The sequence below is a fragment of the Rhinolophus sinicus genome, chromosome 4, assembly GCF_057876585.1.
Source record: "Rhinolophus sinicus isolate RSI-liver-muscle chromosome 4, RSI-T2T, whole genome shotgun sequence".
Lineage (NCBI taxonomy): Eukaryota > Metazoa > Chordata > Mammalia > Chiroptera > Rhinolophidae > Rhinolophus > Rhinolophus sinicus.
In genome coordinates, this window is record NC_142504.1 from 16065208 (window position 1) to 16187103 (window position 121896).

At 41.1% G+C, this 121896-nt stretch overlaps 3 protein-coding genes and 1 long non-coding RNA gene across 7 annotated transcripts; 3 read left to right on the top strand and 1 right to left on the bottom strand.

Moving 5' to 3' along the window:
* Window positions 1–42966: 42966 nt before the first annotated feature.
* NPVF (neuropeptide VF precursor) lies at window positions 42967–49434 on the top strand. The gene is made up of 3 exons (XM_019726230.3): window positions 42967–43832; window positions 45106–45512; window positions 46874–49434. The coding sequence occupies exons 1-3, from the start codon at window positions 43695–43697 to the stop codon at window positions 46923–46925; spliced, it is 597 nt and encodes a 198-aa protein (XP_019581789.2). The 5' UTR covers window positions 42967–43694; the 3' UTR covers window positions 46926–49434.
* Window positions 49435–60987: 11553 nt separating this feature from the next.
* On the top strand, window positions 60988–98804 carry SPMIP4 (sperm microtubule inner protein 4). The gene is made up of 10 exons (XM_019726125.3): window positions 60988–61126; window positions 61790–61949; window positions 68881–69057; window positions 76083–76154; window positions 78202–78231; window positions 81713–81894; window positions 84917–85005; window positions 91813–91987; window positions 92269–92360; window positions 94989–98804. The coding sequence occupies exons 2-10, from the start codon at window positions 61816–61818 to the stop codon at window positions 95808–95810; spliced, it is 1773 nt and encodes a 590-aa protein (XP_019581684.3). The 5' UTR covers window positions 60988–61126; window positions 61790–61815; the 3' UTR covers window positions 95811–98804.
* On the bottom strand, window positions 61985–100706 carry LOC109444616 (uncharacterized). 3 transcript variants are annotated; one of them, XR_016021048.1, is made up of 5 exons: window positions 100497–100706; window positions 78921–79062; window positions 72997–73144; window positions 68490–68663; window positions 66664–67140 (listed from the first exon to the last, which is right to left on the bottom strand). It is a non-coding gene; the product is annotated as an uncharacterized LOC109444616 (long non-coding RNA). The 3 variants fall into 3 exon arrangements; XR_016021049.1 differs by having other exon boundaries at window positions 78851–79062; XR_002136901.3 differs by lacking the exon at window positions 78921–79062 and having other exon boundaries at window positions 61985–67140; window positions 100497–100704.
* A 166-nt stretch (window positions 100707–100872) lies between these two features.
* Window positions 100873–103211, top strand: CYCS (cytochrome c, somatic). Of its 2 annotated transcripts, none has more exons than XM_019726126.3 (3): window positions 100873–101093; window positions 101888–102064; window positions 102176–103211. In XM_019726126.3, exons 2-3 carry the CDS (start codon window positions 101896–101898, stop codon window positions 102322–102324), a joined length of 318 nt encoding a protein of 105 aa, XP_019581685.1. In that variant the 5' UTR covers window positions 100873–101093; window positions 101888–101895; the 3' UTR covers window positions 102325–103211. The 2 variants fall into 2 exon arrangements, with proteins under 2 accessions (XP_019581685.1, XP_074196987.1); XM_074340886.2 differs by having other exon boundaries at window positions 100873–100932.
* Window positions 103212–121896: the final 18685 nt, after the last annotated feature.

The window sequence follows — 121896 nt, forward strand, 5'->3', positions numbered from 1 at the left end:
TGCCCCAGAATCCACACCTCTCAGTTGCATGTACTGACGTGCAGATCAGTGGACACACACTGATATACACCCTCAATTTTGGAAACTTCATCTAGAAATTTTGCCCTTTTTTCTCTAAATAAATTCACACGGAGAAAGAGAAAAGCAGCCCCTGATATCCAGGGAGCTGAACAAGTACTACTAGCAGGGCCTTGACATTCTCCTGTGGAACATAAACAATTTCAGTGAAACATCAACACGAGACAAGGCCACTCTGTGACCATGATGGGACAAGACTAAAACACGGCCACTCAGTTATCATAGCTACAGACGGACAAAGCATGAACATGGCCCAAGTCACAAAACACCCAAAGGCCCAGCTTCTTTCCCAATTACAGCTTTCGCTTTGCCATCCTCCCTTTAGGGAAGTTTCACTGAAACAGCCGATCATAGAATTGTCCTTGATTTCAGGTAGCACCCAATACAGAATAAGCCCCTGCTTCCTGGGACCCTCCCCAAACTCAAGTCCGATAATAAGTCCTTTCTAATACCCTCTTACAGAGACATGCCATGGTTCCCCATGGTGTGTATTCTCCATGACTGATAAACATAGTTTTTCAAACACAGGTGTGTCGTGAGGGTCTTTGACTAGAAGGCATTGACAGGAAGTATAGATCGATTTGGAGTGAAAGTTCAAAAAGTAGGACCATCGATGTCTTGTCTTTGGCAGAATGGGGCACAAATAGTGGTGTGGCACAGCTGGAAAAGTGGTCATGTAACCATACTCTTCCAGGCCGCCATTTTGTGATCGCATGAAAATTTGCCTACAACCACGCATACAATCTATATGAGTCTATACAAATAGCAGCTATGCAGCTGGAATCTGCCTCCACTCCTTACAAAGCTGATGCTCTCTCCAGTCAAAACTGGATTTCTTCATATAATCTCCACACCCTGCATGCTACGGTATCTCTTTACACTCAAAGACTTCTGCATTTTTCATGTTGCATACCAAATGACATCTAGACTCGCATTTGAAGATTCCAGGCAGACTAGAGCACCACCTGTTTTTGATTTTTTTTTCCCCAGCCAATTAAGCATTTAAATTGTTTCTCATCTAAATTAAATTTGCTTTTTTATTATTTTTGTCTTACCCTTTTTCTTTCCCACGACTATCAACCATATCTAGTAAACAACCGTTTCATGTGCTAAGGAAACAAAAGTGTGATTGTAAGAAAATGGAAATGAGAGAGACTAGGATGGAGTGGTGAGAAGGAGAACTGTAGCCAGGTACTTACCTTGTGCAAGGTGCTCTCAGACATGTCACTTCACCTCTCTGTATTTCAGTTTCCTCCTGCACAAAATAAGGTTAAGATGAGATCTCTAAACTTTTCCAAGGCAGAACTGTCACCATCCCCTCCTTCCCACCTTCACTTCCTCCTGACTCAGAAGAAATCGAGGCTCTTCTTCATTCTAAGACTCTCCCTTCCATTTCCGACCCGAGTTCACCCTTCCTGGCTTTCATCAAGATGCTGTTTTCTCTCTCCAATCTTTCATTTCTTTTTTCTCCCGTTAACTTCTCCTTTTCTACCAAAGGCCCTATCCCCAACTCACTCTCAAGATTCACTACCATTGGCGTCTCTGGCTTCTTTCTCCACAGTTCAATTAGCAGACTGCCCACTGATGCCACACGCCTTCCTTTATAGCTATCCAATTTCAACCACCCCGATTTTCAACTGACATGGAAAATAGGTATGAGAGATCTGATGGCTGAATACAGACTCAAGGAAACATTGTGTTTCTAAAGGGGCATGTGTAGAAAATGAATTCTTAACACAATGGCATTACAAGTCCCAGGACTCAATAGATAGCTATATTTAATAACTTGTTTGAAACAGACCATATTTCTATTTTTCAATGAAATTAGTCAGAAGCTTTTATGGAAACTTGTATGTAACACATGATTGCATAAATATAATTTTTTCATATAACTGGCATTTAAGCAACTGCATTCAACCAAGTACCATTTTATTTTCCTTAGCTTATGCTTTTATTAATTTATGGTTGATTTTGTTTGAAAAATATACGAGAAGTTGGTTCTTTTCTTTAAAAGGCTAGACTGAATTTGAAGGCCTGTGCCAGTGAAAGATGAGAGAAAACCAGCATTTGCAGCTCTCTTTGAGATAGGAGGTGCAGAGTTTTGACTATCTTTGCCCCAAAATAGCAGGCAGGGAAACTCTAGGTTTATCTCTTCGGCTCTCACACAAACCAAGCCCTGAACCTGCTCTCCTGACAAGTCTCAGGACAAAAGAGTAGGTATTGATAGGACTGGTTAAAGGTATAGCAGCTTGCAAAGTGCTGTTAGTAAATGATCTGATTTTATCCTCACCACCCTGGGAAATCAGAAGGGGCAGATAAGCAATCCCCTTTTTCCTCTCCACAGTCTCCTCGTATCATCTAAAAGATAAATTTCTCACCTTCATTCATGCATTCCACAAACATTTATTGTATACTGCAATGCCAGCCAAAAAAAAAAAAAAAAAAAAAAGTTGAATTAAGGGGCTGTTGTGGTTCATTTACTTTGGGGAAAGGTAGAAAGCAGTTCTCTGAGCGGAAGTGAGATGAGTGCTGGGAGTGTCTCTTACTTTATTCAATACCAGCTCCAGCGGCAGCAACAACTTCCTATAGGCAAAAATGGAACAACAATCCCCACTTTCTAACTATGACTAGAGGAAAAGGGGCTTGAAATTTTCTTTAGTGTTCTCCATGCAGACTGCTTGATGGGACCCTCCATGTAAACATGAAAGCGGCGTTCCTTAATAACAGGTACCATCTGCATTGTGCTTTTCTATGTACAAAGTGATTCATTGGTGTTGGCCTATTTATCCCCCTTTGGTCACAATCCCGTAACCAAAGTGCCTCTTCCGATTTTTAGTAACAGAAAACTCAAAAAACCCTGATGGAGCAGTGTTATGTGTTGAATTGTGTCTGCCTAAAATTCATATGTTCAAGTCCTAACCGCCAGTGTCTCAGAACACGATCTTATTTGGAAATAAGGTCATTGCAGATATAATTAGTTAAGATGAGGTCATACTGGAATAGAATGGGCCCTCATCCAAGATGACAGGTGTTCTTATGAAAATGGGAAATTTGGACACAGACACACACGGGGAGAACACTCTGTGAACATGAAGGCAGGGGTCAGGGTGACGCTTCTATAAGCCAAGGAACACCAAAGATTACCAGCAAATGACTAGAAAATCGGAGAGAGGCAAGAACAGACTCTCCCTCACAGCCCTCAGAACAAACCAATCCTGCCAACACCTCGACTTCAGATTTCTAGCCCCCAGAACTGTAAGACAGTAAGTTTCCATTTAATCCTCCCAGTTGTGGTACTTGTTACATCAGCCCTAGCAAACTAATGCACATGGCTTCATCAAAATCTCCGAGGGGCTTTGGGCACGAGTGGCTTTGGTGCCACTCCAGCAGAGAGGACACAAAGAAGAGTGTCCCCTCACATGTGCCACAAATCATATGAAGCTGTGGCATCTCACTGCCTTCCTTTCATCAGTGGTGGTGCTCGGGGTTGTAACCAAAGGAAACCGCAGAACCGGCTGGTATAAAGGGATGTGGGGGGACCCAGCACAACCCTAGAAGGGGGACATCAGAGTAAAAAGACAGTGGGAAAGCTGAGCCTGCCTCTTATCTGGGAAGGCATGTGAGAACCCCTTACCTCATGGGACTCCCATGAACACATTATGGGCTATTACATAGCAGGAGGCACAATTCCCCCATTAGCAAGAAGAACAAAAGTCACCAAAACAACCAATTTAATCTGATCAACATTTGCATTAAGAAAATGGCCCATAACTTGGAGCTCTCTACTGGGATTGCTCTGTTCATCTTGGGAAAAGCAGCAAACTCCCACTTCCCGTATCACCGAGGTAGAGTTGTTAAGCAGAATCATTTTGTGTCTGGAGAACACAGCAGTTTGGCAGGATTGCAGTGAGGATGGAAGGAAACAGGTTCAGAAAACATTAGCAACTTCAGTCAGCTACTATGACCACCAGTCAAGTACAGCAGATGCAACTATTTCAAGATGAAACATGGGAAGGAAAATAAGGAAAGGAAGACAGAAAAACGTAAAACAAAATTATGATGCAAAAAGTTAAATCAGTCATTTCCAATGTTCTGTGCACCCTAAATAAAATGTGTGTTTAATTACAAGATAGGACCTTGTTTAAGCAAGATCTTGTTCTTTTTACTGAGTTTATTAGAGCAAGGCTATGCAAAGTGGTACCAGGAATGTGCAAAGGGAAGCAATGGGTTGGATAATTAACTTGTCAATGGAAACAAACAATAAGTAGATAATTTAGGCCCCCCCAAAAAGAGTTTGTGATCAGAGAGTCTCACGGAAAACCAAAGAATAGTTGCTACAAATAGCACAAGGAGAATGGAGATCTTTGTGGTTTAAAAGAAGATAGTCTCTACAAATATTATTAAAAAGGTAACATTTCAGGGTATCTATTAATTATATTGTTTTTAAATGATATTAAAATATATAATTAATAATTAACATAACTTAGAAATAAGTTTCGTAGATGTTTTCACAACCCAGAATTGACAACTGTTAATAATTATAAATTCTAAGTGGTAGAAATATCCATGTGAATTATGTTATTCTTTGCTCTTCTCTGTTTTTCAAAATATCTCAAAAGACTTTTTTAAAAAAAGAACTCTTATCCAACAACCCATCTGACTATAGATTGGATATTTACTAGCATTGTGAGTTTAGGCAAACATTTCACTCTCTCTGGATTGTTTCCTCACCCACAAAGTGAGGTTCATAGTAACACGAGGTTATTTACGAGGATTAGATGCGTAGAAAGAGGTGATGGTAGGCATCCCCAAAATGGTGCCTATTCTTATTCCCGAAGCTGCTCTCTCACGGCCCTGATGTACAGTCATCCAGTCCAGCGATGAGCACTTTGAGCTGACAGGAAAGAGTGAGTGTCCCCTCAACTGTGCCACAAACACCTCCCAGGCCAGTCTGTTATGTTTTTGAATTCCTCATTGTTAGAAAGTCCACTAAATGGTCTCCCTGTAACTGTCATCCATGGTCCAAGTTGGGGCTACAAAGTCCTTCCATTCAGCTTTCTTTCAGCATTTTAATTCAGCTAAGTAAGAATCTTCCACTCCCCTACACCTCCCCTGCCATCTTCAAAGCTTCTCTTTCCCAACTTAAATATCTCAATCTCTCCATCATCCCAGATGGGACTTAATTTTGAGTTCTTGAACATGGTGGCAAGTTTTCTTCTGAGAATGTTTCTATTGACCTTTATCTCTTTTTAAATTGCATGGGCTGGAGTTGAGATTGTAACTGGACTCTTCTCCCTATCCCATATCCTTGTTGGAGATTATGGATGAGCAAACATTTTTCTGGAAAGGGCCAGACAGCAAATACGAGCTTTATCAGCCATACAGTCTCTGTGCAATTCTTCAACTCTGCCATTGTAGCAAAAAGGCAGCTATAGACAGTACATCCAAGAATGGGCATGGCTATGTGCCAATAAAATATATTTTTACAAAATAGAGAGCAGGCCATACTTGACCAACAGTTCATGATTTGCTGACCTCGGTTTTTCATGATATTCTAAGCCTTTTTCAATGGCTTCACCACACTATTGTGTCTTTTGTCATACTTGCCATTCAGCTATGTCTTTAAAAATCTGGCATTAATTTGAGTGTCTTCCTGGGCGCAAAGAAGGATGTAGATGCAAGAACAGAGTTTACCCAACCCCCCTCATGGTACATGCAGCAGACAGGAGTATGTTGGAACACTGCAGAATGAATCCTTATTTCTAGTTCCTCCACAGATATAATAGCTACCAGCCTACCACACATCCATCCAGGCACCGCCATAACTGAGCTTAGCACAGAGAGAAGCTGATGTCCCTCGTTTGTTTTCTACACATATGCAGCAGATTTGGAGATCCCAAGTGGAGAACTGTGCCTTCATCTAATGTTACACATCATATAGATAGAGCCAGCTCACCTCTCCAACTGGTTGAGTACTTTTTGGATAATCATTTTATTTTCAAATGTGTAGAGTCACATCTGTTCTTTTCTTCGTTTATAAATTATTTTCTCTTTTATTCATAAGATGTTTGCATAATTAAGGTATTTACATGGTAGCAATTAATTAACTGTTAATGAGGCACAAGAAGCCATGCAATTCCTTTCAACAGTAGTTCATAATTCAATCCATTTTTTTTGTTGTTTACCCAGACTGAGGAATGCCCTTAATTAAGATTTGCTATAATTTCCTGCTTTCATGATTCAGTGTCTATAGTGTCACCAGCCTATTAGCAACATAACCGTGAAAAGAACCCTGGATATTGAGTCAAAATGCAAATATTAGTCCCATCTCTGTTACTTTTTAGTGTGAGCACTTAAACAAGTTCATTAAGTTCTCTTTGCCCCATCTCCACATGCATAAAAAGAGAGAAAATATAGTCACTTTCCTGGACTACTTCACAAGGTTAATTTAATTGTCAAATGTGGACATGGATTTGAAGGTTATTTTTCTATATATATGTAATGTGTTTATTATATAGAAACACATTATACTGTTCACAATATACTGTTAGCAGAAAAAGTAGATAACAGACAAGTATTAACTTACTATCTTCATTCTTCTGGAAGGAACCACACCAAAATGTTAACAGTGGTCATATTTGCATGGTAGAATTATGAGTGATACTTCTTTTTTTTCTTATATGCAGCTTCTATGTTTTCTATAATAAGAAAGTACTACCTGTATAATAATAAAAGGTCTTAGCCACTCTTCCTCAAAGAAGTCGCTAATCCTGGGAAACAAACAGTGGGTTGGCCTGGAGCCCAAGGAACACCCTTTGCCCATAATCTAGTAAGCCTCACACTAAAGCAGTGTTTGAGGCCCAAACCTTCATCTTGAATAAAAACACAAGGTATTTTTATTCAAGATGAGTCCATGGTGCTTATCTCTTTAAGCTGCATAGACAAGGAAGAAATAGGAAGAAAACATGGGCAGCAGTCCTCAGAATAAACCCTGGTCAGCTCACCACTTTAGCCACTTGGGTGAGAAAGAAAGAAGAGAGCAAGTCACATCCATGAACTGACATCTTTTCTCACCTTGACTTCACCGTGAGTAAATGTGGCCTAATCAGTATCCTGGAATCTGACCAAAGAGGGTAATATGTCTTCTACTTTGGGGGGAGGGGGGAAGTAGGGCATACTCCCCTCTCCTACAGGTCCAAGCCTTGGAATACTCAACTTGTGAAATCCTAAAATCCAATAAATCACCAAGCTCCTTTGACCTCTCCATTTTCACTTCAACCATTCTTTGCCAGCACTCTTGCCCCTTTGTCTCTCCATCTGATCTCCTCTGGAACCCCCAACATTTGTCTTCCTTACTCCCCAAACAGGCCGCTGAGCCATGCTGTAGGAGCCCATACTGTACAGACTGGCAACTCGGAGACACTCTGTACCCAATTATTTTACATGCTGTTCTTCCAGATCACACTCTCTTCCATTCCACACACGTTTCCCCAAATCTCCAGGACTCTTCTGATGCTTCTTCCTTCCTTTCCAGCATACCCCCTTCCTCCCTAACGATGTGCTTGACTCCCTCTATACATAGAAAACATGTTGTAAAAGGAGGACTTAATGAAGTTCTTGTATCTGAACCAATCCTATTTCCTTCCTTTCAGTCTCATAGTAAAAGATGTTCCTTCTTAAACCATTAAGCAATGTTGTCCCTGAGTAGGATCTACTCATATCTTAGTGACACTGCTAGAAATAAAGTCCTTATCTCAGTGTATATTTGGTTTGTATTTCTCTTCCTACGACAGAGGTTGAGCATGTCTTAAATATTTTTGTGTATGTTGGATCTTCTTTACCTGTTTCTTCCATCTTTCATTTTCTCTCATTTTCTTAAACATTTTCTTTATTTCTTTTTATCTTTCTTCTTTCCTTAGTTGAACTTCTATGTCCTTTACTATATTTAGCAATACCTACCGTGTTTCCCCGAAAATAAGACCTAGCCAGACCATCACTGCTAATGTGCCTTTTGGAGCAAAAATTAATAAAAGACCCGGTCTTATTTTACTATAATATAAGACCAGGACTTATATTAATTTTTGCTCCAAAAGACGCATTACAGCTGATGGTCCGGCTAGATTTTATTTTTGGGAAAACACGGTAGCTAGCCTCACTATTTTCCTTCCAATTTTGCCTTCATTTTTAGGATGATTTTACTTTTTTTTTCTCACATTTCTTTCTTGAGCTCTTCCAGTTTACATTTTATCTTCTGTTACATTTTGCCATGTCTTCCCCAGGCTTTTGCATTTCTGTTTGAAGCTCTTGTTGCCTAAAAGCAATTGTTTCACTGATTATTTTTCATGCAAGCAAGATAGTGGGTGGAATCATCTATTCCAAGGCTACATTTTTCCCATGAGAATTCTTTGTCTAACATTATTTTCCTATTTATTTTTCTTTTCCCCTATGGTCCATATATATATGGCATCTCACTTTTTTATTCCTCATTATTAAAAGAGATGAGGTTTTTCTGAACCAACTGTTTGCAGATATATGTTGGAAAGGGGCCACTGTCACCTTTCAATGTGGCTGGAATTTTCTCATTACCCAGGGTTTTGTGAGTGGCGGTGACTAGCAGCAGTGGTCCTTCCTCACAATAGCAACTTTCTCTTCTCCTCTGATGCCATGGGGACCGTCCATTTCCTCTCTCCAGTCTTTCTGTATGACTTCTTATTTGGCACTGCTTCCTCTGATTCTTAAAAGTAAATTGAGTCCAGAAGCACCTCTGGCCCCTGCATCCTGTTGTAATGAGGGTTTGGGGTTTTGCACGTTAGGTTGTTCCCACTTTCCCTTTGAGACCTGCATTCTCTACATCCTCTCTCCCCATTCTCATAGATTAATTTTCCTCTTCTTTAGTATCATTGTTTTGGGAATTTCCAGTTCCTTAGTTTCACCAAAACTGCAGTTGTAGAGTTTGTGTCTTTGTTTCTTGTGCTCATTCGTTCTTAGATGATTTCTAGAAAGAGTGAGAGGAAATGCCAGATTTATGTGGTATTATTCACAGGAGAAATCTGTCTCTATCCTTTCTCTGAAACCTTGGTTCATGGATATATTCAAGCTCATCTATTTTTTTCCCCTCAAATTGAGTGGAAGAAAATCAAAAACCTCCCTTGTACTTTATGCCCTTATCTGCCACTGTGTCTCTCTCTATTCATACCAAATATTTATTAAATGTCTACTATAGATGGGACGCTGCACTCAGTACCAGGGTTTTAATGTTGACCGAAATCAGCATTACCCCTGCTTCCTCTGAGCTTACAATCTAGGAGAGAGAACTGGGAATTAATCAGCAATACCAGTACTCTACATTCGATCTGCTTACTTTCCCACCTTGCATTTACTTCTCAGTTCTCGGTAAACAAGCTTCTGCTCCTCAACTCTGCTGATATTTGATTCAGACAAAGTCACCAGAGAACTTTTCATTGATAAATCCAGTGACACTCTAGTAGACTTCATCTCACTTTTCTTCTCCACGGCACAGTATCCCTCCTATTCCGTTCTTATTAAAATGTACTCCGAATTTTTGTGACCTCCCCACTCTCCTCATTTGACCTGGACCTCTCTGTCCAGGGACAGTGCCTCCTGTTTTTCATTCAAAGTTGGTGATCTCCAGGGCTTTTTCCTTGGCCCTCTCTCCCTTTGTCACTCTCTGTTTCCTCGCTAAATGACTTCATGCCTGTACCTCACAATTTAGTCATTGTTTCTATTATAAACAACTCTCAAATCTAAATCTTTAGCCTAGACTTCTCTCTTAAGCTCCCGGTTCATCTATCAGCCCCCTACTGGACATCAGTACCTGGATGTCCCTCGATGAATTCCAACTGGGTAGGTCTACAATTGAATTGGTAGCTTCGTCTGCAAAACTGTTAATAAGTCTATATTCTCCAGACTAGTTTAGTGGCTTTATCATATACGTCACCCAACACTAGAGCCAGACATTTATCCTAAATCTTTGCCAATTTTGATGTCTTTTAATGTATTTTAAATGTGTTCCCTCGCCTCTTAGCCCACCTTTACTACCCTGGTTTAAGCCCTCAAAACCCCAAGCCTGAATTACTGCCACAGCCTCTTAGCTGGTCTTCCAGCATCATTTTCCTGTTCTCTAGTAATGCTTCCTGGGTGATCTTCTGAAACACAAACTGAATCATGAAAGACTCCTACTTGAAACACTTTCATGTGTCCCTCCCCCGCCCCACTACCCATGGATAAATGTAAACAAGATTCAACTCAAGGGCTGCCTCCCCATGAAGCCTTGCCTGCCCACCAGCCCCCACATAATGTTATGTTCTCTGAGCCCGTTTGATGTCCTCTATGCACCTAAAAGCATCTGTCTCATCATATTTGAGTTCTGTGTTTATTCATTGGGACTGTGACGAGGCTGGGAGCAGAGCCCCTTGAAGGCAAGGGCATAATCTTAGTCATTTTTCCGCCCTTAGTGCAACAGCCCTACGTGCAAATGTTTATGAATGAATGAAGGAGGGGTGAATGAATGAAGTGAGGTGGGATCAAAATGTATGGAACAATATACCCTAGTCAGTGGGGAAAGGCATTTTACAGCCATGGTGGTGTTGAAAGATGGGAAATACAGTCCTTCTCCCTGGCTATTAACTGCGTTACATCAGATCCTTTTCTGAAGTGTTAAAAGTTAAATCAATTTCCAGGAAAACATGACTGCCGATGTAAAATATGTCCTGAGGGGAATATTTCCCCTTCTAATACTTTCCATGCACATGAAAGGGGAAAGTGCACCCACCACATATGTTCGATGTTGTCATCTAGGAGCTCAGGCCCTTACATTTCTCCAGGCCCTTGTTTGCAGGCTAGTAAATGAGTACATTGGCCAGGGATCAGTGCATACACATAGTTGGCAGGTTCTTTGCAGTGTAACGAGTCATCTCCTGTCAGTAACTGGTCAGGCCCCACTGTGAGACAGAGCAGGCCAGAAGGGACCAGGAGGGACCAGGCGCATCTGGCCGGACATGCGGAGTGGTGCTCCATCTAAGCAAAGGGTCACCACTGGAGCAAGGACAGAGCACCATGTCCACTCTAGGGGACAGGTATGGGATCCTGGGAGTGCCCATGATGAAGCCAAAGGGAGCGCCAGGCCATCACGTAAGGAATGCACAGTGTTAAGAAATATCGATGAGATGAGCCTCGTGGCCTGTAATGGGAGCCCTGTGTGAGGGCAGAGGCGGAGACCAAAGTCCAGGCCGAGGTCCAGGTACTGATTCACACCAGACCCAAGGGAGCAGACACAGAGAGCAGCATCAGTTTCCTTAAGAGACAAAAACCACACTGTAAGACAATGGCAATATAAAGTTGGTTCTGGAGCAGTGGCAGCCCTGGTGTGTGTAGCTAAGCTCTGTGTACTGGACACGTTTCGGTTTGGGGGCTCAGAATCACTTTCCTGTGTGCTTCTGGGAATAGAACCTGTCTTTCCTATGAACACCCATTCCTTGTGGTTTGAGTGACGCTAACCTCATCTACCCTGGGCTCCGGGATGGGCGCGTGACCCAGCCCTGACTTACGTCCCCTCCCCAGGCTGCTGGGGTCCCTAACGTGGCTGACTGTACGTCTCAGGCCTCTGGCAGCCATGCTGCATACCTGGCTGCAGAAGGGCTAGGAAGAAACAAGAGCAAGTGAGTGATGCAGAGGTCAGAAATTCAGTAACATCATTTAATCCTGGCAGCAAGAGGCACCCCTGGAATCCCTTTTAGGAGAAGTCTAAATCGAGAGTCTTTCACCTGCAGCTGCAGGAGTCCTTTCTCATAGAGGCCAACGTACACAGCTCCCAAGAGCAGGCAGGCCTCGCCGGTGCTTGGCGCTGAGTTTGCAGTGTGATGGGAAGTCTTGAGGAAGTCTCACAATTCTCTGTAACTACCAGATCTTATGTTGAGATTTTTTTTTTTTCCAGAAGAGAAGAGAAGTCTGTATTTTCAGTCACTGCTGTTATATATTTTTTTTACTTATTTTTGTTTCTCATCCTTTTCACACCCACACTCAACTTTCTGGATGAGGAAAGAGGAGGGGTTTATTGTACAACACTAGACCACTTGAAGCCACCTATCCACGAGATGCTAGAATTCAGCTTCTGAATACTCAGAGTTCCACTGTTTAGTGCCACGGAAGGACACCTAGACCCGAATTTCCCGGCATCCGAGGAGTCAGCACAGGCCTGGCTTCCCTTGGGGTACAGTTCCCCCCGCCCGCAGTAAAGCAGAGATGGAGCTCTGCTTTATCCCACTCCCTGTGGGGATCCCATAATAGTCCCGCATAATTAGCCTGAAGGCATTCCCTGCTGTTTGTTTATCAGGAAAACAAGTGAAAAGCTCTAGAAAGAGTAGTTATTTAGAGGTAAATAGCAAGGGAAGGTTGGAAATGTTTGATCTCATATATAGATTTGGCCTTTGTGTCCCCCAAGTAATTACTTCTGGTTTACTTTTTTCTAAAAGTGCATTGAGATTTGAAGGTTAGGAAGAATGAACAATAACATTAGATACTACAAACAAGCGAGGCTCTCAGGGGGTGGAACCAAATAAGAGAAAGCCAAAGTGCTGTTGGTGCTACACTTGTTTGCAAAAAAAAAAAAAAAAGCAGACCTCACTGAGCTTTGTCAGCGTTTCTGTAGCCATCAGACCTTCTCTAGTAAAACCAATTAACCACAAGAGGGAATCTCCAAGTTTGAGTCAAAGCCTTTGATTTTTGGACAAGAGATCACATCAGCTTTCAGAGAAAGTTCCAGATGTCCCTATATTTCTTCATTATAAAACCTCCTTGGCCTGTACTCCAGAAAATTTTGAATCACGTTTCTGCGAAGTACAAATGAATAGCCCTGGCGAAGACTGTCATAGATTTCATTTAAAAACATTATTAAACCAAGAAGGCGAGGGCCAAATTGAAGAGGATGTTTGATCCTCTCCCAATTTTCCACTACTGCAAAGACAGAGACCAATAGTAAATCAGTCTTTATAGTCAGTTCTCCGTTTTTTTAAGAACAAGAAATCGTTTTAGAAGGCATTTCATTCTTTTCTTGCAAGGGCTTTGTAACATAAGCACACAGCTTGCAAAATAGAGGGGAGAGAACGGAATCCACATCCGGAAATAATCATCTCCCAATCACTGCAATGGGTTATAAATGTCACAGGGACCACCGACTAAATGAGGGTGATGGTGTTTCATAAAAAGTTTCGTAAATCTTCAACGGAGATACCGCTCTTCTCATTATATACTTAGGGATATGGAGATGGTGCGAACCAGACCTTGGTACAGAACAGTAGCTTTGCTTCATTCCTTCTTGTGTCACCAAATTTAACAATTTGAATAAAATTGTAGCCTTGTAGCCTCAAATAGTCACATAAACTGAGTTTTATTGCTAATTGGGCACACTGAAAAGCATGAGACTAATGGACCCACCCCCTCCCCCAATTATTTGATCAATTTGCTGTCCCTTTATTTAAAATTTTTTTTAGAAGAGCAAAGTTGCCTTTTCCTCAGCCCTTACTCAACCAGTAGATCGTTCTTTTATTATTCTTTTCTAAGTTTGCAAGTGGGATTCTTTATCGCAGAGACCCAATCACCATTTCAAAGAGAAGATTTTTATTTTTAAGAAATTCTGTTTTTAATTGGCTACTTCAAAAGTCTGTTTTAGAAAATGCAGATACTCGCTGGAGTTAACTTGATCTACATGGCTCAAAAAAGGGCAAACTCTACCAGAAGGAAAACAGCCAGGACACGACTATGCAGTTATCTGGGATAATACTTAATGTAGGGGGGGGGAGGAAGCAGTTCCCCTTTAATAGCTCAGCTCAGACTTCCCTCTGCTATCACTATGCTAGTCACATTAAGTTCGGAAACCATCAAATGCATGCGACGATTGCTTTTTAAGCACCACAGAACTAGCGGTAGTAATTTGGTTTTCAACCATTCTCCAAATAAAAATATTCCTTTAGCATAAAGGTTCAGAGTTTATGAATTTGTTTTGTTTTGGTTTTGGTTTTTGTTTTTTGGGGAAACTGATATACACATTCCCTTGTGCTCTATCACCTTGCATTGATAATCTAACAGAAGCAAAGATTGACAAGGAGCTGGAAGAAATTTAGAGTGCTTTCCAACCTTTTGAAACGCTTAAAACACTAATGCACATATAATGTGTATGCAAGAACCCTACAGTACAGAGAAAGACATACAGGAAAGAGAGTCCTGCATGAAAGCGTGGGTGACTGCACATTTTAAAGAGTAGGGTGAGATGTCAAAGTGCTTTGTTATTTGTAGCATCTGTGTCGTGCGGGGCGTCCGGCGGGGTCTCTGCTCCCGCTCCCCACATAAAAACGCAGGACATGGTGAGGCCAAAAAGGAACACCCACGGAGCCATAGGTAGGGGAGTCATACCACTATATTCTCGCTGGCGGCTGGGTTGGAGAAACAGGAACCAGGAGCCACACTGTTCACAACCCTCACTGCGCCACTTGCAGGCTCAGCCACCATCTTCTTGCTAGCCCCCATTTTCCGCTAGCGTAGCCACGGCAGTTATATTAGTGGCCAGTGGCTCACTGGTTACAGCTGACAGCCAACTAGCCACAGCTGATGGCCATCCAATCACAGTTGATGGTCATTTACTACCTGAGCCAGCAGCTTTCTACGTGAGGCCGAGAGCCTGGAAACTGCTTTCTGGGGCTCTGTCCCCACAATCTGTTTAACTGTAATTCTACATTCCACATTATGTGAAAATCAAAATTTGAGCAGTCGCCTTTTTTTTTTCTTTACTTCCCCCAGGCATTGAGAACAGACAGACATTGGGCTCTAGCTATTGAGGGACCCAAAGGGCCGCAGGGTGTGAATGATTAGGTCAATATTGAGTCCTCTGCTACAGGCTGATAGCTTTCACCCAGTGGCCTTCGCAAGTTGTTGCTCTCTCCTGAGTAAAGTCTGCCCCCACGTGGAGAAAGGCTGCTATTACATCGCAGGATGCCTTCCTCTTGCTTCTAGGTCTGCGGGAAGGCATTTGCAGCAAACAGAGCCCTTTGACCACCATCCTAACTTTGAATTGTTTTTCACTGCTTCTCTCCCCTCTGCCCTCCTCCCCCCTTTCTTCTATTTCTCCTTCCTTTGTCTTCTTTCTTTTTTCTCCCTCCCGCTTGCCTTCCAGAGCCTTTAACAGTAGTCTTTAGCACTAAAATTGATGCAGACCCAGATTCTGATTTAAGGAATTCAGACAACACAATTTCAGTAAGCAGGAAAAGAATGGGCACCTTCAGGGGTAATACCACGACTTCAAGAGAGCCTAGCAGATACTGAACGAGGAATCTGGAGATGTGGCTTTCACTGGCCTTGACCCTGCCGCTGGAATATGACATAAGTGTAACGTGTTTGTATGAAAACCAAGAAAGAAATCTGGACATAAGCACAACGTCCTAGAGAATCAGGAAGCAGGAAGACAACGTGGGTCCCTTTGCCCTCTGCAAAGGGCCTGGTGCCCACCACGTTCACCAGCTCCTCAGCAAGCTGTCCCAAACACACACAATCTAAGTGATTAGAAGCAATGCCCATTATGCAAATGCGGCCTCCAAACAAAACTTATTCTCTTCCTGGCCCTGTTCCCACCAGCCTGCCAACCCTAGTGCCATCCTGAGCCACCAATCCATCCTGGATATAGTTTTCCTACCACATCCCTACACAGAAATCTTCAAAGGTATATTTCTTAAAATATACCTTCAAAGGTGCAAACATTCAAAGGTGTATTGGCTTCAAAGTCTAAATACCTTGTGCATTCAGGACTGATAATCTCTCTCTTCCTCTCTCTCTCTCTTTATCTCTCTCTCTCTCTCTCTCTCTCTCTCTCTCTCTCTCTCTCTCTCCCTCTCCCTCTCGTCTCAACCTACTCAAGTTTTCTACTTTAGCACCCTTTCTCTCCTGGGTGTCCTCCAATGTCTATCTTCTTACCTTCATGCTTTTCATTTGCTGCTTAGCTGCCCATAGCGGTCTGACTCAAGACCCACAACCCTTTGTGGAACTTCCTTCAGGCTGGAAGCCCCTTTTTATTTTGCAAAACTGAAACTGCATTAGTGCACAGGGCAAGTCACCCAGGGAGATACAAGTTGAAGGCACTTTGAAACCCACAGGAAAACCTCACATTGAGATATAATGCATATATTTTAATACAACTGTAATTTATAGAGCTATTAATCTTCCAAGGCAGAAGCGTGCGGGGGGGCGGGGGGGGGTCAAAGTGTTCATAAACCAACCAGGAAGAATTCAAGTGGCTTACGCTACTGTCAGAATCCTGAGATGGAATTATGGCCCCATAACTCAACGTCTGCTGGCTCTTTCGATTCTGTAATGGATGTATTGGAGGCTGGGGTCCTGCTCAATTTCCCTGTTTACTCTCTGGCTACCACTCCCTTCCAGTCTCACCAAGAAGCCCTCTAACTATTTCAAATGATCTGTGTGAGAGGCAACAAGAGTAGCAAGTTATTTGAGCTGTGTCTTTGTTGAGGAAATGCAGAAGGAGGTCCCCATAACTCAATCCAAGGACTCTTCATGGGATTGTGGGGGGAAGACTGCTCTTCCATAGCAGCAGCTATAAGCACCATGAAGCACCTGCCCATTGCCTCCAGTCCTGGCTGGCATTGCTCAGTCCCAGAGACAATAAGACATGATGCACAAAATACCCACAGGTAAGGGAAGACCTAAATACCACTCAAGTATTGTGCCAAATGCCCATTGTTCATCTTTGAGGTGAAAATCTAGAGTCACCTGGCATGATCGTTTGAAAATGCAGGTTCCTAGGCAGTATCCCAGACCTAGACAGTCAGAATTCTGGGGATGGAACCTTGGAATATGGGCAATGGAAGTCTTTCTCATCTGCACTAACATTTGAGAACTTCTCTTCCAAGTATCTACTGTTTTTCTTCACTGTGCTAGCTGTGGTATTCCAGCCAGGGCCTACTTCAGAGCAAAATGGTGCCCATCCTCTTTGTCCTCCTCCATCCTCGCAAAACTCTGGCTTAGACCTGCCACACTACATGCACGTGGCCTATTAAGGATCACAGAGGGAGTCCTACCCCATTTTACAAGAAGGAAATTGTTCCACGGAGGTGATAGGAGGTACTAGCAGAGATGGGACCAGAACCAGGATTTTCTGACTCTCAGCCCAATATGACCCACGGCTTTGAGTCACTGAACCCAAATGCACCCTGAGATGTCTTTGGGACATTTTTATGATCCTTCGGGATGGGCCCACCATGCCTATTCCCATGCCTTGATTTCACCCATTCTCCTTATCTCCCTGCCTATAAGCAAACTGCTCTCTAGATAGCTCTTCAGAAGGCTGTTTTGTTTTATGTTTAAAACATCCTGTAGGAGTGACACAACACATTCAGAGGCTGTGTGAGAAGAACCCACACCCTGTTCTTTGCTGGCCCTGACCCGTGTATATTAGTGCTTTCTTTGGAGTTTGATGCCAGGTTGACATTTGGCTGCCTACGCACAGCCGAAAGTCTTTCACATGGAGAGGCAGGTGTTACAGAGAGGGGACACAGGTGGTTAGACTGTTATATAGACAGCTCCGTACTAAGCCAGGTTCTCACGTGGACTATGGGACGAGATGGGGGAGATCTTAAAAGTCATGACTGACTCTTCCAGATAGATAGACAAGAATCCCAACAGGCATGTTGTGACAGGCTTAAGGAACTTTTCTAAACCTGTATTTCAAAAAAGAGCTCAAGTCTTGCCCTTCAAGCTGCGTTAGAGCACTGCAACGGGCCTCATGGACAGACATTGTGCATAAATTGTTGGCGTACTGATTCTTTTAGCCTCAGAAGTTCCTTGAATTTTTGAGAAGTGCTAATTGAAATACAATGCACATGTTCTTTTGCCTGAGCCAGTGAAGGAAACGTGAGGGCTGGACAATGCTGCCAAGTAAATATGATGCACAGTAACGACAGTGGCCATGGAGAACTAGCCCAGTGAATCTGAAAAACAAATCTGAGAACATTTGGCGGCTTGATTAATTTGCTATGCCTATTTGCCATCTGTTGTTGTCTCCAGGAGCCCAGGATGGGTAGCCTGGCTTGGTTCTGCTGACTTAGGCCAGATGGAAACGCTCCTTTTAATAGGGAGTGGAGAGTGGGGTCTGCAAAAGAACAAAGGTCCTGGGCCCCTGCTCTGATCTACCGTGCGGCTGGGAAATCAGGTTTTCTACAAGCAGTTCCTCCCATATGCTTCAAAACCACTTTTACAACCTCTACCTCTGTTTAAAGGTTGTGCAAACTTACAGGTTCACATGTTTTATATCTACCCATGCTGATGGCTGTGGAGAAAAGTGAGGTCACCTGGTGACAATCAGGCAATTGTTTCTTTTGAGCTAAGCTGTATGTAGAGTGTCACATTTGAATTTTGATTTTTTTTTTAAGCTGAATTAGTTCACAGCATAGCTTTTCATCAGCTGCTTTATACATACTTGGTGTGCAGTGCCCCAGGTAAGCTCAGCTTTACTCTCTGAACTGTGCAAGTATCACTTATTTTGCCCTTGTCCTCATCTCCCAAACCCACACACTTAACTTGCCTCATTCATTCTTCGACAGAAACATGAGTGTTTCATATGTGAGAGGCCAGGAGCTAGAGACGGATTCAAAAGTGAAAGCACAGTCCTTGGTCCTCAAGGAGCTCACAGGCTAGTGGGGGAAGATAAATAAATAAAACTATTACCATATTATGATAGAGATTCACAGAGGGTCCTCGTGACAAAGATTTATAGTTGTCCACCAAGATGGGTTCCACTCTTCTTCCATAGTAATAGAGTTTTAGCCGAGCATAGAGCCAGCTCCCCACCCTTTGAAAACCCCAGGGGAACTAAGCACAGTCATGTGACGAGTTCTCCCCATCAGGAATATGTTGGAAGTGATGTGTGCCACTTCCACACTAGGCCTGAAAACACTGTACACGTGCTCTACGGTGTCCTCATCCTTTCTCGTGAGCAGGGACATGGATGTACCTACACAGTGGCTTCAACCATGTAGAAGAAGACAGTGCCCTGGAGGGTGGAGAGGAACAAGCTGGCAGGAACCCTGGATGACGCACAGAGCAAATGGACCCACCTATCCACACTGGACTGCTTTGGGGATGAGAATCAAGTTCCTTGATCCTTAGACCACGATATTATTGGGCCTGTTTGTTATAGCAGCTTAGCTTTCACTCTAAACAATACAGCCCTGGGCTCTGCACTGTAAGACGGGTGCAGTGTCTGTTGTGGGAGTAAACGGTTCATCTGAGATTACATCACACACTGAGCCAACCCACTTCTCTAACACCTGCCACAGGCTCATATCTGCTGACACAGACTGACTAGGTTAGCACTATCCTGAAAACAGCAGAGATATTGATTGATTAGGGACCAGAACCAGAAGGAACATTTGAGATTACCTAGGAAGCATTGAGCGCTGAAAATGGTGCGTGTGGGTAGTGACATCAGAAAAATCTCACTTTAAATCTTGGATCTGCTTCTCACTACCTCTGAACCTTAGGCAGAAACTTAATGACTTGAATTTGTAAATGTTTCTACATAATAATATGTGTCTTGCAGCATGGTTGAAAGGACTGTAATAGACATAAATGTCAAGCCCAGTGCTGGAACACAGTAGCATTCTACAGGTGATTATTATCAGCATTTTGCAGGCCTGATGAGAAAGGAACAAAATGCTCTCATACTGCAGAGATATTTATTTCCCGCGGGCACCAAATCTCCTATTGGCTCAGCTAAAAAGTTTGCCTGTCTTGAAGAAATGTAAAATTTGATCTCCTTACCTACAGAGGCAGGTAGAAGTACCCTTTGCTTTGAATTCTCCTGTATACAGCTTCAAATTTAGATAATGGACCCAAACTAACTTCCACCAAGAGGACAAATGCATCTGTGAAAAGCGGAGAAGAGAATTGACTCCAGGGTAAGTTTGTTTTATTGCCAAATTTTGCATCACTTTTCCTGTAGGCCTGTTTCACTGGATTATAAACATAGCAAAAGCAGGAACATGCATTTTTCATGCCATCTTCCTCCAACTTAAAACACTGAACACCATGGCAGGCATTCGGTGAACATTCATTAAATATTAAATGAATCATAAAATGTTAGAGCTATAAAGGTCTTCAGAGATAATCCTATCTTGCCCTGTCTTTCAGATTAATTTCTTCACCCACTCATTCAGTCAATACATATTTATCAGGCAATACAATGTGCTGATAGATTGGGCTGCACTAGAGATATGGAAAGCCACATCACAACTGGCAAAACGACTGGCTCAAAGTCGAGCTATCAGAACTAGGAATAGCACACAGGTCTTCCAACCCGGCGGTCTTCCTGCAGAGTCTCGAGCACACCAAGATCTTGCCCCATGGGGCTCTGGGCTCTTTCAGTTCCCCGCCTCCCTCAGGTCTGTGCATCCTTCAGGACTCAGATCAAAGAGGCTTTGTTTGACCATCCCAGTCTCAGCCTCCAACATCCTCCTTCTCCCAGCTGAGGACAAAATTGGCCCCTCCGTAATCAAAATAACACTACATCAAATAGTCTAAAAGTTAAAAACTCAATGAATGTACATATCCTTCATGTTTTATTCCCTCAAAGTCCTACTCCCCTAAAGGAAGACTATGGATACTGTGACCCCCTTTCTTCTTAAATTATGTCTAAATCTTCTTGCAGTGGATATTTTACCTCGTCTATTATGATTCCTCATTTCCTTATCTTTCTTATTTTGGAATAATTCCAAACCTTTAGGAAAGTTTCAATAATAGCACAAATAATCCCCATATACTCCTGACTCTTGATTCAGAGTCACCAAATGTTAACGTTTTAACACATTTATTTATCTTTCTGTGTGTTGCTCATGTGTGTGTTGTGTGTGTGTGTGTGTGTGTGCGCGCGCGCGCATGCTTGTGTCTTCTTCTGAACTGTTTGGGAGAAAGTTACAGACATAAAGACTTGAGTGCATTTCTATCAAAAAACAAGTCCATGCTCTTTACATAACTTCAGTACAATTATTAAAATCTAGAAAAGTAATATTAATACCCAGCTATTACGTAATCTACAGGTCTTATTTAATTTTCACCTAATGGTTTTTATAGCAAAAGAGAAAAAATAATTGTGCTACTGAAGGATCCAGTCCAGGATCACGTGTCTCCTTTCATCTTTAATCTGAAACGATTTCTCAGTACGTCTTTGTCTTTCATGACCTTGACCTTGGCCTAAATACAGGCCAGTTATTTTGTAGTATGTCTGTCCATTTAGGTTTTGTCTCATGTTTCCTCAAGGTTAGATTCATGTTATATATTTTTGACAGGAATCTCACAAATGTTGTGTTTTCCTCATTGCATCTTTTCAGGTAGCACCCAATTTCCACTTATCCAGTTTCTGGTCATGGGTCCATAAGGCTGCACCATTTGGAAGCTCTAGGGGAGAACCTGTTTCCTTGCCTTTAGCAGCGTCAAGAAGCCCCCTACATTCCTGTGACCCCTTCCTCCATTTTCACTAAACCAATATAATGAGCCAGCAGTGTAACGTCTTCTCTCCTCTCTGACCTCTTATTCCATCTGGTTCTCCTGCCTTCTCTTCTTGTCTTTTATGGTTACTTTGGACTCACCCAGCTAATTCAGAATAATCTCCTCATATCCATATCTTTAATTTCCTGACATTTGCAGAGTCCCTTTTACCACGTGAAGTAACATACTCACAGGTTCTGGGGCTTAGGTGTGGACATTTTTAGGTGGCCATTGTCTCTTGTGGCCAGAATATAGTCTAAAACCGGTCTACATCTATCATGACCCACACAAAAGAGGTCAGATTAAATTGCTGCTCTTTGGTGGAATGGGGGGAACAGATGGGTGAAAACATAGCTCCCATCCCCCGTGGTGAGACATTTCATTGCCTGTTCACTTCCACATACAAACATGTAAACGGAAAGCATCCTAGTTACTCCATTATAGGATGTCGTTACACTTGATTTGGAGTGTCATTATATTGGTTTAGTTAATAAACACAGGCAGTGTCACCAAGTAGTTGCAGCCTCAGTTTCCGTACATGGCATAACCCAAGGCTTCTCAGGCAGTAGGAATAAGCATGTGAATTTGTATTCGTGAGATTGAAAGAAAGTTGTGCCTGATTGTGTATTTGTAACTATTGATGGCATCAGACACTGCAGACTAGTTCAAGACCAATCTTGTCCCAGGTCCCCTTTGCCTTAGCTGCCACCTAGAAAATGTTCCAATCAAGTTGACCTGTGTTTGCTGTTAGGGTACAAAAAGATATCTCATGCCCAGAAATGGTCATGGTGGAATCCCAAATTTTCAAAATAGGTCTATGTAATTCTCTATTCCTTTTGTCTTCATCATTAACCGGAAGTGACCAAAAGGAATGAATCCTTCTTGGGACAGCGACATTAAGTAACCAAACTGCCTTACTAAATTATGTGGACCAGGAAAGGGAAAGGGACAAAGAGTCTGAAATCTTTTGGGTCAATTTTTGAGAATGCCAGTCCAGCACTCAACAATACTGCGGATGGTAGAGAACGTGGGATGTCTGTGAAATTCTTTGGCTATTAGCCCATCTTTGCAAATGATCCAGAAAACTGAACACATGAAACAGTTTACTAGTTGTAAGGGCCACAGTGATGTCTCTAGAGTCGGCTGATTGGACTGGAACAGCAACACCCTACTCTGAAAAAATGTCAAAGCAGTGAGGTAACATCAGTGATCCCAAAAAGGGGTCAAATATTCGATGTAGTCAATTTGCCAGGAACAGAGAGAGGTGGTGATGTTCCATTCAATGTGGCTTCCTTCACCACAGAATAAACAAGGTGAATTTTTGCAGGAGTCACAAATCTGGGATACAGTGGAAGCTTCTGCATCCGTCAGAAACACACAGCCCTTTACAAGGTGCCCAGTCTGTGATAATGAATGTGTTGTCGTATCTGATGCGACGATGACACCAGACGACAGTGGTGGCAATCTGGGCGCTGCGGGTTTGATCAACAACAGCCTAATTCTAGTTGATCTGATCAGAGAACAGGCCTTTACCATGAGCTTCTACACGAGTGACCCTGGCTGTCTGATCGGCAGATATACTTTGTTTTCCTGGCTCATGGCCCGCAACAGGGATGTCTTTAATCTGCCAGTTTTAGTCTTTCAAGGGGTAGACCAGCTGGCTAGGCCATTGGTAACTGTCCAAAAGTCAGTGGGAATCCTTGAGAGTATTGTCTAAGGCAAAGGTGATTTTTTAGCCCATCGTCCTGCAGTTGGTCTCCCAGAATTGTCATCAGGGTTGGATGGCTGCTGCCACCCAGTGGACACCATCCACTTTTAATTTAACTGAGTCTAAGTGACCTAGGCCTAAGATAATAGGTGAATCTCTGTGAATCAAGGGCCCCACTGAGCCAGCAGCTTTGCTTCAGGCAGTGGAATGGGGAGATACAGTTTCTCCCAAAGAGATAACTGCCACTTTTTCACGTAAAACTCAGTTTTTCAGGTAAAACTTCCATGAAACTCACTGAGTTTCACATAAAACTCAGATGCCACTAGAGCTGTACTCTTGCCATTGGCAGATACCATTGCCATTTGATAAGACAGATGTATTAGACCCTTCCCACCTTGTTCTGTTGAGTCCATGTTGACCCACCCCAAAATGGGTATATCCAGTCTGAGAGTCATGAGGTTTCCATTGGTAAGACTTTCCGTTTTAACAAGAGCTTAGCTGCAGGTTAATAGCGGCCTTCAGAAAAAAAAGGTGGGGGACAGTATTTGGTGGCCATGTCAGAAAGGTGGTGCTGTTGTACTAAGAAATGGCCTCGCCTACTATTCTAGCAGTTATTACACCCTTAGCTAATGCTGAGATTTCCCTTTTTCCGTCTGCGCTTATGTATTCTTTCTGTTGGACTGGTCAGGAGGGGACGGTACCTTTGGTAGTCCCTGAACAGGAAAATCCCCTGTGACATGAATGGTCATTCACAGGACAAGTATATAAAACATCATGACCAATTATTCAGTCAGCATTAGAAACCACAACCATAGTACATTTAATGGCCCAGAAGCCCCAGGCAGCTTTCCTTCCCCACTTCGAACTGTGTTCAGATCCCATGGGTTGAGCTAAAGCACCAAGGAGTCGAGCCTGAATGTAAGTCAGAGACTCCAGCAAGTCTTCAGATCATGCTATTTCCCAGCTGGGAGAGCAGGAATTAAAGAGCAGCAGGAGAATCAAGGCTATGGTGGGATGACAGACGTGGCAGGAAGGAAATTTTATCATTAGCTCTTTGAGCCCTTTTTCAATCCCTCACCCCAGGGTCAGACCTAAGCATCAGTATGCTACTTCCTCCCTCATCTACTTCCTGGTGTCCAGCACGCACCAGGACCCAGGGACCCTTTTTTTCTGCCCCTGAACACATATCATGACAGTCCCACCTGGCTGTTCTGAGGGCTTTGGTGACTCCCATGAATAGTTCCCCATCTTCCCACCGACCAAGTTGAGCTGTGAAAAGAGCCAGGTAGATACATGCGGTGCCTCTGTGCTATTAGGCAAAGCAGGCATTGGGTCCACTTTTCTTTCTGAGCGGCATTCTGCGTATGGCTTCAGCAATGTTTTCAATTCACATCCCAACCAGTGTTTTTGGTTCACTCAAAGCTCTGTTTCAGTAGCAAGGTCCTCATTGCTGACACTAAGTGTGTGGATTGGGGGACTCCTGGCTCAGTAGCCACAGAACATTGCCTTCCAGCTGGGGCCCTGGAACTTATGTGGCCATTGCCACGATAATATCCCTTCCTCTGCCTGTCAACAAGAAAGAATAAGCAACAACCAAGCCCCATTTGGGTAGTTTGTGTAGTCCCACTTTTGGTAGCTCAGCTTTTAAGCATTAATTCAATTTGTGTTCCTTCACAGATAGGACAGTAGGAAACCCTTCCTTCACCCCCAACTTCCACACACATACCCACCTTCCCCACCACTTGGGCAAGAACATTCACTACCAGAGCCCAGGAATTTTCCTCATCTCTCTGAACCTGGTTCATGGAAACTTTGTCCTTCCTCTTCAAAAACGCCGTGTCTCTGTCAGCATCCCATCCTTATCACTAAAACTATCAAAGCTGCCATTTGATTTTATTTTTATAAGCTACTAAGTTACCCTGTTACTATTTCATGGTGCCTGCAGAAAACACGAGACTCTTGTATCAGAGACCACAGACTGGATCACTCACAGCACAGCAAACATCAAGAGCATCAGTCAGCATGCTTACTTCATCAGCTGAACCCCAAGTCCCACGAGGGCAATTTGGAGGACCAAGATGGATACCTGCCCGTGCAATGGGTTGCATTACAGAAAACAAACACTTACTTTCAAGAATCCACTAATTTTATAGCAAGCAGTAAGCAAGCCTGCTTTTTTGTTCCAAAGAGAGACATTACATGATCCTTCAAAGTTGCTCACTGCAGTTACAACCCAGAGAAACAGCCTTGGTGAAAAGAAAACAAGGCCTTGCATTCTTGGCATACCCAGCAAGACGTTGTAGAAGCATGACAGACCTGCGGAGGAGTTTCAACCAACAACAACCAGCCCTCTGGGAAAAAAGCAATCATGTTAAAAGGTCTGCATTATATCATTTGCCAATGTCCCGGTTGAAACACTCCCCCTGTGGCTGACTTCGAGCTACCACTGTGACATCACGCAAGTCAGAGTTGAGAAAAGATGTGCACACACACCAGCTGGACCATCTATTGATACTTCTTGCTTAAATCATGTATGACTGTGATTGTTGTGCTTGTCTTTGAAATGCAGATCTGAAATTGTTGTTAGATATCCACACGTGATCTCACATACTATTATCTCCGCTGTTTTCAAAATGTATTCCTGCATAACTTTTCAAACGTATGTTATCAGCTTTTTGTAGTTTGTTTACATGTGAATACGAAAGCCTCCTTCCTCTGAGGATCCTAAAATAACTTCTGGAAACGTTTGGAAGGGAAAACTTGGGGTTATACGCGTGGATAAAAGAGAACATTTCATAACACTGAAATGCTGAGAACTGGGGTGTGACAGTCTCACCCTTTGGCTGGTAGTCAAACCTCTGCATTTCTTTCTGCATCTTTACTAAACCATTAAACCCATGTTTATACATTTCTGAGGCTGTGTCATTTTCTCCAACATTATCTGGTTTTAATTTTCTTCTTAGCATTTATTACTCTCTTCAATTTCCTGTTGTTCTTTATTTTTGCTTTTGTTTTTACTTTGTTGATTGTCTTCCTGCCCTTGGAATGCAAAAACAAGAATTTTATCTATGTTGTTTACCACTTCATCCCCAACACTTATAACAGTGACTAATAAGTGAAAGATATTCAATAAATATAGGATAAATAAGTGACTTCTGGTTCCTGTTTTAGTACCTATTCCACCTCATTATGCTGCCTCAGCATTCAGTCCCTTTTTGGATGGTGAGCATGGCAGACAGCAATCAAGATGGCCAACAGAAGCTCCAAATTTTTCCTCTTACTACTAAACATTGACTGGGTTTTAGGACATCTGATATCCATTGCTGCCACTCATATAATATGTAAAATCAAACAAATCATTAAATCTTTCCATGTCTTAGCTTCTCCATCGAAAGGGCTCAAGGATCTCTGAATGGCTTCAGTTTTCATTGTTGTCTCTGAGACCATGCAGTGCTGGATATGTATCCATGGTGGTGTTTGTCTGTTTCTGATGACATCCTGCCTCTGGAGGGTTATGGGAGAATAGAGATGAAGAGCTGTAGTCTTGCTTTTCTGACACCTACTGAAGTGATTCAGAAATTCTGAAGATTCTTTGAAGGCAGTGTCTCAGTTTCTCCTTAACCAGGATTCACACCGTTACTCTGACAAACTCACCACTCCTCTGTTTTCTCATCTATAAAACGGGGTTAATAACACCTACCTCACAGGGTTCTGTTGATAATTAGATAACCAACATCAGTGGTTCTCAAAGTGGGGTCCCTGACCCAGCAGCATGGTGTCACCTGCCAGCTGGTTAGAAATGCACATTCTTGGGGCCCAACCCCAGACCTACTGACGCAGAAAGGGGTTAATCCCCACATCTGTGTTGTAACCAGTCTTCCAGGTGATTCTGATGTAAAGTTTTAGAACCATTGACGGATGAAATCACTTGACACTTGTTTGGCCCTCAAATGTGTCTGCTTTTCACTTGTTCATCCAGATTTATTAGCCACCCAAACCAGTCCCAACTCCAAGCTGCAGAATTATTTATCCTCATCTCACTTGGCAGATGGGAACAAGCGGGGGGGGGGGGGGGGGGGGGGAGAGACTTGGGAGCAGACCCTGCTCTAAAACCCAACTGTAAATGCTTGTTTTGGCTGCAGCTCTTTTCTCCACAACTGTCACAATCTGACCAAATGTTCCCTCCATGTTTACATTTTTCTTTTTCCTACATCTTTTTATTTATCAAGGAGTTGTTTATAGACCATTTTATGCATATGTGAGTAGCTCGGCATTTTACAGTTGATATATATCTAATTTAAAACAAACCCATGAGTTATCTTTTTTCTTTAAACATATTTTATTTAAATACTTCTAACAATAGCATGATTTTGCAACATTCAGGGCCCATCATTTCTTTTCAATGTAATCAAATGATTGTAATGACACTGTGGAAAACAAGAATTAATAACTAGTTTTTTGGCAAACTGTTAGAATGCCTCAATTCCATTAAGTGAGTGATAGTGGAAAAATGAGGCTAATTTTGCTGCGGGTTTAAAGAAAGTGGAAATAACCTGTAAATAGTAGTGTATCTGTGTTTGGCAGTAGAAGGTTCTTAGTTCATACTTAATTGAAAAGGCAAGTCATTGTTGAATTTTGAAAATCCTGGAAGACTCTTTTTTTAAGTAATTTAATGTAGCATTTTATGGTTGCTTTTGTAGTTTAGAATTTGCGATGGATATCAAGGGATGCATATGCTTTCTGATCCCTTAGATTTCATCAGACTTCTCGCTTGCTTGCACAATGGTTTATGGTACCTTTGATGATTTGCAGCCAACCTAGCACTTTTAATAATTTACTGTAAAAGCATTTAATTTTTAATGGACAAGAATGGGTTAGAGGTAACTTTTGCATTGGTAAGTGCTCTCCTGAAGACTGGGGAAAAGGAACAGTATATTTAAATTCCAAACGTTATTGAAAAGCATGCGTCTTTTATTACCAAAATCAAATGCATAATTGAAGAACATACCTAACCCAAAATTATTGCTCGTGCTTTATTTAACCAGAAGATAGCATTGTGCTCACGAGGCTATCATGAGGACACTTTTTTCAAATTCTCATTTTTTTTCCTTATCTTCTATGCTGTTGTCAACATGCTGTCTGACTAGATAAAACATATCTGCCACAGAGTGAGAATATACGTGCTTTTATTACATCTTGCTAATCAAGAAAAGATCAACAGAAGAATGGCTTATAATGTCTGGTACATAAAAGAAAGATCATCTTATATTCATTTTCCTTAAAAGTTTTTCTAAGATCTCTATATAATGTGCATGCCTCAGAACGATTTCACAACTAGTGTTAAAAATATCAGAGTTTCCATGTGGAAAGAAAAATGGGAAGATGCCAGGATAAATATTTTTTAAGACTTGATGGAAGACAAAACATATTTTGCCTTCAGAGGCACATAAAACAAAACACACACAAAAATGTTGCAACTGCCAGATAATCCCTTTTTCAGATACGCCATATGTAAAACTAAGAATGGCTTCACAGGACTGCTTTCTGGGGAATCAACTAAGAGCTTCCAGTCCTGGAAACGTATTCTGCTCTTCTAACATTCCACAGCTGATTGTCCCCAAGCTCACCCTGAAATGGGCTACGGGGAGAACTCTGATGGTCAAGGATCCAAGTCTGAGGACTGTTTCTAAAGCACCTTTGGAATTCAGACATCAGAGCAGTTGCCTAAGAATGTGAAACTCATTCCCTTCATTTTGGCCTTCAAACAGTCTTGAGTCTAAACCCTGCTCCAGACACTGGTTCTCAGGAATCTTTGGTACTTAGCCAAGGAGTTTGTGCCTGTCAGAATAAACCCATCTAAAGATGGAAGTTTGAGGATCTAGTCACCGTTTCTACACTTGGTTTCCTGGGATGTACCTGCAGGTGCACGTCTTGCCTGGTTAACAAAGGCTCCATCTACTGCCCACCATCTTTTGGCTTCCTGGCCGAGGGTATATATAAAACAGACTTCTTTCTCTATCAGCCAGATTCTCATCTTCACTCAAACTAATGAAAAGAAACTTCTACATGTAATCAACTGTCCCCCAGATGTGAGGAAGCAGGACTTGCTCCTGAGCAGACAAATTCAGGGGCCCCTGAGTTGGGTGACTTTTACTAATGATATACACACGTATCTTTCTTTTTCTCCAGCTCGCTCAAATTCTTTATTTCACATCACGACATTGACTTTTAGAATCCTTAGAGATCATCCAGCAATCCACACACTTTTCACATGAAGAAACTATAAGCTAGATGATTGCCCAAGGTTACACAGAAGCTGGAACCTGGAATTTTCTAAATTGAGTTCTTTCTAAATAGAGAACTTTGAGAAATCTGCTTTCTAAAGCTAGTGCTTTTCCCGTTCCACCATATAGTCTCACTCCACTCTCCTCTTTCTCCATCTTTCTTCCTCTCCTTTCTCTCCTCCCCAACCACTCTCATCCCTTTTGCTCTGTTTTAGGCCTTCTCATGGTACCAGGGGTACCCGTGTGTGTCACTTAGCTGCAGTGGTAGCCTTCATTGCTAAAAAAAAAATGAAGGTATGGAGATGAGGAAGGCAGATTACAGATGTTCCTGACCCCGGTCTAACAACCTTTCTGGCTCAATTCCCTTTCTCCTCCTCCTCCTCTTCCAATCAGGTGTGCTGCCTCTTTCTCACATCCCAACAACACCGCAGAATGAGCTGGCTTAACCCTAGCTCCTTTGCCAGCCTAGTCTCTATGACAGAAACATAATTAAGTTCCTTGGGCATATTAATTCCTCTTAATGTCCTTACCAAGTTGGGGCTTTGTGAATCATCTTCAAAAGAGAATAGAAGAAAATGGTCAATATTATTCTAATAACGTCGCATGGTAACAGATAGTTACTAGGCTATTGTGGTGATCACATCATAAGGAATATAAATGTCTAATCACTACGTTGTACACCTGAAACTAATATAGTATCGTAAGTCAACATATTTTGATTTGAAAAAAGAAAGAGAGAATAGAGAACTAGAGAAAAGAATGTTATAAATGCAGCCATCTAGTTTCATCTTGGCCTGGGTCCTTACATCCCCCCAAAATTGATGCTAACCAAATACATGAAGTGATACACCAAAGTGTTAACATTGGTTACTCCGTGGGCATAGAACTGGAGTGGGGTAGAGCCAGAGACGGAGATTATTATCTTTATTCCAGCACATCTCTTAAAAGACTTTTTTTTTAACGGAGATTATAGGATTTTATTTAACTTCCTCGATGCATAGCCTTACCTTGTCTTTTTTTTAAATTAAAATTTATTGGGGTGACAATGGTTAGTAAACATACATAGGTTACAGGTGTAACATTCTGTAATACATCATCTATATATCCACATTGTATGTTCACCACCCAGAGTCAGTTCTCCTTCCATCACCATACATTTGACCTTGATTACCCTCATCTCCCACCCCCCATCCCCCCTTACCCTCTGGTAACCACTAAACTATTGTTTGTGTCTATGAGTTTTTGTTTCTTTATTTGTTTGTCTTGTTCCTTTGTTGCTTTCAGTTTTATATCCCACATATCTGTGAAGTAATGTGGTTCTCGACTTTTTCTATGCGACTTATTTCACTTAGCATAATCATCTCAAGATCCATCCATGTTGTCACAAATGGCACTATTTCATCTTTTCTTATGGCAGAGTAGTATTCCATTGTATTAAAAGATTTTTTAAAGTGAGGAAGGAAGGAAGGAAGGAAGGAAGGAAGGAAGGAAGGAAGGAAGGAAGGAAAACGGGGAGGTAAATACCCAAACCACAATAAAATCTGTAAGCCTGAAACCTAGAGAATATCAGAAATAAAATTTTTAAGTATTATAAATAAAAAGGTTACAAGCATAATATAGTTCGAATCTGTAATCCTTTAAATCAATAATGCTAGGTTTTTAAAAGGTCTATAAATTCTGTTTTTTGCCTATTATAGTTAAAAAAAGGAAAATTCTGAGTTATAGGCTGATTGTGAGTACAGATTTTAAAAACTGTCTCTGTTACGACTGGTTGCTAGAATTTCTCATCTATACCACTCATGTCTATACAGAGAGGAAAACAGCCTGAACAACAGTCAATCTTGTATTTTTGGCAGACTAAATGATTAACCATTTCACATCAGAGTCAATCTCACTCCAATCAACTGCGTGGAAATGAGTCACTATAAAGGGAAAAGTACTTAACGCAAACGGGTTCATTCATTAATCACATATCAACACACCAGAAAGATAATCTTTCTGCTTAAGTTCCCAGGCAATACTTATTCATCCGTTGCTGCACTGAACTCTTACAATGAGCCGAGCATTCTGTACAGCACTAAGAATAAAAACATACTCCTTAAAATGAAGGAGATTGTAGATTAGAAGGGCGGAAATGAAAAATAAAACTAGCTCATGATCTAAACATTACCATAGATTTGCCACACACACACACACACACACACACACACACACACACACACACACACTATGAGGATAAGGGGCACAAAGGGACAATTACATATCTATCCTAGCACAAGTGGAGAAATCTTCACGGAGGAAGTTGACACCTGTGCCAGGACTTAACACGTAAGTTGGGGTTCGGTGCAAAGTTTCCAATGAAAATCAAAGCCTAAAAATATTAGGTTGGTGCAAAAGCAATTGCGGTTTTTGGAATTATTTTTAACCTTTTAAATGACAATTGCTTTTGTACCAACCTAATAGAAGAGGTCAAGTTCATGAAGACTTCTATTGGGCCAGCATTTCCCAATGTGTTTACAGATCTTATTTGAAAAAGGCAAAAAAAAAAAAGACCCCACAGTCAAAAGAGAGCTTAGGAAATGCTGGATCCTACAACGTTAAATGGTTTTCTTTACAGCGATTTCTTAGAATCTTTACACCCTCAAAATGGATGCCAACCAAATACATGAGATGATGCAACCACGTGTCAACATTGGTCACTATATGGGTGTAGAATTGGAGTGGAGTGGAGCCAATACACATTATGAATCTAGACAAGAGGGACATAGTATGCGGTGAATCCCAGGCTTAAGGAAAACCCCCTTTTCTTTATGGAACGTGAGGGTCTAACTTATCTGTGTACATACTTTATGTCTGTATTCATGATCTGTACTCACGGATTTACTTTCCATGTCATTTAGACTAAGATAAGAAAAGATGATTGTATACTCTACTAATGAATGTTTGAACCCCTGCTGGAAAAAGCAGCAGACAAGTCTTCACGTTTATTATTACTGCCATCAACGTTACAATCATTCTCATTCCAGAGGGTTGTCTTTGCCCTATAAGATTCTAGAGAGGCTATGCCACCATTTTGTTTGATGCCAGTGTGTGACAAGAAGACCAGAAAACCCAGAGTAAGTAAGGTCACTGAACAATACACATGCACAGGGTGGGGAATTGTGAACTAGACAACCAAACCAAAGAGCAACCCAGAAATCATTTTTCTTTGTATAATAATCAACAAATAGATTAATAACCAGATCTTCCCTTCAAACTCACTACATGTGTATGAAATGGTGTCGTTGAATTATGCTTTTTCTATTTGTGAAAAAACACACAATTTAAGTATATGTTAAGGAGCACTAAATATTAATAAAAAGGGGGAAATACAGATGGTCTAGAGAACATAGTAAAAGCTGAACGACTCAGTGGATCACAATTCCTGTGAATAGAACTTCAAAAACTACAGATAAAGAAAGACCTCAGGCTGGTTACATGACACTATTTAAAGCATGTCCTACCTGTATAATAGGCTGGAAAAGACGGATTCGATTGATGAAGGGAGATTTAGATCTATGACTTAACATTATCATGATGAATCCTGTATTAATATTAAAGTTCTATCCATCATATTGGAAATTTCCCTACAGTTTTTAACATTTCCCTTGCTGCCTTAATATGTAAATCACTGCCATCCTGAGAAGCCAGTGCAAAATCACTGCTTAAAACTTTTCCTACATTACTTTTTTTCCCCACTTTATTTCTGTGCAAATTGAGTCCTTTTTGGTTTCAGAAAAAAAGGAAAGTCACCCTCTCTACAGGTTACCTGAGTTTATAACACCCTCCAAAAACACTCTCGTTCAGCTGTTCCATCTTGTTTCCTATTTCCCTTTTGTTTGCAGATAGTAAAATTAGCAGCAGTGAGAGGTCTGCTCTGTAGGCTTAGGAAACTTGGCTCGAGCTGTTAGTACAAGCAATAAATGCTGGCCAGCTTATATTTTGTAGCCTGTAAAATGTTGGATAACGTAGCTCAGATTCTTTGGTCGGTGGCCACAGTCCGCAAATGTCACATTTCATCAAAATCACTTCAGCAACTGTTGTTCACAGGCCTGTCCAAAGAGGGAGAGGGTGATGCAATCGGATCCTGTATGAGAGGAGTTACAGTCTCCCGGCACTAATTCACCCTGTATTAAGAGCAGTGGTGCCCCAGGCTCTCAGGTGTGACAAAAATCTGGGATCTCCTTGACCCTAATTACAAGATGCTCCAAATTCAATGACTTTTGAGATTGGGGGGTGGAGTGAGGCAGAGGAATAACAGGCCAGGAATTATTCACTAGGCCTGGTTCTATCTCATGTGCCAGAAAGAAAACCTTGGAGATGAAAGTTCATCTTCTACCAGCCTTCCAACTACGCTATCCTCCCTCCCAGCCTGCATCCTACTTCCTCTTCCTCCCACCCCACAAGTAACTCTAGACCACAGTAAGAACAAAAGCAGCAGCAGTAGCAGCAATCAGTAACCGACATTTGGGGGGAACTTTCTAGGCTGATGATTCAGTCAGCCCTGCTGAGTTTGCTCAACTTCTTCTTCAAATGGGCTGTCCAGAAACTGACTTGGGCCACTGAACAGAGAGCACCAAGCAGCTGCCCTTCACCTACAGCTTTGATTTGGTCCAGAATATGGCCAACCCACAGCACTCTCCCCCACTCCAACTGTTTTCACAACTGACTCCTCATAAGGCTTCCTGATGCGGGGCCTGAGTCCTTTGCTCAGATTCTATCCTGAGGGTGTGGGTCAGCATAACCCAGAGCATCCCGAATTTCCTTTGCTGGGGTGCAGTCAGACAGGGGTGTGGACCCGGGGGGCCCAGGCTCTTGAATGGAGAGCGCCGACAACTAGCAATGCAAGGCAGGGATTTCCTGGCAGATTTTTCATTTAAAAAACTTTATAAATTTTTAAATCTTACTCTTTCAAAATGAGCCATAAATGGGTCAAATGATATAGAATAGTAAAATGGATATGGTATGAATTCTTTATAATTATGGAAATGGCAGCTTCCTTATTGGTTACAGGAGTCACGTAATATGTAATTCCCTGTCCTGGGTTATTAATAATGGATACACAGTTATCAAACTGTTTTAATGAACACTTCTAAAATACTTTCTGTCACTGAAAGCAAATATTGTATTGTAGACAGATAGGCTTGTAGAACTGAACTAGGATGTACCATTATTACTACTTCTAATTTAGTGTAAGTAGTGTCAAAAAAATGACAGAGAACAATGAAGCTAATTACCAAAAGAATATATACTTATATTGGGAATTATACCCAACAACCTTAATTTTACTGTCTCCAAAATAAACACTCCTTACTGATCTCTACACAGTTCATTATATAAGGAAAGGGAATTCTGGAGTGTTTACAAGGGAAGACTATCCAGTGTCAGGCAGAGAATGGCAAATACGCCAACTTAATAGAAAAATAAACTTTCTCGCTCTAAAAACAAAGAACCACTCTACTCCAGGTCATAGAACTCACCCGACCTTAATAAACTCTGTGGGAAGAAATGAGGTAAGACGGTATCGCCCCAGCAAAACAAAGGGCGTGAAACATTTAGGAAAAAGGCCAAGTTAAAGCGAGTTGAGGACCATTGAGGGACCAAACCAGCTGGTCTTGGAATTCTCAGGACAGGGTTTCATATCTGGTGCTGAGCATAACGCTGGGAACAGGAGTGCTTCCACATGCCAAAGAGGCACACCTGAGCCAGGGGCTCTCACCTGCCAGGGGAGAAAGGGAATCTTACAGGCTCTCAAAGCTGGCACTGCTTTTGATGGATATATGGAGAAATAGCTGGGAATTGTGCCCTCGGCTGCCCCTGGGGAAGGAAGATCTAGAATTTGTTTTGTTTTGTTTTGTTTTTACCATCAAAGCCCCACATGAGCCACAAAAATATCACACAAGAACACCTGCTTGCACAAACAAAGACCCAGGTGGCAGAGATGAAAGCACTGTCTACTGGTATCACTGAGCTAGGACAGAAACCTCCTCCGCATCTTTAGAGAGAAACAGAGCCATGCCCACGCCAACACACAATGCTTAAGTCGTCCTCTGACGGCAATTCAGAACTTGGTTTTTCACCAGCTTGGGAATGGATTCACGGAGAGAAGAATTGAGATGCCCCCCTACATCTATCCCCCCACCTGCATTCAACACCTTTTTGATTGTCTTCCCAAGAGCGCTACCCACCCTCTACTCGCACAGGTTTGCAATAGGATCTTCTACGTTAGTGCAATGTGACCCAGCCCTGGCCACAGATGATTGGTTCAGGATGGGGCACTTGTCTAGACTGGGATAATCGGAATCCTTCCCTGGTATTTTGAATCTGTAACTGAGATAAGACAGTTTCTTGGGGGTGGGGGTGGGTGCTGAAATTGTGGATATGTAAACTCAGAAGGTATTAACAAATGGATAGAGAAGTAGAAACATCAAGATAGCAGTAGGAGGGCACAATGAAACTGATGTCCTGAGAGAAGAAATGAGAATCCAGGAGGAAGTCCCGATGGTGATTTGAGTCCTCGGCTCCAGATGCTGTGTCGGCCCCAATCCCATCCATGAGACATCCCAGTATCCTCATAACAAAGTCCCCATTTGGCTTAAACACATTAGAAATGTCGGTAATGTGCCACCAAGGGGCACTGGATAATCATCAGGTAAAGGAGAACGTAGTTTTGCAGCTGTGCCAACATGACAGCCTCAGCTACAAAACATTTACAAGACTAGGAGACTGCTCAAGAGACAGGAAAGTCCAAAGGGAGCCCACTTCGCCATCTCTACGCCATCTCTCACCATGCCCCGCTTAGCCCAGAATTCTGGGGTTCCTTTTCGCTGGGTGTTTTTATCCAAGTTAGATCAGGGGAAGATGTACAATAAGGTTAGTTTTCAGGTGGTGAATTTAAATGAGCAAATCAGCCCAAAGAACATGGAAACACAGAAGGGCTATTCCCCTGCTCTTGACCTAGGGGTTGGGGGATGGGGCATGGACAGAGATGGTATTCTCTGGAAGCTGTGTCAATCTCCTAGTTGGACCCGTCTAGGTTATGGATTATTGGCCACCCCTATCAGTGAGTCAGCGAGGGCTCTACAAGGGCCCCTCAGCCAAAGCCCATCATTACAAAACTGCTCTGGGTCATTCCCGCCTGTGTTTATCATAGGCTATCGTCCCTGCTGCGCGTTTAAACATGTTTTAAAACCTTTACCAGCTTTGTCTATTTTCTTTATTATGGGTTCTCAAAGGGGAAATATCTGATTTCTTTAACCCAGTATAGAATTAAACCCATTAGGTATTTAATAGGATTACATTAACATTTATTTAGCTCATTTAGCCTCAATAAGTACAGGATTTTCTGTCTACGTCTCATCTTTTAGAATCAGGAGGTTAACAGAAAATGTTCTCCTTTAATTAAACTTAGACCCAAAGTTACTGCAGATTTAAAAGTACATTTTAAGTGCTCCTCCAAAGTCAACTGTTTGAGGGTTTTCCTGTTTGCTTGCTTGGAATTGGCAGAGTTTAACCGGCAGCACCACCATGCTGTAATTTCTGGCTACGTCATGGGCACATCCCTCTGGGGGTCCAATAAAACCAGCTGCAAAGGGAAACGCAAACCCCTTCTCAGTAATGAAGTCCAGCTCTCACTGGTATGAAGCACAGGAGCTCAGAGCAGTGTGGCAGGCTGTGTGGCCAAAGCCCAAGGACCAGTAACAGAAGAGAATCAAGTCAGGGGGCCAGTGTGTTGATGCAGGGGTGGTCAGAGCTAGGCCACTTCCGCTCAGCTGAATGGCTGCTGTGAACCTCTGTGGAAGTTCTCACCAACAGCACTCAAGAGGCACAGATACCACATGACCCCTGATCAAAAAGAAAGGAAAAAAAACACTCATATGCACATTTCAATTAGCCCCCTTCTCACCTCTTTTCATCAAAATTGAAAGAGCACTTAGGAGGGTCCACATGAGTGATGACGCTCATTTTTATTAGTCAGCCATCTGCCGTTATTCCAGTTTGAGATGGGAAAACAGTTGTCCTTATAAACACCCTCTGAAACCCACCTGAGTGTAGGTTTAAGCAACAGATTTCCTCCCCAGTGAAAGTACGGCCAGGACAGAGGAAAAAGCCTAAAGATTAGGCAAGGTCCTAAGATACAGAAAGTCTCAAATTTTCTTTCTACTAAAGCAAATTGTTATTTCAAGAGCACATTCCATATTTTAGAGCAGAATTCTCCAAAACAAAGATAAAACAAAACAAACAATTAAAAAAAAAAAAGACATTTTAAAAGTGCATACTTTGTAACGAATTAACTTATTCTGCTCAGGTTGGAATAACAAGATGGCTGTTTGCTTATTTTAAAAATATCAAAAGCAAGATTGGCCAAAGAAAGAGAAAAAAACCCGAGTAAAGGTCTGGGTTTCCATTACCTATATTTGTACAAAAGCTATGTGTTGTTTTAACGAAACATATGGTCTTTGTCCCTCACGTAGAGAATTCTGAGTTTTCTTGACACTTGGCAAGAGGTACCACAACCCCCTGCCAGGCCAGTAAAAATCACACATTTTTTCTGCAAGGAAAAAAAGTCAATAAAAATGAAACATTAAAAAGCGTAACAGCTCAAATGGGAAAGCTGTGCTGTTCAGAGGCTGCTTCCTAATCAGCCCTGCACGGTGCTTTGAAACCTTTTTTAAACATTACCGCTCTGTATCGTTTGAAAGCTCTAATACTGATACTGGAAGTTTGTTCAATATGCTGTTCTAAAATATGTCCTTTCAACAGAGGGACCTTGCCACTGAATCAACCTTCCAGAATAAACCATATGAATTAATTTTTATAAATATTTAATGTTTATTCTTACACAAATTGATTTCTTTAAGTTACTTCAACTAGATTTGAATTTCACCCGCTTTAACTACATGGAGGAATGATCTTGGTCTCACGTTCACGTCGGCACTTTTCAAGGCCCTCCCTCGTGTTGTGTGATCTGTCATCATAAAAAGCAGAGAAGTAAATACAATGCTGCTATCAGAATATGACAAGCTCATTATGACAAGCCACTCATAAATCTTGAAACAAAGGCACCACCACACATTTTAAAAATAGCGATTTTATATCATTTGCATAGGATGATTTTATTTGAAATCAAGGCAAGTATTTCTTTCTCCTTGCGCCCATAATGCTGAAATGAATTACACTGTAATTCCACCACCCACCTCTAAAGAGGGCTTGAAATTAGTTAACAAATGACTGCAAAATACTTTGCCAACATGAAATGCGAAATAAGGCTCTACTGCCCATAAATTCTGCTGCATAGCACGACTGGATTATGCTTAGATGGAAAGGAAGAAATAAACAGTGTAAATAGGCAAACGCCCTGGAAGTAAACTGCTGGGTTGGGGGTGAGGGGAAAGGTTCTTTAATGAGGTTCCTCTGGACATTAAAACTCACCACCTCTTTGGTAGGTCTCACCATGGCCTCAGGGGGGCATGGATAAATGTGTGGCATGAGCTAGCCCTTCTACAAAAAGATTTAAATAAAAACTTGCAGCCCTTTGCACAAAAACAACCTCATGTTTTAAATATTTTACTAGAAGCGCAGATAAACCAGAGCCTTAAAAAGTCCTAAGCCAAACTCAAGTCAGATCAGTTCCTGATTGGCAGAAATGATTTGTCCCCCCACTCTCACTGTCTGCCAGAGGTTAGGGTGCATCTAGTGGGCATGGAAACATAATAGGCAATCAGAGAACCCTTTTCTGTCCTCTGCCAGAGGTGCCAGTAGGCCTGTGAAATCTGCCCGGTGGGAGAGCCTGAAGCATCAGAGCTTTGTCAGGAAGCCCTCCTCGGCTGGGGCTGTGTAGTCCCTTTTCTCACCCCTCCCGGTGTTTGGGCCCATCCACATGGCAAGAGCCATCAGAGTATATTGAACTTAACAAGTTGTATGTTGCACTATAACAGAATAAACCTCAACTCACATTCAACCCGCTTATACCTGACTGTCTTTATGGGGGTCTCTCGTCCTGTTGACTCCTCAGCAGGAGAATGGTAAGACGCCATGATTTCAGGACAAGCCAACAAACTTCAGTTCTAATCACGTGTAAGTCACAGTAAAGATGAAACTCTGGTCAACAGCCAAAACTAGGAAAAATCATTAACAAGCAACTTCCGTTTTAACTCGTAGTTCCAATACTAATGAAAAATGTATTCATTCATTTAGAAATAAAATTTCCTGAGCATCTGTGATAATGGAAATGCCACTATGATCTGAACAAGCAAGGCCCTGCCCTCATATAGTTTCCAGAGCAGCAGAGGGGAAACAAGAATACAGGACAAGCGACAGTGAACAGAGCCAGGATTCGGGAACAACAAAGAGCCGTTTATTGGAGCTAGAAATCAAAAGAGACTTCTTGAAACACGTGATGCCTCAGCTGAGAGCCAAACAATGAGAAGGACAGGGGAGTGGAAGAAAATTCCACGCACAGGAAACTTCATGGGCAGAGGCCTGGAGGCAAGAGAAAGCACATCCATTTGGAAGAACAGAAGGAAGTTTGTCATAAAACAGACAGTTGGTAGGGAGCGGAGAGAGCCAGTCCTGGAGAAATAAGCAGAGTGCACGTAATGAAGAGCGGGCTCTCTAAGTGATTCTAAGTGAAATGGGAAATCACTGAAAGATAGTAAGGAAAAAAATCATAAATATATTGTAACTTATAAAACATTTTTCTGATTGCACTACGGAGGAAGAATTGGAGAGAACCAAGAAAAGAGGTCTAGACAAGAGCAAATGATGAGCCGAGTAATGGTCATGGGGATGGAGAGACAGGAACAGATGCAAGACCTGCTTAGAAGTTAGACGAGACCAGTCTGATTGGGCAGACGAACATGGTGCGTAAGTGTTCAGAGGACTTGGGTTCCAATCCTGACTCTGCCACTTACAGGGAAAGTTACTCAATCCTTCCGCACCTGTGTCTCCCTTTCTGTAGAGCAGGGACAATAATAATAGTACCTGCTCATGGGATTACTACGAAAAATAAACAAGTCAGTTCACAAAGTACTTAGAACAGTTCCTGACACATGATAAGTGCTCAAAAATATATATACCGTCTTGAGTGTAATAGCTCAAAACTAGAAGCAACTGTACATTAACTATAGAATGGGATGTGGGAAGAAAGGGGAGGAACAGTCAAGGACCTCACAACGGATTTGGGCTTGGACGAATGGACGGATAGTAATTGTGCCGGCTATCTATTTATTGCCTCTCAGCTCCGAAGCCAGTCTTCATTTCATGCTCTGAAATAACGGAGATGGGCCTGGTGAGCATTTCTTCTTTGCAGCTGGCATTTGGCTTTTTCAGTAAAAGGCACTAGAGGAGTACTGCAGGAAGAAGGGATCAGATATGCTTCCATGTGCTTCTCTTTGCTCCTACACATCGCTGCCAGTGGTGGTGGTGGAGTGGGGGGCTATCCAGTAGCTCTCACCCCCACCAAGTTTCAGTGGCAGATTCCCACTGAGTCTGAGGTGCCCCCGAAGTTGCCTTCCCAGCCTTGGACGCTCTGCTCCCTGGAAGGGTGTCTACCACTTGTAACCGTGGGCAGGCTCTGGCCGGGGGGGAACCCAGCAGATTTCTCTGCCACGCAGACCTTCTCCAACATGGTCTGCATTCTGGTCAGTATGTCCGTCCCTTGGATACTCTCTGCTTGAGTGGATTCTTTACCCTTTTATAGTTAGTCCCCGCTATAGTTAATAATTCTGAATATTAATCATTTCCTGTTCAAATCACTATGTGTTTTCTGTCCCGATTGTACCCTGACCGATACAATACTCTTTATTGACATGGGAAACAGGAGGATAGACAAGTATTGAAAAGATAAATTCCTTTTGGACACCTGGACATGAGATGCTCGTGGGGCATCCCTACAGCATTGTCTGGTAGGAAGCTGAAGATTGCGGGCGGGGGTTCTAGCGCGCAGGAGATGTATCCAAGCTAGAGAGAGGGGCTTAGAAGAACAGCCTTACGATCTTTAAAGTCTTAGTAAACAAAGCATGTATACAAATGCCAGATACCAGGGAGACAGATCTCTTTTGTAATTTTTTGTGATGCTCGTATGTGTCATCTAGAACCCCCAAAGGTGCTATAGATGTGGCAGCATATTTCATCAAAAGATGTATGGTGATTTTTGTATTGTGTGTATTAGGTAATATTGTTTTATAACTACTAATGTTTTCAAAGCTAACTGCAAATATGGTTGAAAAGAGCCAAGCCCTATCATAATAAGATAACTTCCATTACACTCCCAACTCGGAAGATTAAGCCCGGTGGAGGCAGGGGATACATTAGTCATATCAGCAACTGTGGATCTACAAGCAGGAAAACTCTAATTGATGGGCCAAAACCCTAAATAGCAGCACTGAAAACTGGTGAACTGCTGAAGTTTGAAACAACTGGATACAAACATATTTTGAAAGAAGCCCAGGCCAACACCTTCTACTTTTTCCAGTGTGTGAAGGACACCAACATAACTTGCTCCTTGCTTCTCCCATTTCTCAAAAGTTTGGATCTACAGACCAAAAAAAAACCCAAAAAAAAAAAAAACAACAACAAAAGGAAGTTCCATCAGCAGTTTGCAAAGAAAAAAATCTGGCAGAGAAATGTATTAAATCCTCAGGGAAATTAAACCCAAATAATCCAATAACAACAGCATTACAAAATTAACATTAGACGACGAATTGAATTAATGGCCTCCTACTGTGGGGTTCTGATCCACAGCCCCAAACAAATGAAGCCAATGATGGCAACCGCCTTAAGGGGGGCCACAGGCAAGCGTGACCTTGGGGTCACACTTCTGCCCATCTCATACCTCACATTCTGGTGGCTGCTGAGAGAGGCTAGAGGCGGTACAATTCTTGGCCCGCTCTTTTGTGAATTCACCTCTTCAGTGTCTGTGTCTAGAAGTCGCTCGAGTGTTGGAAATCAATCCCTGTAAGATCTTTTTCTCTTGAGGGGGTTGAGTGGACAGGTGGGAACAAGGAATGATTTCTCTAGAACACAGGCTATCTAGTGATAAGGCAGGTTCTTAAGAATACCAGTCATCTGCTCCGAAAGAGAATCACTTTGGCATTTCTGTCAATAAGCGTTTGTTTCTGTAAATTCTTTTCTTAGGCCATGATGTCAGTATGCCCGTGGCAGTGTGAGATTACCTAAATCATATGGGCCAGGGGAGCAACAAAACCAGCATGTGTGTGACTTACCAAACCTCTGCTAGGGTTCCCCAAGGCTTTGAGAAGGAAGGTAGCGTACCGCATCTCACAGAAAGAAAATCCTGATGATTTACACAGTTTTGCCAAATAAGGCCCACAGGGCAAATATAAAAGGCCTTGAACTGCCTCCAGCTTCTCCTGAGACAGCCAGTTTGTCAAAATGCCTATCGCATGGTCTTATGCACCCTTCACGTTACAGCTGACATTTACTCCTGAAGCTTTTTAATAACCAAACAGCGTTCTACAAAACGGTAATTAATGGCATTTTATTTGCGTGATTATGTGACTTTGAATTCTTTTCGCATTCTTGATTTTGCTTGACATTTTGAAAATAGTATGCCTCACTCTTTAGTGTGGATACAGAAAAATGTTTAACACGGCTAGAATGTATTGAATACTATTTTTTCCTTCTCCCAAGAATTGACGCAAATACCAAAATACTTTTCGTTTGAGCTCAGAGAAATGAAACATTCTGTTTTGTTTGGAACCCTAATTACAGGGGTCCCAAACTCACCTAATTAGAAGCTCGTTTTTAATAAGGAAAATTATTTTCAAAGTTAATGAATTTATAAGCAGAAACATTGCTGTCTTCCCAGAATGAATTACCCGCATTCTTTATACATATTTTAGTTAAACTCTAATTAATATTAGTACTTAAAACATGTGGGATTGATTTAACTGTTAAAGCAAACTCTCCTTTGTTTTTAACCAGTATAAAAAGACCACAATTTCCCTTCCTGTAGACACCAGGCTGTGCACACATAAACTGAATTCTAGATTTTGGACAAAATGAAAGTTATTTCATCAAAACGATTCATTTTATGGATTTTAGCCACTTCAAGCTTGTTCACATCAAACACCTTTTGTGCAGATGAGTTAATGATGCCCAATCTTCACAGCAAAGAAAACTATGACAAATACTCTGAGGTAAGTTTTTTAACTCTATCTAACACAACTGCCATTAACTATATATTTGTTTGGAGTCTAATACTTTTGCAAAGAGTAACGAAGTTAGTTTGTGTTTGTTTTTTTTGTCAAACTTTAGCCTTCCCATGACAATTTGTTGATGTAACTTGTATTTCTCAACACAACAGCAAACAGCCTGGACTCTTTAATGACAATTTAAGTATAAGATGTGATACTTAGCAAGCTAAGGTACATTAATAATTTTCAGTTGACTCAGAAGTACACAGTTGTAATAAATAGCTGCAGAAATAAGATCTGGATACATTTCAGCTGGATATTTGAATTGTCTTCAACTACAAACAAAATATTATGACATTCATATTTTCTACTCAGCACTTATGAGCTGGTGAGTTTGTGGTAAATCTGTATCTAACTAAAATATTTATCCCTAGATGGTAGAATTGCAAGTTATTTTCATTTTCTTTTTGTACGCTTTTAGATATTTTCCAAATTTGCTGAAATGAGTATATATTACCTTTTACAGTCAGAAAGCAATCATTTAAAAACCTTTATATGGACAAACCTTCATGGTTAAACTAAATTTAATTATACAGTTGCTGTATTTTAAATGGTTCCTTTAAAGTGGGCACATTAGTGGCACAGTAACCCACAAACTAATTGGTACTTTACTAAAAATGTAGTTTAGATATTAATAAAAATACAACCCGTTTCTTGAGAATCACTTTTAGACTAAAACTGCAAATATAAGCACATAAAAAAGAAATTCAGTGAAGCATCCTCCAACTGTACCCTAAAACCTGACTAGCATCTCTGTTTGCATATATCCACCACTTTGGCCTTTAAAGAGGGGAAAACAAGAGACATGTAGAGGCAGTGGGAGGTTTCTCTAAAATCAAAATATAAAAATATGTGAAATTCTCCGTAAACAACATGAATCAAAACTTGACAGAGAATAACTGCAGTAAAATAAACTTTTGCCTCATTTCAATACCTCATTATGTTCCTGCTGCTTGAACACATGGCTTCTTATTCACTATATATTTTTTATTAATACTGTATAGTTGTCTCACAATAGTCCAGGGACAGAGAAACTAGCTTGCTTTAAGAAGCTTCACGCAAATTATTTATTAAAATATTCTGCACGTGAAAACACAAACTTTGTTTATAGCTTTAACAATTCTACAGATTGAAGTCTGGATTTAAGTTAATTTGGGGTTTAAATCAATTGCTTAGCACAATAATAAATAATTTTAACAGTCATTTCTATTGATAGCCTAGAGGAGACCTTACAGGGGAAAAGAAAAGACGTCTCAATTTTGAAGAGTTAGAAGATTGGGACCCAAAAAATATCATTAAGATAAGTCCGCCTGCAGTCAACAAAATGCCCCACCTGGCAGCCAACTTGCCCCTGAGGTTTGGGAGGACCATGGACGAAGAAAGAAGCACTGACGGAATGGCCAATCTACCTCTGAGATTTGGAAGAAATACAGAGGAGAGCCTCGCGAGACGTGTCCCTAATCTGCCCCAAAGGTTTGGGAGAACAACAATGGCCACGAGTGTCACCGAGACCCTGAGAGATTTGCTCCAACAATCCATGCATCCCGCATCTGTCAATGAGTTACTTTATTCCATGACATGCCAGCCCCAAGAAATCCAGAATCCTGATGAAAAGCACCCAAGGTAAATACCTGAAAACTGGTTAAAATGCATGAGCAGCTATGTGCAGCTGGTCCAGAAACTTTAAAAAGGATTACATCTTTCCAAAGGAAGTTTCTAAGGAAGTTAAGTTTCTTAGAAGGAAAAGGGCCTTAAGACACAGGGAAATAACACCTGTAAACTGAGAACTACAGGTCAGGCACAAATGTGACTGCAAGCACGAAGTAAAGAGATGGCTCCTCCTAAGCCACACATGGGCCATCTCATTTCTCTCTAGACACACACTGAGTAGGAATATGCAAGGACAGGACTGGGGATGTAAGTCTATGAAATCCTGTCCAATATTTGACCTCTTAACATAAAAGGTCCCATAGGAGGGAGCTGTCCTTCAAGTACAACGGATGCCATCTCATTAACCCAGGTCTCAGATTCAGGTTTTCTTCCTCAACTCTAAATCAATTTTTTTCTTTTTCCTGGATCTCATTTTGTAAATAACTCCTGTTATTATAATTATTCTTTGTATTAATAAGTATTTATTAAGTATCTACTATGTACAAATCAGAATGCAAGCTACTACAAGAGACTCAAAAAATGAATAAGCTACCTACCTATTGTTTCCTAGTCGAGAGTATATGTGAAAATAATTTTTGTTTTAATATAAAGTAGTCCATGACACTTTGGTTGAGGCCTGCAGGAAGTTAGATGGCACGCTATGACACCTTCTCAGGAAGACCTTCTCAGAATACTCCTGGTTTATTTTTTACCATGGTACTTTTCACCACCTGACATGCTCTATATTTAGGGTCCATCCCCTTCACTACAACTTCAGTTCTATAAATCCCACAATTTTTGTTCATTGCCATATCCCCAGTGCCTACAACTGTGTCTGGCACATAGTAAAGTCCTAGATATTTGACAGAATTAAGGAAATGATATGAGAGGCACTGATAAGTTCCTACAAAGGGTCAAAGAGGAGAGAATGTTTCTTCATGTGGGAATCCGGGCATGTTCCATGAGTTGGATTTTGAAAGATGGCTCTCTTTGAACATGCAGAGACTGGTGGGAGGAGAGAGATTTTCAGGCAAAGAGAGGAGCATGAGCAAAAGAACTAAAGCAAGGGAATCCAAGAGGAGAGGAAAGAAGGCGAGCAGGACCCGGTAAGAACAGAAGGTGCAGACATTCAGAGCCAGGTAAAGGATTGGGGGTGTTATTCACCAGGAAAAGGAGGACCCCTGATGAAGACCATCAATGTGTCACTCACTGCAAGTGCAACGCAATTCAATTTAAGTATAATTAGGCAATTAAGACCATGGTTTGCGTTTTTATATGCTCTCACATGCTATTGTTTTGATGGATGAGAATATTTTGTACTGCTTACATTTTAGGAGACTGGGATTCAAGAAAACTGATGATGCAGAATTGAAACAAGAAAAATAAGAACTCCAGAGCTTGTCCCTAAAGCGATAATAAAGCTGTGACCTGTGTCCTGCACACTCTATAGTGAAGACAACAATGAATGAAAAGTCACCACACTCTTTTAATGGGTTATCAATGGCAGCCATTTTTTCTTGTCAACACAACTAGTATCTTGAAAGTTATTTAAAAAAAAAAAAAAAACATTTAGAGAATATTGTAATGTAAAGGTGAAATAATTTTTGTCTAAATAAAAAGAGCATTGCAAATACTTAAGAAGCTTCTGATAATGGGAAGAGGGAAGAGAAAGGGGGGGGGAGGGGGAGAGCCGTATCACTATTCTATGTAAAAATCATGGACACAGTTACACTGAAGTAAAAAATTAAATAGAAGCGCAGCCTGACAAACATTATGAAAATTAAATAATTTAACAGAATAATATAGTTGACAAATAAATGAACATGAATCAAAAAATCACGTACAAACAAGTTTTTATACACCCATTTGTTCCATTGTATCAACTGTTAGTGAATCTACAATAGACTGAATTTTATTTTTAAGAGAGATTTTTTTTTTTTTTTTAAGGCAACTATTAGAAACCTCTTTAAGTGTCTCCTGGATATCTGGACATTTATCTCCTGGTGTATCTCTTTTCTCCTCATTTACTATTTCAAGTATTTGATTTGCAGAAAAAATCTGATCACTCTTAAACTAACAATTTATAAACCACAGTACACCACAACACAAAGGCAGTTCTTGGACTTTAGTCATAAGACTATGAAGTCCTTAATCAGATATAAGTGGTTTATGGAATAGTCTCAACTCCACAGGGTGCAAACCAAAAATGGCATTATTTTCCCCCCATCTTGCTCCCAGCTGGGTGGAATCAACATTCCCTGCTGGGTAGAGATCCCTTAACCACACACCGGACAGACTCTATAACTTCCTTGGTCACTTCTTGACATTAAAAAACTCTGTCTCAACTATACGGTGATGGAAGGAGAACTGACTCTGGGTGGTGAACACACAATGGGATTTATAGATGATGTAATACAGAATTGTACTCCTGAAACTCTATGTAATTTTACTAACAATTGTCACCCCAATAAATTAAAACAAACAAACAAACAAAACAAACAAAACTCTGTCGAGTCCAGATGAAGACACCAACCTCCCATCTGAAGCAGTTTCCCTCCCCCATCGCTGGCTGGGCTAGTGGCTGGAAGGACCTGCCGTGGGAAAGGAGCATCACTCTGCCCTTTCTCTCTTCCCCCCCATTCTCGCCTCAGAGGTAGAGTGGTGGGACAGAACATGGGAGACCTTTGGGCACACAATCTCCTCTCCTATCTTCCCCAGGGTGTTGGGGTGGGCAAAGGAAGGATGGGGTGGGATCAAGGGTAGCCCTTTCGTCCTCTCTATATAATGTTGCTGCTTCTGCAAATGGCTCCGTCCGGAAGCACTCCAGGGACCTTCTCACTGACTGAAAAGACCCGGATGCCTCTTGATCTCTTCCAACTACCCTCATCTCATCTGTACTCCCGATAGCCTCTTATTGCCAGAAAGAAAGGCTCGGACCAGCTACGTTCTCAGCATGCACTGGATCAATAGAAAATGCAGACAGCTTTGCCATGCCCAGGGCGGGATGGCAGGCTGCCCCTCGACTACTCCACTGCTGCCCACATGTGGCGCCAACTCTCTTTGCCCTGCTTACGGGAGCAGGTGCAGATCAGTAAGTCCGCTGTCCAGGCAAACAACCAGCCAGAAATGAACTGCCAGGCTCCTCTTTATGACCCCACTGTCTACGAGTGATTTTCTAGGCACCTCTCTTGCTTGGCTCTGGGGTGACGGTCAGCAGGCCCCCTCCCGGCCACCCACTCATACCCAGCTGGAAAGAGCACGGATGGCAGAGGTTGGGATGTGAACCCTGAAGGCTGTCTGGCCCCCTCACCATGCATGATTTTCATTATAATGCCAGGTATTTAGTCCCTTTGCACTTCCAGATTTGGTCCCCAGTTGCCCAGTGCGAGCAACAGAGAAAGTATCATGCAATATCCTGCTACACTAATAAAGAAATAAATGAATGAATAAATAAAAGGCCACTTTTATACTATATGACAGGGACATTTCTTATCATATAACATGGGTCCTTTACCTAAACCCTTTAAATTTATGGAAAATGTTAGATGAATAACCAGGTGTCAGCTGTCCCCTCACCTACTTGGCTTACTCTGTTTTAGCTCCTTTCCAGCCTCTTTACCAGCTTCCATAAGAAATCCATTCACATGAGGGACTTTGCAATTTTGCTGAGGACTTGTAGAATCTTGAGGGGATCACACTGCATAGCATTTCACTGAAAAATGTCTCAGTTAGACAAGCTGCTTCTCCCAAGTTTCTCTCTAACTGGACCACTAGCAGGGTCCCCTTCTCTTCTGACCTCTGTTGCTCATCCCCAGGTGACTTCATGGGCTTGCAACCCATGCAGTCACATGAGGCCCTGAGTTCAGTTAAATGTACTGCTTGTCAATATCTCGAAATTCTTAAGAACTCTGAACAAAGGGGTCCCACAATTATGTAGCCTGTCCTGCTCCCCCCAAACCTGGCCCAACTGGCTCCTGTGCCACCCTCCTAACATCCAAGCCCTCTCCATGTTTATTAATCGGAGTTTCCTACGTGAAACCCAAAGGCTAGCCTGTCGTGCAGGCCTAGGAGGTCTGCTTACCTCCTACACTGAGTATAAATACAATTGCACAACTTGTGACATGTGGTCAAAATGCCGTTTTACACTTGCTTCCCACCACCCCCTTTAAACTGAAAGGGACAGAGAAGAGGGCGTGCAGTAGTCTTCCCCTCGCCCGGGATAAAAACCTGGCCAGATGCCGTGAACTTCACTGCTGCTCTTAAGTGATGTCAGACCTTTGGCCCCTGAGTCAAAAACACATGGTCTCGATTTCATTGTAATCAACATTTCAGTCTGAGTTCATTCATTCATTCATTCATCCTTCACTGTTCCCGTGTGAGGCCTGAGCTCACGGGTCGACTTCTGTCTGCTCTCTCTTCCAGCCTCACCTGCTTTCTCACTTGCTGCCTGCTTTGTTGGACTCTGCAGCAATAGAAGAGAATTTGAGATGAAAGGCAAGGGGATAGGACAGTTCTTACTAGGGTGGATGGATTCCCTCTCTAGACCGCCCACCATTGCAGGGCCTTCTTCCTGCAATTCTTCTGTCTCCCACACTACCTTTAAATCCCAGGCTGGCCTCGGCCCTCCTCCTGGAACACAGGCACTCACTCCATACATGCCCATTTCTCCTCTGGGGTCCTCTTCAGTAGGACGCGAAACAGCTTCTGCAAATCTCTCTTTCCTGAAGCCTTTATCTGGTCACCCAAGGCTCACCCTCCTGACTGGAGGCCTCCATACTTCTCTATTCTGCTGCCCTCTGATGCTTTAGCTTTTTGGCCTGGAGTCGGAATCCAGTCCTTTGTTTCTCTCAACCCCTGGAACACACTTTCTCATCCTCTGGAAGCCCCTCCCTGGTGAAGAGTAAGGAACTCAGTAATCCTCTGACACCAGGGCTGGGTAGGGAGCATTCAGAGCAAGGTAACAACGCTCTCCAAAGGAATCTTATAAACCCAAATCCTATCCCTTTATAGTCTCCAAGTGGGTGAGGAAATCGAGGACTAAGGGAACCACTTTTCAATCACTTCCTTCAAAAAGTCTGCAACTGGTGATCTTGCTTTGGAATTTCGCATCTTAAAACTTCACTTTTGATGTCTTTTGCAACAAAGATGGCTCTCTCTTTATAAGGAACATGTATAGCTGCTAGAAATGACAATTTCTCTGAATCATTACACGTATATGTAATTTTTCTGGGGAGACAGTTTGGAGTTCTGGGGTTAAATTTTCACAGGAGTTTGTTATCCCAAAAAGCTCAAGAATCACTACAATAGAAGGTTTTTATTTTTAGAATTATTTTAAATTAATATCTAATTCAATTTATAAATAAATATTGTTATCTGATTGGCTATTTAAATGCTGTGAACATAATGCCAAAACAATCAGAATCACTCAAGTGGTTTAACTCTATCTTCCTCCAAATCCTGGCTTTTTATAGTAGCATAAAATGGACGTGAGGTGGTAACTGTGCTCGTCTCCTCAACGTACTTCCCCAGGCACATCTGCCAAAATATCCCTCTCTGTACCCCTCCGCCTCTCTTCCAACACTTCTTCTCCGAGGAAATTCCATTTGGATTGGTCCTGTAAAGGCGAGTGGAATGTAGGGGCTTCGGGGGAAAGCTGGGGATGACACAGGTTATATAACGACAATTTTCATGGAAGGCAACTTCCATGTGATCGCAGGTCCATATTTCATACATCATACCATGACAGTGACCTTGAAAAATACAAAAAGGGAAAAACGTGTACTGACTCAGGGACCAATTTCTCAGTGAGAAAAATAGGAGGTCAGTGTTCACCTGAGCATAACCAACAAAATGAAACAGGCAAGAAAAGTTAGAGCGCTTGGCCTCCACTTACCTCGTGTGTGTGTGTGTGTGTGTGTGTGTGTGTGTGTGTGTGTCCCCTAAAAGATCTTCCTGCAGACATCATGTGACACTCCTCCTTTGGAACTTATCAAAAACTAAGTGTTATTCCTAGAAACATGCACTTTCACATTTCTGTGCCTTTGTTCATTCCAATTCCTTCATCTCACAGGCCCCTTTTCTGTCAAAAATCCTTCCAAATGCAGGTCAAATGTGGATGCAGTTGCACACAGTAACAGAAAACCTAAATAACATTGTCTTGACCAAGACTTTTTTTTTTCTCACATAAAAAATATCTAGAAGGAAGCAGTTCTGAGCTGGTGTAGGAATTCCACAGTTATCAAGGATCCAGACTCCTGCCATCTTTCCGCTCCATTGTCCTAAGCACATGGTTCCCACCAGGCCATCACATCCCCTTCCAGGCAGCAAAAACAAAGGGACAAAGCAAAGGGGTGCCCTTTTTCTGAAGGGCCCCTTAAAGATCACCATCCAACAACTTCCTCTTTCATGTCATTGGCCACCCCAATCAGCAAGTGAAGCTGGGAAATGTAGTTTCTCCTTAAGACATACACCCCCCGCCCCCCAACCACTATTACTATGGAGTAAAGAGCATGGATGTTAGATGGGCAACTAGACAGTTTGTCCACCTCTACAAGCTCACTTCCGTGTAATACAAAATATACAACATATTTTCATTCTTTTCCTTCACAAGGCCAAGGTCAACACTGTTGACATTTGGGATAATTCTTTGATGTGGGTGGCTGCCCTGCGTGTCGTAGGATATTTAGCAGCACCCATAGCCTCTACCCACTAAATACCAGTAGCACAACCCTGCAAATGTGATGCCTAACAATGTTTCCAGGCATTGCTAATGTTTCCTGGGCTGCAAAATCATCCCTAATGAGGAACCACGGCACTAAACTATCCTACTCTTCTTTGTATCGCCTCCTCAGTTTAATAATAATAGTGACTGTTATGACAATTATGTCTGTTTTAACATTTAATGTTGTTTTAACCATTTCTGTTATGTTCATTTTTATACATGAGAACTAAACTTCCAGAACTGAACTTTATACATGAGAAAGAACTTCCAGAAGAAACAGAATTGTCAAGTGGGCTCAACTGAGGCCTGTCTGACCTCCAAGTCTGTGCCCTTCTCCACCATCCACTATCCTGCCCACCATCCAGCCCTCAAACATTTTAAGCATTCAGGAAACAGTTGTTGAATTAAACTTTAAAAATAAAACACGAGTGCTCTGGAGCTCATGAATAAATCCTCAGTGTTTTAGAACACTATATACAGATTTTATAAAGAGGGTAGGAAGGGAAGGATCCAGGGAGAGAGGGGGAAGGCGGGAAGGCGGGAGGGAGGAAGGAAGGAAGGAAGGAAGGAAGGAAGGAAGGAAGGAAGGAAGGAAGGAAGGAAGGAAGGAAGAAAAGAAGGAAAGAAGGAAAAAGACCATAGATTCCTGGGTAGCTCTTAAGTATCTAAAGAGCAGGTAAGGAGGTGCCTACTTTATCAGTAATAAATGACTATAAATGCTATAAATGACTATAAATGTCACAGAATAAACGCTGGACCACTTTATCGTAGACTCTAAAGGAGCAACCAGTGATTTGTCTTCTCTGTAGCTGACAAAGTACTACTGTTGATGATGAAATTTAACTATCAGTTTCGGCTTCGGTGGGAGAACTGAACTGGTCAAAAGAGCCAATGAACTACGTCATCATTGGCAAGTGCGGAAAAAGGCGTCAGCAGATAAACTTCTGTCAGAATTGGTCTTTCAACTTCTGGGTTATCTGCAGCCTCCTACAAATCTCATTCAGGAATTAGGACAAAGCAGTAAAGAAATTAACGTGAATCAGAAAGAAGGCTGCCCCCGGCCCACTGACATGAATTGTATTCAGATAATGCAGACTTCCCCTTTCTCTCACCCATATTGGTGTTTGTTATCAACTGTTCTGTGGAAAATATAATCACTTTGCTTCTTGAAGTCAGGCTCGAGTTAGGAAAGTAGGTGGTGAACATTTGTTCCTCTTTATTATATCCAATGTTTATGTTAACTTACCATTATTAAGTGGCCCTGAGTTCCTAAAATGTTTATTAGGTACTGCACATTTCATTCACTGTTGTTAGAAGCATTAAAAAATTGGGGAGATTGCATTTGCTTTTTTGTATGTTTTTTTCTTTTTACTTTGGTAAATATACATCACATAAAATTTAACCATTTTAACCATCTTTGGTGTACAATTCAGTGGTATTAAGTGCATTTCACTTCCTTTTTACATAGTCTGGCACTATTCTCTAATTACACTCACACTATTAATACCTAAGTAACCATGTCCGCAGCCTTCGGGTTACTTTGGCCACCAAAAAAATTCCTATGACAACAATAAGGTCGATGCTTTTTAGAGATGCCCTGACTCTGACAGACTCATATTTTTTAGGAATGTCACGTGTTTCACCAGAACATTAAACTTTCCCTATATTCCCTTTAAGCTTGTTTTGAAAGGGGTCTTTTGAAAGCTTGTTTTTGCTAATCTTTTTTCTCCCGAACTATGTTATCATCTTGCTAGCTCCTAATATATTGGGACAGAGCTAATGCTTCTCTGGCAATACCTGGAACAGTAAAGGTTTCTGTTAGCAGTCATATATGAGAACATATTTATTTCATAACAGTAAGGAAACTGAAGAGTTTGGTTAGTTCCATTCCCCTGAGAAATGAGGAGTGGTCAACAATCGTTCATATGCTATTTCATAGCACTTTTCTTTGAACGCGTGTGCTCTATAACATTCTTTCTAATAGCAGGTTTTTTTTCAAATGTCATGAAGTTTTCCTCTCCGAACGCTAATGTAATAAATTTAATCCTATGTGTAGCTTAGGAAATGGAAAGTATTACCACCCATTATTCACTTCCTAAATATAGGAACTAAAGTATGAAAGCAGTCAAACGGGAAAATCACTATTAGAATCAGGAGTGAAATTAAAATATAATGAGAGTAATGTTGAATTAATACTCTCTTTGTAGAGGTAGAGAAATATTACTTTAATCCTGAAGAAAAATCTCAAAATTTACTTTACTTCTTGCTGGATTTCCAGGCATGGGTATAGTCTTGTTAATAACACATAAAATTATTGTTTATCTTTCTTAAAATATTCAACAATTACTAATTATCTACAGTAATGCACCTATATAATTTTCAAACCGCTTTTAAAATATCATGTAGCTTTTCCCTTGTAATTTAAAGCACTGAAATTGTAACCCATATTGCAAAATTACTTTTAACCACTAGAGGGCAGAAAGTGCTCCACGTTTGTACTTAACTAATTTTAAATTGTCAGACCAAAAAAAAAATCACCACTACAATAACAAAAAGTCTTTCAGATCCTTTTGTTTCATATTGTATAATAAACCATACACTTAAGGCTCAGTTAACCAATTAACAATTTAAAAATAATGCACAATCACCACAATTCAATAGCTTGTAGGAGACAAAAGCAAACCTCCGTTTTGCAGCCTGAGTCCAGCTATGAGTTAAGGATTATTAGCATCAGGGACTCAGTACATCCCTAAGGAAAGGCAGAGCACTTAAACAAAACAGTGCCCACTGAAAATCACCAATATTCTTTCTATGTTAAAATACCTGCAATGAAATGCAAACGTTGTATTTATTATAAAATTGAAATAGTCACTGCAGTTACAAAACAAATTTTAAACTATTTACATTTGACCCTTTAATTTCTATGTGTAGCTTCTTCTACCACACACCAGCTGTAGATCTAATTGTCACAAAGAAGTTTTTAGTTTCTTCTTAACATCTCTTTTTGACCTAATTAACTTTTGTTTCCCTCCAATTAAGCCATTTGCATTTCAGTAACTAAAGCATTACTTGGATTAGAAACCACAGCCTATTCACTTTGTCACTCTCATTAGTTAAAACACATCTTGGTAAATTAAGCCATTTGGATTTCAGTCTGGGTGGGTGACATTTTAACAACTGCCCCTTCAACCTTCTCTCTCTGTCACTCTGGGCCACGTCCTACATCACAGGACAGCGAGAGGGCAGTGGAGGCAGCCTCACAGAGGAATGGAGCAGGAATGGAGCCAAGGGCTATACATCACGGAAGTTAGCGATTCCTCTGATACATGAGCCTTCCACTTGCCAATCAAACCGGAGAAGGCGTTTACCTTGTAGGGCTGTGTGTGACCTTACCCAAGATACTAAATCACTTCTGAAGTCTTGTTTCTTACCCTAAGCAAAGCTTCTCTCCCCGTTTTTCAGGACTATTGGCACATTCAGTCTAACAGCAATAAACACAGCACGCTGTACAGAAAAGTCGGGGGATCAGACAACGTAGAAGTGTCACTTCTTTTGGACGAATGAAAGCAATGCACATTTAAAATCAGGGCTAGCCACAGAAGAGAAAGGGTTCTGTGTTATTACCTGTTAGTGGAATTGGCAAGTTTGAAAGGAATTGCTGCCAATTATAGCTGCCCCGTAATAGATCTAACATGAGCCATGGAAAGGTGCTTGAGCACAGACTGGACAGCCAGTTATGCATCACGAATATCACAGGTATCATTTCTGTGTGGACTGCGAGGCTGTGCTATCTGACTTTCAAAACCTTTTTATGTTTAGAAAGAACTACATGCGCAAAGTTTAAAAAGTCAAAAGAATTCTACAAGGCTTAGAATTAGGGTGACTGCAGCCAGTTTTCCAGGAACATTTCTGATTTATGCTTATCCCAGTGTAATTCTCACCCTTAAAAGTGTCCCAGTTGGATGAAAAACTACTGCCCCAAGCCCAACTTCATTCACCCCCAATTTCTATTCCCCAGAAGCAACTACTTTCAATTTGCTTAGGATTTTTTTCCATATGGCTTCAAATTTCTAAAATAAACAAAATAATTATACTACTTGCATCAGTTAAAAATTGCTTTTGAATTAAAAGGGGGGAGGGGATCACTGACTTAAACAAATTGAAGGAGATACCTGAAAGGTACGTTGTTTGAAGACTTATTCATCTAAAAATGACTTTTCCTCCCTCACACTTTGTTGGGATTTATATAGTAGGTAGGAAAAGTAATGTCACTACTGAGACATGCTACCTAGATTTCTCTTCAAAATCAGATTTGGTGCCTAGGTTCTTAGGTGTGCATGTGTGTTTGTGTATGACATTTATTATATATACATTTAGGTTACATCAAATCTTTTCCTATTACATACAATGCTGTACTGGATAATCTGTGTGTTAGAGGCCTATGTGTGCATATGTGTAGTAAAAATTCCTAGCAGAGGAATTGCTAGTTCAAAATGCTCTACAGTCATAACTTTGATAGATGTTGGTAAATTGCCTTCCATTTTATCTTGTACCAATTTGTATTTCCTTAAAATATATATGAAAACTACAATAACTGAAATGAAGAATATATTAGAGGTAATCAACTTTAGATTAGATGAAGCAGAGGATGAAATCAGCAATTTAGAAGATAACGCTCACAAACCACCTAATCAGAACAGTGAAAAGAAAAAAGAATCCAAAAAATGAGGCTAGTTTAAGAAACCTCTGGGGCAATTTCAAGCATAACAACATTCACATCATAGGGGGTACCAGAAAGAGAAGAGAGAAAGCAAGGGATTGCTATTTAAACAAATAATAACTGGAAACTTTCCTAACCTGGGTGAAGAAAATAGACATACAAGTCCAAGAAGCACAGAAAGTCCCAAACAAGAGAACCCAAACAGGCCCACACCAAGACACATTATAATTAAAATGGCAAAGGATAAAGACAAAGAAAGCATCTTAAAAGCAGCAAGAGAAAGTCAACTTAGTAACTTATAGGGAAGCTCCCATAAGATTGTCAGCAGACATATGAGGTCGGACAATTAAGTTCGCGAACTCATCCTAGGAAAAGTGCTACATACCTCATTGCTGGGTATCACTACAGTCACCTTCGAAGTACTCCCCTTGGAAAGCTATGCACTGATGCCAGTGCCTAGTCCACCCTTCAAAGCAATTTTGGAACTCTTTATCTGGAATGGCCATCAGAGCTATTGTCATATTACCCTTGATGTCCTGAATGTCATCCAAATGTCTTCCCTTCAATATTTCCTTTATCTTTGGGCAAAGAAAGAAGTCATTGGGGGCTAGATCAGGTGAGTAGGGAGGGTGTTCCTATACAGTTATTTGTTTACTCGCTAAAAACTCCCTCACAGACAGTGCTGTAGGAGCTGGTGCATTGTCATGATACAACAGCCATGAATTGTTGGCAAAAAGTTTTGGCTGTCTAACTTTTTATTTCTTTTTTTTTTAATTTTTATTAGAGAATATTGGGGTACAATGTGTTTTTCCATGTGAAGTCATTGTTCACAATCTAGTTGTGGGGTGGGGGGGCGGGCACAGCTCACTGGCCCATGTGGGAATCGAACCTGCGACCTTGGTGTTATGAGCACTGCACTCTAACCACTGAGCCAACCAGCTGCCCCATGTCTAACTTTTTCATGCAGCCTTTTCAGCACTTCCAAATAGTAAACTTGGTTAACCGTTTGTCCAGTTGGTACAAATTCATAGTGAATAATCCCTCTGATATCAAAAAAAGGTTAGCAACATCGTTGCAACAAGTTCATGACCTTAATTGTCAGACCTTGTAGGAGGGCTGGATGGATAAGAAAATAAAATCCTTACATATGCTGCCTACAAGAGACTCACTTCAGATCAAAAGACACACACAGAAAAAAGTAAAAGGACAGAAAAAGTTATTTTGTGAAAACAGAAACAAAAAACAAAAAACTGGGGTAGCAACACTTATACCAGACAAAACAGTCTTTAAAACAAAGGTTATAACAAGAGACAAAGAAAGACCCAGTAATCCCACTTCTGGGTATTTATCAAAAAAAAAAAACTAAAACACTACTTTGAGAGGCCGTGTGTATCCATATGTTCACTGCAGCACTGTTTACAATGGCCAAGATGTGGAGGCAGTCTTGTGTCGATGGAAGAATGGATAAAGAGGAGGTGGTACATATAAATATTGTTTATATGTTGGTACATATAAATATTGTTGGTACAATGAAATATTGCTCGGCTAGGGAAGGGAATGGGTTCTTGCCATCTGCGGCAGCACAGATGGACCTGGAGGGCATTATGCTGAGTGGAGTATATAAGACAGAGAAAGACAGATGCAATGTGATTTTGCTTATATGTGGAATCTAAAGAACAAAATAAACGAACAAAACAGAAACAAACCCATAGATACAGAAAACATTTTGATAGTTGCCAGATGGGAGTGGGATTGGAGGTGTGGTGGGAAAGGGGGAAGGGATTGAGAAGTACAAATTGGTTGTTACAAACTAGTTATGGGTATGTAGGGTATAGCATAAGGAATATAGTCAATAATATTATAATAACTATGTATGGTGTCAGATGGGTACTAGGTTTATCAGAGTGATAGATGGGAGGGGGATTGAGGGACGGGATAAAAAGGTGAAGGGATTAAGAAGTACAAATTGGTAGTTACAAAATAGTCATCAGGATATAAAGTTAAGCATAGGGAATATAGTCAATGATACGGGGATAACTATGTGTAATGCCAGGTGGGTACTAGACTAGTCAAGGGGGCTCACTTCTTCAATTACACAAATGTCTAACCACTATGCTTTATACCTGAAATTAATATAAATAATACTGAATTTCAATTGTAATTGAAAAATTAAAAAAGGGGAGGGCAGGTGAAGGGGAATAAGAGGTCCAAATTTCCAGGTATAAAACAAATGTTATAGGGATGTAATGTACAGCATGGGGAATATAGTCAATAATATTTTGATAGCAAAGTACAGTGTCAGATGGTCGCTGGACTTACATCATGGTGGTCACTTCTTTAGGTATGTAAATGTTGAATAATTATTGTGTACCCCTGAAACTAATATAATATTGTATGTTAGCTATAGTTTTAATAAATCTTTTTTAAAATTGAAAAAAAGAGAAAACAAAGATAAAAATAAGCAATTACATTTTCCTACCTTTTACACTCATTTGACCTAAAATAACATTTCAAACCCACTAGAACCTGGAGGCTACCACCATATATCATGATCAATCAACCCAGAATTGCCCCCAACTTGCCTGGTATCACAACCATCCACATACATACTCACATGTGGTTAGTGATGCAGCTTCACCAGATATCCCTGATTAAATCTATTATGCTCAGATATTACCTCCCAGGAAGAATGAAGCCATGAGGCAATGGGACAAAGGTCAAGTATGGAGAAAAGGTGGAATACAGAAAGTACTGGAAAGCTGGATACTTGAAATGGGCTGCGCTCACAGAGCGTTTATGGGAAGGGAGTTTAATGAGATCCTGAAAACACAGGAGCGGCAAAAAGGTTAGGGTGGACTTCTACAAGAAACTGGGAAAAAAATGTATAAAAGAGTCAAAGATAAAAACAAATAACTAATTCACAACTCTGTCTCCAGCAGGATCTGCTCTTCTAGGCTTAGTGGGTAATACACCCACCAAGGGAGCGGTGCAGGGACTACAAATGAGACCAAGATTACAAGATTACCACCTTGCCTACTTCTATGCACCTTTCCATGATCACGTCAGCTAACACTGACGTAGAAGGCCCAAAATGAATACCCACTGGAGGGTTGATTAAAAAGTTGTAACATAAAGAACAGCACTGGTACACCTTCCTTCTCAGAGGTGGCGGTCATTCTCGCCCCCACCTTCTCAGCGTTCCTGCAAGCTCAATTCTAGCCTCTCCCTTACGTACCCTTCCCGCATTCTGGTCCTTCTCAGGGCCCTTTTCTCATCCGTCACAGAAACGCACAGCCCTGTAAGTGCAGAAACGTGGTTCACATTCGTTTCTTGAAGTGGGGGATTTGAGGTAATAGAGGTGTGGCTAGGTCCTTGGGGCCTGGGTAGGGTAACCGCAGGCGGACCTGCCGGTTTGCCAGGTCCGCACCCACCCAGGGGAGGAAGAATCCCAGTCTGCTAGGGCGCCATCCCCGGGGCTGCGCTTGTGGAGTCCTGCGGAAGCCACCCGCAACCTGGCTGCGCCGTCCCCCATTCCAGCGAGGGGAGGGAAGAACCGGTTGCAGGCTCTGGCCTCACCAGCGTCTCCCCCATCCCTCTACCCTTGCCCTGGTCTTCCTTTTCCCAGACCACAAGAGAGAACACTACCAGAACAGGTAACCCTCAAAGGAGAAAATGATGCCGCCGCCAGAGGGCGCCCGTGGACGAGGCTGGGCGAGGCGAGGAGCGGGGGCGGGGCCCAAGGCGGAGAGTGGGACCCAGGGGCTGAGGCCACGGATGGGTGTCTGGTCCTCTTTCGTTAGTTTGGGTCCCGCATTCGATTCTTACAGGTACGGGAGCTCCTGGGCCGGCTTCCTGAGAGACCTCTACGGGCCGCCCGCAGCCCCGGCCCGCCGTCCCGCAGCGTGCTGCCCCACAAGAACGCATTACCTAGTGCCACGGTCACAGTCGCCGTCACAGGCACCCTCAACCCCACCCCTGAACAGCCCGCCGGCCCGCTCTCTCCCTCGCTCACCCACACCTGCCCTCAAGCTCCCCAGGGCCGCAGATGCGGATGAAGGCGGAATTCCACGCCCCGCAAAGGCCCGCCAGCTCTGGGGAGGGGAAGAGGCGGTGCGGTCCGGTGCCGTCCCCCAGCTGATGTCCCAGGTGCGTCTGAACCCCCAGGCCTCGCTCGGCAGGGCGCTGACGGCCGGGGAGGCTCGGCCTCATCCCCGGGGCCGTGGTCCTAACCATGGCACCTTGCTGGGGTCCCCCTCCAAGTCCAAGGGAGGGGTGGGATTCTAACCCTTTGGGGTCCCTCTGATTCTCCATCTCTCTGCAAAGGACTTATCTCGTTCAGGACCCCTGAAGCCTTTGGAAGCATAGCTGTTGATTCTGCTGGATAATGAGTCTCCCTGCTTTTTAGAAATACCTGGGGGGTGGGGTGGATCAGTTGAGTTTTCTTGAATAGTTACAGTTAAATGAAAGGCAAGAATTGAATTTCAGTCGATGTCCGCGAAGTAGGGGTCTTGTACGATGATCCACGTAGTGTTCAAACTACTTAGGAACACCTTCCACTTTGGGGATCTGTTTCTGTTGAAATTCATTTCCACACAACTTCAGTTGCTATCTATTACTGATAACATACCAAGATCCACAGAAGGGCTCTCTGTGAGGAAGGAAGCCCCTGATTTCTGCGCAGAGATGAGTTGAACTTCGCAGAACAGTTTAGCAGAACAAAGCACGTTTCCTGCCTGTCCTGGGGTCAGTGTGATAGCGACCAAGTCCAGTGGACTCCCCAGCCAAGGGTGCCCTCTTTTTCTTTTCCAGATTGTGCCATTTTAGCCACAAGAAGCATGGAGGTAATTCACGGCAGGCCCTACTGCTGCAGGGAGCTGGAAGGAGCTGAGATACTATCAGACACCCTTTACTCTAATCAATTGCACACTCCGCTACAAACAGCTACTCGCCCAACCGCCTCAGAGGACAGGTAAAACAAAAACTAGAGAAAGCAAACATCAAAAAGACTCTTAATATATTTGTATATATTTATATGTGAAGGGAAAAAAACCACTTAAGGTTACGGGGCTCTTCTGTTTATCACATCATAGGGAAGGTATTACATGACAATTAACTAAACCTTAAAGTGTCCAGAGCTGTTAGAACTTGCTAAAAAGGAAGTTTGTGAGTCTTTTTCAAAGGTAGACATCGAATTCATTCACTACATTCTAGAACTCTAGAATGATTGGTTTCTTCATTTGGAAATTAATCTGTTCAAAATTTTTTTTTTTTTTTAAATAAAGAATAGTGTATGGTTCCTTATCATCTCCTAACACGATCTGGTCAAAAATACTCCCAGAATCTGTTGTTCATAGTTGCTGGCTAAAGTTTTCCTTTACCGAATTTCCTATAACACATTAATTACAGATTATAATTTTTAAATTGCTTCTAACAAATACTGAGTGATTGCTATGAGTGGGCACTGTACCAAACGTTTTCTATGCAAGAATTATTTTACTCACTCCTCACAACAACCTGTGAGATAAATACTATCAGTATCCCAATTTACATATGAAGTAACAGGTACAAGCACATAATTTTCAAAGATCTTAGTGCCAGCTTTCTGTATTGTATATACTTGAATCATTTTGAGGGGGAAAATAATTCTCAAAACACTTGGATGGTGAAAAAACAAATGCCTGTAGTTGTTTCTTTGTCTTGCTTTAATTGTTTTGTTTTTTTAATTTCACTTGGTCAAACCTCTCATTTAAGAATTCTTTCTTTAAGAAATCAGACAGGAAATCTCCTAGCCTCAGTTTAAACACTTCCAAAATGGGACATCACTACCCCACAGGCAGGCCATTCCAATTTTGAATGCTCCTGATTTATTAGATAATTTTCTCGGTACTGAGAACATTTTCCTTCCTTGTAATTTCTACCTGCTGATCCTGGTTCTTTCCTGAAAAGCCATGCAAACTAAGAAAAATCCATCATCTCCAGGATTGCGGCCCTTCAAACGTTTGAAGACTCTTTAGGCTCTCTAAGACTTCTCTTTGCCAGACTAAACACTGGTTCTCAAGAGACTTTACTCTTCTTTCTTCTTGCATCTGGGCTTTCACTGTCTTGATCAGACTTGCATGGATCTATTCTAATTTGTAAACATGCTCTTTATATGAAAAAGAAAAGTTTTTTCTCTTAATTAAATAAACTAAAGCACGTTCCTTATAAATAATTTAAAAATCCTGGAAATCCACAAACAAAATAAATTTTCCATTTTCCAACAGAAATAAAATTATGAAATTAAAGCACCAGGAAGAAAACCTCTGTACTTCCTTTATCCAGAAATAATAACCACTGTTAACATCTTGATATGTCTTCCCAGTTGTTGTTTTTTTTAATTTAAAGATCATATTCAACATATTTCTGTAAACTACTTTCACTTAATGAGAAGGAATATTTTCATATTTGTGGGGAAAAGAACTCAGCTCACTTCTACTGAGTTAGTCCTTGCTGCACCTTCTCTTCTCGTGCTACTTGAGTCCCAAAAGTGGCTGTCAGCCCAGAATTCCTCCTTAGCTCCAAGGGCCATCAGATTAGGCAGAGCTTCCCTTGAGTCAGAGGAAACCCTTAGCAGATCACGTGTGATCTGGTGATGAGCAGCTGACCTTGCCCAAAAGCAGCAATGTGGGGTTTTGCATTCCACCAAAAGGGATCTGAGGAGGAATTTAGGGCTGCCATTTCTGATTGACTTCTCTAGCCCCTCAGAAGTACTCATCTAAGGCTTTGCACTGAAAATTCGATGCCTTCTACCTAAATGGTCATATGGTTGGTTAGTAATTGGCTCCAAACCCCTTTAACTGGCATGAAATTTAAGAGAAGCATCTTTGAGAAAGGAATTGCTTTTCACTAACTGACTGTAACACGAAACACATGTCCAGTTACCTATAAACTACAATAAGGTATTATTTGAAGCAATATCTGGTGCAACTATGTTTCTGGCTCCCAATAGCTAAAACTTGCTTTTCCCTTTATTCCATGTGAATTCTTTCCTTTCCCAGTCCCCAGAGAGGAAAGCCAGAATGATTGTGTATTCTCAGAACCCCTCCTAGTAACTACCTCTTTAAAAAGCAGCCGGGCAGCTTACAGAAATAGAAGTTCGCTTTTCTCTCAGTTGTTCTTCTGAACTGCTCTGGAAAGTGTCATCAGGATAACATTGGTACTTCTGTTCTATCAATGCTGAGCCTTCTTCAGACCAGGTTCAGGGTCTATGGCTCCAACTCAAGCCTCAAACACAAGACAAAACAACAATCTCCTAGCTCTTAGGAATTACCTTTCATAACGGTAAGGATGAACATGAGTCCCAACGTATGTTAGATCTCAGCAGCTTCATTTCCTAAACACGGATGTACTTAAGTGGATGCCTTTTTAAAATATCATAATGCATCCTGAACTAATTTGGCAATTTTAACAAAAACACAAAATGATTTTCTCACATCAGCCTACTTTTTTTTTTCTTTCCAGAATAGGTAATGCAGTCTATCACCATTGTTATCCAGCTTTATGCAGACAGGGTACATCAAAATCACCTCTATCTGTAAGCTCTATCTGTAGATATTTTAGGTCATTAAGTCTGAGGTGGGTCTAGGGAATCTGCATTTTTAGAAAGTTTTTCAGCTTATTTTGAGAACCACTGGGTTAGCGGAAAGCACTGAAAACAGTAAGAAAACCAGGATTATGGTTCTGGCTTATCCACTGATCAAGGGCTACTTAATCTTTATACTTCAGTTACTTTCTTCACTGATATATTTTGGAGCAATTACAGTAGTCACTAATACACACACACACACACACACACAGAGAGAGAGAGAGAGAGAGAGAGAGAGAGAGAGAGAGAGAGAGAGAGAGAGAGTTTATCACCTTTAATTAATAATTAATGAATAGGTGGTGTTCTCTTGCATTTCTTTCATTGAAAATTTAAGAATGGCAGGTACAGGTATTCAGAATCATCACAGAGGACTACCTCCCTTTTCCATACAGTGAACATCTCCTTACCTCCAGCAAGTTCTGTAGCCTATTGGGGCAAACATATCAATTAAGGAAGTGCCTTGAGAATTGATTAAGATTTCATGATATGTTCCCATTTTGTTTATGGGTTCATTCCATTGCTTTCTGATTCCTGAATACTTTTTGACTATTAGTTCTCTGCCAATGAAAAATTAGTATGTTTGTTCTGAGCTTTCCTTTATTCATGTCTTCCAATAATTACTGGCTAAATTCAGGCCACTAAGTTTGGAATGTAATGCTCAAAATTCTGTCAAGTGACTCCAAAGTGAGATATTAGTTCATCTATAGGGAGAATATCATTCTCAAAAACAAGTAAAGACTCAACAGGAGATCCAAGATGGAGTAGATAAACACCATGCCTGCTTCCTTCTGCGAATACATTAAAATTACAACTAAATTATAGAACAATTAACCTGGAGAACCATCTGAAGTCTAGCTGAACAGTTTTATAACTAAGGACGTAAGAAGCCACATCGAGACTGGTAGGAGGGGCGGAGACAAAAACGGGCTGGTCCTAAACTTCCATGTGGTAGTTGAAAATAAGGAGGAATACCTCGGCCGAGGAGTGAAGGACCCCAGCCCCACTCCAGGCTCCCCAGCCCAGAGTACTAGTGCCAGGAAGAGGAGCCCCCACAATATCTAGCTGTGAAAAGCAGTGGGGATTCCAACCATCAGGTAGGACGGAAGGCTTCAGGAAACCCAGACGTCCTCTTAAAGGGCCCGTGCACAGACTCACTCGCTTGGCAGGCACTCACCTTGGGCTCCAGTGGAGGGACAGTGACTCGGGGCGTCAGAGGCATATGAGGAGCAGACTGAGGTGTGTGGTTTCCAGGCCAGGGCTGGAGGAAAGTCAGCATTTTCCCTGTGAAGGGTCCTTTTCCCATGCAGCCTGCAGGCAGCCACATCTTTAATGTGTTAATTAAGCTCAACCCCTATGCTTATGGCCAAATCTGAATCTGATTGGTCTGGTGAGCTCCAGGGCTCCACCCTGCTGACTCAGCTGGGACCCTGCCCCACCCTAGTCCCCCAATGCTGGAGGCACTTTGGCAAGAGCAGCCAGCCCTGCTCCCATTGCACTCTTTCTTGGAAAACTATCATTGTCCATGGGCACCAGGCTGGTGACGACTGGCCTGGGTGAGCTCTGAGACTTTTCCTGAGCAGCTCCAGGCTCAGCACTGGCATCAAACCAGAATCTACATTAACCTGGTGACCACAACTCTCCCCACTCTAGTGACTCCCTGAGACCCTGCCTCACCCAATTTCTATACCCCAAGAGGCTTTATCAGTGGCTGAACTTTAAGGGAGCTGTCAGGTGGCAGCAGGCCTCAGGGTATCCTGGCGTTTTGCAGATCTGCCCAGCAAGCCTATCATTTAAAATGGAAGGACCAATAAAGAGCTTCCCAGACAAGAAAAAGATAAAGGAGTTCATCACCACCAAACCAGTATTACAAGGAATGTTAGAGGGATTTCTTTAAGATAGAAAAAAAAAAAATCAAAATTATGAATAATAAAATGGCAATAGCTACGCATCTATCAATAATTACTTTCAATGTAAATAGATTAAATGCTCAACTCAAAAGACATAGAAGGGCTGAATGGATAAGAAAAAAAACCCTTACCTATGCTGCCTACAAGAGACTCACTTCAGATTGAAAGACACACTCATAGATGGAAAGTGATGAGATGGAAAAAGATATTTCATGAAAATGGAAACAAGGAAAAAAAAAAAGCTGGAGTACCCATACTTATACCAGACAAAAGAGACTTTAAAACAAAGGTTATGATGAGACAAAGATGGACCCAGTAATCCCACTCCGGGTATTTATCCAAAAAAACCCCAAAACGCTACTTCAAGGGGATGCAGGCATCCAAATGTTCATTGCAGCACTGTTTACAATGGCCAAGATGTGGAGGCAGCCTGGGTGTCCATCGATGGATGAATGGATAAAGAGGAGGTGGTACATACTCGCATATACAATGGAATATTGCTCGGCCATGGAAGGTAATGGGTTCTTGTCATCTGCAGTGGCATGGATGGATCTGGAGAGTATTGTGCTGAGTGGAGTATGTCAGACAGAAGAAGACAGATGCAATGTGATTTCACTTATATGTGGAATCTAAAGAACAAAATAAACAAATCAGAAACAAACAAAAAAACACTTAATTTTATGTGGCTACAGATTGTAGCACTAATAATTTATTATTCTTTGTTGTGGAGACATATACCGTGTTTCCCCAAAAATAAGACCTAGCCAGACAATCAGCTCTAAAGCATCTTTTGGAACAAAAATTAATATAAGACCCGGTCTTATTTTACTATAATATATAGTATAACATAATATAATATAATAATATAATATAATATAATACCGGATACAGTATAATTTAAGTTTTAAAATTATTTAATCCTAGAATTTCAATATTTTAATTAGTCCCTTCTATATATTGCTATTATTATTAAAGCTAAGGGAGGAAATGTGAGACCCTAAAATAAAAGAGAAATATGACTTATTTTTGCTTTGCCTTTTATTTTAAATGGTTTCCTGCAACTTACTGCCTTTAGGTGGATGCCAACCCAAATGATTGATTAACATTTCTACTGTCTCATCTTCCTGGGACAGTGTAATATATGGGGGTCAGATGTTGAGAAATTGACTTGTCTAATTTAAATGTAACTTTTAAATACTTAGATATTCAACCTTATATTGTCATTAATCAAATGTGTTTTAAAATTTTTTCACTTGTCATGCCCCCCAAACTGGGTCTGTTGATCATAGTCACACAGCTGGTGAAGACCTCACAGGTCTGAGAGCTGAATGCCATCGCCCTTTCTACAGCACCCTGATTCAATGGTCTCCCAGATTCTCCTTGACTAGCTAGTGCAGAGGTTGGGAAACTTCTTCTGCAAAGTACCAGATAGTACATATTTTGGGCTTTACAGTCTCTATCAAACTACTCAACTCTGCTATTGTCGGGTGAAAACAGTCTTAGACGAGACAACATACAATGAATGGTTGTGGCTGCATTCCAGTAAAATGGCAGTAGGTTGGGTTAGGGCCATAGTTTGACAACCCTATCTAGTGACTTTATGAGAGAAAGCATTCCATTTATAAGACAATCCTGAGTGTTAGTTCTTCATTTCATTGAGCAAATATTTACAGGGGGATTACATGAGGCCGAGCACTGGACTGGTACAAAGACAAAGTAGCTCCACGGTCCGTATCTCTCTGTCCATGTTTCTCACGGGCTCCCCACTGCTCAGACTGTATAGTCCAAAAGGCTTTCAGGCCCCATAGGATACTGTTCTTGTTTCCCTCTCTTGCATTACCTCTCATCACACCTCTTCTCTACTGTGCCTCAGATTCCTCAAATTCTCTATCAGCTTTACTGATTTGGCCCAAAATTCAACTCTATTTTCTCGGCACTTAAGATCTAGATAAGTTCCACTCCAATCTTTATTGCATACCTTCTGGAAGTCCAAAGCCTTCCTCAAAATTTATCCAAATCCCAGGATGGGGGTGGAGGGTAGTCATTACTGACTTTGGGTTCCTGGTTCCAGTTATGCTGATTCTGTTCAACATTTTGACCCAGATGCAAATCAAAACCGCAAAGAGATACCATTTCACATGCACGAGGATGGCTATAATAAAATAAATAAATGAATAAAAAGGAAAATAAGTGTTGGCAAGGATATGGAGACACTGGAACCCTCATACATTGCTAGTGGGAATGTAAATGGGTAGACATTTTCAACTATGGAAAACAGTTTGACAATTCCTCAAAAAATTAAACACAGAATTGCTATATGACCCAACATTTCACTGCTAGGTATATACCCAAGTCTCCTTTTTTCACAGGTATCAGGAATTGAGGGAGTCGCTCCAACAATGTAGGCTTCCGTGGGGCGCTGACAGGGAATATGGCGGGATGGTACCCATTTCGCTCCCCGAGGAACACAGACCAAAACAGGAACCTCTTCGTGTCATGGGCAAGGGACATCAGCATTATGGATTTGGTGGAGAAACCTGGCCAAGGTAAATAACCTTTCTGCCCTTCACATAGAGGTCTTCGTCACTCATTTTTCTTTATTTCTATAGTGAGTCCTCTGTTAACTTAAATCTACTTCCCAACTTATTGCTTTTACTGTTTATAAGAAGACACAGATGGAAAAACTAATTATATAATTTCTAATTGTGAAGTCAGTAGAACATCTGTGTTTATGGATGGCTTTGCTGTCCTTAGAGATGCTCAAGGATTATGATCAGAAATTTTGATGAGTTTAATTCCCTTGCTAGTCACATTTTATCTCAGACTAAATGGAAATATTCCTGAGAGAGATGAAATTAAAAATGTTTTTTGCTTGAGCAAATAGCTGGCCTAATTTGTACAGATGTTCTTGATTTTTTGGGAACTTCTGATTTTTAATTTGTTCATCAATCTATAGTCATCAGACTCTATTGGGCATTGTTTTCAAGTATTAAAATATTTCAATAATCATTTATAAATCTTAAAGTCTCTCTTTCAGCAACTTTATTCAAAATATGGGTTAAAACTGAAGAGAGAGCCAAAAAATATCTGAGCAACAAATTAAGTGTCACGTTAATTATTTACTAAAAATTATGAAATTTACTGAAAATAAAATCCATCAAATCTTGACACACATCCTCCTTACTCCCGCTTTATCTAACAATCCTGTTTACCTAGTTTACTAGCAAGGTAGCTAACTAGCTTGTTCTGAAGCAGTTAAAAAAAAAAAAAAATTAGGAAGACAAGCCACAGCTAGAGATAGAAACAGTAACAACAGGGACATGTGGCCACCAATGGCCTTATGGAAGCCTCAGTAAAGCAATAAAAAGCAGATCAATGAAAAAGCCTGTCAGTCCAATTGGAAAGATTCAAATATTGACACATAGATAGTGAGGACCTCATTAATTCATCCAACAGATATTTTTAAGGTCTTCACTCTCATGGGACTTACTTTCTAATATAATATAGATTTATAATATAGATTTATCTTTATAAAGTGGATATTGCAATATCTACTTATCCGAAATGGGCAAGTTTCAGAAACTCTAAGCCAAGTCAGTCATCGCCTAATTTAGCAGCCATTCATTAGAAGAATGAAGTCACAAAGTAATGAAAACTTATAATTTTGTTTTCATGTCCGTAAACGCTTCTTTTATGTTTGGTAAAGTAGCATAATGTTTATTTTGTCTAAGAAAAACGAAATGGAGTCTTCCTCTTAATGTACTGTCAAATGTGAAAAGGCTATTATAAAATAGATATATAGTGCTCCATAAACTAAAGAATACTTTGACATTCCTGGTAACTAGTACTCTTTAATAATTATAACGGTAGTAGTAGTAGTAATACTTGGAGGTTAATATGACCATATAAATAAAACAAAACCACATAATATCCCTCTTCTGTTGCCTAAGAAATGAAACAAATACAGAATTTACCAGCAGCTCCCAAACAATAAAAGGAGAACAATCTTATGCCATTAATTTTAATGTGCCAAGAAAATTCTGTGTAGTTTATTCCAGTGCTTAATTACATGTTTCTCAACAGGACATTTGTGGCAGGACAATTCTTTGTCGCACATGCTGTAAGATGCTCAGTATCTCTGTCCCTTTACCGAGAAATACCAGCCACATCTTGCATTCATTGTGACAACCAAAATGAAGCCACCCACCCATATTTCCAAGCTCTCCCTGGAAGTGTTGGGGGTACAGGGGAAGCCACACTGTCGGTTGAGAGGCATTAGACCTCACCCCACCCCTATATTCCAAATGCATATTGCGGCAAGGTGAGAACAAAATCTTGATAACTCTCCAATTTGAAGAGAAGATAAAGAGCTGGAGTAGGTAATCCTCATAGACAAGGGAAAATGCCTCAAGAGTAGAAGCCCCTATTTTAAAACAACAAGATCTCGAGATACATGAAGTCTGCAGAATGTGTGCTCTCCAGAATGCTGGGTGGACTTGCAGGACCGGGCAGAAGTTCACGAGTGTGGGCACTTCCCTAACGGGAAGAAGGACACTTAATAGGCTCTTAGACAGTAGCACCCAAGACCCCCGGGCTCTATCTGACACCATCTGAGCACTTTCCCTCTGCCACCTCTAACCCATCAGGCTAAAGACAAATGGAGAGAATAATATTGAGTCATCAAGCGTGTACCACAGACAGAAAGACAAACTGACTTCAGATGGCAGAAAATCGGAATTCACCTGCACTGTGTCATAGCAAAAGCTGGGTGTAGACAGAACTACCCAATTAAACACATGTAAATATGAGAACAAATTGCAAGGTGACTTTGTAAAACGGGAAGAGAAGGGGGAGGGGGGAATGACGTATAACCACACACACACACACACACACACACACACACACACGAACAAAGACACCAGTCTTGGAAAAATTATAGCCCAGGAAACAAAGTAGATTCCCTATAAAAGAACTAAATAAGTATGTGAATCTCATAAAAGACAAGATAATTAAATAACACAATATTATAAATGGGGAGAATTACAGGGCTAAGAAAAAAACGAGAAAAACAACAACACAAAACCACTCTTACAAATCTAATATAAAAAAAAGCAGCAAAAAACAGAACAGATGTGACTGAAAACTGACAGTTTAGTATAAAGACAATAAATAAATAAATAAATAAATAGTATAAAGACAATAAATCACAGAGAAGCAAGTGAATCAGGGTTTATCAACTTATCTTTCGTGCCTGAGAGTCAATGTGACCTAAAAACTACGAATGAGCCCAAAATCCTAAGTGTTTCAAAAACATTTTCTTAACTTTATATGGATCTTTAGAAATTTCTATCTACGAGCATGTAATGAAGAGCTATGTATCTACAGTTCAAGAATTCCTTCAGTTTTAACTTTTTCATCGGCTAAATGCTAATAAAATTTTAAATTTAAATTTTTCATTTAGAAATTGCCTGAGCTTTGATCCTATTCTTGAAACTCCATTTCTGACTGGAGCCAAACATCTCTCCATTCTTACTTCTTTATGTCTGTTTTCTTTGGAGAGAGATACCTAGAATCCCATTCTGCATGGTGGTATTTGTATATACTTTGTTTTGATTACCCAAACTTTTATGAGGGTGTCCATCTACGTATATGCCACACACTGTGCTAAATGCTTTATAGACATTATCTCATTTAAGTTAAATTACACTTGCTCTTTTTAAGTTTATTTTTTCAACAAAACTAGTTTTGTTCTTTTTAAAGTAAAAATTAAATTTTAATTTCCCAAGTTATTCATGTGCATGCATTAGGATTTTTGGTTGCAAACAATAGAATCCATTCTGGCTAGTTTACACAAAAGAGGATTTATTAGAGGATATTACGGTAACTCGTAAAACTGGGAGGGTTAGAGAAATAGGCTACTTCCAGGAATAATAGCCAGGCTCATTCCCACGACTGGCCATGTACCAGGAAAGTGCCTATGCTGACACGGGCGACCTCTGCTGCTGTCGTATTAGCAGTATGGATGCCCCACTTGCAGCCTGTTGTCTCATGCTACTCACGTTCAAATCAAAATCTAGTGTGGGTGTAGACGACTAGCAGAACCGAGGAGAAGCATTGGCACCCTGGCCCCCAGGGAGGCTGGGAAGTGGATTTTCTGGGGAAAAGGGGCTGTTCAAAATGTGGAAAAGTAGCAACATGTAGCGAGAATATTGGAAAGGTGTTAGAACGCCATCAGCGCCTCTCTAAACAACAGCAGCAATAGCATACTTTTCTCTTCACCATGTGGTCCGTGGACCAGCAGCATGAGCATCACCTAGGAAATGGTGAATGCAAAATCTCGGACCCCCCACCCCAGATTTACTGAAACAGAATCTGCTTTTTTAATAAAATCCCTCACGTAAGTCTAACATGCAGCAGAGTTTGAGAACTGCAGCTCTAATGTAAGAAAATGCACCACTTTTTCATACAAATGCAAATATACTCACTTCCCCAAAAAGGGATACGCAAACTCCCATCAGTTCCCACATCCAGCGCCAAGTCCAGGGTCTCTGGGTGGCGTTCACGCCTCTCTAGCTCAGTCACAATCTTGTCCACACTTACGCACTGAATAAAGTAAACCATTGCCAAGACACCCTATGTGAAAAAAAGGAAAAAGAAGAGAAAAAAAATAGTTTATATAAGACAGGACACATCAAGGAAGAAAACACAGGATGTGACAACAGCCCTCACTTCTTCAGCTGGCCATGAGGCCCTTGTGGGTTATATAATTCCCTTCCTCCACTAGTACCTGTTCGGAGTTCTCTTGCCCTCAGCCAGTGCTTGAGCTGGTAGGAGTTCATTAACTGGTGGTGCAAACCCAAATTTTGTTCCTGAGAGAGCTAAAGTTTTAGTGGTTCTGCCTGGATGAGGCTGCTACAGCATTCCATTAACTGTAAGGCGTGGGAAGCAATACTAGGGGTCCGGAAGATTCTTTAGGTTCTGGAAGTACTCCTTTTTCCCGTCATTGTATAGCAGCAATCCTCTTGCCCTTGACATTACAGATCAATCATCCCAGCCTACTTGGGTTAGTCCTTTCTTGCCTGTTTTCTCCAGGATAATAAGGAGTCCCAAATGACCACATCATCAGTTCAACTCCCAATTCAGTGGGACCATTGCTGTGTCCTCTGATGGAAGCCCTGACCTCTAAACCAGCAAAACACAAGGTGGCTGGGGAGGAAGTAAGATTCTTCTCAGGTGTCACAGAAAGTCTAACAGTGAGAGGCACCACTCCTCCTTCCCCTTTGCTTTCTGGACCATGCACTCTTGGCTATGGGGGAAACTGTGGGTCACTGGTCAGTGTATGCCACACGCTGTAGGACAACACTGAGCCAGAACTGAATCTTCAATAGGCTATGCTACCATTCTGCAAATATGATAAGACTAGCGAACCCTTTAAATGCAATCATTGCCTTATTTCTTTTGTGATAAACTGAGTTCCTTAGTCAAAGGTCATCCTGGTTTGAGATGGCATGCAGTGACTAAGGCATTCAGTAAGTCCACTAATGATGTAACTGGCAGAAGCATAGTGAGAAGGAAAGGGAAATCCATATTTAGAAGTGTCTAGTCCTGTGAGGATAAATCATCTCTTTGAGGACGGAAGGGTCCAATGTAATCAACCTCCCACCAGGTGGCTGACGAGCATATCCGGGGAGATTTTTCTCTATGAAGTACTGAGCATATACAAATATGCTGGCAAACTCGGATGTGTCCAAGGCAGTTTTGATGACGTGGAAGTCCATGTTGCTGACTCCAGACGTAACACCTGTCCCTGCCCCCATGATCGTTTATGAAGTCCTTTAGCAAGCGCTGGCGTGACAGGAGAAAGCCTGACTGACACTCCCAGAGTTGGTCGATTTATCAACCTAATAAGAACATTCTCAATCTTGGGCTTCTCTTGATGAGCGTTCTTATGGGGTACAAAGAAGCCTCATACTCTCAGTACAAAGAAGGCTGAGAAAGCAAGCTCTTGGGAATCTACGTTAGGTAGATGAGATATAGGGTGGGTGTTCAAAAGATATTGGAAATACTGAGCGCTACACTTTGTATTAAAACATTACAAGGCTCAAGAGTGAAGGCGAACGCACACAATGGACACTAGGTGATAATGACGTGTCAGCGTAGGTTCGATGGTATCATGCGTACCATCTGATGGGAGATGCTGAGCATGTGCGGGATGTGGCTAAGCACATGTGGGGTAAAGGGTGTAAGGGAAATCTCCCTACCTACCTCTCACCCTTCTGTGAACCTAAAACTGCTCTTTAAAAAAATTAAGTCTTTAAAAAAAAAAATCTAAGATAAGGTCCAGTCTCCTTTGACCACCACCCCACCAACCCCAGTCCTACAGAGAAGCACTGTTCCCACCTAGGTGTGTCTCCTTTCACACCTTTTGTTACGCATTTACATAATTATACATGTGCCCATTGAAAATACATGGTATTAGTCTGTGTATGTGTGGAATCATTTGATCTATAGTACTAGGCAACTTGGTTCTTTTTCCTCTCAACAATGTAGAGATTGTAAACATAGATCTCGTTCTTTTTAATCTCTTAGTGTTCCACAACGTGAACGCATCATAGATTATTCAGCCATTCTCATAATGTTCCTCTTTTTTTTTTTTGCATTAATTGTATGTAATGAATCTGTTGTACAGGCCTGCGTGAGCTCATACACAAATGTTTCCCTAGGGAAATTCCTAAGTGGAAGTTATGGGTCACAATATATAAATATTTTAAATTTTAGTAGATATAGCCCAAATGCTTTATATTGTCATGATAGTATATAAAGTATCCATTTCCCCATACTCTTGGCCAACTGTATTTTATATCATCCAACTGTACAATTTTTGCCTATCTAATGAGCATAAAGGGTATTCTGGTTATCAGAATGTATTTCTCTGGTTAGCTTGAATATTTTTTCCATTACATGTTCTTATATGTAGCCATTTACATTTCTTTTTTTGTTCCTATTCTTTTCCCATTTTTATTGTTTGTCTTTTAGCTATAGACCTTATTAGTTCTTTATGTTCTGGATATTAATCTTTTACATATCTTTATTGCAAATATTTCTTCCAATATGTTTTATTTGAGATTTTTTATACTGTCCTGTCTTTGAAAGTTTTTCATTTCATGTTATCAGGTTTTCATTTGGTTTTTGACTTTAAAAAAAAATCTTACTTAAAATGTTTTTCCTACCACCAAGAAGAAAATATCTTGCATATTTTCTTTTAATATTTGTATATGCTTTTCCCAATTCTTTAGATTTTTAACCTATCTAAAATTACCTTTCTGAGTAGTATGAAATGAAATCTATTTTTTTCCGAATGTGAATTTTTCCAGTAGTAAATTTTTCTGGTAGTGAATTTTTCCTGCATTTATTGAAAAGTAAGTCCTTTTCCACTGATTTAAAATGCCACTTTTTCATATACTGAATTTCCATATACCCATGATTGTATTAGTCTGTTCGTTTTTTCCTATCTCACCATTACTGTGTAAATTTGAAAAGATGTTCAATTTAATATTTTCTTTCTTTTCAGAAAACTTCCTATCAAACAATTCTATTATTTGACACAGAACAAAAAAAGTGACATCTATGGAAATGATTCTTTGTAAGTTTGGGGTTTCTTTTTATTATATAAGACCAAATAATATTTTTAGATGAAAATGAGTTATATGAAAGATTAAAAAGCCCCAAAATGGCACCTTTCAGAAAAGTAGTGTTCCTTTTCTTTCAAGAGATTATTAATAATAGAAACCAAGACCAAACAATAAAACAAACCAAAAACCCACTAATGGTTTGTGGCATTTAAACAACTGAAGAAAAAATAGGAAATATGGAATCGTAATGTTCGAGGGATTCATACAGGTCATCTTGGTTTATTCCCTGTCTTTGACCTATTTATTCAATCTAATAAGAATCTGTTATGTTTCTTAAAAGATTCATAGAAAATGCCCCAGCACTCTCAACAAAATATTTAATCAGAATTTTATGAGGAGAAAGGTTTATTATGACAACCTACAGATAATTCTTAATAAAATTACTTCCTAAGTTTCTGTTTTGGATAAGGAATACTCATTAATTTACCCTTTGTTTACAGGAGCTATTTTCCAGTATATTAAATTATTTTTCACTCTTTGAAATAGTTTGTTGTATATAATACAAAAGCATACTTTTAAATTTTCAGGTGAAAATAAAACATTGACAGTACTGAAGTAACAATGAAAATATCACTTCGTTTTTAACTATCAGAATTGTTAGGAATCCATTTATAGGTAAAAAGTTAATATAGAGTTTGGCCACAAGAGGGAGCCAAAAAACATGAAATGTGTGGTTGCTCGGCCCTGTTTTATTCCCTTTGGGATTAGTAAAGTAGCTATGGAATGTGGCAGTAAAATAATAGACTGGTTCAGGTCAAGGAATTGTTGTCTCTGAGAATTTCTTCTTTTCATTCATTTCATTTTCAAACTTTGAGTTTTTAAAAAAGCTTACCTTTTAAAATTTTTTCCATTTTGAATCAAATACATTTTAGGCATATACTTGTCGATATTGTAGCTAAATTTGTCACATGAGAAAATTTTAGATGGTGATTTAATGTTTTATAAATAATAGCCAATCTAGTAACTGTAGACCCTTTGGATTCTTATATTCATTGCCCCCCATTCCCCTACTCAACCAGAAAAATAACTGGACGCCAAGACATGCTTTTTTTTTTAGTTCAAAGCCACAAACTTAGAGTCCAAATTTAAAAATATATATAAACCTTTTATGGTTCATGTGAATCATGTGTTTATAATATAGACTAATAAAATTATATGTCTAACATACCATTTTCTAAATACAGAAACAAAATATTAAAGAGTATATACTCAATTTTATTGATCTTTACTATCAACTGATTAACATTCTGTTCATTTTTCATGCCTGAAATATTTCCGAAATATCTTTATAGGCCAAAACTAACTGTTGAAATCTAAGCGAAATGGATGACAATCTCTAGTGTGGACTTTGTTTCTGGGCTGCAGTAGTATTTCTTGGCACGCAGGGCTCAGAGTAATTAGTAAACACACAACCTTCAAATGAACTGATTCAGAATGGGCATGACTCCAGGACCTTGTTCAGTTTTATTCTAGCCTCTCTGTCAACTGGGAGAGATCGGCAATCCTGGGCAAAGGGACAAAGCACACACAGTACTGATAATATCTTCCCCAACCAGGCCACACTGAGGTCATTTTAGGACATGTAATTGCACCACATGTATGGTGGTGTCAGGCTGCCACAGAGCACTTTGGCTACTGCCTACCTATGAGGGTGAATGTCAGTTAAAACCACAGCTCTGTTATCATTAGAAGTAGTAGGTCCTACCTGTGCTACAAACAGGAAATGCCAAACGGGTGGTGAGTGGGACTGAAGTTAGATTGAGCAGAATGGAAAAAACTGATCAACAGACAACTGAGATATGATGACATCATATCTTCCTGGTCACTTAGTCAGTGTTGCAGAAAGTCAATCAAAATATTATAAGGTCAGTATAATCTTAAAGACACTGTAGTTGGAAAATGGAATACATCTTTATTCTTAAGCAAGTTTCTAATAGGAATGTAAGCTTTAAAAAGTCCTTACTATAAATGAGGATTTGTTTCTTGTTTTTATTCTAGGATGCCCAAACCCCCTAATGCAACAGTAGGGTAAGTATACAACTTGCTGTTATAATCAAGAAAAAAAATATTGTCAATCCATAGGTCTTAGACAATAAGGAGACAAACGAGACTTTTCATAAAAGGCTTTCACAAGTGGAAGGAGAGGCTATTACAAGTCCCAGGTGACAGCATTACTGATTTCCCCCAATTATAACCCCGTTCATCTTTTTTTTTTATAAACTTTTAAATTTAGTACAGTTTTAGATTTACAGAATTATTGGAAAAATCGTAGAGAGAGTTCCTATATATCCCATACTTAGGTTCCCCTATTATTGGCATCTTACATTAGTAGGGTACATTTGTCACTATTAATGAGCCAATACGGATGCATCACATTAACTAAAGCCCATACTTTATTCAGATTTCCTCAATTCTCCCCTAATGTCCTTTTTCTGATCCTTTTTTAGGATCCCATCCAAGAGACCACATTACATTTAGTAGTCATGTCTCCTTATGTTCCTTTTGGCTACGACAGTTTCTTAGACTTTCCTTTTTTTTATGCCCTGGACAATTTTGAGAATTACTAGTCAGACATTTTGTAGAACGTCCCCCAAAACAACCTAGGCTTTCATTTGAATAGCCTTTTGAACAGATCTTTGCTTTTTACCTGAAACACAATTTTTGACTGTCAACTTTTCAGTTAAGATTGACAGGGACTCTAGTAGCACCAAGCACACCTTGTGATCAAATCTTGGTTTCCGGTACCAGTCTCCAATAGGAGGAACGGGGCTCCTTGGAGAAACGGCAGATTCTAGGAGTGGAGCAGGAAATATACAAGATAGTCTTCAGCATCTTATAGTGCCAGAAAGTAAGGAAGTGCTAAGAACAAACAAGAAAAAAACAAACAAAAATTACCACAACAATAAGTGATAAAGGATTCAAACAAACAAACAAACAAACTACAAAATGCCCACAAAAACAGGGATGTGGGTATAGGAGCCAACTGAAAGAGTTCCCCATGGCCAATATGATTAACAAAATATAGTAGTACAGGATTACTACTGAAGTACCAAGTACAAAATGCATATTCACAAGTCCATACTGATATAAAAAAAATGAAGCACAGTCAGTATTGCTTCACTGAAAGAGCAGTTACCACACTAGTGTTTTCAGGGCTCCAAGCGACATCTATCAGTTGGGATTCGGGAATGTCCTGATTCTGTTCTCATGTCATCAGAGTCGACGAGCTTGTGCCTTGATGTGGCATTTATTAAGTAAAGTTCATGTGGTATTTATTAAGCAACGTAAATAAACTGGAAAAGTGTTTAGTGATTAGCAATAAAATAAATCCTATACCCAATTCCAAAACATGTTCAGGTGAGAGTTTGTGAGAAAACCACATCACTTTACACGAAAACAGAAAGAGCTGACTGACCTCATAAATGACTTTTGCTTGGAATCCAGACTTTTTCTCTTACAAATCAGTCTTAACTTCTTGTGGTTTCTGTAAGAGACTAGGAACTTGCTAAGATTTTCAAACTGCGGGGTATTTCAGCGATCCCTCCAAGAGGCCACGGCCGCTGGATTCAGTACAGATTTACCTGAGCAGCTAAGTAAGGGGAGGGGCCTGGACCTGGGGCTGCACCAATGGAGCTTGTGACCTACCAGTCAGATGACACATATTGAGATCTGGGTTTGAAACCGAGACTTCATGATATAACTTACGCTACCTTAATAAATGTGCCATTTTAGCTGATGCTCTATGAAGCTATTTGTTCCTGGCTACCTTGCTTTTAATGCCACCGCAAGTAAATGGCAAAACCAACCAAAAAGGCTTGGGACTGAAAAATATCATATGAAGGAAAAGCAATGAGACATTTTAAAATATACGTCTTGTTGAAATTATTCTCATTATTTTGTAGTCACACCATCCATAGCGACTTGGAGAAGCTATTAAATAAATTCTGATGCTACTGAGAAACTAGTGAAAGGAAAAATTCTGTCACAAGACTCTCATATCAACATTCATGGCATAACCTGTACATTTATTCTGACCTGGTAAATACAACATTAAACAGCTTTCCCAAAGCTTCTGTGGGTTATAAATGTCAGCACTAGAAATGCAGTTAATCTTTTCAGCTCTTTCTTTAGCTGTTCTCCTCTAAGAACCCAGAGCACTCACGCTGCAGGTACGAGTTTCCTTCTCACTGCTGGCATGTGCCCTACAGGAGCTCTGAGTCATCCCTGGTTGTATCTGCTGGGAAACAAAAGAGAAATCTACTTGCTCTCAGTTCTGGAGACCAGAAGTCTGAGATCAGGGTTTCGGCAGAGCTGGTTCCTTCCGAGAGCTGGGAGAGAGTGTTTCCTGCCTGTCTCCTGACTTGAGCAGTTTGCCGGCGATCTCTGGGGTTCCTTGGCCTGTACATGTGTCACCCTGACCTGCCTTCACCTTCACGTGGCATTGTCCCTGAGTGCATGTCTGTGTCCGAATTTCCCTTTTTTTGTAAGGACACCAATCATACTGGAGTAGGGGTCACCCCACTGCAGTGTGACCTCATTTTAATTAACTCCATCTGCAATGACTGTGTTTCCAAGAAGATCGCATTCTAAGGTGTATTTATTGTGTGTTAGGACTTCAACCAACAAATTCGGAGGGGACACAATTCAACCACTAACACTGGTCTTGCCTTTCCTTACTTTCCAATTATATATAACATTTCTCTATTCCATGTACTTCCTAACTTAGCTATCTTCTAACGTAGATAGCTCTCACAGTTTTTTTTTTAAACCTCTGCTAGTTCTTGAGGTGACAGGAAAAGTACATCCCTGTGGTCTTTTTCACTTGTTGAGTTTATTTTCTTTCAGTGCAGTAGCTATTTTGGGCTTTTTGATTTCTAAACAGCACTGTGTACATAAACAGGCAGTATATTTTGTTGACTGATTGCTTAAAGAAACAGATGGCCTGGATTGAAAAGTTCAATCCAAGATGGTTAGAGATCACTTTACATATTGACGCAGAATGCCCAGAACAATTCCATAAAGTACTGGGATCCTCTTAAAACAAAAGACAGGAATTGAAAGCAACTAGAAATTCTAAAAACTTACAAAATTCACGTATCTTCTGCTTCATATTTTTGTATCAGTTGTGAAAGTTATTCAATGATAAGGAATTCAGTAGATAACAAGCTGTGGGGGCCCAGCCCCAGGTCCAGCCCCCCCCCCCCCCCCCTTACTCAGTTGCTCATGCAAATCTGTACTGAATCCAGCAGTCATGGCCTCTTGGTCGGCTCCCTGAAATACCCAGCAGTTCGAGAGTCTTAGCAAATTAAATCTATTCTGGATTTGTCTAGCAAAGTTAAGACAATTTCATATGTTTTTTGGTACATACTCCATCAAAATGCTCCCTGTCCTATGCCCAGGGATTAGAAAAGCACCGGCCACAAAAGAAGGGTCCCAATAAATATTTGATGATTGATTTTTTAAATTTCTTTCTGTTCTGTTTGGTTTTGTTTGTTCCACTAAACCTCAGCGAGATCTGCGGCCCGTATCCGATGGAACACCCCTACCACACACACATCTCTCGCGGTGCCATGTTCCCGAACTTCAGGTCACCTCAGGAGCTCTACACCGGCATTAAAGCTCGAAACCAACAGCCATTTCCTCCCACTGTGCCAACCAAGGCTTATGACACAACCGTTTTGAAGACAAGAGGTAAAATATGATTTGAAACCAGAACAGTACAAATTCTTCTTGTACCTGTAGTTTATTCAATAATAAAGTTAGAGGAAGTAGGGCTGAGGACCCAAACCATAAAAGTGCGACCCATCAGATGAGGAAAGCTGTTCTCAACTGTGGCTGCACTTTACAATCAGCAGGGACGTCACCACCGACCCATTAAACCAGGTTCTCTGCAGACGCTGTTAACATTTCTTCTTGATACAGAGGCTCTCCCGTGCTAGAAGGAGAAACCACACATTGTAGAATTTGGCTGCTTTTATTCTACTTGTATTTTCCGTTATTTCCTTCCTGCTCTCTCCTATGGCTTAACTTTTGAACACTCCATTCTAGCTCAGGGGATAGTTCAGCACAGGGGACAATAGCTGGTTCAGAGCATCAGAGTCTGGACGTGAACGTAGCAGCCGTGATGAAAGTGAAAGGTCTACACTGAAGCAAGACTCAGACAGTAATGGGGGTGGTTTGTTCAGTTCCCCTTAACACGCTGGAACAGTTTCTCATGGACGTGAACACTGGGGACTTCCCCGATGTGTTTTACTACAGAGGGTGATAAACCCATACACTAGACATCAGGTCTCTCCCACACTCGACATCGCAAAACAGAGAAGAATCCAATGGAGAAAGACTGAGGGTAACTGAAGGTAGTAGAAGAGGTACATGGTAGGCAGAGATAAACAGTGAGGGTGCCAAAAAAATGTATGCCAGTGGACACTTTGGTCAACGTTGCTCAAAACAGTAATTTGCAGTAATCAGAAGTGTCTGGACCCTGATGGTAACCACTCTGAGCACCTCTTGTAATTGCAGAAGTCAAACGTGACTTGTATTCATCTTTTGTTATCGGTATATATTGAGTATTACAATTTTAATACAGTTTTCCTTTCTTAAAATATGTGTACATATTTTTGGCACCCTCTATATTTGTTGGATGAATTAGGGCTGTGAGGTGAGACCCAAGAACTGTCCTATAAGGCAGGTCCTCTGTACATAAATTGGACGCAAATGTAAGAACAGGATGCTGCCATCATCTATACTGATGCCAGTACCTCATTAGGAGACAGTAACATTTTGAGAGATCATTGTGGAATGTTGGTGCACGGACTATGGAGTCAGACTGCACGGGTAGAAATTGGCTTTGCCACTGACTCACCATGGACCATGGGAAAGTGTCTTCACTTCTCTGCCTCTACTTCCCAGTCTATAAAATGGGAATATTAGTCTTACTTAACAGATAGCACAGATAAGTATTAACAGTTACTATTTTTCCGACTCTGCTACCCTATAATGATTCCAGTACATGGGCAGCATGCTGAACTTTTCTATTACCTCTCAGTCCAGTCAGCACTGATAAAAGGCAGTGAAACTATATCAAATATATGTATCTAAAGAAAGTACACATCCATACATATGTACGTGTCATTTAGTGTGCGCCTTGTTATACTGGGGGAGCTGGGGAGTAGGGCATTGTGCAAAAGAACTACAAGGTAGGATACTGAAGCAATTAAAATTTTTATGATCTTACCGGGTAAATTGTCAAAGTAAAGGTATGTTTCTCAATCCCTGCATTAGATAACTTCTGAAATTACATGAAGTACATACAGTTAATGAGAAATCGCAGAAATGAGTGTTGAAATTTATAAAAACACTTTTCAGTGCAGTTGTACATCAGAGACTGAAAAAATAAGTTACCACATTGATTTTCTGCTCTTCCAAACATTACCCGTCCCTGACCAACTAGTCACTCTTGGGGGATTTGAAAAAGATGAGAATATTCTAATAACCTTTATAAAGACCATTCCAAGAACTAGTGCTGCATTAGGTTTTCAACTCTTCCACTTACGTCAACTCTTCTTTATCACAAATAAGTGGCAGACAGGTTAAAAATACAGGCTCTAGAACCAGATTACCCGCGTTTGAATTATTCTGCTTTCCTAGCTGTGTAATCTTGGGCAAATTGCTTATTTTCTTCAAGCCTCAGTTTCCTCATTTGTTAAAGTGGAAATAACAGTACCTTCTTCATATTGATGTTATGGAAAATGCATGTGATGATATATAAAACAGCACAGTACTGGCACACAGTAAATGTTTAATAAATGCCAGCCTTTCTTCTTATTACATATGGGGATGGGTGTTCAGAGCATTCTTTGATGTGGAATTTACCATGGGAACAGAGGAAGCCTGCCGGGTTTGGCAAAGCTTATCAAATCATGGTAGTGTCCGTTAACCCACAGTTTTGCGGTCAAACCACAATCCAAAAATATGAACTGGAAAATTCCAGAAATGAACAATTCACAAGTTTTAAATTGCATGCCGCTCTGAGTTGCATGATGAAACCTCCCAACATCTCATTCCATCCCATCCTGACATAAATCGTCCCTTTGTCCTGCATATCCATGCTGTATGTTCCACCCACCTGTTGGTCCCTTAGTAGGTTATCAGATGGGAAAAAAACAACAGTATACATATGGCTCAGTACTATCCTACGTTTCAGGTATCGACTGAGGCCTTGGAACGTATCCCCTGCGAATAAGGGTGGATACTGTTCCACTGATGCCTAACAAGCTGCATTCTTTAAGATGTTCTCTTTCAACACCTTTTTGGTAGCAAGTGCTAACTCCATTTCTTGATATTTAGGCAGGGAAAAGCCAAAATAGGTAGTTTAGCAATGTATTCGCTGAGCCTGCAGAGACCAGAAAGAGGACGCAGGAAGATTTCTAATTCCCCTCAGAACTCCCTTCATTCAAAAGAAAGGTGAGGTACTAGTTCCCCTCCCACTGCTAGGAGCACTAGGGTTAGTCATTCTCACTGTGTGTGGCCCACAGACAGCTCATGAAGGGGGGTGAGAAGTCAAACAAAGCTGTAACTACGTAGCTAAAGCATTTTCCTGCATCCCTCTCTATCTCCGATTATCGCATCTCTATTTATTGTACTCACAAATCCCACTAATTAGAAGACTGTTCTTGTATATTCGGGATAACAGTGCTTTCCCTGAAATTTTCAGGTAATCCTTATAGATACGAACTGCTTGATTTTCCCACGGATTCAAAGAAAAAAGCCTTGACTTGGCCGGGTCAGGGTGTATATTATGACGTAAGTATCTTTCTAAGTGTGGGTTTAAAACAAAGGGAAAAATGTTTTTAACTTTATACACTTATAAACATCCAAACGAGGGACTGTTTTTATTTTCTATCTGAAAATTATGAGATTTTGACCAGGATTCACATTTTTCTGTTTGTTTACTTAGCTAATTTCAGATACTTTGGGCAGTTATATACCATTTCCACACTTACAAGAAAACAGGTTCCTCACAAAAGAAGGTGAAGGAGGACTGCATTTCCCTCACTATATGTCCCCCAACTTTATTCTTTTTGACTCTTAATATATCAAGTAACTCCAAATATGCATAGAGCAAATGGGAGATTTTCAGAAACACTTGCAACTTAATTGTTCCAACCATTATATTTATGTAGAATCAAAAATAAAATAAAATAGCCACTGTTTATTGAGAAATTGTTACACACTAACCACTTCACATACACTATGTCATTTAGGCCCTTATAATAAGCTCATATGGTTAATATCATTATCCCCATTTTATAGATGAGGAAACTGAGGCTCAGAGAGTTTGTGATTATCTCATGATCATAGAAGTCAGGCTTATGAGACGCCAGTCTCTGCTCTTAACCTCTATACCATGACTCCACATGGATAAAAAGAGAAAAATGTTAAGTTATAAAGGAAAATATCTAGAAATTGGAAAATAGTAATAGCTAACATTCATTGGCTGGTGAGCTTCTAAGAGGCAGCGCCAAGGGTTTCCCCTGTTATCTCCTTGCATCGAACAACCCATGAGGTAGGCAATAAATAATCATGAAAAGCTGGAAACATTTGGATTTTATGGGAAAGTCCACGGTTGACAGCTCAGAGTGGGGTGGTCACGGCCAGGTCACAGTTGTCTCTGAAGTAAGCAATTTCCTGTTTGTTTTTTGTCAAGTTATACATCAAGAAAAATCCTTGATTAATCATCTATTTTACTGGATCTCTTTCATTCTTTCAAGCAAAATCTGTATTTAAGCAGCCCAGAAAAATGAGAAGTTATTCTAGACACCATTCCATCATTACATGTTCTTACAGCCAAAGTCTCCAGCTCTGCAGTTTAGTTTCTTTTTTCAATTTCCCTCATTTTTACCAGCTCATTAAAACGCTGCTCTCCTCATGTCACACCCCTTTGCAACAACCTTGACTAGCCCCACTTGTACCTATGTGTAAATCCCAATGCTTACACTCAGCTACGCAGACCTTTCAGGATCTGGCCTTTCTCCCTTCCTACAGCCTGGCTTCACTTGCTCGTCTTCCGACAGGTTCATGGCCATTTCCCATTCCTGGAATGTCCTCCTTTCATGGCCTCTCTGCCTACGTGAAACTTGCTCACTCTTCAAGGCTCAGCTCAATGGTCATTTCCGCTGTGCAATAGAAAGAGAAGCAACTCGAGACCTGTGTTCTAGTTAGTCCTCTACCTGCCATTTGTTCTCTACATGATATTAGGCATATTGTTTCTCCTCTTTGAGCTTTAATTAATAAAAACGTATCTGTATGATTTCAGTAAAATCTGTCCTACAAACTTCACAGGATATGAGGACAATATGAAAGATATGAAAGCACTTTGGAAAATGAAGTGCTATAATTTATAAAGCATTATTATTCCTCCAACAGAAGTGACTACTCCCTCTTCTGACTTTCTACAACACTTACTATAACCAGTCATCTTTCACATGTGTTTCATATCTTGTCAACCAAATTACAGGCCCTTTGAAAACAGAATATTGTATAACATGTATATTCCCCACAGCACTTCGCACATAAATAGTTTTGACTGATTTATTTGACTCTTCCTCTATTAATTGATCTCCTCTATTAATTAATCTCTAATGAATTAATCTCTTAATCTGTTCTAATTGATCTTAATTGTCAAATTTTCATTCTTCTGGCTCATCCCTAATCCTAATCAAATGCTGCACTTCCCTGGACAAAAAAATCAAAATAAAGTTGATACTGAGCTGGATGGGAGTACTCATAACTCATGCTTTTCTTCTCCTTCTCCCTCTCCTAGCTCTTCCTCTTCCGCCCCCTCCTCCCCCTCCTCCTCTTCCTCTTCTTCCTCCTCCTTCCTCCTTCTTCTTCAGGTTCACATCCTGTACTTGTCCTTCCCTACTTTTCACCACTTAGTTGGAAGAGGTGGTCAAAGGGTCTTCAATTTTCTCTGCAACGTTCTATTTTTGCTAAAGGAGGATACTTTTCACAGTATTTACGTTTCCTGTTGGGAGAGCAGTGCTTCCCAACCTTGGCTCACATCCCAATCACCTGGAGTGGGTTTTGTAAACCCCAGCTCCCAGGCTGTACCCCACCCTCATCACTGAGCACACAGTGTAGTCACCATTCTGGGGGTGGGACCGCAGACAAGAATGCCTTGTTCCAGAACTCGTAACTTATTTTTATGGGCGAATCGTCTTCTCTCCCCTCCTACTCTCCCCTAGGCCCAATGGGAGGAGGAGGGACACCAATGATTTCACAGTTCCAAAAATGGGTCTCCTAGTTGTGAAAGAGAAAACTCCAGGAGCTGAATCTTAGTATTTTCCATCCAAGTCAGTGAGAACATATGTATAACATACTGGTAAAGGGTGTGAATTTTAAAGTGGCTCAGCTCCTGGCTCTCAACTGTATCAGCTGTATGACCCTGGATAATAAATTCAACCTTTCAATACCTCAGTTTCCTCATAGATAAAACAGGAATAATAATAAAATCTACCCGGTAGCTGTCTTCAGAATGAAATGCATGTAAAAGCACTTAGTACCATATTAGCACACAGTCAGCTCCTAATGGATGTTGGCTGCTGTCAGTATTATTATTCTAATGATTATAACACTTTAAGTGCTGGGGCTTAACTTTGACAGCACATTTGAAAGGTCATTTTGCCCTGTCCTTTAGATTACATGTATCTGAAGCCTGCGCCTTCAAGATCGTAGAAATCTGGGTACCTCATCCCCACCCGGACCCCAGAGCTGCCCAACCTTTCTGTCTGGCTGGCCAGGCCGTTTCCCCCAGCACAGTAACTACTGATCAGCGCACTCGTCACTCCAGCCAGCAGCCCTCCCTCTGCAGTTTCTTTCTCACTGGCCATTGCCATCATTACCACGCCAATCATTCCTTTTCCTTTCATAACTGGCAAATAGGTTACAATTTTGACTCTTTGGGGCTGTTTTTGCATTACTTGCTCAAGTGGCCAAAGACGTGTCCTTTCCATTTCTCAGAAACTCAAGCATCTGGTCTTAGCTTTTGCAAAACAAAACTATTCTTTAGGATGAAATCGACCTTGTACTCATCTTTTGAGTAAGACGAGATAAAATCACAGAGGTCAAGGGCCATAAACCTCCCTAATCTTGGACTATTTGAAATATTTTTAAAAGCCATTTTCAAAGCCTAACTGAGCCTGCTACCCGATACCCTTAACTCTAAATATCTGGAGGACCTTTGGTTTCCCATGGAAAGAGTACTCACTCGTATCACCCTAATAAAGGAATGCAGTGTTCCTTTCCTTTTTTTAAATTTATTTTTTTATTAGTTTCAGGTGTACAAAACAATGTACTAGTTAAGACGTTTATATACCTCACAAAGTGATAACCCCACTCCCCCAATCTGCTACCCCTCTGACGTTGTATATGGCTGTTACAATTCCACTGGTGTCCCTTCTTGAACCGTCTGCCATCGTTCCAATCTAAAGTGCCCACCCCCCTCCTAGCGTTCCATTCCTCCCTCCTAGCACACCTCTGTCTCTCCAGAATAGCACCCATAACCCACACGCATCCGCAAATAACTATAATGAATTTGGCAAGCACGCAGGCACCTCCTTTAGAAACATGTCACCTTACCAAATACCTAGTTGCCCACAGGGCACTGCTCTGTGGCCACCACAGCCACAAGCCTGCCCTCCCAGCCACTCCTTCCCAGCAACAATCAGGGTATCCAGAATGGGAAACCCCCTGGAAGATTCTCTCTTCCCGACCACATATGCTCCCTACTTGCGGTCTTGCACCCTCCATGCTTTCTCCATTCTGTCTCAAGCAGCCCTTTCATCCCATTATCCATCTTCTCCCTCCAACTCTCTCTTTCAAAGTCCTAAATACCAAAGAAAACGATCTCTGCCAGTCTCATGTGCGTGCCCTTCCCCTGCTCCGCCCCACTCTATGTACATATTCATTTCATATGTAAAGGAACAAAGTGCCTAATCATAACTTCTTAATGTAAAAAGGGTGCTGATACAATAAAGTGAAATGTGGTCCAATGGAGCAGTGTCCGCAACGCTAAAATGTCTCCAAAGGGCAGGGTAGTCTCCACCATAAACACTTTCTTGCTCCCCTATTAAACCTGGTTAAGCCCCATCATGCGAGAGTGAAACACAACAAAAAGAGTGTTTAATTTGTTGTTGTATTAAATGTATTACAACAGTTTTGTTATTTTATGGCAATTTATGGAGTTTTGCCCTTAGCACCTTGCACATGGTTTTGCATGTAATGGGTATTCAGTAAGTGTTTTTTCAATACCTTATGAGTCACACAGATTTCATGGGCTGGGTTGGGACTGTAACTACATTTTACGTAGTACTATTCCTCTGAGAGCCCACTCCAAATTCACAACACCTAACATCACTCCTTTGTAGCCTGGGGTGTCTGCCTAGATACTGACATCTCAGGAAGCAAAGTTCCTTCCAGCCTTGTACTTCCTTTCCACATGAGACGCAAACTTCACCTGTGAACAGTGTGTTTAACCAAGAAACACCTATCGAGTGGATGGTCGCCACCCAGCCCTCCCCACAAACCTCTCCAAAGAACATTACCTTAACAGACGTGTCTCCTGCCTCTTGAAACTCTTCCCAGGACACCACAGGCTACAGTAAAATTTCATGTTCCCTATTTCCTGCCTTGTGCCCGACTGCATTTCAGGAGATCCTACTGTTAGTTTACACCAGAATGAGATACAAGGTTAATCTAGCCCCTCAGAAAAGTAATTTTGAAACATCCTTTGTATTTTTAAATGAGCTGGCCTTGCAAATCTGGCAAAGATAAGGAGAACCAAGAGGGCTTTCTGTAGCCTGGAATAAGCAAACCACGTAGCTGTTAAAGATCTATAGGTGTGGTTAGTGACTACTTCTTGAGACAGATTTTCACCAAGTGTCTCCGACCATGACTGCTCTGGATGTAAAATGGCCAGCACTCCAACCTCACAGGGCAGCTGCGAGCGGCATCAGCCTTGGGCTCAGGAACTTTGGAGGCCCCCACGCGTTGAAGGCTGTGCCCCTCCCTGAGGCAAGGAGTTTTGGGGGATAAAAGGATATGTCTCTGCAGCCCATGCTCCCCGACTGACGCTGGACTGCAGAGTTAGCTGACAAAATGGCTTTGAGCCCAGTCGCAGAGCCTTCCTGGGGTCTCTTCCTCAGGTCCATCTTCCTAGGGGTTGACAGTGCTGCCAAGCTACTATGACCTCTAGGCCAAAGGGGTGGCCAAAACATGGCTATTTGCTGGGAGCAGAGAGAATGGGTAGGTGGGGCTTGAACTTGAGGACCAGGGTCCCCTCATGTATCCAAGGCACCTCACAGTTTGTAATAAAGCTGGGGGTAGGAAGAAGGGCTGCTGCGGCCCGGGGTCAGCGGCTGGCTCTTCAGGGACCACTGTGTCCCAGTGCACAGTCTGAGAAGTCCAAATTTGAACCTGGACTTCGGTTTGTTATAAAGGTAGGAGAATGGAACTTATTTTATTTATTTAATAGTTGATGTGCTTGATTTATAAACTATTTAGGCGGAACGTGGGCTCCCATCTGTACTCCAGCCCCAGGACCTACAAATGTTCAGGGTGGGCCTGGCTGTGCCGGCAACCAGTGCACAGTGTTAAGAAATGTTAATTCCATACTTTCAGCACCATCCACCCTCTGCTCTCGCTGTTCCTTTAGCCTCCCCATCTCTGCTTGTCACTGCAGGCTCTTTCTGGGGTGTGACATATCACGGCCTCTTGTCTCCTCCTTCCCTCTCCGCTCTCAGCCCCACTATTCAGCAAGCATCAATTTCTCCCTACTCTGAACTTGCAAATACTTTTGTCTTAACCGTCTTTTATAACAGAGTGACTTCATCTGATAATAGTTACTTGTGTTCACTTTTTATCTCCCCTTCTAGCCAATACACTTATGGATGGCAAGTTTGTTTCTGATCTAGCCTTGTTTGCTGCCACTATCTTGTAAATACAGTGTTCAGTAAATAATTTATCAAGTATGCTCAATCTGAGAAAAGGTGAATTTCTAAGTAACCACAAAAACTGCACCCCAACTCATTCATACCTTCACTTTCATCTCTTTTGAAAATGCAAACTAAAACTCCGTAGTAAGTAATTAAGTCTATGGAACAAAAAATTGTATTTGAATTTGAGTGACTTAACTGTCATCAGAAATTCATAAAAGATATTTAATAGTGTCATCTCAGGCAGGGAAGGAGAAGGGGAAGGCACACAGTTTTGACTTCACGTAGGCAGGGGAGCACCTCAGAGCCCTTTATATCTGTAATACAATTTCACTGTAGCTACGTAGGACTTCCAGGAACAGTTCTCCAATGGACACTGTCATAGCACCTGTGAAAGGAAGGCTTTTGGAAAAGACCTCACCACACCTTTGATAAAACATTGTGCTTATCTCTAAATATAGTTACAGTTGCACAATATTAGTAATTAATGAATAAAAAAGTAGGATCTGACGTGAGCCTGGAATTTCCTTTGCCCCCATTCCCGGTGAGATAATGAATCAGCCTTTATTCTATGAGATGATATTAAGAGCAATAATCTTTTATGTTCATATTCTAGTTTCCTAAATGTGTTGAAAAAAACAAGCCAGTATTCTACCCAAAACCTCCTAAAACCTTCGCTCCTAACACTTCTTTAAATTCATGGGATCCTATGAACTCTTTCAAAGAAGCCAACATACAAAGAAATCTGGAGAGGTCCCACTGGCTTACTTCATACGCTCATGATTTTACAGGTATGAGTTCACTTTAAGACAAGTAAAAAGAACAAAATTAGATATTTGACAAGTGTTGTTACAAGCTTTCATCTTCTAATATTTTTCCGTGTTTCTTATCTAAGTACTAATAGAAATTAAGGTGGGTGGTAAGTTTCTCGTAGCAGGCAACTGGGAGGTAAAGTTGGTTTTCTTTTTATTGGTTCTTATGATAAAGGGGAATGGGTAAGTTTTTCTCTAAAAGGTCATTTACCTGCCGTTCTTTGTTTAACAAAATAGTAAGACATGATGTTTCCATTAAGGTCTGGGGCCCATGAACCCCCTTGAACTGGATGACTACCACGAAAAGGAGGTAGCAGAACTAGCCTCCCAGATGGGATTCGACCCAGAGCCCGTAAGTAACTGCAGTCAACTCTCAGTTACTGGGGGGGGGGGGGGGGGGGGCAGTATCCAGGCGTTGGGCTCTTTCTTGCTTTGCCCACTTATTTGCTTCATGAGTACTGATGACCAAGCTAGAAAAGGGAAAATTTAACTCATTTTAGAAGTGACTTCTGAATTGATTTGAACTGATTTGAAAACCTTTCTCCACTATTTTTAAGAACAAGCAAGGTTTCTTTTTCTCTTCAAAGTACTGTTGGGTTTTTTAAAACAGATTTTATACTGTTACTGTTGCTAAAATTTACAAAGGAATTGATTTACAAAAGTTTGCCTAGTAACTTAATGAGATTCTTAAATTCCGTGAATCTTTGCATATTTGTATATCTTGTACATTATCACTGCTTTTGAAGAAATAAACGCTTCTTCCTGATACCCACAATAATTGAGAGTTGGCTGAATTACAATCAAAAGCCAATAAATTCTCTGTAAATATCAACAGAGATTTCTGAATTGATTATCTGAAAAGAAAAGGATCAGGCCCTTTCTAGTGATAGAAGCTGTAGTCTATTGGCTGAATTATGTATATTAAATTAAACGACCTAATAGTATCCATTTATCATTTGATTTGGGCCTAAATTTTATCCTCTATAACTACAAAGTATTGAAAACAAAATTAGTATTTCCAAAGATGTAAACTGTGAAAAGATACATAAAAAAAACCAACTGTAAGCTATTTCAACATGAACTTTTTGGACTGAACACATTTATTTTACATTAGATACATACACGCTGAAATTGTCAGGTGTGTTCAGCAACTCTCCAGATTTCCACAGATTTGACTCTGAAGGGTCCAGACCCTCAGGAAGCAGTTTTATCATTTTAATAAAGAAATACATGTACTGTTATACAAAGGAAGCCTGCCAAGTATATTAATTAGTATGTGCAAAATTATTGTACAAGTAAATCAACACCTAAGTCTTTATTAATAAGATAAAATATGCCTAAAATAGTTGGAAATTTAAAAGAAAATTTCAGAGAATCTTGCTAGTTTCTGAGTAAATCATAAATAACGGACTCTGGAAAGGCATGTTTTAGTGGTAATAAGTAGGTGTATGAAATATTTGGTTGTAGTAGAATACATTAAAGGTACTAAAAACTGCTTGTTGCATACTGTCAAAGTAGGATATGCTACACCCTATTTTTTTTGTTTATGACAAGTTTAACAAAGCATTTCAAAGAGCTGGAGTTTTCCTTCCCTTTTTTCATAGTATTTACTCAAACCTGACTAGTTAAAGGTTGTAACAGATTTGTTAATAACAGTATGGGAATTCCTCCAACTATGAACAAAGTAGGTTCCAAAAGGATATTCCTAAATTCGTTTTGTTTTCTAAGTCCAAACTATTGTTACTTTTTCACCATTCTCATTTTTATTATCTTTGCTATCTATTCCATCATCGGCATATATCCATTCTTTTTTAGTTTTTGTCTTCAACACATTATAAAAAATTTCAAACACAAGGCAAAGTTTAAGTAATGTTATAGTTAACACACATATGCCCATTACCTAGAATTCTGCCACTACCACTTTACTATACTTACCACATAATTCATCTTTCCATCCCTCCAACCATGCATCAATACACTTATTTTTTATGCATTTCACAGTAACTTGAAGACATCAGTATACTTCACCCCTAAACATTCAGCATGCGTATCATTAACCAGAGTTCAATTTGTTTGCAGTTTCTTCTTTTTGGTTAAAATATATATTCAATGAAATTGCACAAATCTGAAGTGTACCTTCGATGAGTTTTGACAAATGCATGCACCTTCGTAACCCAAACCCAGATCCATATACTGAAAATTACCTTCATTCCAGAAAGTTCCCTCATGCCCTTTCCAAGTCAACTCCTCCCCTCATCCTCCTGCCCCCCAGAACTATATCAATAACCCTTTGAATACACTCACCACTATTGCAATTACAGACATTCCTGAGTCCACAATATTTACAAAACGTCTCAAAAAACAAGCACAGATACAACAAAGTCCCCTCAGACCAGTGTTTCTCCAAACACAGCAAATCACTGGCCTCAGCATCACCCGCCTCGCTTGGTCAAAACGCAGCCTCCTGAGCCCCACTGCAGACCTTCTGACTCACAATCGCAGAGGATCAAGATTAGGAATCTCATCTTCTGCCAGCTCCAAAGCTGATTCTGATTCAACCAAGGTTTGAGAACCCTTGCCTTGGCCTAAGAAGGCGCTGGCTGAGATTGAAATAACTGCACATAACTGTTAACATTATCTGTTGGTGAGAGGCAGAAGTTTTGTTCCAGTGATTCTTTTATATCTTTGAAAGTTTGAAAACAAAGAGTTCCTACATACAGGAATTTCTCTTTCGCCAAGTGAAAATATTCCCTTACCAAATAAGCAAAAACTGCTAGAGGAGAAAAACATGTTTATTAGGACCCCAATTTCAATGTCGTTAAATATTACAGAACAGTGGAATGTGTGTTTGTTCCTATACCCATCCTGTAGTTACTCAGTGAAAATGTGTATGACTTTTGACTTGCCATTTGTAGCAATGTTCTCACAATGCCAGGCTGAATAATGAATCCATTTTCTCCTTTTTATCCCACCACTACAGCAAGAAAAATTCCATCCTATCTTTAAACCTCCCAGACCCTTTGAAGGACGAATTGCCCGACTGATTCACAATCGACATCCTCTGGAGGCAACTGTCCAGCAAAGACCACCTTCCTGTCCAGATTGTACCCCTAGAGTTCTGTGTAATTTTCACACCTTTGTACCTAGTTGTACAGAAATGATGGCGCTCAGTGGTAACGCACCCGCGGGTGCGCCCCTTAAGCACCAGGACATTGAGGACAAGATTAAGGAAGAACAAAGCTTGTTATCCACCTATGCACATCCCCCCTGTCACCCAGCCAAAGGTCTGACTAACATTGATGACAGAACACCATTCCCCAAAATCACAGATACTACAAAGACAGATGATTTGTACTGGAGACAGCTGTCATTAAGACCCCACCCTGTACTTTACTGCAATCCGAACAATTATATTCAGTATGAACAGTTTAAATCGGCCTTAAATGACCAGTATGCTCTGTGTCAAAATCCTGTGAGCCTTAGTAAGCCTAGTATTTTACAACATAAACCAGACTCGGAAGCTTTCAATCTAGAACATTTTTTAAGTAAGCCAGAAGAAGAGATGAACTGGAACACGGAAAATGATGAAGAAACAAGATCTCTTCTGGGCTGGATTCCTCGAGTTGGAGTGGCCAAGCCTCAGACAGACCTGCTGCAGCTTAAGAACTCTTTTTCAAAAACTGGTGCACAAAAACGTTTCCATAAATCAATTCTAGAAGACCATAAAGACCTCAGGGATAAAGTGCAGTCAGGGATGAAACACCAATTCTTTGGCCATAATTCCTATTATTTCTATAATTGAGATATTCGTCCTTCCCTTCAAAACCCAGCCTCTTGCAAGAAAAGGAAAAAATATAACAGCATTTCTTCCTTGTTGCTGGTTCTGTTTTATAGAGGAGCCACGATGACCTTGTTATTGAGGTTTGTGTTTTCAGGAATTTAAGTTAGGATCCGGTCAGAGAAAACCAGAGAAGGTGATGTTCTGACTCCTTGAACAGTTTGGCAATAAAATGTTAGAACCAGAAAAATGTATAGTCTTTAATCTCATTTTCAAATTATACTCCAAGGAATTTTCCAAAATCATGAAAAACAATGTGTATGATAAAGCTTACATTCTTGAAAATGAGTATTTGAAAAAAGTCAAATGCCCTATAATTGAAAGATATCTATACACACTGTAGTCCCATAATAAAATAAATATGTGAATACTGTTCCTTTATGTAAATGTTTATACACAATAACATAAAGTACAAAAGACAAAACTCAAATGCCCAGTTCATTAAGTATGGACAGCTCTACAAAGTACATTTTCTTAATAAATTTGTGGGCCTTGTTCTTTTATGTAAATAAGCAGGCAAAGTAAGTCAGTAGAAAAGATGAAACCCAAAATGCTCTGTACACATGCATTCTAAGCTGGGTGTTTCTTTTCCTTTAACGTTATGGTAGAGAAACATAACCATTTCCTTTATGCAGGAAAAAATAAAAGATTGTATTGTGAAGATCTAGCAATGACTTTAATTAGTAACCAGTGAGTTCTAATCGTCTTAGTCCATTTGGCCTGCTGTAACTAAGTACCATGTACTAGGTGGCTCGTAAACAACAAACTTTTATTTCTCACGGTTCTGGGAAGGTCAAGGTCATGGCACCAGCAGATTTGGTGTCTGATGGGAGTCCGCTCCCTCATGGACAACTGTCTTCTCACTGTAACCTCACACGATGGAAGGGACGAGGTATCTCTCCGGGGCCTCCTTTGTAATGAAGGGCTCTGCTTCACCTTCCTAAATAACTTTGGGGGTTAGGATTTCAACATATGAATTTTAGGGGACACAACCACTTAGACCCTAGCAGATGGTTTGATATCAATTATTCTAAAGCCAAATATCACCATTTTTGGAAGGTGTCCACAAGACTTTAACCCCAGACGCAGGGCAACTCTAATGTTCCAAGAGGTACATTTTAGACAATAGTTTATCATGGAAAGTTCATAAGGAATTTCTAGGAGGGTTTTGTTGAGATTTCTTCTAATTTTTGTATTTGTTTCTTAACTAACATGTCATTTGGTTATATCCTCTTTAAAACTATTCTGGGCTAAAATTATGGAATATTTTCCAAACTCTATTCTATAGTATCATATTAGGTATTATGGGTATCACAGATACTATATTAGGTATTATTCCCACGTAAAAGGAATCTGTGATGCCCCTTATATAGAAAATGTTGACTAGATTTGCTTCATTCAGGCCTAAGTTCTTAGACTTGACACCAAAATGTTATCCATCAAAAAAAATTGATAAATTTGCCTTCATCAGAATTTAAAACTTTGGCTATACAAAAGATCCTGTTAAGAGGATGAAGAGCTACGCTACATACTGGGAGAAAATATTTTGCAAAGCATATAGCTAACAAAGAAAGGACTAATATCTAGAATATATAAACAACTCTAAATTTCAACAGCAAACTAACAATCCAATTAGAAAATTGGGCAAAAGACATTAAAAAAAATCTCACCAAAGAGAATATACCATGTTTCCCCGAAAATAAGACCTAGCTGGCAAAGCAGCTCTAATGAGCCTTTTGGAACAAAAATTAATATAATATTAATAATAAAATATAAGACCGGGTCTTATATTAATGTTTGCTCCAAAAGACGCATTAGAGCTGATTGTCCGGCTGGGTCTTATTTTCGGGGAAACAGGCACATATGGCCAATAAGCACAATATAAGATGTTCAACATCATTAGCCATTAGGGAAGAGCAAATTAAAACTACGAGTATCCTAAATCTTTCACCTAGCCTTTCACAAAGGAATTCAACGGGTAACTATGCATGGCAAAAAAGGAAACACTTATTCATGTCAAGATTACTAAGCATTGGTTCTTAGCTAACACTAATCCCTGGGGACCCAGAAGCCCACTACCAACCAGCAGTCAGTGGAGAGGCTTAACAGGCGTTACCCAAATTTGCCTCCTGGTGGAGCCAACAGGAACACAGACATGCAGTGGTGACTCCCCTAGTTCTTGAATGTGTCTCTGGAATAGACACACTTACCAACTGTCAGAATCCTGCTTTGGCTTCCTACCTAACCCATAAAGTAAGACAAGGCCCAGTGGAAGTATCTGAGCACTTTTCCCCCCACAAATAAAGTCAATACCACATCTTGAGGAAGGGGGTGCGGAGAATACCCAGGTATTAGTGCCACCATCGAAGACTTGAAAAATCCAGGGGTGATTCTTCTTATCACATCCCATTTAAACCACCTATTCAGTCTATTCACAAGCTGTATGGATTTGGGAGAATGAGAATATATTATTTTAAATTTAATAAGGTGATGATGCTAATTGAAGCTGCTATTCCATGTGTACTAAGAGTATATATTCTTTTTCTGTCCTCTGGAAGAATTTATTGTTACTGGGACTATTTCTTCCTTAAATACTTAGTATAATTTACCACTAGAGCCATCTGGGCCTAGAGTTTTCTTTGTAGGAAGGCTTTAAATTATGGATTAATTTCTTTAACAGTTACAGTAATATTCAAATTTGCTCTTTAGTCCTATGTTTTGATGATAAATTGTATTTTTCAAGGAATTTTACATTTGATCTAAATTTTCAATGTCTACAAGATTTGTCATTTTTCATATGGATTTTTAGTGCCTTTTTTCTTGATCTTTATTACCAACTGTTTATCTGTGGTATTAGTCCATTCTTTTATAGTCAAATCTTTTGTACTTTTATGCTTTAGATGTATTTTTTGTAAAGAGCAAATATTTCAGTTTTTTAAAAATCCAACTTAAAAAATATGTCTGATAGCTACGGAATTTAGTTCATTTACTGTAATAATTGATCTATTTGGGTTTTAATTTACCATCTTACAATGTGCTTTTTTTCCCTCCTGCTTGCCTGATTATTTTTCCCTCTTTTTTCTTGCCTTTTAAAAAAAATCACTTCCATTTTTTCCACTACTTTGGAAAATATACACAACTTTTCTATTATTTTATTAGTTTTGCTAGAATCTAAAACATACCCTCTTTCCAGATAATGCAAGGACCTAAGAATAGTTTAATGCTACTTTTCTACTGACTTATATGTTACTGTTTTCATGTACATATTTCATTTACTTTATATATAGCTATGACAAACACACACACACGTCTACATGTATACATGTACACACATATATATGGCTTAGTTTTGCCTGTCCTTGAGTTTTGTAAAGAGCTTATTGTACTAAATGTATTTAAACGATCATAATTTTAATTTCTAAAAGTTACCTTTAGCTCTTTTTAAAATCTGCCTGGTATACACTATCAGGACTTCAAAAGTACAGGCTGAATTTGCAAGGTGTTGGCTAAGCTTGGTCTTTTACACACTCGGCTAGCTAAATGAGGCTAGTTCTGGAGTACACCTAACTGTTCACTATCTTGATCCTCCCAAAAGCCACAAAGTGTCTTGAATTAAGTGTGGTTTCTGCTGTTTTACAGCACACTTCTGTGGCAGTAGTGTGTGATTAGAGAGAAGGGAACTGGAAGTCAGGACACAGAAAATAAAAATAATCCAGTCATGTAAGAAGTTGGGTGATTTGGAGCAGAAATCATAGGACCACTGGCTTGGAAGGGATCCAAGGTAACCCAGGCCAACCTCAACTACTGCTTAAATTGGAGGCGGGAGGAAAGTTGCTAGAATGTATGCCCCATTCGAGAAAATGTCCTCACTGATTTACTCTAGGAACACAAAGTGCATTCAGGAAACACTTGACTAAAATGAATACGGTCGTGCTAGATAGAATATGAGAAATGAGGGAAAAGTCATTCGAACTCAGGGGCTGAATTTGAGGGACAAGGGAGTCAAGAAAATTTCCCAGTGGTAAAAATGGGCATGTCGGGAAGGGCAGCTACTAGTTCTGGGGTACAAGTACAGCTGGGAGCTGTGATCAAACCTGCATTTCTAATATGACCCCAACCACATTAGCTTACTTGAACATGACCTTCACCTAGGTTAGATGGGATGCAAATCCTCTCTAGATTTCCAGGAATTCTCTAACCATGAAACGGTATTTCTTCCTAGATGCTTTCTTACACACCCTCCTAATTCTTTCTGCACACAAACGCGAGGGAGAGACCGGTGTTGGTAGAAAAGAAGCCAACAGGTGCGAGGCCAGAGCTATAATCCAGTTTCAGCCGCACCTGCAGCCCCTTCCCCAGTCCTGGGGCGTCCACCGAGGGGAGATCTGGAAGACGATTTAAACAGGGTGGAGGCGGTACAAGAACAAGGTCAGGAGCACGTGTCCAACTCTGTAACTCCTGGTTCCAGGCCATCCCTTCGGGGTGCAGCTGGCGCCAGCTGGGAAATATGACAGAGTGTGTGTAAAGGTCGCCAGCTGAAGGTAAGGTAGCCAGGAAACCTCTAGGTGTGTCAAAGTTGGGGCGTCTCCCTCCGGGGAGGCAAAACACCTCCCTCGAAGGCAATACGTCAGCGAGCACAAGAGCAGTTACCTTAGCAAGCTAACGCCCTCGATCCACCACTGGACTCGGCTCCACCCTCCCCGTCGGCACACGCATGCACACAAAGGCCGGAGGGTGAAGTCAGCACCTCCCGGCACCACCTCGGTGTCGTACGTCCAGTGGCCTGTCGTAACTGCCGGGCAAGGGAGGCTTCGAGAGGAAGGGCACGCGTGCGGCACACTCTAACTTGCTAGCCGGCATGCGCGCGCAGGTCGCTGACGCAAGCCTTGGAGGCTAAAGCCAATGAGGTGCGGCTACGTCACTGCGTAGCAGTCGTCCCGGCCGCACGTCGGGCCGCAAAAGGGCGGAGCGAGTTTGGTTGCACCAACACCGGTACATAGGCTTGGCCCGGCGTGTCCTTGGACTTAGAGAGCGGGACGTCCGGCTTGCGAGTGTGAGGCTGCGTTTCGTGTCCAACGAAAGAGCGGTGAGCGCAGGGCGCGGAATACACAGCAGACGGGAAGGCGATCCGTGGGGGCGACGGGCGCGCGGGCGGTTGGAGGCCTGCGCCTGGGATCTCCCACTGGAGCCCACGCGGGCGGGCAGGGCCGGGAGTTACGACCCCCGACTGTGGCCTTCCTGAGCCGGGTGGGTTACAGCTTGAGATGGGGTGGAACCCCAAGCAACTAGGTAGACGTATGGACTTGGTCAAGGCTCGGAAAGCCCGGAGGCGGCTTGGAAACGGAGACTCAGCCCTCCCGGTGTCGGGGCGGAGAGGCTGTGGAAATGATACCCAAGACTCCGCGGGGTGAGAGTGGGGGTTGGAGGACGGTGAGCAACGCTTCACCCCTCCTTCAAAGAGAGCAAAACTGCTTCTCTGATAAGGGGTGTTTTTTGTTTGTTTGTTTCTGATCACTTGTCACTTCCTCCTTTAACTGGCTCAGGCAAGTATCCTTGAAACTGGCCTGGATGGGTGACCTCGTGGTCGCCCCCAGGGATCCCAGAGCTGGAGAAGGGGTGTCCCTGGGAAACCTTGCGGCCCTGCCGCTGACCTCTCACCCACAGCAAAGCCCTTTAGTGACCTGAGCAGGCTGAATCGACCGTGACCTTTTTTTTTCTTAACGTCTCGTGACCTCTTTTTTGAATGTACTTTGCTTCATCCTCAAAAGAGCTAGTTTTAAATTGTATGAATAAATAATTAGGCATTCTCAGTTGCAATTTTGGTGGATTTGGTTTAATGTAATCACCTTTAAACTTAATTAGATTTGTGACATTGTGACCTTGACCTCCTCTTTTAATCCAGTTTTGAGCTAGATTCCCACTTTGGTATTGAAGAGTCTCTTGCAAGTGTACTGAGTAAGACACTAAGTGATCATTGCTTGGTTTCCACTGTATTTTTACTTGGAGAAAAATACTTAATAAATTGAGTCTTTAATTTTTAGATTTAAAAATGGGTGATGTTGAGAAGGGCAAGAAGATTTTTGTGCAGAAGTGTGCCCAGTGCCACACTGTGGAAAAGGGAGGCAAGCACAAGACTGGGCCAAATCTCCATGGTCTGTTTGGGCGAAAGACTGGTCAGGCCCCTGGATTTTCTTACACGGATGCCAACAAGAACAAAGGTAAGAGGGAGACAGTTGTTAAGTAACTGAGGCACAAATTACATGAATGTAACCTGTGGTAAACCCTTTATGAGGAGTGTACAATAGTTAACGCTACATCTCCTTGTTTAGGTATCACCTGGGGAGATGACACCTTGATGGAGTATTTGGAGAATCCCAAGAAGTACATCCCTGGAACAAAAATGATCTTCGCCGGCATTAAGAAGACTGCAGAAAGGGCAGACTTGATAGCTTATCTCAAAAAGGCTACTAAGGAATAATAGTTGGCCACTGCCTTATTTATTACAATACAGAAATGTCTCGTGACATTTTTTTTTATGTGTACCATATTTAAATTGATCTCATATACCAGAATTCAGATCATGAATGGCTGATATTACGTTTCTTTTGGGCAGTCCTAATTGAAATAAGATTGGCTTATGGTTAAATGGATATGATCAGCTTTTTGAACGTGTTGGTAATTTCGGGTCAGCAAGTCCTATTACGGTTTTCCCCCTTCTGAAGCTATGATTGGGTGTGATGAGCCTTGTTCAACTTTTCACAGAGATGGTAAATGCCATCTTCAAATCTATAGGAGTTTTGAAATGGAGTTTTATATTTAGATTTGTATAACTGGTTATATTAATATGTTAAATACTGAGGAAGTCCCTTCACTGTCTTATAAAACAGCCAGACTCAATTCTGTTTCAAGTGTTCATTAGCCTGCTAAAAGGCAAGGGCTGAAGATAAGGTGGCAGTGCCCACTTTATCTTTTTGGTCCTAACTATGCCAATTTAAATAAAATCCCGTGTATCTAAACCGTTGCCTTTTATGTAATGAAAGGCATTTTAGTTTGGTTTGTGTATAATACAAATAAAAAAACATTTAACACTTCTCACATTTTATAGATGATCTATAAGGTCAGATGCTTTTAAAATTCAGTGTGAAAAGATATAGCAGCAATCTGTGTGAGTTCTTTACTAAGTCAGACTAACATAAGTTAGGATTGTCTTTTAAACAGCTATTCAAAAACACAACTGTAGAACTGTATATGTACGATTGGTAATGGTGCTTTTGCCATCTCACTAGAAGGATTAGAAAATAGACCAGCACAGAATTGTAAATTATTTGATCATAAGACTTAAGATAATTAAAAGACAAAATCACAGATTTTTCTAATGTGCTTTATTTAATGACGAATACCAAAATTTTAATAGTTGAAAAATACAGTAGCCCTAAATATTGATACAGCAGTGTTACTAGTCATACTACTAGATTATATTTACTTGGTCCTCTAGGAAAGCACTTAAATAATTCATCCTTGGAGTTTCTTTGCCCAGTGTGAACACTATAGCATTAACCCAAACATGGATAGAAGAATGTGCTTCTGGTTATAGATTTGTAATATAAAACAGTATATTATTTATGTACTAAATTATTTCATTCACAGTTTATACTGTACATTTAGAGTAGTCCCTGGGAATTTTATGGAGATGGTGAGAGAAATTAAGTCCTAGTCTGAGTATTAGTGGTAAGGAACTAAAAAAGGCATCCTGGAAATCTTTCCGGGATAAGTAAAGCCTTTGTAACAGAGGGTTTTGTAAGTTAGTGATATTCAGAGACAGCGTGGCACTTCAGCATCTAAGAGACAATTCTGGACCCATATGGAAAGACATGGAGGCCAGGGAGTTGATCTATTTCTGTGTCTCCTACGTCAACTAAGACCTGTGTAGGCAGAGATAATTGCTGAGTACCTGCTGTGTTCTAGACCAGTTATACTTAGTGCCTCTGGTCATTTATCATGTAAGCAGTCCTAATAGTTAATTCAAAAGCAAAGCCATTCCTAGCTGTAAGGGCTATATGCTCTTAGAAGTAAATGGGGACAAAAAGCTAGCATTATTACCCCATATGCTTTCATTCCTAGTGCTTCGTAGGTGGCTTGGTGAGTGGTATCAAAAGAGAGCCAGATGTATTTAAGGAGTGTTTCTTCCAAGGGCCACCTTCATTCAGGATTTTGTCTAGAACAGCACTGTCTAATAAAACTGTAATGATGGATTGGACTTGTGTCCCATATCGTAGCCACTGACCACATGTGGCTATTAAGCCCTTGAAATACAGCTAGTGTCACTACAGAACTGAATTTTTCATTGCATGTAACTTTAATTGATTTACGTTGACATAGCACAGATGGCTAGTGGCTAGTGTATTAACAGTACACGTCTAGAGCTAGAGCCAGTGGTCTATAACGAGTGCTTCCCCTGGACTTTTTTTTTTTTAATCAGGTTCAGACGAGTAAACCAATTTATGTATATTGGAGAGTTTTTATTCTACTGATGGGGTCTTTTGGTTCCCCCTGCATCGTATCAGAGTACCTTGAAAGCCAGGATGTTGCTGAGTGTGGAATACGAGTGGCTAATTAAGGTGTTGTTCACAGAGGGTAGGCTGAGGCCTGAAGGCACATGAATACACCCCAACAGTGACCTGGACGTTCATCTCCCAGATGGAGCTCCTTTAGGCAGTGCTGGGGTGTGTATTGAACTTCTTCGGCTGCATTGTTTTGTGCCCTAGACTGACCGTTGTCCGGTGTTCCCATACTTAGAGTATAATAAAAATAATTAGGTTTCTGTTTGCTTAGTAACAGTTGGATTCCAGGTTACCTTATTTAGAGTTTGTGGTATTTGAAAACTGGTCATGTCCTCAGGCTGTTTTTATTCACTCAGAAAGCTAAACAGGTTTACTGAGTTTAGTTTATTTCTCAAAAGGTAAATATATGTCCAGGTTCTTAGGGGGGGAATTTCATTGGTAGTCTCCCTATGTATCATCAACAAAGTACAGCTTTCCGTGCATAGGAACACAATGGCGAGAGGACCAACATATGGTAATTGATACATCACTGACCATTTTTAGAAATAGCCTTGCAAAAATGGCAAGAGACGAACTAACTTGCTGGAACTTTGGTAAAATGGGATGTTTTAGTGACAGAAATCCCAGAGTTTTGAAACTGGAAGAGATGTTAGTCTTACAGTCCAACTGTGCCCTTAAACAGATGAGAGGAGAAACTCGCCTGAGATAGGCTGCAAACTATGGGAATGACTTACTTTGTGTTGGGCTGGGCAACTAACAGGACCTGGTGGTCCAACCTGACTTAACACTGGGAGAAAGGAAACAGGCACGAGGTAGGTGACGTGCTTTGGAGAGGGATAGGTTTAGCCCAGTCCCCTGGCATCCCTGCCTTGATTTGTGAAGCCTTGACGGGACCTAGGTAAGTGAACAGTAGCTAAGCAACCTGGGGTGGAGCGTGGCCAATACCCATTCTGGGGTGTTGCTCCTTCCCCCCATGTGAGAATCCCTTCAGCCTGGGATCTTCGGAGGGTGCTGGGCCCAAAGTGGCCACAAAGTCAAGTGCTTTTGCCCCATTTACCTGGTTACCGGGCCCTTGGTTGGATTAGAGGAGCCATGCTCCTCTTTCATCCCTCTGGATTTGTTAGTATTCTGCACTCCTAACACCTGCCAATAAAGATTGTCCGCATTGAAAACTAACGAGCAACATAGCTGAAACCACAACCAAGATAAGCTGATTCCTATTTGGTCTTAGTCTAAACCCCCTTTTCCCAGACAAGAGTGAGCTTTTTGCTTTTTCTGCCTCTTCATTACAAATGCAGCTATGTTCCACTTTGGTGCCATTAAACGTGTCTATACCATGTTTCCCCAAAAATAAGACCTAGCCGGACAATCAGCTCTAATGCGCCTTTTGGAGCAAAAATTAACATAAGACCTGGTATTATATTACATTATATTATGTAATACCCGATCTTATAGTAAAATAAGACTGGGTCTTATATTAATTTTTGCCCCAAAGTCGCATTAGAGCTGATTGTCCAGCTAGGTCTTATTTCGGGGAAACACGGTACTTCGAAGTTTACTTTGAAAAAGGCCCGTTGGACTAAACTATATTTGTGGTGTAATGCAGAGAATGCTAGGTTTGGAGTTAGAAAAATCGTGTTTGGAGAAGTTGGTAAACAGCCCAGCTCATGGGCCGAACCTAGCCAGGCACCTGTTTGGAACACAGCCACATTCACTTATGTCTTCTTATCTAGGGCTCCTTCCGTTCTACGTCAGGGCTGAGTAATTGGAACAGACTGACCCACAAAGCCTAAAATGCTGGTGCTTCACAGAAAAAAGTTCTCCACCCCTGGTTTACGGTAGAGCTTTACACAATCTCATTTTGGCCGTCTGGAGAATAGAAATACTCTGTACCTCATAATACTGCTGTTGAGCATTGAGTGACATCTGTGAAAGCTGTAAGCCCTGAGATGCTTTTTCATTTTTATATCCAGGTCAAATTCCTTGAAAATCGCATGAAAAATTAACTATTTCCAAGGTTAGCAGTGACTTCCTGTCTCGTGTTTTTTATTCTCAATTGTCTCTGATGGTTCTCTAGGACATTTGACACTCTTGACTGCTCTTGTTTTGTTACTTCCCTGGGTTTAAGTTAGTTTCACACTCACGGAATAAAACACTGGCTTCATAAAATCATGCACATACAGCTGCAATCATCTGTTGGTAACCTAAATGCGTACTTCTGCATGACGTTTTGCCTAAATCCTAGTCTCGTAACAAATTGCTTTATAGTTAGGTGCATTCACATCTCAATTCATCCTCACTACCTCATAAGTTATATGAACAGTACAGTGAGTTCTTTGTTGATAGGTTTGTGACTTCAGCAAAATGACGTATAACGAAATCAATTTTACCATGAGATACTAGAGTTAAGTTCCTGCGGCATCTCATCAAGGTTATAACACAATGACATTATTCGAGGACCTCTGTGTTCCTGTTTTATACCTCAGAAAACAGGCTCAGGTTGTGCACAGCCACAGGTCACACAGCATTACCTTTGAAAGTATCACGTACTGACACTGCCTTTCCAGGGTGCCTTTTATTAGGTTGGTGCAAAAGTCATTGCAGCTTAAAAGGTGAATAATTGCAAAAACCGCAATGACTTTTGCACCAACCTAATAAGGCTCCATATAAACTGGGTCATCTCTTAGCCTCTGTACAGAACTCCCACACTTTCCTTCCTAGAGTCTGGCTTTGTCCAGACATAAACCTCTGCCGCCCTCACAGGCGGAGCCTGCTTGTTCTTCCAGGGTCCCCTACGGCGGCCTTGAAGTCTTGGCATCTTGCAGATCTTGACTCCTTTTGCAGGCTCAACTACCTTTGTGAGGTTGGTGACATCATCATGGACCCTTGGCTGTTCTTACTTCTGAACCTTTATCACTGTCACTGAGAACTTCAGCGCCTAGCTTAGGTGCGTCTCCATTCCAACTCTTGTTTTAAATTATACTGGTAGTAGCTACAGCAAGTGAATGAAGGGCCCAGCCTTAATGCCACTGCAGCCTCAAACTTTTTACTTGATTTTAATTTCTCAGCCCTTCTTTCCCATGGTTGCAACTTAAACTTGTCATTCCTCCAGCACCTCCTTACCTCTGAAATGAGAAATCCCACTGCACCATCTGATCACAACCTCCTATGGCTCCATGTCTCGATGCTCTCGCTGATTCAGCTGAACCAGCAGAACTCCTGTGCAACTGTCCTTTTGTAGATCCATTCTCTCCTAGTCACATGGTTGGTTTAGAAGTTCATGCTCCAAGCTTATCTCACCCCATCCTTTGTTCTCACAGCAGATGGCCGTGCCTCCTGATTCAGATAAGAATTCTCTACTTCCTGACTGCAAGGAAGGTTTTTGTAGTGCACCAGCCCCTACCTTCCTGCAGCAATGTTCTTAATTCAGATGTGATTCAGAATGTTCCGTTACATCAGACAGCAGCTCCAGAGGTTACATACGCTTCAGCAGGGTCTGACGCCCATTCCCAACCCATTTGTCCTCTGCCTCTTCCCATAGAAACCGGAAGAGCTAAATGCTTGCTTTCATTTCAGTGCAGGAACTTCGCCTTGGAACTTGCACAGAACAAATACACTGCATACGTTCTAGACACTAGACCTCTTTTTATTAAAGTTGAATGACATTGTAGCTGTCACTACCTGAATCAGGCAGGGTGATGCATCTGGACTAAGAGATGACTAATCTTTCCAGTCTGTGGATGATAGGGTAAATCTATAGATAATTTTCTAAGTCACTTGCCCTGAGTTGGGATAGACCATGTTGTCAGACAACGTGTTGTGCTTTTTACAGGTGAATGTTGGAGAAACAGTGCAAGGGTCTGAACTCTCTGCTAACGCTGCTTAATGGACTCAGGCCCATGAACTCTTCTGAGCTTTAATTTCTTATCTGTAAACTGACATTCATTATATTAGCCCTTAGGATTGTTGTGAGAATTAAACAAGAGAATATAGTCGGCACATTACCTGGCATTCAGTAAGCACTCAAATGTTAGCTAATTTTGACCTGGATGGAGAGAACAATTTTTCAAATTAGCGGTTGGATGGATTGCTAGGAAGGGAGAGGATGCTGAGATGACTCTTCCAACCAAAGTGATTTAGTGGGAGAGAAATACCTGGAATTAGACATTTATATCCATGACTTGGGTCCATAATTCTAATAACTGACTCATCAGGTGATGTCTCATTCCCTGTTAGTGACCAAGAGTGAGAATCAATGAAGTGTAACTTCTACCGACTCCATTGACCTTGAGAGCTTTCCTGGAGGGGGTCTGACACTTGTGGTCAAAAAGTTAAATGGACACCTAATTTTCATACACTCATCTAAGTGTGTCTCGTTTTTCCAGTAACCTAACAAAGACATGTTTTTAATACCCTATTTGCTAGGATTATGCCAGCCCTCGCTAACCTTGAATGGTAATTTCAACAAGAAGTGACACAAATCAAGATGGGAATTTGTACATCAGAGGCAGCGTATAGTGGGAAAGGTTTAGGAGGCTGACTCCAGCCGTCCACTGTCCCCCTTTCCGGAAGGATTTATCTGGAGGCTTAGTCCAGGTTATAGCAGGATCCCCCTGGAAGGCCGTTGCCTGTGACGAACTAATGCTCCCGTTTCCTATCTTGTCACAATGGTTGCTAACTTGTCTTGAGCAACAGTACTAAAATACTCAGTTAAAGATTGTTGATGCTGGAAAACACCCCATATAATTCTTGGGTGGGGCATGTGTGATGTAACCGAACACTGTGCTATCCAAACATGTACGGTGTATGCACAGGTTAGAGGCCCTGTGGGAAGACATCTGTGGGAAAGATTTACTTGTGTCTCCTGAATCAGATTAGGCTAAGATATTTCATTTTTCCTTCATATCTAAGCCATTGTTATTTCAGTTTCTGCTATATGCAGCTGATTTAATCCTAACTGGTATGCCTACCCTTACATAATATTTATATATTCCCCAAAGTTACGCCTTTGATATTTTTCTTTACGTTATTTCCCCTTGGCAATATGTGCACCCATGCCTTGAGCACATACATGCCAGTGACTTCATATCTTTATCTACAGTCTGAACTCCTTTTGAGCTCAAAGGCCATATGCTCAGCTGCCTTTTTGACATCTGTATTTGGGTACCCACCTCACCCCAGGCACTGTGATAGGCTGAATAAGTCTCCCCAATATGTCCATGCCCCAATCCCTGGAACCTATAGATGCTACCTTATATGGCAAAAGGCACTTTACAAATGTGGCAAGTTGAGGATCTTGAGAGTGTATCCTGTATTATTTGGGTGGGACAGATGAGTCAGAGAAGAAGGCAATGAATGTGACAACAGAAGCAAAGATTCGAGTGAAGAGGCCCCAAACCAAGGAATGTTGGCAGGCTCTAGAAGCTGGAAGAGACACAGGATGGATTCTGCCTCTGAATCTCCAGAAGGAAGCAACCCTTCCAACGCCTTGATTTTGGCCCCCTGTGACCCATTTCAGACTTCTGACGTCCCGAACTGTAAGATAATAAAATTTATGGCGATTTGTTACACTGGCAATGGGAAAGTAATACAGGCCCCTCAAATCTAACATATACCAAAAGGCTCACATCAACCAATGAAGGCAAATTTTCTTCAACATCTTCCCTACACGCTGGATGAGATCTTCCTTCAGAGAAAGTTCACTCTTTGTTTCGCTAGGTAGATAAAATGGAGGCTGATTATCTAAACCATTTAGAGACTGAGCTGGCTCAAGGCTGGGTTGAAACTTTGGAAAGGCCTTCTTTATGTCTGGTTCAACTGTGCTGTACAAGGGTAGCCTTTCAGGACTCCAGCAGAGGCTGGGGAGTTCACTGAGTTCGTTCCAAGGTGAGTCTTAAACTCCACTTTTTTCTCCTCAGCACTACAAAACTAACACAAACTCAGTTCTGCTCTTTGGAGCTTTTCAGCTGGGCTTCTTAGCCTCCTGCCTTGTTTAAGCGTGAACATTTGGCAAATATCTTAAGGGCAGGGTGTTGGGCACCTATTTTGCCTTCCTTCTTACTGAGATAGTCACCTTTCGCGTCTCTACATTTTGTTTCTCCATCCTGAGAAATTTCTCTGTCTTTTCTTAGAGCCCCTCTGCCCAAGCCCTTGCCCTGCCTTCTAAGGCTTTTGCCCCACGCTCAGAATGGCTAATTGCCCTGAGGGCAGCTACAAACTGTTGGCTCACTTCTCTCTTCTCTAATTTTATCTCATCGAGTCCTGATTTTTTCTCCATTACCTTCAAACTGTAGCTGCAATCCAACTCATTTTAGCTCCACACCTGAGAGAGCGGTGGATGGCCAACCTCCTCAACTGCTCCCCTCACACTCTCTATCCTACGACCTTCCCCTGTAAAGAACTTGTCTGGTATCTGAGCTCTGCCTTAATGACAGAAGGACGACATTCTCTCTTTCTGCACAATCTAACAGTGTCTTAGTCCTGTTTATTTCCCAACCCCCACACTAGCCTCACGCTGCATCCCAAGCCAGAATAATACCTGTACTTTCTTCATTTGTATGAGTAGTAGGATTGCCTGCTTTCTAAGTCCTGTGGTTTTATTTTGTAGCACTCAACTCCTCTCTCCTTGTTGATAATTCTGGAATACGTTCTGTGCGACCTCCAAATCAGTCATGAAAGAAAGCTCATTTTCATATTCATAGATATATTGCATTCTGTTTTTCAATTTATTCCCCAAATAAAAGCCTTGATTGCCCTCCTATAAGTTGCATGCTCTTCTCTAAATTGTAAATGAGTCAATTTGTGACTATTTTGGTGAGTGGGGTCAAAGATCCTCATTAAAAACTATACTGGTAGGAGCTAGTATTTTATAGCTCTGATATTTTGTGCTCCAAATGCATGAGTATCAGATGCTTTCTGTGCCTGGTCTCATTTAACATAAAAATCCTGTGCATGGAGAGGGGAGGGGAATGTAATTATTGACTGTACTTTTTAAATCAGAAAATGAAACTGAGATATGTTAAATTGTTTATTAGTAAGCGGTAAAACTAAGATTCAAAGTCAAGTCTCTTTGACTTCAAAGCCCTCACTTTCTAATGCTGTTCTACCTCCTGACCCTTAGCTCTCGGTATCTGATGCCACATACAATTTCTAGCCAACCTGACCACCCAGGGTTCCCTGGCAAGAGTGTGGATGACTCGACCAGTTCATTATCTTAACTGAACAATTAAAATGCAATGACACACAGGACATTTTTAAACGCTAACAAACATTAGGAATATTATGTGTAAGTATAATACTAGTCAGTGGCTGAGGACACACAAAGAAGATCGAAGGCTTTTGAGTGTCTTGTTATCTCTAAAAAGAAAAATATCCAGATTCTTGGCACAACTATTAGTGACTTGCTGATGGGGTCTAAGAGAACTACTGGTCTCACCTGAATTGCACAAAGATGAGGAGCAAAGTAGGTAAGTGAGAAAGTGCAGTCGTGGTCCATGCAAATACTGAGTTAGTTCCTCATTAGGGAGAATCCCTGGGTTTAGTCCTGGGTAGATGAGCATGTGGTATTAGTTCTCAACCCTAGTTATCCATTATATCATTCCTGTAGCTAGAACTGCCTTGTTTCCCAGAATGATTTGTTTTAAATATGTTCTAGTCAGGACCCCTAGCAAGGAAAAGAGACTGTATCATGATACTTCAGATAAAGGAAAGTTTTGAAGGTTTTTTTTTTCTTTTTTTTTTTTATATAAGGTATATTGTCAATGGAAGAGTCAGAGAATTTACCCTACTTGCAAGCTAACAAGTCAGCCTGCTGTTGTTTAGTAGATGATGGCAAAAGACAAGAGAAGCCCTGATCAGAGACAAAGGATAGTTTATCAATTGCTGCAATAACAGAAGCCAGTGTATCAGCATTTTTGTGTCAGTTGCCCAATCCCCAATTCTCACAAGGCAACACTTAGAGGGTCAAGTAATTTCTGTACATACAGTGGGTTCTGTACACAGAACATGGGGAACCCAATCTTTTATAATAGGCCTAAGCCTGCCTGACCTTTTCCCCCTTGGGAGACATTATTTTATTGGACAGTAAACAAACTTGCCCTTTGCATCAGACTGTCTCTCTCTTCCAAGGCTGTTATTTTACAAACATCTTTGAAAAGAATATCACCCAGACAAAGGCCCTGTTCTCTAGAAGAGTGCCTCTATTCACAAGATAAGTGGAACATAGGAGACGCATGGAGAATTGTCTTCCAACAGACCCATGGACTTTTATGAAAATCCAGGAATGAGTCTGGAGCTGGAGGATGCCAGGAATTTGGGGATTTTAACACTGCAGCATTCTCATCATTGGGGTTCAGCCACAATCCTCACATCCTCTGTCCTACAAACTGGAAAATTCAATTTTTTGTTTCAGTACAAAGTATAATTGGCCCAGCTCATTCTTTCATTCCAGACCTTAAGTCATATATTGCTGAGCAGTCTGTTTTGGCTTTTGGTCCGGTTCCACCAATGGTCTAGACAACAGTAGTCGGAGGCGTTCATAAACTCTTTAAAAACTCCATGTGAGTGTTGATGTTTCTACATGGGTTCAAAGAATGATCCCTCTTCCCCACACAGGTTCTGAACAAAATGAAAAATAAAATAAAGAGCAAGGCAGATGGGAAATTAGATCTTATTTACTGATAAAGATGAAGTTGAAACGCTTAAGGCAAGAGTTAGGCAGACTTAAGCACCACTTGTAGGCAATGCTGAACCAAGGTTAGAAGGTCTGATTTCTTGAGCTCCTAGCTCCCAAAAGAAAGAAGAGCAGATTTGGTCCACACATGCCCATTGTAATTTTTTGTAAATGTATAGTTCTCCAGAGAAAGGGTAAGGGAATGAAGAGAGACCACGAGTTAGAGTAACTGAGCTTCCTCCGTGTGGATGGAAACATTGGGCAGTATTCTTTTCTAATAGTAGGAAGTAATAACTGTGGATGTTGGAAGAAGCATCTCAACCCCTCCCCCCACTCCTTTTTTGTACTAGGCATCCCCTTCACATTGTCTATTTCCCACTGGTGCTCCCAGAGGACAGGGTCTATGTACTACATACAGGTAACCCCCATAGAACAAGGTTGTTAGTGTGGGGACAGAGCCAGGAGTGCAGTTCCCAGGCTCTCGGCCTCACATGGAAAGGTCCTGGCTCAGGTAGTAAATGGCTATCAACTGTGATTGGATGGCCATCAGCTGTGGCTAGTTGGCCGTCAGCTGTAACCAAGGAGCCATTGGCCACTAATATAACTGCTGTGGCTACGCTAACAGAAAATGGGGGCTAGCAAGAAGATGGTGGCTGAGCTAGAAAGCACGGATTGCAGTTAGCACGGCGGAGTGCGGGTTGCAGATTGCAGAGAAGTGGACAGCAGGTTGCAGATAGTGTGGCTCCTGCTTCCTGTGTCTCCAACTCAGCTGCCAGCGAGACTATAGCGGTATGACTCCCCTACCTATGGTTCCGTGGGTGTTCCTTTTGGCCTCACCATGTCCTGAGTTCTTATGCGGGGAGCGGGAGCAGAGACCCCGCCTAATGACTCCCCACATAACAGGTTCCTAAAAAATGCCATTTTGTGCGAATCTGTGTTATACGAAACAAAGAACTAGTACAAAAAGAAAACGTGTTAGGTTCCAAAAATCTTTTAAAAACTATTATATTTTTATAATTAAGAGAAATATCTTCATTAAAGCAATTTTCACCAAAAGTATAACATATTAATATGTATTAAATAATGTTTTCTTCAGCATCACTATTAAGCTTGTACCACATTCCGTGTTGTTCGGGGATTTCCCTAATTTCGAATGAGATTTTTTGTGTGCTTAAAAGCTCTTATTACGTTACGTGTTGTTCGGGGATTTCTCTAATCCTCAACCGTGTTAGAGTGAAACCGTGTTATAGAAGTGCCGTGTTATACGGGGGTTATCTGTAATCTTTGTGACCCTAGATATAATATACTAGAGTAGTGACCCCTTATCTACAGAACATACATTCCAAGACTCCCAGCAGATGTCTGAAACCACAGATAGTACCAAACCCTATAGATACTATGTTTCTTTTCTATACATACATACAGTTGGCATTCAACATTATTTTATATTAATTTCAGGTGTACAGCATAGTGGTTGGACATTTATATAATTTAAGAAATGATTCCCCTGACTAATCTAGTACCCACCTGGCACTATACATATTTATTGCCATATTATTGACTATATTCCTTATGCTTTAATTTACATCCCCATGACTATTTTGTAACTACCAATTTGTACTTCTTAATCCTTTCAACCTACCCCCCAACCACCGCCCATAATATCACCACAACAAATCTAGTACCCATCTAGTACCCATAGTTATTACAATATTATTGACTATATTCCTTATGCTGTATCCTACATCCCCATAACTACTTTGTAACAATGAATTTGTACTTTTTAATCCCTTCCTTTTTTTTGACCCACATCCCCAATGCTCCTCCCATCTGGCAACCATCAAAATATCTCCTGTATCTATGAGTTTGTTTCTGCTTTGTTTGTTTATTTTGTTGTTTAGATTCCACATATAAGCGAAATCATATAACATCTGTCTTTCTCTGTCTGATACTCCACTCAGCACAGTACCCTCCAGGTCCATCCATGCCACCGCACATGGCAAGAACCCATTCCCTTCCACGGCCAAGCAATATTTCATTGTATATATGTACCACCTCCAATTATCCGTTCTTCCATTGACAGACACCTGGCTGCCTCCACGTCTTGTCCATTGTAAATGATGCTGCAATGAACATATGGATGCCCATGTCCCCTCAAAGTGGTCTTTTGGGTTTCTTCAGATAAATACTCAGAAGTGGGATTATTGGATCCTTCTTTGTATTGTTATAGCTTTTGTTTTAAAGACTATTTTGTCTTGTATAAGTATTGCTACCTCAGTTTTTTTGTTTTTATTTGTTTTCATTTTCATGAAATACCTTTTTCCATCCCTTTACATTCTGTCTGTGGGTGTCTTTCAATCTAATTCTCTTGTAGGCAGCATATGTAAGGATTTTGTTTTCTTATCCATTCAGCCCTCCTATGTCTTTTGAGTGGAGTATTTAATCCATTTACACTGAAAATAATTGTTGATAGATATGTAGCTATTGCCATTTTATTATTCATAATTTTGATCTTTTTTTTTTTTCCCATCTTAAAGAAGTCCCTCTAACATTCCTCGTAATACTGGTCTAGTAGTGATGAACTCCCATAGCTTTTTGTTGTCTAAGAAGCTCTTTATTTGTCCTTCAATTTTAAATGATAACTTTGCTAGGTAGAGTAGTCTTGGTTGTAGGTCCTTGCTTTTCATCACATTGAATATTTTGTGTCAATCCCTTCTGGCCTGCAAAGTTTCTGTTGAGAAATCAGCTGACAACCTCATGGGAGCTCCCTAATAAGTTACTAGTGCCTTTCTCTTGCTGCTTTTAGGATTCTCTCTTTGTGTGTAACCTTTGCCATTTTAATTAGAATGTGTCTTGGTGTGGGCCTCTGGGTTCATCCTGTTTGGGACTCTCTGAACTTCCTGGACTTGTATGTCTGTTTCCTTTGCCAGGTTAGGAAAGTTTTCAGTCATTATTTCTTCAAATAGGATCTCAATTCCTTGCTTTCTCTCTTCTCCTTCTGGTACCCCTATGATGTGAATTTTATTATGTTTGCTGTTGTGCCAGGGGTCTCTTAAACTATCCTCATTTTTTAAATTCTTTTTTCTTTTTGCTGTTCTGATTGGATGATTTTGCTACCTTGTCTTCCAAATCACTGATTCAATCCTCTATTTCATCTAGTTTGCTGGTGATTTGTTCTAGTGCATTCTTCATTTCAGTTATTGTATTCTTCACTTCTGACTGGTTCTCTTTTATGGTTTCTATGTCCTTTTTTTATGTTTGCTGTCTCTTTGTTAAAGTTCTCACTGTGTTCCTTGAGCATCCTTATAACCAGTGTTTTGAACTCTATCTCTGGTAGGCTGTTTACCTCCATTTTAGTTATTGTTCTTCTGTTCATTTATGTGGGATGCATTTATTTTTTCTCTCATTTTTGGCTGCCTCTCTGTTTCTGTTTGTATGTATTAGGTAGATCTGCTATGTCTCTCAGTCTGGGTATGTGGCCTTATGTAGTAGGTGCCCTGTGGGGCCCTGGCATAGTCTACCTGGTCACCTGCTTTGGGTGCTCCAGGAGTGTCCCTTATGTGGTCTGTGTGTGCCCTCCTTTTATAGTTGAGCCTTGAGTGCTATTGGCACATCTATGGGTGGAATTGACCTTCAGGCTGATTAGCTGTTGGGTTTGGCCACATGTTGGGTTTGGCTGCTGTGTGTCTGGCTTACCCCACTGACTGCAATTTGCTCCAGTGGGCTCTGGTGCCTGTTGAGATCACCTTTTTTGTGTGTATGCCGCTTGTGGGGCTAATTAGGCAGTGCTCTGCTGTGGGCTGAAGCCAACCTCCAAGTATGTTGGGTCTGGGGCCTCTTGGGAAGGCCTCTGGTGCAGGCCCAAGTCACCAACAGCCTGTGACCAGCCAGGGACTTCCTGGTAGTAGTTACAAAGCGATCTGCAGTTGTTCACTGCCTGTGCTAAACCTGGAGACATGTAAGAGAGGCCACACTGTGAACTGAGGGCATCTGCCACCAGTACCAGGCCTGGGGTATCTCTGCAAAAAGCCAGGAAACCCCGAAGCCTGCTGCCACCTGCCAGCTCTCTTAAGATCCAGCCACTGATAAAGCCTCATGCAGTGTGCAAGTTGGGAGAGGCAGGGTCTCAGGTAAAGTCACTAAAGTGGGAAGCGTTGTGGTCACCGTGTTAATATAGATTCTGGTTTGGTGCCAGTGCTGAGCCTGGAGCTATTCAGGAAAAGTCTCAGAGAACACTGCGGCCAGTTGACCCCTGCCTGAGGCCTGTGGACTCTGATAGTTTTCCAAGAACGAGTGCAATACGGGCAGGGCTGGCTGCTCTCAGAGAAAGTGCCTCCAGGTGTTCGGGGAATTGGGTGGGGCGAGGTCCCCGTGAGTCATCAGGGTGGAGGGGGTGGAGCTTCCCAGACCAATCAGTTTCAGATTTGGCTAAGTGGGGGAGGGGTCAACACAGAAAAGATGGCTCCCACTTGCCTGCCGCACTGGAGAAAGCCCCCTCACAGGGAAAATGGCGACTGTTCTCCAGCTCTCACACCAAAGCCACACACCTCAGTCTGCCCCTCTATGCCTCCAACGCCCCCCTAGATACCATCTCTCCGCCGAAGCCTAGCGTAAGTGCCTGAGAGCAAGTGAATCTGTGAATGGGCCATTTAAGAGGGTGTCTGGTTAACTTGCAGCCTTCTGTCTCACCCTGATGGTTGAAATCAGCATTGCTTTTCACAGCCAGATGTTGTGAGGGCTTCTCTTCCTGGCACCAGGAATCTGGGCTGATGAGCCTCATATGGGGCTGGGGTCTCTCGCTTTTCTGGGGGAAACCTCCACAGCTGAGATATCCCTCCTTAGTCTCAACCGCCACACAGAGGTTTGGAGCCAGCCCGTTTCATGTCTCCACCCCTCCTACCAGTCTCAATGTGGCTTCTTTATATCTTTAGTTATAAAACTTCTGTTCAGCTAGATTTCAGATGATTCTCCAGTTGATTTTTCTATAATTTAGTTGTAATTTTAATGTGTTCATGGAAGGAAGCAGTGTTTATCTACTCTGCAATCTTGGATCTCTCTTAGCCTCATTTTCTGCCTCCTAGTTGCAGTAGCACAAAAGAAAGTAGTCATTGGCTTTTCTGAGGATCCCTTCAGTGTTTGATTCCCTGAGCCTTGCTCCGGGCTTGTCAGAGAATTCACGAGGCATGATTCATGGGTACTTGCCCTCCTGTAATTGCTGAGTGAGCATTTTGCCTGTACAAACATGGTTGCCTCTGGGCTTATTTCTGATATTTGTGATTTACCGTTCTACCAACTAACTGCTGCTACTGACCTGAGATGCAAATAGTAAAGAAAAGGGTATAAATGCCATCTTGATTATGAAACTGACCTAATATACTTTTGTTCCATTAGTTAGCAACATTTAAAGCTCTAACTTGTTTAATTTTCCAGACCACTGAAGGTTTCACAGGAAACAATATCAACAGCAATAAAAGATGCTCTACACCTTCAACTTATCAAACCCATGTTTTCACACCTAATATAAATCTAATACAAATACCTATGTTCAAGTAACAGATGCTTGTGAGCAATGTTTTTCAACTTTTATGTCTGGTATCTTAAATTTCCCAGGTGTCAAGTGTTACAAGAGGTTTTTCCAGATTCCCATGTTACATGTTTTAGTTAAAAAAACAAAAACAAAACTTTTTTTGAATTGTGGTAAAATATACATAACAAAAGAATTACCAGTTTAACCAAGTTTAAGTGTTCAGTGCGGTGGAACTCGCATTGTTGTGCAAATATCAACATTATCCATCTTCAGAACTTTCTCATCATCTCATACAGAAACTCTGTACTTACTAAAAAATAACTCCCTACTCCCCTCATCCCAGCCCCTAGTAACTGCTATTCTATCAGCTTGATTTCTAACATGAGAAGAGAATTTTGTATGCTGTTTGAAGTCTGAATATAGTCATTAGGCATATGATTTCAAGAAATCTAGGAAAAACTGTTTTGAAGACACTGGGTTGTAGAAAGCTTCTTTTTGCTGTTCTGATTGGTCCTACTGCTAGTGTTGGGCCAGAGACTGAAACCCAGGTCTCCAAGCAGAGGGATGCTTGGGCACTGGGGCCACGGGGGGATACCAAAGGATGAATTATGATGTGAAGGAAGTGACAGAGGTGGGGACTCAATTCTTAATTGGACTTTCACTTCCCCTCTGTTGTCTTTTCCTGGTGAATTGTTCAATTCAAAGGACTTCAGACTGTGTTCAGACCAGTGTCACCGTAAGAAGCTCCAGAAACAGACTGCTTGGGTGAAAGGGCAGTTCCACCCGTTTCTAGATGAGTGATCTTCAGCAGGTTATCTCACTTCTCTAGAGCTCCCTTTGTCATCTCTGAAGTGAAACGCAAATTAACTCTCATATTACAAAGTAGCTTTCATGAATGCATTCAATAGTAATAGTGAATATTTATTGCTAGGGGCTTTGAATAAAACCCAGCTATATAAGCAAAAGAGTGGTGGATGAGAATATAAGAATATTTGAGGGTTCATACATAGTAATTGCAACAATGTAACCAGTGGAGTTTATCCCACCATTTACATTCATTAAAAATTGAATATAATGAAAAATTTTGTTTGCTTTACATTTTTCATTACTAAGTTGGCCATTCTCTCACTCTTGCCTACAGTTTGTAGGGGATAAGATCACATGAAATCTATTTAAACATAATCCAAACCAAGAAAAATTTAGCTACACAATATATGTTGAAAGCATAGTACGAAAATATACCATGAGCTTCTTTAAAAATAGAGTAAACTGGCGCTGAAACTCACCAAATAAAAAGATAAAAAAGAAAAAGAAAAAGAGAGTGTTCCTTAGAGCTTCTGGGCTGGTGAACAGGTGGAGGTGCTGGGTGGGTGGTGTTAGAGAGGCCATTTCTAGAAGCTCTGTGCCCCTTCCCCCATTCATTACTTTATGCATTTCTTCCATTCAAATGTTCATTTGAATCCTTTGCAAGAGCCTTTGTGATAAATTGGCAATAGTAAGTACAGTGTTTTTCTGAGTTTTGTGAGCCATCCTAGCACATGATTGAACATGAGGAGAGGGTCATGGGAACCTCTGATTTATACCTGGTGGGTCAGAAGCACAGATAACAACCTAGACTTGTGATTGGCATCTGAAGTGGAGGGAGTCTTGTGGGACTGAGCCCTTCACCTCTGGAATCTGATGCCATCTCCAGTTAGCGTCAGAATTGAGTTATATTGTAGGACACCCAGCTGGTGTCAGAGAATTACTTGGTGTGGGAAAAACATTCACACATTTGATGACCAGAAATGTCAGAAGTGAAGTACTATTGAGAGCATACAAGTGGTCTGCAAGTAGAATTGTGAGGCGCGATTTTCCTATTCAGTGTTCTGTCAAATCTACTGTCCACTCCCCCTCGTTCCCACCCCAAATACAAGCCACCAAGATTGATTATCCATTCGACATAAACATAGAGGAACAGGCACGGTCCATTCATGCTATAAATCAGTTGGAAACTTTGGTAGCATTTCATTTATGTGGAAAAAGAGAATATTCAAACATCGTCAGGGTGGGTCACCAGTTCAAGGAGCAGAAGTCACAAGCTATTTCAAGTCTTCCATTTTGTACCATTTCAGGACAGGACCTGTATCCCTTTCTAGCAGGACCTGTATCCCTTTTCAGCCAGAATTCATTTTTCCCATGTGTCTTCAATATACCTTGGCCTTATCTATTATTTTTAAAGACAGAAAAGTCTCTGGGGCCAAAAACAAAAACAAAAATAGCCCTGATCTTTGGTCCAATCAGGGGATTTCAAATGCTCTCTGTCAAATGCATATTGAAAGGTTCCCAGCAACTACCCCACAGTAAAAATCCTGTTACCTTGATAGTGAAATTCTCTCGCTGACCTGCTGTTGGAGGCTAGGAGGACTACAGGAAATAAAAATAATGGACCGGGGCTTAATTTATTAAAAAAAGAAAGAAAAGACAAAAAAGACATCTATTCAGCAATGATGTAGACCTTAATTAGAGACTCTTAGAAATTCCCAGGACGATAGCCAAGGATGACAGGTAGGCAATGCCTCCCCTTCGCTAAAGTGTGGGAGGAGAATGGTCACATTTGCAACACGTCCCTCCCTGTGGGGCACTTGAGCTTTTTCTAAAAGCTAAACCTGTCATCCGAGTGGGAGAAGTCATCTCATTGAGTCATTTCACATCTGAAGAAATTGGTCATGGTTCCAACACTATACCAAATGCCAGGGTAAAATAGCGATCTTAAAGTAATTTTTTTACTCTTTTTCTTACTTGATCGCTTTTCAGTTTGTTTTATTCCTCTCTATTTCATCTCCTTGAACTCTCCTCCCTGGGTCACAGTGGTAGGATTTCCCCTTTCTCTTTATACTCCTTTGATTACTTCTTCTCACTCCACTCATCTTCCTTCCTCTTTCCTGGGGTTCTGGCCCCAAGCCCTTCCTCTTATTTTACATGTGCCATGCCAGCACGGTCCCATAGACCTTTCTGCGATGATGGAAATAACCTATATCTGGACTGTTTGATGCACAGCCATTAATCACATTGGTCATTGAGCACGTGGAACGGGGCTAATGGGACTGAAGAAATGAATTTTTAATTTTATCTAATTAAATGTAAGTAGACTCCTGTGGCTGTTGGCTACTGCAGTGGTCAGGGCAGGTCTGTTTCACTGTCTCCTACATTGTAATCTCTTGCCTGGGTCTCACGCTCCCTGACTACTGGACATCTTCCCTGACCCACCCCTGGGGTCCTTGCGCAAATTAGAAAAATGCAACATGTCTG

What these genes read in the sequence shown, in the direction of transcription:
- NPVF (XM_019726230.3), top strand. Translation starts at nt 43,695, where the DNA reads ATGAAAGTTATTTCATCAAAACGATTCATTTTATGGATTTTAGCCACT. An exon ending in ACTATGACAAATACTCTGAG is followed by an intron (nt 43,833 to 45,105) that starts GTAAGTTTTTTA and finishes TTCTATTGATAG; the next exon opens with CCTAGAGGAGACCTTACAGG. An exon ending in CCTGATGAAAAGCACCCAAG is followed by an intron (nt 45,513 to 46,873) that starts GTAAATACCTGA and finishes CTTACATTTTAG; the next exon opens with GAGACTGGGATTCAAGAAAA.
- SPMIP4 (XM_019726125.3), top strand. Translation starts at nt 61,816, where the DNA reads ATGGAGGTAATTCACGGCAGGCCCTACTGCTGCAGGGAGCTGGAAGGA. An exon ending in GGTGGAGAAACCTGGCCAAG is followed by an intron (nt 69,058 to 76,082) that starts GTAAATAACCTT and finishes CTTTCTTTTCAG; the next exon opens with AAAACTTCCTATCAAACAAT. An exon ending in CCCCCTAATGCAACAGTAGG is followed by an intron (nt 78,232 to 81,712) that starts GTAAGTATACAA and finishes ACTAAACCTCAG; the next exon opens with CGAGATCTGCGGCCCGTATC.
- CYCS (XM_019726126.3), top strand. Translation starts at nt 101,896, where the DNA reads ATGGGTGATGTTGAGAAGGGCAAGAAGATTTTTGTGCAGAAGTGTGCC. An exon ending in GGATGCCAACAAGAACAAAG is followed by an intron (nt 102,065 to 102,175) that starts GTAAGAGGGAGA and finishes CTCCTTGTTTAG; the next exon opens with GTATCACCTGGGGAGATGAC.